This window comes from Pseudonaja textilis, chromosome 1 (genome assembly GCF_049901715.1).
Source record: "Pseudonaja textilis isolate UNSWEBS1 chromosome 1, rPseTex1.2, whole genome shotgun sequence".
NCBI classification, from domain to species: domain Eukaryota; kingdom Metazoa; phylum Chordata; class Lepidosauria; order Squamata; family Elapidae; genus Pseudonaja; species Pseudonaja textilis.
In genome coordinates this window covers 94,557,466-94,701,644 of record NC_141990.1, presented here as the reverse complement: position 1 = coordinate 94,701,644, position 144,179 = coordinate 94,557,466, and the positions used below count along the sequence as shown (strand labels likewise).

Genomic DNA, 144,179 nt, shown 5'->3' with positions numbered 1-144,179 from the left:
ATTTCATCACATGCTCTTTAAAAAAAAGAGGCAGAACTGTCAACTGCTGTTCATCATGTCCTGAAAAGAGTAAGATAACATTGTGCTACTAACTTCTCCAGTGGTAGGATTCAAATTTTTTTACTACCGGTTCAGTGGGTGTGGCTTGGTGAACATGGCAGGGGAAGGTTACTGCAAAATCCCATTCCCTTCCTACCCCACTAACCTGATTTCCAGCTCCATTCTCCTATGCAAGGCAATACAAGAAGACCCAGCCAATCATCTGGGACTCGGGAGGCAGAGAATAGATGGGGGCAAGGTCAGTCAGAGGTGGTATTTGCCGGTTCTCTGAACTACCCAAAATTTCTTTACTTTCTCTACTCAATTCTATGTCTTTTGGCTTCTTCTGCAAATTCAAACAATTGTTTCATCTAAACTTTTCTGAACTTTCTGAAATGAATATATATTTTTTATTTATTTATTTGATTTATATTGCCGCCTATTTGCCCATGGCAACTTGAGGCAGCTTACACAATGTAAAATCAAATTTAAAACACAAAAATAAAAATAAAAAAATAAGAACTAACAAAAAGAATCAAATAAATTAGTAAAGTACAATAGAACAAAATTTGGGAAAAACAAAAAACAAAACAAAAACAAAAACCAACTCCCACCCACCACCCCAACAACAGCGGATCACACTAGCCATCTGATGGGTTCCATCCCTCTCTGGGTTCCCCAGGCCCGCTGGCAAAACCAGGTCTTCAGTGCCTTTCAGAATAGTATTAATGAAGGGACCATTCTAATCTCTGAGGGAATGATGTTCCAGAGATATGGAGCCACCACAGAGAAGGCCCTTCTTCTAGGTCCTACCAGGTGCATCTCCTTCAGGGGTGGGACCTGCAGCATTCCCTGCCTCCTCGCTCTAATGGGTTGAGTAGATGTCACTAGCAAGAGATGTTTCTTCAAATAACCTGGACCCAAGCCATAAAGGGCTTTAAAGGTGACAACCAGCACATTGTCTTATACTCAGAAGAAAATTGGCAACCAATGTAGCTCCTGCAGGAGAGTTGATACATGTGCACACCAGGGTTTGCATAAAACCATGTGGGCTGCTGCATTTTGCACCAACAATATACCTATTGTTATGCCATGATTGAACATGCAAAGCAACTGATATTAACAATCCAAAATTGGCAAAAATCCTGTAGAAATTGTCTGTTATGATAGCCAACTGCTATACAGAATTTCATATTTCGATAGATTTTCTCAACTCTGTTCTAGAGCATCCTTGGATATATAAATTGTTTAATTGTAAACATTTAACCATGCCATTTTTTTCATTGAATTGATATCCTCTGAGCAGAGGTGGTATTCAGCAGGTTCTGACCAGTTCTGGAGAACCGGCAAATACCACCTCTGACTAGCCCCGCCCCCATCTATTCTCTGCCTCCCAAGTCCCAGTTGATTGGCTGGGTCTTCTTTTGTTGCCCTGCCCAGGAGAATGGAGCTGGAAAGCAGGTTAGTTGGGTGGGGAGAGAATGGGGATTTTGCATATCCTTCCCCTGCCATGCCCACAGAACCAATAGTAAAAAATTTTTGAATCCCATCACTGCTCTGAGCTATAGCTTCTTCCCGTACACTATCTATGTTGAATCTGGCATTAGGGAACAATGCTTGCTGCCTGGGGCTATATTGATCTTGGCTTGTCTAGAGTTACACAGGGTTTTACTGGGATAGGAGCAGAGGTGGTATTCAGCAGGTTCTGAAATTTTGAGTAGTTCAGAGAACTGGCAAATACCACCTCTGACTGGAGATTTTACAGTATCTTTCCCCTGCTATGTCCACCAAGCCACGTCCACAGAACTGGTAGTAAAAACAATTGAATCCCACCACTGGATAGGAAACCTCCAGGAAATACTAAGGATGTAGATTAGACTGGTAAATTGGAAAAACCATCCCAGGAGAAGGCAATGGCAAACCATTTCCATGATTGGTGCAAACAAATATTACATTTATGTCTTCACCAGGAGACATACTTGACTTAAGACTTGTCTTCAAGACATTGTTATATACGGTATATACATGACAAGTAAAAGGAGAATAGGGGGTGAGCAAAGGAAGTCTCCATGCACTTAATGATATGCCACATCTTCTTTTCTGGCACTTCATTCTTAAGGGTTCTTTAACATGCTTATCACCTGTATCAGTTGACATAGTAACAATAATAGGCAGTGGCAGTTTCCAGATCAAGTGACGGATGAAAAGCCACGGTCTCCTTCATCATTTAATTTAGCTACCGGTTGATGAGTTTCAGCAGGTTTTGCATTTCACCCTGACATGAAAATCTTTAAGATGGAAATAGAGTACTCACCCGAGACTTTTCCATGAGTCTGAAAAAAGCAAATTAACTGCAAAAGCAGGAGATTGGTGGAATGGGATCCCTTAGCAAAGCCAGCCAAACAAGACATTCCATTCTCCCTCTTTTCGCACTCAAGTAAGATTAGTTTCATATTGATTCATCATCTTACATTTCCAAGAGCTAGATATTACTTCAGAGAGCTTTGAACCAGAGGGGTCAAAGCAATGAAGAGATCAGCTTTGTTTTTCATCAATAGATTTCTCCCATGGACCCTTCCTCGGCTATTTTTTAAGACAGTGGTTTCTAAGAAATGCAGTCTCTTCAATTTTCATTCTGCAGTCCGGGCAGAAGTACTTAAGATACATCACTCAAACTAAGTGAGGTAGTATGAAAAAAACGCTCTGGATATGGAAAATTTCAGGCTTGGTCCTCTATATCTTTTCATAGGATCGAAAAAGAATTCTTTTAGAATCTTCAAAAAGCTTCTGCTATCAGGATAGAGCAAAACTAGATCATCTGCACCAATGGTGGGGTTCAATTCTTTTTTACTGGTTCTGTGGGCATGGCTTGGTGACCGTGGCAGGGGAAGGATACTGTAAAATCTCCAGTCAGAGGTGGTATTTGCAGGTTCTCCGAACTATTCAAAATTTCTGCTACCGATTCTCCAGAACAGGTCCAAACCTGCTGAATACCACCTCTGGATCTCTACCCCTCCAAAAATGTAGGATGTAGTAGCCACTAGCCTATCTAGCATATCCTTTCACAAATAATTGTGACAAATGTAATTGGAAATATTTGGAGGGTGAGATTGTGTTGAGCATGTCAGCTAGAGAGCTCAATGGTCTGATTTAGCCAATGGCAATTTCCTTCATTCCAAATGATGGCCTTTCTCACTGCAACATATTTTCCCATGTTGAGGACACATTCCAAAAAATAATGACTGAGACAAGGACAACCATTGTACTTAAATTTGTTTAATATACATTTGGATAAATGTAATCATTTTGCCTCTAATTATATATTGAATACTTTCCCATTTCTCTTTTTAGAAGAATGTGTATTATTCTATGCATGAGGAGAAATAAATGAAGGAAGAAAAAAAAGGCAAAAGCAAAAGGTCACAAAAACAGGCATCTCTTATGCACTCGCAAAACTATCCTCTGTTTATGAATTTATCCTGAAACATAAATAAGTTCATATGAGAATGAGTAAGTGGGAAGAGACATTGGCTTGTTTGTTTACAATTATAATTACAAATAGACACAGCAGATGTTGCTTTGCAGAGCAATCTTAAACTGGATTGAAAGACCGGTTCAATTTAATATGGTGCTTCAACCATTCTGGTTAAAGTCAACCTTTCTGGTTGAAGCCAACCATTCTGGTCGAAGTGTCATAAAAGAAGTTATAAAAGAAGTTCTTTCACCAGAAGTGGCTTCCGTGTACATAAAGAAAACCATCCAAAGCTCTCAGAACCACTCACCGGGTAGCGCAAGTGGCAGGCAAGCGTGTAAAGCTGTATTTGTACAAGCAGCACATGTGCGCAAAACCATCTCTTCTCCCCGCCCCCCGCTCCTCATCACCACTGCCACTGGTTCAAAGAGCCAGAAAGGTTGGGGACTGCTGAAATACAACACATTTGTGGAGCTCAGAGTAGAAAAGGAGAGAAAATGAACTTTTCAAGCATTAAAATAAGGTGTTAGCTCCTGAGCAATAGCAATAGCATATATACTGCTTCACAGTGCTTTACAGCTCTCTCTAAGTGGTTTATAGAGTCAGCATATTGCCCCCAACAATCTGGGTCCTCAGATGGGAAAGAGGAAAGAATCCTGCTAGTAATCCAGATGATTATTATTTGTGTCAGTGCTGTGCTCATGTTTACACCTTAAGAGGGAATCAGTAGAATCATGTTTTGACTCACTTTAAAAGATTTATCCAGCCTTCATAGGCACCACATCTGCAAAAATATTACATCTGTGATGGCTGCATAACTTTTAGTGTGGAAGTCCTATTACACCTTTTCTTGTTCTCTCTCACTAGATAATACAAAATGGATGCTTGAAGAGCTATGGAAGCTGAATTGGAGAATCCCAGTGGATTTTACCTTCCTATATCTGCTCTCTCCCCATGTCCCCAAACATAATAGAGCATTCCTTTCAGTGTGTTCAGCTGAGTATCTCTAGGGCTTTGACTTTCTAATCTACATTCCAATGCCCCAAAAAACACCTGCTTAATGGAGTGAGCAAAGTTTTCTGCTATATCCTTCAATTCACATGCTAACAAAATAATGCTTAAGATCATCTGATTGCAAATTAGAGTCCTAAATGGGAAGAGAGATGCCAGATGTTCAAGCTGGCTAAGGAACATGAGACATTGTTGCTCATGCATGTTGGATAATGGAGAAAGCCAAAGAATATTAGAAAGAAATCACTATGTGCTTCATTGATTATAGAAAGGCTTTTAATTATATCAATCGCACAAAGCTATGGAATGTGCTTAGAAAAACAGGAATCCTGGAATATTTGATTGTCCTCATGAGAACCTATATACAGATCAAAAAGCTACAGTATGGTCAGAACATGGTGAAACAGGCTGGCTCCACATTGGCAAAGAAGTAATGGAAGGCTATATATTCTCCTCTTTTTTATTCAGGATTATTTGCTGAATTAAAAGAAGATAAGTGTGGTTTTAAAACTGGAGGAAGAAACTTCAGTAATCTGTGCTATGTCATGGTGGCACAGTGTTTAGAATGCAGTACTGCAGGCTAACCCTGCTCACACCAGGAGTTAGATCCTGACCAACTCAAGGTTGGTGCAGCCCTCCATCCTTTCAAGGTAAGTAAAACGAGGACCCATATTGTTGGAGGCAATATGCTGACATTGTAAATTGCTCAGAGAATGCTGTAAACCACTGTGGAGCAGTATATATAAGTCCAAGTGCTATTATTATTGCTATGTTGATGACACTTCTTTAATAGCCAAAACTGAAAAGGATTTGAACGGTGTAATAATAGAAATCAAGGAGCACGATGAACAAATGGAACTAAAATGGAATATGAAGAAGAAAAGAAGAAGCAAATGATGACAGGTACAACAATTAGCCTTAGACCTGATGATAAAGATACTGAAGTCATAGATCAGTGGTGGCTAAACTTTTTGGGCTCCCATGCCGAAAACTGCGCTTATGTGGCAGCAACCAGAAGGCAATGCACACGGGGGGTCATGCCCCCTGCGCATGTGTGTGCAATCCCCCCATGTGCCATGCATCTCTGTGCATGCATGCATGTCTCCTGTGCACCCCCGCACCCTGCACATGTGCACCAGATACCCAACAATCAGCTGGTGGGCAGGCGCCACTTCTGGCACACGTGCCATAGGTTCGCCATCACGGTCATAGATAGTAGTGTCTTTTAGGATGAGCCATCAAGAGTAAAGGAATAATCAGTCAAGAAATATGCTGCAGACTAGCATTTGGTAGAACATCCAGGAAGGTTTTGGAAAACATATTCAAATACCGTGATTTATCTATACCGACAAAAATCACAATATTGCAAGCAAAGGTATTCCCTGTGACACTCTATGGAAATGAAAGCTAGACTTTGAAGAAGTAGGAGAGGAAGAGTATTGATGCTTTTGAACTTTGAGGTTGGAGAAGACTTCTGAGATACCATGAAGAGCCGAGGGGGGCGGTGGGGGATAGATCATCAAAGAAATCAGCTTAGAGTTTTCACCCCAGATCAAATGAGCAGGTTCAAAGTATCCTTCTTTGAATACATTATGCAAAGATCAAGCTCTTTAGAAAAAACTCTAATGCTGGGAAAGGTGGAAAGAGAAGAAGAGGATAACCAGTAACAAGGGGGATAGACTCAGTTACTATGGTGATGGTTTACCATTAGAAGACCAAAAGGTTCAGGTTAAAGAAAGATTGCCATAGAGGAAAATATCTATGCTCATAGAGGAAATATATAGTATATCCTGGGGGCTTATTTCTGGAAGTTGTGGGTGTTCTATCACTAGAGGGTTTCAAAAACAAACTGGACAGCCATTTGTCTGGAATGGTATCTCCTGCTTGAGAGGAGATTGGCCTAGAAGACTTTCAAAGTCACTTCCAACCCTATTATTCTATGTTTTATGTTCTATAAATGTGGCTGCTAAGAGTTGACACCAACTTAATGCGCATAATCAATAAATATCAATCAATCAATCGGACTTATTACATTGATGTACAAAAAGAAAGAATGCATAATGTTTTTGAAAAATGAATATGAGACTATTGTGGCATCCTATCTTTTTCTCCTTATATGCACTGCAAAGCCAATAGATGTGTTTGCACCCCTTTCCCAAGGTTCTATACAGAATGGGAAACAGAGGTGCAGGTCACTGTATCCTTGCCAACTTTATTCCAGCCTGTACGAAGAACACAAAGACCTCTGCTACTTTTTGTTTGGAAAGTTAGAGGCAGTTTCCACACTGGACAGAACTGTGCAGAAAGTGTTTCATTAGTTGTTCAGATTTCTTCCAGTTATTAGAATGGACAGACTTTTAGAAGGCAGAAATGGTACATCTCTTAAATTCAATTTATGAGACAGAATTGAATCCCAAACTCTTACGTAAAAAGCTTGATGTGAGGTTGGCTATTGGAGAGATAATCTTTTTTTTTTTCCTGCCAATTTCTCATTTGCAGTACTGAAATGCTGTTTGAACTTTGAGTCAAAAGTTCCAACTTGCACTTTGTGCCATCTTCAGAATGGGCTATTTAAAATATGACTTTTGTTCTTCCTGCCCCTTTAAAACAATCAGTTTTCAATTGATTTGTTCTATTTCACATTGATATACATCATGGCAAGTGAGGACTTTGGTTGATGTGTGTGTGTGTGTGTGTGTGTGTGTTGTGTGTTTTCACTGCTGAGAGAAGCCAGGAGAATTTCATTTTAATAATTATTTCTTTCAAATTGGGAGGCATTTGTTTGCACTGTATTTGTCAATAGATTTAGTTAAAAATATATATTTGGAACATATTTTCATTTACATCTTAATGGGGGAGGCGGGGGAGAGGTTGAGGGTAAAGGTATCCCTTTCCAGTGAAGAATCCACAAGAAATTAACTAGATTTCCTTCTTAAATATATTCCTCGTCCACTACAATAATACATGGTTGGAAAATAAAGAGATATAGATCCTCGATCCACTGAGATCATTTGCATGATTTGTTGGTTTTATCTTGTTTTATGAGAGGTCTAGGGGAAGTGCAACTTTTCATGTTAGTTAGGAAGAGCAATTTTAAAAAATCTTCTTTCAACATTCAAGGGTAAGATGCCTATATATGTCTATGTCCTATAACTTTGTAACAGCCTTTTCTGCAGCCCCAGAATTGGGCTTTTAAAATTTTAATCCTTTTTAAACCCTCTTTTTCCTAGCTATCAGTTGAACTATTTTGAGAAATTTACCAACTATCTGGGAACATTTACCAGCCTCACAGAAGACTGGTCTATTGATAGACAACTTTATCACCCCTGCTGTTACTTGGGTTTCAGAAGACTGGTAGACTTACGTCCAGAAATTGTGTGTCAGATTTCCTGTACAAATCAATGACTTATTACTCAGGCTGCAGGCACCTGAAAGGTATCAATTCCCCACTCCTGCCTAACCAAACTTTCTAGTCTTGTCCAAGCCTCACTTTAGCAAGAGAGTTTCCAACAGTCAAATATACTGTATGGCACTTATGCAGGAATTCTCTATCTGACTTTCTCTTCTTCCCATTCTTATCTAGACAGGAGTCCTAATTTTCATGGTTGAAGCAGAACAGAAGGCAACACAATTTAACCAGGATCCTGCATTTTATTGCTTCCAGGTGAAAGAACCCTCTGAAACATTAGAAAACAATATAAACAATATAAATTTAAATAAATAAATAAACAACATACTAACTTACTTCAAGTAGCAGATGTTTATAAGGCAAAACTCCAGTTTAAAGCAGGGCTTGTAAAATTAAATTTTCAGTTGATCTGAAGAAAATCCCCAGGGTAGAGATTGGTTGTACAGTGGAAACAAGCATATATGGACCAATCAGGCCCCTTGCACTTTTAATGTTGTAGCCTTTTGCTGAAAGAAAAATGCTATTCCCATTTCCACAGCAAAGAACTCTTTAGTGTTCCTGGGCCAAAATATAGGATAGAGCTCTGAATCAATAAACTATGCCCATCTTATTGATGGTAAAATAACTCCTATACATCAAGAGACAAAGAATGACTATGCCTCAGGCAAAGATTGTGACCAAGAAAGCATAAGAGATGACAAAAGAATCAGACAAAAATTTATGTGCCTGGCAGCTGGCATCTTTCAGTTTTCCTAAAACTTCATTATTCAAACCATTGGATTTGATTTTCCTAAAGAGCTAGTCATTTTGTCTCCCTCATTTTAGAAGATTTCTTAATCTGGTCACATGGATTACAGAATTAAATTTCTTAAACAAGACCCATGAAATAAGTATTAGGTACCAGTTCAAGAATTAGTTTGAATGTGCAAGGCTACAAGTCCTTTTTCTCCACATTCCCACAAATGTGGATGCTTTATTTTAAGATGTTCATACAATGACATCAATGAAAGGCTTAGAACTCTACAGGATGTTATAAAGTCATTCATGGAAAAATGCTTTGGAGATCTCTCCAGACATTCCTGCTCATGACATCATACAAAGATCTCAAGAGCAACCTGTATATTGTTGGGATTAGGGCACACACATCCACCCCTTGCACCACTCAATCATCCAAACAAATGTCTGTGGGTACTTGTGGCTCACAGGGAATGCTAAATCATATTTTCTTACATCATTGGCTATGTTTGCAAATACTCCTGGGAGGTGTGCTTCAGCATCAACAGGAAAGTATAATTGATTTTTTTGGTATGGGTGGGGAAAGCACCACTAGAACCCTGAAGATGGAAAGTTTAAGGAATGACCTTTGCTTCCAGGGCTTCTGCTTTCTCTCATTATCACAGAATCATATCTATTTTAAAGTTACTCCCTGAAGAGCTGCAGAATCTTAATAAATGCCACCACCAACACCTCTCAAAACAATAATGCTGACTAGGCTCAGGTTATAAATATTTGAGGTTGGAAAGAAGATTTATCTTCTTCTTTTCTTGTCTTCTACTTTCCTGAAGTGAACAAAAAACCAGCAGGATCTCATCAGCTATAATAAGATGAGAAGGAAGTTCAACTGGGATCTGCAAATGAATGATAGATGTTAGCGAAAGTAATGTTCTAATCTTTCCAAATATCAGCAGAAGAATTATCTGGTCAGGCCTCTTTAAAATTGGTTAAACTTGGGGTTCCGGTTTGTCAAGCTTCGGCAGTGGCAGGAATTTGCGATTGTGCGCGATTCCTGCTGTGCTCGCCGCTGGAGTGCCTCCGATCCAGCTGGATTTGGAGGCTATAGTTATCCCGTAGAGATAACTGAAGATAGGGGAGATCTGGGCAGGGGTCTGTGGGCATCGCAACCCACTTCCTCAGCCAGCTTAACTCCCTTTTCCAAAGGTGGTAGAGTGGCAGTCAGCAATGGCCGCCACAAAGAACCTTTCAGCCAGACAAGTTTGTGCAGGAGGAAGTTGAGAAAGTGAAAGTTTTTGGCTGAACCAGGACAACAAGTAACATCTGAATACCCTGGATATTTAGCTCTTTAAAGGATACATTGTTTCCCAAGAAGATCATAAAAAGCTGCAGATGAAAGTGGAAAGGGAAAGTTTTTTTTTCTTCCACTCTCCTTCCCTACAGAGATAGCAGATGGAAATCGGAAATACCCGCTTTGGCAACAGAAGGTAACTAATTTTGAAAATTAAAGCCAAGGGGACACTAAAGATTTCTGAACATTGATATTTAAAAATCAAAATCTTTTTGCTATAAGTGGGAAGGGAGAGGTAAATGATTTATACTAAGATTTTGCTGGAGGAGACTTCTTGGAGCTTATGAGATCAGAGACTAAACTGCAATAAAACTTCTAAAAAATCATTTTGAAATTGTGTAATTGAACTCTACCCCAGGAAGAGAAAGTATTAAAAGAAGAAAGTGCTAAATGAAACAGTTTGTGTTGATTTTGATTGCTGGATGACTTTGGGACTTTTGCAAACTATCTTTTGAAAGACTAAAAACATTTGGATTGTTTAAAAAAAAACCTCACAATGGCATTATCTGTGGAAGAATTAAAAATGGAATTTAAAAAGCTAAAAGAAGAGGAACAAGAAAGCAAGGGCTCTTCTGGATCTGTTTTTCACTTCTTACAAATGGCGATTTCTACTTATCAGGAAATACAGCAACAAGAAAGCTGGGATGATGAAGAAGAAGCCATCTTTAATGGACAAACAACTTTAGTTGAGGAAGAAAAGGGAAAAAGGGGAAAGAAAATGGAGAATTCAAGATTTAAAAAAACAATCAAGAAAGGGAAAAATAAGATGAAAAATCGATATAATGTCAGAAAGCAACAGAAAAGTGGAATACAACAGAGAGGGGAGACTAAGAGGGTGGAGATTGAGAGATGGGGGGGTAAAAAGGCTAGATTCGACAAGAAAGAAGGGGAAAAAGGGAAGAGAAGTTATAAAGGCTTAAAACAAGATGTTAAAAACAGCATTTTTTTTAGAGACAAAGATTAAAATACAATTTAAAAAGAGATTCTGCAAAAGTACATAAGATTGTATTGTATTTGTATTTGAAATAGAGTTAGAAAATTGGAATATTTTATGTGTTAATAGAATATTGTAGGGAATGTGTAAAATGTCTTAAGATTTAATAATAGAGTTTAATTAATTAATTTGTTATGGAACATTGATTTTACTACTATAAGCTTATTATGTTTTTTATTTTAAAATGTTATGTAGAATGTACTAAGCAGAATCAGAATGGAAATTATGTATTATTTTAAGTGTTAAATTTGGGGGAAAGATAGAAAGGCGTCATACTTCAACCACTGATTACAGGAAAAAATTTGTATTAAAGAGAAAAGATAAATAGATAATTGAAAAAGAAGGGACAAAAGATACAAGTATAATGATTTAAATTGAGATGAAGTAAATAAAATAGAATTAAGACAGTGAAAAGAGGGGAGAAGACATATAGAAAATATAGAATGTTAAATAAGATATGAAATAGTATATAAGGTGAGGATGAATTTGATTTATGTCTGTACAAAAAGATGTAACCTGGGGATAAGCTGCTTTCTAAAAAGAAGTTTTATGTTTTCATGTTATGTGTTTTGTTTGTTTATGTTTGTTTATTGAGAATTAAGAATGTTGGATGAGAACATATGAAATTGTAAATAAGACAGATGAAAGTATAAGTTTAATGAATAAAATTGAATAGAAGTAAAGGGAAAAATAGTGAGAACTTGGAAAAAGAGTAATAAGATATGAAGTTGAATACACAAGATGCATATTAAATTGTGTTTGTATGGAAATGTGATAATTTGGAACTATGCTGTACTTAAACAAGATGTTTTATTTGTTTTGTTAAAACTTAATAAGCAGTTTTTAGAAAAGATGTTTTATGTTCTTACGTTTTATGTTTTGTTTGTTTGTGTATTGTCTTTGAAAATTAATAAAATTTGTTTAAAAAAATTGGTTAAACTTGACTGATGGAAGGAGCACAGCAGCACACAAACATCTTTGCTGAAAACAAGACAAACAACTCCTCTTCACAGAATGTTTAAATATGTCCAGGCACCGGTTTCCTTGTGAAACAGAAGATTATGGATTTTGATTGTAGAGATTAAAAAAAATAAATAGACAGCAAAGTAAATTGTGTTCCTGGGCAGAATCTCTTAAATCTTCTTCAGTTGTGATTGAGATGTGATTTTTTTTTCAGAGAAGGTGGCTTTTTACAGAGAAAAGACAATCAGGTGTAAATAATAGCATCTGGAGAATGAGGCTGTCAAGCAAGGGTTGCCCAAGAGGTGACATGAATCATTTGGTAGCAAGTAAGAAGCTGGAAAACATCAGTATGGAGCAGTGAATTATTAACCTCTGCACACCATGTGTCTTCCCTATCCTCAGTAAATATATGAGGCTGCAAGGCCACCCCACTTCTTTTAGTCATGTTGCAAAAGACCCCATTCATGAAGCCTGGGTTATTAAAATAAAAATATTTGATCCTTTTTTTTAAATCAGAAGGATAACATGATGGGTGGAGGGGGAAACAGCATTTCCTTAATCTATACATATTCAAGCCTACTTTGCAGGCATGAGAGTGGAAATCCACCCTGCCCTTAATCACATGAATCCAAATGCCAGTCTTCTTCTGAACCATGGAAATCTACCAGGAGGCACACAGTTCTGGTGGTAGAAGTGGTATCAAATTAGTTGGTGTCACGTCTTTCAGATAGGGTAAGATGTAAAGGCCTGAGCCAACAGAACCATTTGAAAACATAATGCCTCCACATATCACATCTATGGCAAAACGTTCACTTGGATAAGGCATGTTGGATTTACAGCTCAGCACTGGCCTGAACCTAATCATTCCAGGCAGGATAGCAAAGTGAAATCCATCAACAATGGCATTAAAATAAAGCAAAGCATTAAATAGCTTGGAAAGGTCCGACAGGGTCTTTACAGGCAATTGTTTGTCAGTGTTCAGCACTTAAGGCAACAGCAATGAAGCTGGATGGGAATATTAATCTTTCTCTCAAACAGCCCCTTCTGATGATTCAAGCATATTAGAATCTTTTAATTACTTTTATTGGAACATGGACACTGATACATGGTCAGAGGATTCGGCAAAGGTGAAAAAATGCTGATAAAAATCCATTTCTAATTTGGACATTGCATTCCCCCCCCCCAAAAAAAATCAATGCAATTAGTGATAGTCCTTTGGGTTAGATTATAGCAAAAGCATGCCACTTTTTCCCCAAAGGTTTGCTCAAACCTTTCCATCTGACAAACTGAAGAGTAGATTGTTGCTAATGTTGCTATTGATTCTAGCAAAAGATAGACATATGGATGTAGCTCTTGCTGATATTTGACAGGATAGGAAAGGTTCTGACTTAAAAGAAGAAACTAGGTTTATTTTTCATTCTGTTCAAAAGCTTTTTGAGCAGAGTGTTTAGATACAATTAGATACTTGAAGAATAAGGTAGCTATTTATTTATTAAATGTATATGCACTGATCACACTTTGCAACTCATGAGTAAAATTATGAGTAAAATCATAAATATCAAAATATTTAAAATACTATATTATTATATTTCAATAGTTTAATATTTTTGCCTTTAACTAGAATACACAGAGAAGAAAGAAAACCATACTATAGAAAAAAAGAGGAAGAAAAAGAAAAAAGAGAATAAAACACCAAAAGCAGAATATGATGTGATGACGATAATGATGATGATTCCTGTACAAAGGTATTGTAAATATTCTGAAAAATACAGTGATTGCAGACTGTCATCACTGTAAATCAATAACCAAATGCTAACAGTAAAACAAACCAAGTGCAAAACCACTTATATTTAAAACAATACACTGTATGACTGAGTGCAGGGACATCATAAAAATAACACTGGCAATAGCACTTAGATTTATATACTACTTCACAGTGCTTTTTACAGCCCTCTCAGAGGCAGCATATTTTTCCCCGACAATTTGGGTCCTCATTTTACCCACTTCGGAAGGATGGAAGGCTGAGTCAACCTTGAGCCTGGTGAGATTTGAACTGCCAAATTGCAGGCAACCAGCAATCAGCAGAAGTAGGCTGCAGTACTGCACTCTAACCACTACACCAACATTAATAAAACAGTATTAATCTAGGAATGGGAGGTTTTCCAAAGTAAATAAACTCTAACATGCAATATTGTGAAAGAATAAATTTGCGTCAATCATGCATCTGGACAATGAAGTCCAGAAAGTGTTATTCAACAGCAATATGAAATGGTTCTGTCAAATACTGCAATTAGGTCCAAAAAAAGATCAGCACCAATGGAAAGCATTGAGGCTTGATTACCAAAACATTCAGAATTTGACAAAGTACCAACTCAATGGAATTGAGCTTGGCTGAAATTCTGAATCCATGATTAGATTATCCCACAGAATTTCACTGGAAGGGATGCACAAGTTCTATCTGAGATGATCCATTTACACCTGGAACTGTAGATTCTTTTAGATTACATCCATTTGTCAAATCCAGGCGTCTGTGTCCACTCAAATACACCAAATATTATATATTCATTCAACTAGTTGTTCTGGAGGGAATGGCTGTAGCTCAAGGACAGAAGAAATGTTTTGAACGGAAAATATTTCACATTTCTCTGGCACTGCAGTAATTATTCATCCTGAAACCTTGGAGAATTGCTACTTGTCAGTGTAAGCTACCCCAGATTAGATAAACCAATGGACTGACCCAGCAGGTTCCCATGTCACAGTGAAAGGTCTAGATCAATAGAGTAAATGAAGCCATGACATTATTAACACTTTCTTAGCAAAATCCCATGATATTTTCTGACAGCTTGCAAAATCTCAGGGTTTATTTTCTTTAATGAACAAATAATGCTTTCATTATTTGTGCAAGTTTGCCCTTGACATTCAGAAAGATTGTGCTGCAATCTTTCAAGCATTCAGTGAAATAAATGTATGTACTGACCTGGGATACTCTGGCAACAATTTTTTGCTTTCTGGTAAACAGCAGACTGGATCTTTCTTAGAATTAACCAAAGCTTGCTATTCAAAGCCTCAATTACTTTTTCCAGCCAAATCCTCAATCTATACTTTTACTATTTCCTGCTTTTAACCAGACAGGTTGTTAATACAAGTTGAGGTAAATATTAGACCATTTTAATTGGGAAATTTTCATCAGATCAAAAATGAAAAAGCTTCAAAAATTAAACTCAAAGCAACCTAGGTAATTACATGAATTTTTAAATATTGAATCATATTTGAGGTCTATAGATTTTGCCTTTTTCTCCTCTGGCTGAATTCTTATAGCTGCGTACATTTTAAATGTGCAATAGGCAAAATTCTGCATTGCAGAACAGTATGACCTGTATTTGTTCCTTTGAGAGTAAGACTTGCTTTTCAAAGAGAAAAGAGCTCACTTATATGCTCACTTATATATAAAACTCACTTATATATAAAAGAGCTCACTATATATATAATCAGAAAGAAAATAATTTATTGATTAAAAACTTTTATATCTGGATCAAACAGTCTTTTTTTGATACTGTTGAAATGTTAAAACTATTAGGATAGAAGGCAGTTTCTGTTTATAAATTTGGAGTTGGGGGAGAGGACCATAATTTAAAAGGTGAGCTGGTGCTGCCAAAGGCATAATTAGAGACCAGACTGTTCTCAAAAAAAAAAAAAAAAAACCCACTATCCATCATGAAACATCAGAAAATCAAGACAGAAAGTTTTTTAAGTGCTTTATGAGAAGTCTTCTGCAGATTTTCAGGTTCTGTTCCAGATGTAGAGTACTGCAAATTCTGTATTTAATTATAAAAATATGCAATGGAAAATTCTCAGTGTTCTTTTACCTTTGCATCTCCCATTTTTACCAATATATTTACCTGAGTCTTGGTCTTTGTGAACAATAACACCCCAGATAAGGTTTTCTTGTATTTATCTGGTTCATTTCATATGATTTTCTGAAATCCAGGGGAGGGGAAGGAAGATTTCATACTACATGTTACTATTGTCTTAATTAATTAACCCTTGCCCTTAAAGAAACAATACATTGAAATCTCTACTAGTGTAAATTTCAAGGGTAGCCTTACAGAGCTGAACAGCATTTCAGATCGGAAGGCAAAAAAATTGGAGATAGAAGAAGAAGCTGCCTTCAAGTCAAGTCTTTGTACAGTGAGATCTTTTCTTGAGATCAGGTTCTACTATATTCATTTCAGTGGGTCTTCTTCAGGGAAAAAAGTAAATAAAAGATTGCATCCCTAAAAGAAAAAACCCGAGAAACAAGGAAATAACAACAATCACAAATGTGTGCTTGATCAGTGGTTTAGCCTCAGGTCCCAAAGAAGGTATTTTGTTGCTTGAGGTACAGGAGAATACACTGCTCACTCTTTTTTTTTTCCTCCCAATAAATTCATCTCAAAATACATACCAAAAAGTAACCACATTATTTTTTTTTCATTTGAGATAGAAACTCCATAAGTTTTCCCATCTTCAGGTCTCTGGCAGTAAGGTACAAAAAAAAAAAAAAAAAAACCCACCACATTAAAAAGGCAACAATTGGTTGCCTTTTTATAACTATCAGAATTTTCTACTAGAGAGAGCTGGGCTTTCATTGTTGAGATAATGGCCAATTCACAGAGAGAGGGAGAGGGAGAGAGAAGAGAATCCATGGGTCTCACTACATTATGATGTCATCAGACAAATTATTAAAATTATACTTGAACTTCATTTGCATAACATGTCAGATGCACATCTCATTTGCATGATGATGGAAGTGGCATCACTGTGGTTTCTATTAGAATCATTGTCACTAAGAAAAAAGTAATATGGATTCCACATACATTAATTTTTCACATCTCATTTTCTATATAGAGATCAAATGTAGAGATAATTCTAATCTCTATAATCATTTTATTACAGTGCAGAAAATTGCCCCACTGACCTCTATGCATGTGCAGTCTTTGGTCTAAATGGATTAAAGTAGTGCTATTAAATAGCACTTAAGATTTATATACCGCTTCACAAAGAACAAAACAAAAGTAGTGCAAAGAAAAAAAACAAAAATTAAGAGTTGCTAATTGAAGACAAACCTTTTAGACAAAAACAATGGGAAAGTATCTGTGCTCATTTCTAAGACAAGGGAGCTAAAAGAAAGAAGAGTTTGAATATCTTAAAGTTTAGTTTGTTGTCATCAAGGATCCTTCTCGAGTCTCAAGGAGAACTAAGGTCAACTGTCAAAGAATCACTCTAGATGTGATAAATTCAGTCTCATGTTTATAGTCATTTTTAATGTTATAATCTGTGATACCCTACGGAAAATAAAGCTTGCACACTCTACTGTTAAATAACATTTTGTACTGATCAAAAATTCAGATGATATGACCACCAGGCATAAGAGCTTCTACAAGATTATTACAAACATAAATTGAAAATGATGGTTATCACCTTATAGTGTGTAGTTTCAAAATATTCCTTTAGATCTTGCCTGCATTTAGAGCAGTATTTCTCCACCTCAGAAACTTTAAGCAGTGTGGACTTCATTTCCCAGAGTTTCCCAGCCAGCGTGTTAAGAAATAGTAAATACGTCCCATACATTTTATTTATTTATTTCTTATTCAATTTCTTTAGCCAGCCAATTCAACTAAGTGACTCTGGACATCTTATAATTCTAAAATTATAAATCAATCAAAATATTAAATCAATCAAAATATTTACAAATGAAATCAATTTTTAAAATTTCTGAGGTTGAGATATACTGAATGAAGTTAATAAATTAAGAATTGTAAAATTAATAGTATATTATATATATTATAGTATATTTTTGGATCTAAGTTGTTTGGGTGCAATAATCATTGTACCTCTTTTCCAACATGGTCTTCAAATGCTTGCTATATTTAGGACTATGAAGAATACATTTCTGTAGAAGATGACCAGGCTGAGCCTGAGGGAGAGGCCAAGCATGTCATAAGTCATGAGTCCCTTTGTGCCCACAAGAGTTTCAAGTTCAGCCCATCTTGAATACCTCTCTTATCTCCCATGCATTTCCCTTAATGGTCAGTTGGACAGATTCTTGTAGAGAGCTTAAGCTTGCAATAAATCTTTATACTCATTTGAACTAACTGAATCTCCTGTTTTCCTGGGTGTTTGATCATTTCCCAAAAATAAATGAATACATTCAAAGAGAGAAGGTATCTCCTTCACCCACTTGCTATCACATTACATAATTTACAGGGGAAATACTCCCCTCATATCCCGCCCCACCTTAAAAGTGGTGATTGTTTTCTGAATCCTATTTTATTGCATCAGCCACAATATGCCACAATATGAAGTTCAGAAGGAGATGAGCAGCACTCAGTCTATACACAAGATCCACCTGCAGATGAAAATATTTGGCTAAAGAAGGATGGCTACTCCTTCTGTTGTTGTTCTTATGATCACAACATTGGACTTCAAGGAAACTTTCCAACTTTGAGAAACAAATTTCATTCTTTTCTATTTTTCTCATTTATTTGATCATTCATTTAAATTTCCAGGGAATTTCCAAGGCATACAAAATTAGGAAAAACACAAAAAGCAGCTAAAAAGATTACATCAAATAGTCAGGCCAGACCAAAAACAAAATCTAAAAAACAACAAAAACGACCAAACAAAACAGAGGCCTCAAACAAATGTAAACGTCAACCTGAGGTCTGGGGCCAAAGCCAGATTCTGAAAGCTTTCCAGAATCCCAGGAGAGAAGATATCATCCTGACCTCTGAAGGATGCTGTTTCAGAGAGTGGTATCATGTACACATATGCCTAATTAACTCCTTAACTCGGTCAAGAGTAAACTGAAGGAGAGGAGAATTAGACAGGGCGGGGTGAGGAGAATGACAAGTAAGCTTCCTAGTTAAAGATGGATGCATTTGCTCCTTGCTAATATTTCATACCCGTCCAGAATAATAGCTGAGTTACTGCGGAGGTCTTCGAGGCTGTCCTTTTTTTAAAAAAGCAAATAAATAAAGCAAAAATAGATTGAATACCTTTGTTGCCATTTTTCAGAACACTTCATCTGCCCAGATGCACAGACTCCATTAGTGACTCTTTTTGCAAATAATTGATTCTAACTTTCTGCCTTACGTGAAAAACATGCGCATCACCTCTCATTGAGTGGATATTTTCTAAAAGGCTGAGTATTCTCTAAATGAATAAAAACATGCACTTTTATCCACCGAGCAAAAGAGAACTGCTTTCAAATGTTACTTCTGAACAGTGATGTGCTTGGGCTCAGGATAGCCGATCGTTACATTTTCTGGAATTTTGCCAGCCGGTTAAGAGCTGAGCTGACTTTTAAATATTTTTTAGCACATCAGTGCTTTCAGGATATATGTGTAGTGTTGGCTTTTGAACTTTGATGGAATTAGAATCAATCAAACTGGTAATATTTTTCTAATCAAATGGAAGCAGACTTGTTTCAAAATAGAGGCCATTTTCTGTTCGATGACCCAGCTATACAGATCAGAGCTGACCAAAGCTTTACAGCAAGGGTCTTCAAATTTGACAAGTTTAAGACTTGTGGGCTTCAACTCCCAGATTTCCTGAGCTAGCATGACTGGAGGAGGATGAATTCTAGGAGTTAAAGTCCACAAGTCTTAAACTTGTCAAATTTGAAAACCCCTGCTTTACAGGGATTCTTCATTTGGGCCAACTTTCAAGTAAATCACCCCACTGAAGGGGTGGATCAGACAAAGCAGAGAACCATTTTGGTGCAATGGATCAAATCCATTATGCCTATTAAGTGTTTGGAAATGGTATTTTCACTGTGGCGTACGTATCAGACCCTTTCTAGACAATTTGCCTTTGCTTTGGGTTTCATTAACTTTTTCAGAGCAGGACACAATTCTAAACCTCATGCTTTCTTTTCTTGGATTTCCTGTTTGGCTGCTTTCAGAGGGTCAGATTAGATAATAATAACTCTTCAGCCCTTATTCTTAACACTAGTACACCACAGGGTTGCGTGTTGAGTCTCTTACTCTATATACTCTTTATGTGCATGACTGCTACTCTTTATGTGCATGACTCACACTAGTAATACTACTACTAAATTTGCAGATGACGCAACAGTGGTGGGACTCATCTCTGCTATTGAGTCTGCTTATCGAGATGAGGTGGACTGGTTGCTTTCATGGCGTGGAAACAATAACTTGGTTTTCAACACCAATAAGACCAAGGAGCTTATAATGTAGGAATAGATCAGACATCCAGCTCTTGCTTATCAGTGGAGACCAAGTGGAACAAGTGGCCAGTTTTAAGTTTTTGGTTGTTATCATAAAAGAAGACCTGATCGGGGACACTCAAATTACAGCATTCAAAAGGTCCCAGCAGAGATTATACTACCTGAGACTTCTCAGGAAACAACAACTGAATGAAAAACTGCTGGTGACCTTCTACCGCTGCACCATAGAGAGTATTTTAACTTACTGCACCTCTGTATGTTTGCCAGTTGCACAGTGGCAGATAGGACAACACTCCAGAGGCTTAACGTCATTGTCCAGAAGATCATTGGTTGCTCTCTCCCCTCTTTGGAAGAGCTTTATAACTCCCACTGCCTTAAGAAAGTTCAAAACATTCTTAAAGATCCATCTCATCCTGGGAACCCTTTTTTTTAAACTATTACCATCTGGCAGATGGTACAAGATAATAAAAACAAAATCAGCTGAAAAACAGCTTTTATCCCAGCGCAGTAACGATATTGAATTCTACTGTATACTGCAATATTAATGCAATATCGGATTTTCAATTAAATTGTATAGAATGTGAATGATGTGTGTTTATGTTTTATTTTTAAAGTTATAATGTACACTGAAGACGGCATTAATTTCATGTACGAAGTGCAATGACAAAGCAAAGCAAAGTCTTTTATGCTAAGGGAGCAATACAATTTTGTACTCCTCTAATCAAAGCTGCTGGGAGTTGAACATGGCTAACAGAATTCTGAATATAGGTCCAATGTTGAGTAGTCCAATGTGTACTCTTGGGTCAAATCTGCTTGATTAGAATGTGAAATGTGTAAATTCTGCTTGACTAGAATGTGAATGAATGAGTGCCAGATTCTGGCCTGAAGATTGCTGCTTCGAAGACCAAGCCATAGGAAGGCTATGCCCTTTTTTCCCCTGTGGCTGCCTATCCTTGTGATATTAGGTCAGCTAGGTCAGCCAATTTCTGTTGTCCCTGCTAACCGTGTTTGGACAGCAAACCACAATCCTGAAATAGCTAAGCCCTATCCAGAAAAGGCCAAACTTTGCTAATCGTTTGTAGAAAAGATCTTGGGAAATGGGGCAAAGAGATACTGCCTAAGAAACTGTCAGATAGGAGAGCATAGCCCACAATGGCGGAGGCAGGGAATAGGGGATGCAGAAGAGATCCTCCCTAAGTTCCCTTGACTGTAAAATATCTTTTTAATCACATTTCAAACTAACTCAGTCTTATCCAGTTTGGCCTGGTTGCAACCTGCTTATTTCTTATTTTGAAACAAATCCCAAGTAACTTGCACAGATTTAATATGGAAAAATCAGATGATCTCCCTCAGACATTTTAAACTCTTTACTTGTTTGTTTTCCACTTCCTCAGATTGATTATTTGCATTTGTAAAATGTAAATAGTGCAGATATTTCTCTATAGCATGAATGCAAATTCCCTGAGAAAGAAAAGCAGGGTCAACATGCAGGGCAGAATCTACTCTGCTGCCTTAAATCATCATTTTAAATGGAGTTAATAAAGGACCCATGTCACCATACCATAGATCAAGCATATTTGTAGGGTATATTGCATAGAAATATGGATTCTCAGGCCCCATCGCTGTCATAAATTGAGAGCTATGACCTATCAGAACATGCAATCCTCATTTTGTACTCATTGAATGGAATAGATCTATTGGCAAAGATGTTTCTTATATGGGCTTATAAAGTCTGTACTATTCTTTTAAATATGTGGAAGACTTGTAATCGTCATTTCCAAGTATGTTCAAGGCTTCCAAATGGAATTGGTGGAACAATTAAGTTAAGATGGCTCTAAGGGCACCAGTACACCTGGAAAATCTTGAAATTGACACCTGATTGCTCAAATCCTTTGTTTACATTCTTCTGGTGAACATAAATGGGAAGCCAACATGCTACAAAGGGAAGAGCAGAATGTCTCTGTGCCACACAGGAACCTCTAGCCCAGAGTTTTTGTTTTGTTTTTCAGATTATGCCCATCTGCATGTTAAAAAAAACCCTGACATTTAAGCTGGGATTATGGAAAGAATCCTGGACAATCAGGATATTCTAGCATGTTGTAAACTGATGAGCATCCATCATGCCACTGATTTTGTGGGAAATACCCTTAAGCTGCATACTTTATATACTTCTCACAGACTGATGTCCACTATCAGCTCTAAAATATTCTAATGTGCTCTTCCATCTGAGATGAGTTGTGTATTAGGAAATGGTGTAAACATGGAAATTGTGAATGTCATTTTTTTTTACTGGGTATCTATGTATTCATTAGGATTAGCCTTTCCATGAAATGCAGCCAAAATAAAATAGCTGAACAAAATATATTCACTTAATAGATAACAGATAACAGTTTAACAGATAATCAGAGTTGGAAGGGACCTTGTAGGTCATCTAGTCCAACCCCCCGCCCAAGCGGGAGACCCTACACCATTTCTGACAAATGGCAGTCCAATCTCTTCTTGAGAGTCTCAAGTGACTTCACTGTAATGATAGTGAGATTGAAGCTCTGGAAATTTTTTGTGTCACAAATTACAAAAACAAAAAATAAAACAGGGAGTTTATGTTGCAGTCGGGGCCACCATTTTGGTTTTGCTTTTTTTATAACCTGCAGTATCTCTGCAAAAAAGTAAAATGAAATTTAAAAAACTATTTTCTCACGAGGCTTAGAAGAACTAGTGCTTTCATAGAAAATAAATCTGAAACCATTGTTATATTCAGTATTTCATATGCACTAGGCTTTATAATTCAGATTATGCAATTAATGTACAGTAGAAGCAGCTTTTACTGCTCTCTATTAATTGCTCATTCAGTCACAATTTTTCATGTCATTATACCCTATTTTGAATAAGGTTTCATTTTACGCATGCTATTGTCTCCAGAGAAACCTAGCAAGTAATGAAGAACACTAACAGAATATATTTTACCCAGAAAATAAAAGTACCATTTCGATAATTTGTGTATTTGCGTTTAAATTATCTCACTGTATAGCCACCAAGACTCCAGGTTTTCCAGTGACTGCATTTCTATATCACACTTATCATACACGTCTTTGAAATATTTTTATGGTGCAATATACATCTTTACTTGAAGTTTATTCATTTGGAACTAACTGAAATATTTCTGGAGTGAGTCACTTCTATATTACCTTAACTGGCAACGTGATAGTCATTGAAAATATAGACAGCAGCTTTGGCACTGGGATTTTCTAAGGGCACTTCACAGTTGTGAAGGTGATCCAGTTGGATCAACAATCTTGTGTGCAACCACAGCATTCATAGGTTACATGCTGACAACAGCCCCCAGCTTCAATGCATCTAAAATATGCAGCTTTGTTTAATAGAGTTATGAAATTGGATAACAAGCGATTGGAATGTCTCTAGTCAACTAGCACAGGTGTCGCCAACCTTTTGGACCTCAGGGCCCACCAAACTCATAATTTTAGATCCTAGGGACCACTAATCGGTTCTGTGGTGTGGCCTAATTTGTGGGTGTGGCTTGGTGGTCATGTGACTGGCTGGGCATGGCTTGTATGTAAATATTATAAATATTTATATAAATATTGAATTTTTTATTAAAAAAGAGCAACTTTTACCCCAAATCAGGCAAAGCAGGCAGACTGAGTTGCTCACAGATTCAAGATTCATTTAGAGATCTATCTATCTGCCATTGGCTAGCTCAGTCTGTCACATAAAATTTGCTTGCAAGCAAACTCATAAAATTTGCTAGCAAGCAAACTCACAAAATTAACTCACAACACACCATACATGTAAATATTGAATTTTTTTATAAAAAAGAGCAACTTTTACCCAAAATCAGGCAAAGCAGGCAGATTGTGTTGCTCACGGAATCATTCAGTGATCTATCTATCTGCCATTGGCTAGCTCAGTCTCTCAAATTTGCTTGCCATGACTCTGCACTGAATTTGCTTGCAAGCAAATGTTCAGTCCTAAGGGAGGTTCAGCTATGCTGAGCCGAAGATCTAAAGACTAGCTAGAAAGCAAGAAATCCAACCATTTCCTGCTTCCTAGCTAATCTAAATCTTCCGGCACAGCAGAACAGATGATGGTTAGAAAAAGGAAAAATAGAAATTGAGCAGGCAAGTTTACTGGGTAAGGAGTGAGTGGGCAGAGAGGCCGCCATGTGGGCAGCGCAGCCTTGTTTCTGCACAGCCTGGATTAATTGCTTTTGTGGTGGTGCTCTGGGGATGAGATTTCTCTGCAGCCCACCAAAATTTTCTCACGGCCCAACAGTGGGCCACGGCCCACCAGTTGGCAACCACTGAACTAACACAAAGAACAAATATAAGATATCAGCAAGTCAGGTTCCACACAGAATTAAATTTTAAAACTAGATGCTGTTAAAAATATTGAACACCTTGAGCTTTCTAAATCAATGTTGAATTTAAATGCTGGGAAAACTCTTCCTCTAAAACAGGCTATGTTTTTTTTGTTAGCACATTAAATTAGGTATTTTGAATGCATGTGTACCACCGCAGACTGCAAATTTAACAGTGTTGCAAAATATATTTGAAGGCAGTGCTACAATAGATATTAAAAACAGAAACAAAATAGAATGTCCCTTTCCTTTTTTCTTGCTTCCAGGTTGTATTCTACTGCTGTTTCTTTCTTCAAAAGCATTGACTCCTTTGCTTTAGGTTTGTTACTAGGTGAGAATCTTCAAAACCACTTCTAGGTAAATAAAAGCTGGGGTTTTTTTTCCTTACCATTCTCCTTTCAGAATAGCTATGGCTTGGGTCCTTAAATGCTTTGGAAGTCTCATTCAAGGGTACGCAGTAAATGATTGCGTAGTACAGGGCAGAGGTGGTATTCAGCAGGTTCTGACCAGTTCTGGAGAACTGGTAAGCAGAAAATTTGAGTAGTTCAGAGAACCAGCAAATACGACCTCTGACTGGCCCCAATCCCATCTATTCTCTGCCTCCCGAGTCCCAGCTGATTGGCTGAGTCTTCTTTTGTTGTCCCGCACAGGAGAACGGACGTAGAAAGCAGGTTAGTGGGGTTGGGAGGGAATGGGATTTTGCAGTATCCTTCCCCACGAGTGGGGTGGAAATGGAGATTTTACAGTATCCTTCCCCTGCCAGGCCCACCAAGCCACACCCACCAAGCCACACCATGCCCACCAAGCCATGGCCACAGAACTGGTAATAAAAAAAATTGAATCAGTGTCAAATTCATGTTGTCACGGCATCATCACATGATGTATTGTGACTTTCCCCTTTGCTAAACCGGGCATGACAAGTCCGGCCCTCAGGCCGAGAGTTTGACAGCCCTGGTTTTGTACATAAAAATATGTTTACAACTGTAAGCCTTCTTTTTTAAATATTCAAAGCACACTGACTTCTTAAATGCTTCTCAGTCTTTAGCTAAGATCAAGTGTGTGGGTAGTATCTTAGTCATGGCATGGAGGCTGACAATCCACAAATATAGTTTACTTACAGATCAGCCTCTGGCAAAAAGTAAAAAGAAAGCAGCAATTAGGAATGAAAAATCTTCTGAGCAGTTGAGGTATTCCCTGTTAGTGTACTCAGGGAAACGTAGTGAGAGTGATGTTGAATAACACATGACCAGCATACAGATACACTAGTAAAATGTAGGTTTTACTTCCAGTAAACGGGTAAACAAAGTCCAACAAACAATCCAAATCATACATGGTTAAAGCAGTTAGTATCGGTCCAGGGATAATCCAAAAACGAAGTCAAGTATCATAAACAGAGTTCAGTAAACAGAGTTTGCTAACAGTTGCAAGACTCACAGCAATCCAAGCAGAACGACAATCAGGCAATACGGCAAAACAGGAAATGCAGGGAGAAAGAAACCAGGTTTCTGGCTCCATCTTATGGCCATTGGAGGACCCTCAGCCAATCACACTTACAGCATTCCCTTAAAGATACAGTATTAAATTACTATCCTGGTTTATATATTGCCAACCCAACTGTTAGGTGACTATCATTCCTAACATGAGCATTATTTCTAGGCGCAAATTAGCTGTTCAAGAGGCTGTAGCTGAAAGCCTTTGCATCACTCTGCGATACATATTTGTCTTGTCAGAAATATATAGGTATGTTTATACTATATATAATTTAGTATAGTATATTTATTTGGGAGGAATCTGATACACAGATTCCCAAGAAAATTAATGGTACATAGACAAATCACTAGAGGGTTTTGAGATAAGAATTTCTGCTGGAGTCATTTGGGTAATCTCAAGGAACATTAGGGAGATCTCAAGTTAAGAATCAGATAGTCAAGATAGTCATAGAATATCTGCTTCAGTAAGCATGAGACAGGAATAGTGGCATCTTCTTATATATATATGCAACTTCTATTAAATTTTGAAATATTGAGAAAAGATAACATTTCCTCCGATTCATACTCAAAATCTAGTGATTACAGAATAAAAAGTAGGGCAAACTTGATAGGATTTTGGTTTTCTTTTGACTTCCTAATGTACTGGAGGTTCTCACCTACTGACCTCAATTGGGATTCACAACTCTATCACTAAGCAATGAAGTCACGAACTGTCACATAACTGCATTTGACTTATTTCCCACCACATTGTAAAGCTACTACAGACCACCTCCTCTAGCCAATCTCCCTATTAAAGGAGGGAAAAAGCATCCAGGGGTCTGTGCAATAATCACTCATGTTGCAAGATGACAGCATAATTGATGGGTTGACAAATATTATCTGGCACTTTTTTATCATTAGAGCTGCATAAATTGAAAGTAATGGATATGATTAATTCAATCCAAAATGGACTGAAGATTGCTTGCCAAACCCAGGTAAATTAGGATAAAAGAATCACACTCAGTAACTCTTGATGGTCAATGGTATCTCTGATAAGGAATTGATACAAAGCAGATTGATGCCTTTTGTTTTTTTCTGGACCTTGTCATCCATTGGAATTGTGAACCACTGCTTTCAAAAGCTAGGTCTTCTGTGCAACTATAGCCTCATATGATAACCTAGGGCAGTAGTCACCAGCAGTGGGCCAGGGACCACTGGTGGTCCACAAAAATTTTTCGGTGGTCCAGAGAGATGTCACCCCCAAAACAATTAATCCAGGCTGCATGGGAATACAAGGCTGCGCCGCCCACATGGCCCATGGGAACACAAGGCTTGCGTTGCTCGCATTATGAACAACATAAGGTAGTGAGCGGAGGGGGGAAAGGATGGAGGAGCCCCACTCACCCCATGCGCCTCATCTGGCCATTGGGCTGCTTCTTTCTGTTTCTTTCTTCTTCTGCTTTTGGCTGCACACAAGGAAAGCAGCAGAAGTCTTTCTTTCTCTTCCCCAAACTCCACCAGAAATGAGTCTTTGGGACTGTGCAAGGCATCCTGCTCCAAGAGACTGCGCCGGTGTGACAAATCTCACAAAGACTAATTTCTGGTGGAGTTTGGGGGAAAGACAGACTTCTGCTGCTTCTGTTGCTTTCCTTGCATGAAACCAAGTCTCTCTCTCTCCCCCTGAGAACAGAACTGGAGACAGTATCCTGTGATCCCAAATAAAGAATGATCGACCAATAGGAAAACAGTCCTGCAGACTTTTGGGGGGATTTTCCCAGGGTCTCTGGTCCGTGGGATTTAAAATTATGAGTTTGGTGGTCCCTGAGGTCCAAAAGGTTGGCGACCCGATCTAGGGGATCTGAGTCAAGTATATTTTGTACAGTCCAAAGACTTTGCCCTGAGACTGCCTGTAGAATCTACCTAGGGTTTTGCTTTAGTTAATTGCTCCTTATAAACAACTTCGGGTTCAGAAAAGAACTCATCTGAAACTTCTCACTCAATCTGGAGAGGATGGGAAAACAAAGAAGTTAACTTCTTCCAAGGACTTCCAACCCCAAGAATGAAATATTCTGAGAAATATTAAAAAGGCAGGATAGAATATCCCCCAAAGGAGAAATGAAAAAAAAAAATCTTAAGGGAGGCAAAAACCAGCCCCCGTTTCCCTGCCCCAAGGAGAAACTGAGGAGGCCAGCTTTTAGAAATGCAGATTTGATAATCCATTCAGAAAGTCTGGGTTAAAACAGAAACTCAGAAAAGCAACAAACAAAAGGTTGATAAAATTAGCTCAAACAGCTAAGATTTGCATTTCCTCTTTTGCCTATAGAGCCAGTTATGACCCCTACATGACCCCCATAGGAATCCAGAAGTTATAAAAACCCACCCACTCTAAACTCCATTTTGTCAGCTGCCCAGAATCACATGTGGTTGGTGGTTCTGCTTCATCAATGAAGAGAACCTTTCTTTCCAATCAGCCTCCAGCCTCCATTTTATCTCCGGTGCCTTTCTCCCAGCTTGGAACTGAACCAGATGGATTTTTCTTCCAACAATAATGATTCTCAACAGATCTGTTGAGAGCATAACTCAAGATCAAATAAACATGTTATCAATATTCATGTATGTTCCCAAAGTTTTATTTTTTTACATTTAGTTTCAATAAAACAGAATAAAATCTACATTTGTATTAACAAATCTACAGAAGTGTTAATTTACTCCCTTCTACAACTTCAAGTAAATGCTTTAGAGTATACACTACTATTTTTTAAAAAATATTTACAGCAAAAACCAATAACAAATCTTTCATTACACTTCAAACTGGACCACTCAGGACCTGTAACTATATTTTATTTTCTGACCTCCCAAGCTAATTTTTGCAGCGCTCAGAAGTTATGTGCACATTCTTGTTCCTTACTACTGAACCTTCAGCAATTTAGAAATGTTAGGAAGCAAAGTTTAATAGTGTAGACACTGCTTCTTGGAAAATATAAACAGAACATTTAAGTAATTCAAAACTAATTTCTGAAACCAAGTGTAAACAAACTATGACACCTGGCTAAAAAAACACATTATTTTTCAGATGATCCAATTTAGAGGATGTTGTCTTGTGAAAATGGTATGCTGAAAAACCTTATTGATTTGGCTGCAAGGAAAGCTACAATGAATACATTTTTTTATGGAGAAGGAAATAAAACAATCACTGTCCCCTTAAAGTACATAAGCAAAATTTGAAATGATGTGCTCATCTGCTTGATCTACGTGCTTGGCACTCCAATATTCCTCATGTCTCTTAATAGAATTGGTCTGTAGGTCTGAGCCAAGCTTTCCATATACTCAACATAATTATTCACCTGAAATCCATGGAGTGCTTCTTCCTGCACATTGTACAGAAGAAAAGTATTGTTAGCAGAGGGAAAAAACAAAAACCACATAATGTGTTATTAAGTTAAGGAATTCTATTTTTCAGAACTAGCTAATTTTATTTTTTCCTATTAATATTTACCTGGTACTTTGGAAAGTTTAACATGCTAAATGTACATTATATCAACAGACAAAGCTAGACCTTTTGGTCCTATAGAAGAGAAAGGGAGGGAGAGGGAGAGGGAGGGAGAGAGAGTGGGGGGGAAACTATGCAAGACTTCCAATAAGGAATAAGGATTCGAATCAATAGCATAATAGGTAAAACTTAGAAACGGTGGTATAATAGGTAAAGCAGGATTATTTTTCTTTCTGAAAGTTTTTGTTCCCTAAAATCATAAAGCAATTAATATTCCTGTTATCTGACAGGTTTGCAGTCACTTGCTTCAATAAGGCATGGGAAATCTGTATGCAAAACCAAGGTATAATGGAATCACCAACATAGATACAGATGTTCTTTTGTTACAATGCTCATCTGAATTCCATTAAAATGGAAGATGGCTGAGTGGCTTAAGATAGTGATAGACAAGCTCATTTGCAACCAGTTCTTATCCAGAGCTAGAGCTAATTAAATAGCCATTTTAATGATGCATTGGTTTGTTTTTATATAGTTAGCATTGTTTATTTTAATACAAATATTATATTCTTAAGAATGTAATCCCATATACCAGCTAAATCCAGAGTGGTTTAATTAAGCCTCAGCTGGAATCAGTATGTTGTGGATTTGACTTGTCAACCCTACCAAGTCAATTAAATCAGGATTCTATGCTTTTTCTTCAAATACTTTTCTCTTACAGATTATAAAAATTGCTCCTCCCAGTTGTGTTCCATACGTTTTAATGGGAGCTTTGCAAGATATTGCAAGTTTTGACCTATAATTTGGCCTCTGTATCTTAAGAACTATGAAATCTTGACAGCTTGTCATCAGATGTTAACATAAGGAGAGTTGCTCTGGTATGTTGTCACCTATTACATGATGAGAACTATAAATTCTGCCACTGTATTTTAAAATTAATGTCAAAGATACCAAATTAATAGAATACTTGGGCACTCATATGAAAAGGCTGTTACAGATAGACAGAGGCTTGATAATGTGCTTTAACAATTAATTTGATTTTGCTTATTTTAAAAATATTACCATATACTGGATATCAAATTGGACTAATCAAAAATGTCAAAAGTCATTTATTTTTCACACACAAAAGTCAAGCTTGGAGTTTTAGTTTTATATTTAATTAAAAGATAATAAAAGATAAAAGACAAAAATGAATCCCACATTAGGAAACTGATTTTCAGAAGAGGAGAGGAGAGAAAATAGATTAGGAAAAAATATACTACCTAAATTAACAATCAAAATTATATATTGACTTCTTCTCTAGAATAGGTCAGCACTTAAGCAGAATTTTCAAAAAGCTCTTGGTAAGACAATAGTCCTACAAATTAGTATTTCCTCTCATATTTCTTTCTTGAGCTGATATTGACACAGCAGAATGAACTATGGAACAGGAAATCTCTGTTCAATCCTGATATCATCTGATGACAATACATGAGCTCAAGAAAAGTCCTCAGGTAAGAGAATTCCTCTTGGCTGGTTCACTATTTCTAATATGATCAAAATGCCTGACCATATTTTTTTTCAACGTGTTCACCAGATGTTTTGAAAATTCTTAACCAGATGCACAGATTTCCATGAAATCTTCCCATTAACAGCCTTTATTCCAGTTTCAAATACCTTCGGTTGTAACATGAAAAAAAATCCGAAAGCCAGTTTTTTTTTACAAGCAGGGGTATACAAAACTGTCCAATCTATTTCAGGGTGACAAACCACTTCCTGCTCAATGAAATTATTTTCTATAGATGCATGAATTTATGGAAAAAAACAGGAAAATCAGCTGGGAAATTCTTAGATCAGTGCATTCCAGGAAGGGGGAGGAGAATGCATTCAAGGATGGACCATGTAGTTTGTATGAGAGAAATCATCTCTTCCCCACCCAAACAACTTTTTTTCTTTATATAACTTCCATCTGTACAAATTACATTCTTGATAAAGTTATTGAACAAAGGGTAAAGTCACCCTTAAAGCAATGCTCAGTATTGAAACCAATGGCTTGGCAACCCTATAGAAGATGTTTGCTGCTGTCTTAGACTATGAGTACTAACCAAGTGTCCAATTCTATCTAATTTCTTGAGACAGCCCTACTGGTTAGCCACAATCATCAAACTGGGCAAAAATTCTGAACAGGGATATTGATATTTCTTCATACGTCCATGCATACATTTATATGTATACAGACTCATACTGTATACTCAGCATAAATACAAACGTAACTTTCCATTTTAAAAAAAAATATTTTTCCAATTTTTTTTAACCCAGTTATTTTTTAAAAAGTGTTTGACCTGTGATTTTGTTTCTTCAATAAACAGACCAATACCTCCACTTCCACACACCCCCATACCCATACAAGTGGTTGAGCTCTTTACAAAAAAGATGACAAAAATTCTATCAGTTCTGTACCACACCCTCTCTTTGCATAGTTGATGCACGGTCTAAATGCATTAGGAACATTAAAAGTTGTTTTGTTGGGTCAGAATTTCAAATATTTATTTAATCCAATGTTTTATTTCTAATGGAGTCAGCCAAAATTCCACAAGGAGATAATTTGATTCAATATCTGTCAGTCACAATGTTTGGCTTTTGGATCTATAGCTCATTCCTGGTAAAATAAACTAACAGGAATCTGTGCCACGTGATATAGATATCTTATACACTTTTTTCTGTAAAGCACTGATATGTTTCTTTTTGTCAATAGAGACACATATAAGTAAAAATTAACCAGCTGAAAATGACCATTATAAAACATTTGCTTTTGATGTCTCTGAATGACTAATTTCAAAGTCTTGTAAAACATAAAAAGAGAATTGGGCATCCTGTTTTTCACAAGCCTTTTGAAGTCCCCCTCTGGCCTGATTGCCAAAGACAGCAACCGAACAATAGCTTCCCAGTTTAAAGGAATAAAAAACAAAAACATTTGTAAGATGTTAATCCAAATAATATTTTAAAAAGTGCTTTCCTTAATCTACTGAGGAAAAAAACTACTGTAACATCAACTCAGCCATTTTCCACCACAGAACCCTCCCAGCCATGGATGGACACCAATCCCCCAAAAGACTGTCCAAGTCCTGCAAAAAGATAAAGAAGTGATTACTTTAAGAAAAACTTGAAGATCCTGAGCCTGGGTATGTTGAAGGATTTCTTGTTGTAGATGTTTGAACACAGATATGCACATATATATCTGGTAATCTGGGCCAAGGAAAATACAAATAGCAATATAATGACAAATCTCTCTCCAGTCCATATAATTCCAGAAACACTGTGTGAGCCACTGCTGACAGATCTAGAACAATAATTAAAAAAACCCATCATCGTCATTATCTTCATCGTATTTTATGATAGTACAAGTTTAACATTTCTGACCAATTCAGTAATCTACTATTCATTTAAGTTTTATTTAAACATTCCGTATGTGGATCATTCTAATCTAATCCAACTATAGCGACAAAGTATTTTTACTCTTTTTTAGTCAAGAATAGGTTCTTTCCAAAAGAAATATTTTTTCCCTACTGGCCATATCTCTACTGACAGTAATTTGTTTAAATACCACCTTTCCTCACTCTCTCTTGTAGGTTATCCTCCCCACCCCCATTTTTCTGGAGGTGAGAGAGAGAACAAGGCATCAGGAATGTAAAGAAAAGAATTCATGTTCCTTTATTGATTGGAGAAGGAAGTATATAGTATATATTCACCTTGAGTTACTTTTAAAGTAATAAAACCAGGATAAAAAATCAAATAAATAAATAATGAAAATATATGTGTGTGTGTATTTTTTTTTCCTCAGAAAAGCCTTAGTAATGACTGAAGGGAGGGACCAAGTAGGTCCTAAGAGGAAGTTTTGAAGGAAGGTAGATGAGAAGGTAGATCTAAAGGCTCAGGTAGGATCTATGTTGTCCCATTACATTTAAGAGAAGGCACAGCTCCCTATAATAGCCATCCTATAATGTTCAGAGGTAGGAGGCACATCTTCTGTGATTTGCATTTATTGTTGTCCACACAGATTCCTATGCCATTGAGCAGGCTTGCATGGACATTTGCATCTGTTCTAACCCAGCCTTCACGAACCCCACTCAAGAGCCTACTCGTGAGGAGAAACCCCTTTTTATTTAGAAAGGCAGGAATACATGACTTTCACTGACAAAGGTCCAGGTCACACATCTGTAGGTGATTCACAAGCCATAGCAGTCTCTGAATTCCCCGCAAAGAGCCTCAATTAGAATTTCAATCCCAATACAAAAAGCCCTGATCAACCTGGTTAGTGGCAAGGAAATCCTGGCAAGGAATCCACCAGAGGGAACTCTTCTGGAGCATGATTGGATGTCTCCTGCAACCACGCCTCCCACACCCCTCCTCCTTATATGCCAGCCAGGGAAGGGCTTGTTAACATCTCCTTCTTTTCCTGGATAGCTGGCCCTGGCACTCAGTCCTACCTTGCTCTCCTCTCCACACTTCTCTGCGCATATGCACATCTGGGACAGGGCCCAGCTGTTCTTCCCCCTTGCTCAGCTCAGGCCCCGAAAACAGCTGTCTCTCTGCCTGAGTCTGAGTAGATGGGCCTGGCTCTGCAGTGGTTCTGAGACCTCCTGCTCCTCAGAGCTTTCTGCCGGCTCCAATGGTAACCCAGGCACCCCCTCCATCTCCTCTGACTCATCTGCCATCTCTATTGGCAGTCGATGAACCACAACAGCATTACAATTTTCGGCATCCTTCCCTTCTGTCAAACACAGACCTTAACATAAAAACCAGTTACTATCCCTTTAAAGCATAGCTAGAACAAAAAACTTCTACATTATGCTAACATTATTTGTTTGGAATCTTTATAATAGCATTTGTATCAGTTTAACATGTGTTTCATTCAATGAAGAATGAAGTTCTATACTTTTTCAATAAATCTGACAAACAGCTGCTTATAAACTAATTTAAAAAGAACACATTTAATAATTGTTCTTTTCCATATTTAAACTCTAATACGTTTCCTTTACCTATTGCTGTTTGGCTAATCAGCCTTACATATTCACAGCCAAAAGTAATACTTTAATTTGACTGCAGAAAGAAACTTTCAGATAAATTTTGAGTTAAGAGTGGTTTACCAAAAAGGGAAAGGAAAAAAACCAACCCATAAGAATAAATGACACTGTGACAAATATATTTGTTGTCAAGGAACCTAATATTGATTTAACTCAATTTTAGACCATAATTAATTTCCCTGATAACGTTAATCATGCATACTTGCATCTCAGTATAACTAATCATTCTGTATATAAATAGTATAGTGAGTTCATAGGATATATTCTGCAAGACATTTTAGGGCTGAGATGGGCATAGACCAAGATATGAATATATTAGAAGGATGCAGAGAAAGGGAGATTGAAACAATGCAGATTAATTTTGCCTGCCGCTTTGTAATAGCAAAACATTACAAAAAAAAAAAACCTCAGCTATGATACATATTTAATTTTCAAGCAAGCAAAAGAATGCTACTTTGGAGGCTCACAGTTGGATTTCCCTGCTGATTACTCACCAGAAATAAGCTTATTTTATACCGTGCCCACATGTATATTTAAGAATTTGGCAAATTATTGTATAACTGTTCTTTTCTTTATAATTTCCAGCTCAGGTTCCCCTACAATCTCAGGCATAGAGTGATTTCAGCTCTAAAACTGAAACTTACTTACTTGAAAGTAAGCTCTTATGACAGTTCTGAGAAAGAAATGGAGAAACGATGACAGTTCTGTTAAAAGTGGATCTGATGACTGCAGCTGAATGAAGAACCACAAAGAGACCAGCTCTTTGTAATTCTTCTCCAGACAAGGAGAGGATCTGAGATTGCCCACAAGTGCTCCAGACAGTTGCTCTTTGTGAGAATAGCAGTCTCCCAGAGTTTAAACCCACAGGAGACTGCTATTCTCCTCACAGGGAACAACTGTCTGGGGCACTTTTGGGCAATCTCAAATGCTGTCATTTCTGAAAATGATAGGAGTAGGTCGTATTGGAACTCAGTATCCTCTGAAAAGTACTGACTGTAGTTAGAATATTTCCTACTCCTATCATTTTCAGAAATTGCTTGTAAACTGTTTTTCAATTAGTAGGAACTTTTTGGATCAACATATTTTATAGCCGTGGTGGCACAGTATTGTAAGCTAATTCTGCCCATAGCCAAGAGTTCGGTCCTGAGTGGCTCACGTTTGATTCAGCCTTCAATCCTTCCAAGGTCAGTATAATGAGGACCCAGATTGTTGGGGGCAATATGATGACATTGTAAACCGCCCAGGGTACTGTAAAGTACACTGGGGCGGTATATTAGTCTAAATGCTATTGCTATAGCAGGCTAAGTTTTCTTCTATCTTAATAAAAGAAGTTTAGCTACAAGTTTAAGGACTTAATTCTTTTTTTCTTTGGGAATAAATAACAAAACAAATTTCATTTTGGAAAGATACCAAATGGACTGTAAGAGTCCAAGTGGATTTGAAATAAGATTTTGGAATTAATTATAAGAATCCTTTTTGTGGAAACATGTTTTTGTTTTGAATACTTTAAAAATAACATGATAGGATGGGATTTTTCCACTACAGAGAATTAGAAACTAAAGATTACAATAAAAGGAGAACAGTTAAATTTGACTTACTAATTCAGAAGAAAGCAAAATATTTTAACACTGGATAAATTGAAGGATATTTTTGAAAATGGACTGAGAAGTTGCCTCTACTAGATAGACTGCATTTAAAATAAGCTATGGAAGAAGAACAAATTTTATCAGATCAGACTGAGCCTGATCTGAAAATGTATTTAAGGATGACAGGTTACAAGAATCATATGACAAAAAATGCTACACTGAATATACAAAAGAAATCAGTTGATGCTTTCATACCTAAAACCTGTATGTAAAAATAGATACAAGTAATATATCAAAAGAGGACCTGGGTAATTTTGGATTTACAAGAGAGGCTTATTAATGCTTTGAATAATTTTGTGAGAAGGGACGAAGAAAAAATGAAAAGAAATCACGTTCTAGGACTGTGATGACAAACCTATGGCATGCATGCCCGAAGTGGCACGCAGAGCCATTACTGCTGGCATGCAAGCCCTCACCCAGAGCAGGCCTACTGCGCATGTACGCACACTGCCTGCCTAACAGCTGATTGTCGGTTATCTGGCACACATGCATGAGAGGCAGGGGTGCGGAAGACGTGTGAGCATGCACAGGGGGCATGTGCCCCCCCCCCCACGCATATTGCCTTCTGGGTGCTGGCACGCTAGCGTGAGCGCAATTTCCAGCACAGGAGTCTAAAAAGGTTAGCCATCACTGTTCTAGGAAATTATTTGAAGAGACTAAAGACCAAGATTGTTAAAAGAAGTAATATGAAGTCAGTTTATTTGATCAAGGCTAAAATAGGTATTTTTTATTTTTAGTAATTCTGAATGGACATTTGATAATCAGGACTGAAATTAAGTTTTAAGGATTGGTTCATAGGTAAGAGATGGAATATGGGAAGAATATGATGTATTTTATATATGTTTTTGTCATTTCTGTATATCATTACTTTTTGTATTTACTATATTCTTATTCTTTCTTTTCAATTTTTTTCTGCACTTTCTACTTTTTATTTTTGTTTTTAGTTTGTATTAGATTTTATCATTGCAAATGTATTTTTTAATAAAATTACTATTAAAAAAGAGTAAGGTCCTTTGAATTCAGTAACATTATAGGATTACATTACTGAAAAGGGTATCACTTTGGTTACAGTTATGTAAAAGTCTTTTTCAGTGGTACATTTAAGACAATCCCTCCGGCTATTTTTTCTTATTACCTGTGATGATGTAAATCCAGACATATGGAAAGCAGAAAAAACAAGTGGCAACTCAGCTTTCAGCAACATCTCAACATAGTGAGCACTGCAGAAGTAGACTGGATGGATGCCAGATGCTGCTGTGTCCACAGGCAGATGTACCTAACCATTGGAAAAACACACACACAGAGAATGGTTCCTTATTAGACAGCAATTGGAGCAGTTTGTTACTATTACTCACAGACTGGCTCAGTTCTTGAAGAATTCAAAAGGAATTATTTGGGTTCAAGAAAAAATCAGAAACGTCCACCATAATACCTGACAAATGACAGCAATATTTTCTAGCTTTTAATTATTATTGATACTAGTTCATGAGCATTCTTTCCTTCATTTGATTTTCAATTTACTTGGCAGTAAAGTAATACTTTCATTTACTGCAGCGGTAGTTAAGAGGTTGCAAATGAATATGCAAAACAACTATGAATCCCTCTATTGCCAGAGGGGAAAAAAAGAAAGTTGCTTTGAATGAGCTTTTTGGCAGGGAAGGGTAAGCACTCCATGCTGTTTTCTACTCCAAATTCAGATAAGCAAAGGCATTAGGACTGTCTTGCATATTATATGCAATTAAGACCTGAAGCCATTATAATGTGTCAAAAATAAATAAATTGAAACAAAGATGCACATATATCAACTCATGACTTAATTTTCTTTTCTGATCCCCTGTGTAGTCTCCTGAAAATCCCAGAGCATGAGTTATCAGACATGGAGAATTAGATGGAGGGAACAGCAGGAATACATCTCTGCTCCTTCCCCCTTTATAGAAAGGAAATTAAAAGGCCCATTTCTATCCCTTCTCAGGGCCAGAGTAAAACTCAGGACCAGGCCATTTAAATGGCCATCAGCAAATTATTGCCAATTCCAAGATGCCTGTCCCCGAATTTCTTATAAATTTATACATGATACCACAGTGCCATTTTTACTTGTACACTTTCATATATTTCCATCACTAAGTGACGCGGTCCACATTGCTTAGCGATAACGGATCCCCGCAATCCCCACTGCCATCATTAAGTGTGGGTCCTTAAGCAAGCAAGCAAGCATTTATTTATTTAATTTATTTTTCCATCTATTCACCCATGGAAACTCAAGGTGGCTTACAGAATGTAAAACCATATTTAAAATAACAACAGTAAAAACTAATAAAAAGAATAAAATAAATTATTAAAGTACAATAGAACAAAATCTGGAAAAATAAATAAATTTAAAAGAAATCGCCCCCAACTCTGACAACTGCAGTGATTCACTTAACAACTCTGGCAAGAAAGGTCATAAAATGATGCAAAATTCACTTAACAAATGTCTCACTTAGCAACATAAATCTTGGGCTCAGTTGTGGTCATAAGTTGAGGACCACCTACAGTATCTAGTTTTGGTATAATAAAACAAAAATTAATAATCTAAAGAATGAAAGCAATACACAGAGCAATAGTAATAAAAGAGTGCTGAAGAGCTCTCTCTGCCTGCACACAATTTAACACTGCTAATAAAGTGAATCTTACTTCTCATTTTAAAATCCAATAGCTACACTTGATATTGGTCTATTTTCTCCTCCTGTTAGAAAACTGAACTGATGTCAAATCCACATATTTTTTTTGGCATGGATAACGTTTTTACGATTGAAATATCCAGTTAGAAAGTCCTTAAGTGAGTGCCCTTTTAAAGAGGCTAAATTAATAAGCATTCACTAAAAATGCTCAAAGCAATTTGTCAAGGTTAAGTTTCTTTTGAAATCTTACAGAATTATGCAGTCGTGGTGCCCAAAGAAAGGCTGAAACAAGAAGATAAGAGAACTGGTGGAGAAATGTTAATGTCTTCTCTCGATTTCCCATCATTATTAGAAACACAGAAGATACAAACCAGTCATAGCATACGTATCCGTCCAGCTGATTATCTGTAAGAATAACTAAGGAATTCCAATCTTTTTGTCTTGTCCATTGTAGACAATTGAGAAACATGACAATAGATTGATTAGAAAAAGAAAAGGCAACGTGATAAAATATAGACTGTTGGCAAAAAGAAAAACAAATGGCTTTTTTTGGAGCTTGAACACCCTGGTTTGAATTTTCCAACAGTTTTATCTCACCCTAAACATATTCTTTGGCCTCCCCTCCACCCATAGATTGGGAGCAGCCAAAATGATTTCCACCCTTCTTTTTTCACTTCCAATTATAGAAACAAAAAACAAGCTTCTTTCAAATTTGAATTGTTTCCCATGGTAAATTTGAAATTGGAAAATTTGGTGTATTCGAAATGCTTTAAGAAATAACATCTTTGGAACCTGAAACACTTTTAAGTTTTGTTCTTTCAAAAGAAACACAATGGAATATCAAAGCTGTTTTGTCCCAAACACAAAAGAAAACACTTTTTCGTCTGCCTCTATAATGATGAACTTGTTCGCAGAACTCAGATCAAATTAGGATCACCTACATCTTATAAGTATGTGGCATCCCATTCTTTCCAATAATGAATCCAAATCTGAAGAACAGGTAGATATCTATATTTACAAAGGAATGGGTGAAAAAAATGTAATTCTCAGAAAGAAATATAATTCCTTCCAACATGAATATATTTCATAAAAACTAGGTCTGTTTTTCCATAGGGAAAATCTATGTGATTTCTAAAGGCTGAAAATGACTTGATGGCATATAATCATCTGGTCAATCAAATCAATTAATTATAAACAACTATCTTAAAATTAAAAAAAACAAAAACAAATGAATAATGATTTAGACAATTATACTGACAAAATGGAGGCATGATGGCTCAGCGGTTAAAGATGCTGAGCTTGTCAGCTGGAAAGCCAACAGTCTGGGTTTGAGACCCAAGAGTTGCACAATGGGGTGAGTTCCCATTCTTTGCTCGAGCTAATGTCCATCTAGAAGTTTGAAAGCATGCAAATGCGAATAGATCAATAGGTACCACTTTGATGGGAAGGTAACAGTTTTCCTTCCACCTTTAGCATATAGCCATGCTGGCCACATGACTAGGGAAAATGACTTCGGACAATGAAGTGGAGATAAACACTGCAATCTAGAGTAGGTCACAACTGGACAGGGAAACCTTTACTTTACTGACAAAACACTTGGTGAATTCTATCTTTTAACAGCAAAAGGATACGTAATGATTTCTTTAAAGGTACTTTCTGTTGTTTCAAATATTTCTCAGAGTAGATTAGCACTTGATATAGATCATTTTCTGCATTCTCCTTCAACAGATTCAAATGTTTACCATAGCTTTAAAAGAAATAAATTTTTAAGCAGAAACAAAATACTTTAAAATTATTTTTTAAACAGAACAAGTATATAATATTAATGTTAACATTTGCTGACCACAGCTAAATGTTTTAAGAAAAGAAACAATCTGTATTATGCTTATAGAACAGCCTTGACAAGATCTCTTGGATTTATACTACCAACCCAGAGGTGGTATTCAGCAGGTTCTGACCAGTTCTAGAAAACCGGTAGCAGAAATTTTGAGTAGTTCGGAGAACCGGTAGTGGAAATTTTGAGTAGTTTGGAGTACCACCTCTGACTGGCCTCACCCCCATCTATTCTTACCTCCTCCCGAGTCCCAGCAGATTGGCTGGGTCTTCTTTGGTTGCCCTGCACAGGAGAATGGAGCTGGAAAGCAGGTTAGTGGGGTGGGGAGGGGATTTTGCAGTAACCTTCCCCTGCCATGCCCACCAAGCCATGCCCAAAGAACCAGTATTAAAAAATTTTGAATCCCACCACTGTACCAACCATTCTAACACATTGCTAAACGGAGGAAAGCCTAGCCCATGATTTCTTCTGGAGGGACCAACTGTCCCAGTAAACAAGTCCATTAGGCTATTTGAAGTGTTTGCCCAAAGAGATTGTAAGATGAACTGACATCTAAGTGCCTGATCTTCATTTTTAACCCCTCCTCCTTTCCCATATAATTTTTCTTGTGAGACTTCTAAGAATGCCTAAGCTATTTGGGGAATTATTTTAGATAAAGAATATGGTTAAAAGGCTTTAAATAAAGAGTGAGTATAAAAAAGTAATCAGGGGTGGGATTCAAAAATCCCAGCAACCGGTTCGCTGCCTGGTTGCTGAGTGGGAGTGGCCATGGTGGGCATAGCCAGTCGTGGGTTTCAAATTTTTTTACTACCAGTTCTGTTGGCGTGGCGGGGAAAGGTATTGTAAAATCTCCAGTCAGAGGTGGTATTTGCTGGTTCTCTGAACTACTCAACTTTTCCACTACCAGTTCCCTAGAACTGGTCAGAACCTGCTGAATACCACCTCTGGGTGCAGCCTCCCAGAACTTCCCATTTCCGGCTTTCGGTGGGCCTCCAGATCCCGGGGAGGCCATTTTCACCCTCCCGAGGGTCCAGAGGCCTCCCCTGGGCCTCTGGGATTATGAAAACAGCCTCCGCTGGCCCCTGGAGGTCCACTGGAAGCCGGAAATAGGCCTGTTTTGCCACTTCTGTTTTTTTATCCTCCCAAGGGTCTAGAGGCTTCCCCTGGGCCTCTGGGAGGGCAAAAACAGCCTCCCCCAACCTCTGGAGGCCCTCCAGAAGCCAGAAACAGGCCCGTTTCTGGACTTCCAGGAGGCCCGTTTTTCCCAGAGCCTCCATGCAGACCTGCACTTACCTCCATCGAAAATGGGCTCCGTGGAGACTCCTGGGAGGGGAGGGGTGGGAGGGGAGGGGCCAGCCAGTCATTTGAAATACTGGTTTGGCAAACCAGCTGTAACTTTAAAATCTGGTTTGCCCAAACCAGTCCGAACCAGTAGAATCCCATCCCTGAAGTAATCCTGCTGCATAACCTTCTAATCTAATCTAATCATAATCTAAAAGACTGGACTCGGAGAACTGCTTTAGCTAAATTGTGTGAATTTATTTTTCTTAACACAAAAATTATGGTCTCTATGATTATTGCCATATTCATAAATTTAAAAATTAGCTTTGTAGCTTTGGAGAAGGTTCTTACATTTTTGTGCAATTATTTCCTATTGTTCTACCTTACCCCCTGAGAAATAATATGATTTTTATTGTTCATTATTTTCATAACATTTAGTGCACTCTCATAGCCTTTAATAATAGTATTAATGCTTTAAAAAATATTTTTCAATATTGTCATTTCATGATTTTTTAAAATTGTATATCCATAGAGTCATGTTTTGTGACATGGGCAGTCATATAAATATGATATATAAATAAGTGAATGAACAAATAAATGAAATTGCTGTCATTGCCACATTTCTTTATGACAAGATTAAAGCAACGGGGGAAGCAAAGCTGGACTGAAGATGGCTCTGCAAGAGTGGAACTGATTATGACAGAACATACAGCTGGACAATGGATCAGCTCCTTAGAAATCCTTTCCAGAGCAAGGAGAGGACAAGGATTGCCCACAAATGCTTCATACAGTGCCTTTGCACAATGAAATAATAATAAATGGTCTCCAGTGGGCTTTAAAACTGTGGGTTTCAAGGGAAAGCCATTAATGTCTCTAGGTATCCTGCTTTCTCCTAGAGCACACTGATGTGGCTACTGGGGATAAATAGTTTGTAAATTCCTTCTACACATGTTCAGATTAATTCCAAGAAATCACTATTATAATAGTTGCATCAGCAGATACTTGGGAGAAAACAGAACATTCCTAGACCATTAAGACATCCCATTTCTGGAACAGAAGTTTTCAAAACTTGTCTTGCTGTGCTTGTTCAATTGGCAACTTGTGGTAGCCCTCGTTCAAAGGACTTGGAAGACTGTATTTGGACTAGGACGTGGAGTGTTAGTTGGTTTGGGGACAAGGTATTGGAAAAGATGAGAGACAGGAGGCAGAGGTGGAGGCTGGTTGGTTGAAGGTTGCATAATAATATTTTTCCATGGTGAGAACAGGGACAATGAGGTGGGTGGTTGTGTCTGTGAGAGAAGGGAGGGGTAGTAAGATTGGCCTGGCACCAAGGTGCTAACAGTTGGTCAGAGGCTTAAAGAAATTTTAGATAAGGAATGTTTTATCAATTTTGGGTCTCAATTTGGTAGAACTACTAAGTATGAACAACCTTGTACTTTGTAAAAAGTTATACACAAACATTATATTATTAATATAACAATGTACAGTACATGGAATCTCCAAATACACTACATTAGATTATAATATTACAATGTATTAACTCCATCTTGATTGCATTAGTACCCCTACCTAATTTACTTGGCCATTTCCCCATAGCAGCAACTTGTGTATATATTGCATTGTAATAACATACGATATAATAAATACAACATAGTACAATACAATGTATATAGTGTCTCCCAACTCCATCTTAATCATTTACCCCTAAATAATTTAAGCAACCTTAACAGCAACTTTGTATGGGAAGTTAGGAGAGAATGATTGGCCCAAAGTTAACCCATTGAGCTTCTGTGGCTTAAGGTTGCCTCCCTACTCAAGGCAAACACCTTAACCACTATACCATACTGGTTCTTTCATTTACTTTTACTTTTCCTCCTCCTTTTAACTTATGTTTTAATTTAAAAAATAAGGAAAAGGTACATGTTTTATTCTGGTTCCTACTTGCAAGAAAAAAATATTTTGGCTAGGGCTGTGCAAAGCATCCCAAAGGGGAAAATCATCTTAAGATACATAGGCACAAATCACAAATCCTTCCTTAAGAGTATTCTTGTTCTATTACCTGGAATTCTTGCAGAGCTGCTTCAACAGCTGCCTGAATCTATATATGTATGCACAGTTGCCTTGCAGGCAGACCCCGTAGAAAGGCTTTTCATATCCAGAAACTCAGGTACATTTTCCAAAGGATATAGCTACTCTCATGCTCCAGCGAGAGTTCTTTGTTCCATTGTGCTTTGCTCGGTGTCCCTACTGAATGCTTTATCAGCCCCAATAATGGTACCAAAGACGGTCAATATTCAATGTTTATTTGCAGATCCTCCCTGGAAAATACTGGACTATTATTTTACGATGTTCAGTGATATAATCACTTATATTAATTAATCAAAACACAACATACTACTAACATTTGATTAAAAAGTTGTTTTAGTCATTCAGCTTGCTTGTCTCAAAGGACTTGGAGGACTGTATTTATTATACCACGCTGAGCGCAATGTTCATTCACGGAACACAATTTGCAGATTTCTTGGAGGTGCAAGGCTCTGCCCAAATGTTATAAATATCTTTAAAATAATGCCTTTTCACATCAACTCATGGAATAATGAGAAAAATGAGGCTTATTATAAATATCCATATCAAATATTCCAGTGAAAATTACCTGATTGTCATTTTAATTCCAACTTGCTGAATTGCTGTAAGGTTTTTAATCTCCATATTTACATCAGCTGAAAACAAAGAGGGGGAAAAACATACAAAGGCTATATAAAAATTATCATAATCATTTTAGCTAACATATAAGTACACTTACCAATGTTCAGCTAAGATATATTTAAAGAGAGGGAAGAAAGCAAGGAAGCAATATATTTTTATATATTATGCATGAAGAGAAATTTAATTTTTATTATCACAGTAAAATACACATTTAACTACCTTTGGCCTTACTTTTAACAACTGTACTCGGTACAACTTCCAATTTTAAGTTAGATATAAAGGACTATTAAATCACAGTTTACTTCTCCCAGAGTAACTATATAAAACAGTATGAGCAAAGCTACTCGTGGAAGAAATGGATGTGCAAAACAATGTTTTGATTATTATTCCAGTCATGTATTCTGAGCAAATATCTGTATGCTGTATATGCTGTTAATAATTGTGTTGCATTTTGTATGCGGTTTGCATTCTGTAAAGTTTGTAATTTAAATCATCAAAACAATCTGAAGGAGAACTTTCACAATTAAATATATATAATAGGATCTTATGACTGAATCCATGCTCCAGCATGGTCATACTTAAATACAATTCTTAATAGCCTCAAAGCATGTCCCTTTTAATTGGCCCTGTTAATCTTACTGTTTCTTTATCCTTTTGCAAAACAATAGAAATTAGGCCCTTATACAAGGAAAAAGCCCTCCTACAACCAATCAAAACTTTATTATGGTCAGAACACCAGCATAACCTCCTACAACTGTTTTGCAGTTATGATGCATAGAAAACATACTTTGTTTATTTGTGCTATGTTACTTGATTTAAAAAAAATGATGTGAGATTAGTTTCATTAAAAGTCTCAAATTACTGTAGGTTTCAAGATTCATAAAGAAGACCATTTTTCTTGAACAAAGGTTGGAGTACCTGTGAATTGTCAGAATAAAAAGTGAAAAAATAAAGCAGAATAAATAGTGTGCCTTACAGTAGCAGCTCCCAAGCTGTCTAATTCAAGAAAAGGATTTAAAGAAGTCAATGAACCTAGTTTAAGATGAAATAAAATAATGCAAAACTGATATTAGTAAATTTTAAAAGAAAAAAGTGATAACTGCCAGGATTTCACATATATTCTTAAGAACTCGTGCACAAACATTTTAATAATCATTGTGCCTTTACAAACAACCTCTAATCCTCCTTAATTCTGAAATCCTGAGCACGGTAAGAAGGCATTCTACCTGACGGACATGCATTGTAACATTTAGCTTCATTTTCTTTTTACAGTCAGAATTGACTTCTGCCCTTATGCTATATAAATAGTAATCTGATAAATATTTGCTGTAGTCAGAAGTGTATACCAGGTGATGTTGATACCAATACATTATTATTAATTCCTTGACTTGATTTACCCAAAGACATTTCTTTGGATATAGCAGGTCTCCAAACTTGGCAACTTTTAAGACTTGTGTACTTAAAGCTGCCAAGTCTGGGGACTCCTGGGATATAGGAAGGATCTTCTTCTGAGTAAGGGAGCAGGGAAGGCTACTTGTCCTACACTAAAGCAGTTTATTACATTTGATGAAATACTTTTGAACTAGACCTTGGCAGAATGGAGCTGAATGTCTTGAAACTATGTTATTTATTAAACCACTCTTCAACCTTGGATATCACAGCAATATCTAAGAAACAAATCCAAAGTTCACTGGAATACAGTCCAATAAAATGAAACCATGAAATATTTTTTTCTATTTTCTGCCTCAGGCAGAGACTGGTGTACCTTCAAAAAGGGAAGAATGAAATATCCTTTCAAAACCTAGAAAACTTCAAAGCTCCCTACACTGTTGAAGAACAATTTCTCTCAGGCTCCAATTGGCTTCTTTGAAACAGAGGACAAATGACTTATTCCTTACAATCAATCATATGATTACCATGGAGAATTTACCAACAAGAATATTCCTCATATTCTTTTGCAAGCTTGATAGTAGTAAGCAAAAAATATAATTGAATTATTTCTTCTTCACATGATTTAAAGGAAGCCAACCTTCTCTCATTTTTGTCTGCTCTGTCCATTTCCTACTAAAGGGTATTTATGCTGGAATACCAGGAACTTCTCTCAATGGTAAGGAAGTTCTACATCAAGGGTATCCTACAATGGCACCTTAAGACTTGTGGACTTAACTCCCAGAATTCCACAGCCAGCCATGCTGCATTCTGGAAGTTGAAGTCCACAAATTTTAAGTTCCAAAGGTTGGACACTCATGCTCTACATTTTGATGTAAGAGAAGGAAGTTTTCATATGCTAAGAAAGTCCATTTCACAGTGTTAGATACATAGTGCAACTATGATCTTCCTGACAAAGTTCAGCTAGAGATGGGTAGAGTGAAGTTTAATACACTTTTTATAGCAAAACACCCCAACTGGAATTTCCCTGACTATCATAAGCTATAAAGACATTTAAGTCTGTAGGTTGTACACATTTCCAAAGTCTGTAACTTAGAGAGCAGAGAGAATGGCCTTGAAGGACAGAAGCAAGAGTTGTACTATGGCAAGACTCAGATAAGTGGAACTTGAGCCTAGACCAAGTAAATAATTTGAGAAAACAACTCAGACAAGTGCTCCCCTACTTCAAATTAAGATAAAGTGTGGGAGTGGGGAAGCACATTCACTTGCAAGATGTTGTTACTATAGCTATTACAATAAATGTAATCCTGATCTATATGGTACCAATTTCTTACAGTGATCTACCTTGTAGGACTGACAGTAGAGCAGAAGGATATTCACATAGAATTCAACAGAGCTATTGCTCTGGGATAGAAGCTGTTTTTCAGCTTGTTTGTCCTTGTTTTTATTATTCTGTACTGGCTGCCAGATGGTAATAGTTCAAAAAAGGGGTGCCCAAGATGAGATGGATCTTTGAGAATGTTTTGAACTTTCTTAAGGCAGTGGGAGCTATAAAGCTCTTCCAAAGAGGGAAGAGAGCAACCAATGATCTTCTGGGCAATGATGTTAACTCTCTGGAGTGCTTTCCTATCTACCACTGTGCAATTGGCAAACCATACAGAGGTGTAGTAAGTTAAGATACACTCTATGGTGCAGCGGTAGAAGGTCACCAGCAGTTTTTCATTCAGTTGTTGTTTTCTGAGAAGTCTCAGGTAGTATAATCTCTGCTGGGCCCTTTTGACCAGTGCTGCAATGTGAGCACCCCAGGTCAGTTCTTCTTTTATGGTAACACCCAGAAACTTAAAACTGGCCACTTGCTCCACTTGGTCTCCATTGATAAGCAAGGGTTGGATGTCTGATCTGTTCTTTCTATAGTCCACTATAAGCTCCTTGGTCTTATTGGTGTTGAGGACCAAGTTATTGTCTCCACATCACAAAAACAACCGATCCACCTCATCTCAGTAGGCAGACTCATCCCCCCGCCCCTCTGGAGATGAATCCCACCACTGTTGTATCACCTGCAAAATTGGTAATAGTATTACTAGCGTGAGTGAGAATGCAGTCATGCACATAAATAGTATATAGAGTAAGGGACTCAACACGCAACCCTGTGGTGTACCAGTCTTAAGAATAAGGGCTGAAGAGGTATGATTACCTAATCTGACCCTTTGTGAGCGGCCAGACAGGAAAACCATAATCCAAAGGCAGATTGAATAAGAAAGTCCAAGATTCAGAAGTTTAGACACTAGTCTATCTGGGAGAATTCTGTTAAATGCAGAACTAAAATCTACAAAAAAGCATCCTCAGATAGCTCCCCCCTCCCCCCCGTTGTTCTAGATGAGTCAGAGCAGCATGAATGGCTATAGCATCCTCTGTATATCTATTTCTTCTGTATGCAAACTGGTGTTTATCAAATGTATGTGGAAGACCAGAAATGATGTGCTGGAAGACCAATTTCTCAAAGCACTTCATGATGATAGGAGTGAGTGCCACTGGTCTGTAATCGTTGAGGTTATTGATAGGGAATTTCTTTGGCAGCGGTACAATGGTGGAAGTCTTCAAACAAGATGGAATAGTGGACTGGGATAAAGACCGATTGAAGATCCTCGTAAAGACTCTAGCCAACTGATCAGCAGAGTCTTTAAGCACTCAGCAAGATATAGTTTATACAGTTTCCATAGCTCATATCTTGGAGGAAATGATGTCATATTTTATACATAGTGTTACAAATACATTCTTAAAATCTGATGAGCAAACTGTACAAAATGGATTGTGTCAAATCAACACAGATCAACAAACTTAGTTTTCCAGTACTTGTTTGAGTTCATAGTGCAAGAACTTTTACAATCTTTTAAATCCCTATCCATGACTACAAGAGTAAGAAATGTAGAAAGATTCACCATAGTATATTCAGATTTCAACCCCAATCAACAAGGACCTCATGATAGATCACATAATGTGAAATAATTAAAATTAAACATAATTTTTAAAATCACATATGATCAGTATAAAGGATTTGCTGTAGAATCATATCTGAAGAATTAAACATTACAAACTCTAACAATGACTGGGAAGTCTCAAAAAGGAAACAAAAGAAGTCCCTGCAGTTTCCTTGGCAATATTTTTGGAAATGGTTTGCCATTTTCTCCTTTCTAGGACTAAGAAAGAATGACTGGGTCACCAAGCTGGGTTTGTGCCTCAGGTGGGACTAGAACAAAGTCTTTTGGTTTCTAGCCGATGTTAAATCTGCTTACCAAATAAAATGCTGCTCTGTAATTGGTATATCTATATTTTGATGATATTTACAGATGAACACTATTTTGGGCAAAGCTGAAGGCATTTCACAACTTTAAAAAATTACTGTAGGTTATGCTTGATGGTTTAGATGTGATACTACCTTAAAATGGAAAATAATATGTATGATTTACTCTAGATATAAATAAGACATATTCAGCTTGAATACTAACATAGCATTAAGTTAGCCAGCATTTAAAAACCTCTCTTCAAACTGATATAAATAAGTCTTTGGCAAGACTGTTTCAAGGACGGGGGTGGGTGGGGGGAATTAACACCAAAAGTGCAGATCTTTTCTTTAGAGAATGTAGTTAATCCCAACCAATCAAGTCATAACCATACAAATGAAAATACCCGTAGAAGTCAACAAAAGGAAAAAAAATATTCTGAAAAACTAATTTCCAAAGGGCAAAAAGCATTATATTTTATAAGTATGTGAATATTGCTGAGTCTTGTGATAAAATGAAATGATAAACAAGGAGTTTGTCTGCTTACAAGCAACAGCAGTTTCATTGCTGTTTCATTCACTGACTTGTGCCTCAGTTTTCTCAGGAAAAAAAGAGGCCATTACTTTAATGGTTCCCCAAAGCCTTGGCCTAGGAAGGAGGCGGCCATGTATACCTTTCTTCCACAAGACTGGGGCACTTTAAAAATGCTTTCACCAATCACCACCAGTTGCAGAGTTGCATTCTATATTAGCTGAAATTTGAGTGATATAATACAATTCTTCAATTTTGAGGTAATAAAACCACGAATAACTTTTGCCAGGGATATCTCGCAGCACTAAAACATTCCCAGCCTTCTCATATGCCAACCAAGGAGCACCATTAATAAATGATAGGCAAACAAGATATTCTGATATTCATTGTTTGGAAGATTTATTTCCTAATTTCTTATTTTGTTGATGCTCATTCAGTCACTTCTAATTTTTTGTGACTTCATACACATACTCTAACCAGAGCGGTTTTTAACTGATTCTTCACATTCTTATGAGCTGATACTTATATCATACAAATCTTCTACCTAAATGTAGCTTTGCTTGAAAAGAACACAATTTAATTTCAGTGCTCTCTATCCAATGATGTCAATATGCTGAATCCTCTTTTATCTTTTGGTAGATATCTGCTACTCAATTTCCATGCCAAACTCTATTTCCTGCATTGTTCTGTAGACTGAGACCAAATGTTCCTGTTATTCCAGTTGCTATTTTCCTTTCAGAGTTAACAGTATTATAATTAGAAGGACATCTTTGTGTGTTACTACAAGTTGCCATAGAGCTGTTCAACTTCTGTTTCCTCTGTTTCAATGGTTAGAATGCAATTAATTGCCTTGAACTCAAACTAGATTCATTCTGGGGGCTGAATCTGAGCACTTTTTGGTTAATAAGGATGGCTATCCCACTTCTTCTGTGATTTTTGTGATATGATAGATATGATTCTACAGCAAGTCCTTTATACTGATCATATGTGATTTTAAAATTTATGTTACATTTTAAGTATTTTAGCTTATGTGATCTATCCTGAGGTCCTTGTTTATTGGTATTGAAATCTGAATATACTATGGTGAATCTTTCTACATTTCTTACTCTTGTAGTCATAGATAGGGATTTAAAAAAATTAAAAGTTCTTGTATGATGAACTCAAATAAGTACAGGACAACTAAATTTGTTTATTTGATTTCACATGATCTATTTGGTACAGTTTGCTCATCAGATTGTAAGAATGTATTTGCAAAACTATATATAAAAATATAGTGTCATTTTCTTCAAGATATGAGCTGTGTACATCATATTTGAACACCCTCCTGCAGTACTGTCAGCCCTACAAGATATATCAGAGTAAGAAACTAATGCAAGAGAACACTGCTATATTGCCTATTTCAATCCATTTCAGTCTTGATACTTTTGCTGTGATGGTAACAAGTTCACCTTGGTTTACAGTTCTGACATTCCATGAATCAATGCTCTTACCTCTGCAACCTCAAACTTTTTTCTCTCTCTCTCTCTTGGAATGTCAAGAGCTGGACATTCTTTTGGATTTAACCCAGCCATATCATAAACACTAGTGCTGCTCATATATACAGGCACTTCTTCAATTGCTTGTTGGAGACCTTTCAACCTTGGGGGAAGTCATGTTGGCCTTGACTTAATTTAGAGTGCCCACTTGGCCCTTTTATCGAATAGCAGAATGTGTTGCCATTTCCCTCTTAGCTTTTCTATAATATATTCATCATAGATTTCTTCAGGGAATGTATACGGTCAACACTATAGCTCATGGTGTCACTGCAGCGCACAAGCCTTTTCACCATTGCAACGAAATGATCCATGAAGAAAACTACTTATTAAATATCCTTTGATAAGGAATGAGAAAATGTGCCATCTCAAATAAATTGGTTAATTAAGTGTGAAACTGGTGTTCAAACCATATATTTAAAATAGAAATAGAGACTATAACATTTAACGTTATCTCAGAGTTATAAAAGTAAAATTCCACAATACAGAATATTAGCACATCACTTCTAATATGCACAAACAACAATAAGTAATAATAAAAATACAGTGGAGATCTCAGTATTAAGTAACAAAATAGAGGGCATTATTATGTAACAAATTATTTTACACATGTTTATCAATACTATATCCAATTTTAGAAGTAAAATTTAAGCAACATTATTTTTATAAACATTAACATTTTAGGAAACATAGTTAATATTGACATAACTTTTTTAATTTTTTTCTTTATTGTTAAAGGCTTAAGTTATCTAATTCAACCTAGTTTCAATACAATTTCTTGCTTAATCATGGCAATTGGGTCTGGAATATCCATCACTGAGTGATGTGGCATCACTTAGCAATAGTAATCACTTACCAGTGCTAAGCAGGAATCAAGGGTTCTTAAGTGAAGACATCCTGTGACTGGAACTTGCAGCTTTCTGCGGCTTTCAACAAGCAAAGTCAATGGAGAAGGTGGTAGAAAAATCATAAGTCCTGGAGGGCTTGCAAGCAAGCTAGTGGGCAGGTGAATACTATGAAGTCCAGATGGGTGGGTGGGGCACTGCAGCACCATATGAATATGGGCAGGTAGAGTCCAGTGGCACCAGTATAAGTGAACAGAAGATGAGATGCTACAGCACTACTTGAGTAGTAGCAAGTAGCGAAGGGGTGCTGTTGCACTACACAAGTAGAAAGGTGTGTGCTATAGAATATATGTGAGGTGTTGCAACCAAGTATATACTACTGAGTGCAAGATCCCGGAGTTCTCCAGAGCAGGAAGAGAAGAAGCAGTGTGAGTAACTTACAGGACCAACTTGCAACCTTCCCCATTGACTTTGCTTTTGGAAGCTGGCAGGGAAGACTGTAAATGGTGATCCAGTTGACTATGGGGACATTGTAAGTATTCTAAGTTGACAACCACTCAAATCACAATCATATGAAGGTGGGGCTGCTGTGACAGCCATCAGTTAGAAGTGCCATTTATTCAGCACCATTGCAACTTAGAACTATCAGTGAATGAATGGTTCTTAACCAAAGGGTACCTATAATCTTTAGTCAGTACTACATAAAAACCACTGTACTCAATAATGTATTAATAATAATACAATCTCTTTGTGTATGCGATGTTTGTGTGTTGATATGTGTTTGTGTGTGTGTGTGTATGTATGTATGTATGTATGTATGCATCTCTGTGTGTGTCTATAAAAATCAGCCAATGAGGAAGGTATGCTCCAGTTTACTTCTTCCTGCCACTCTAGTAAGACATGTAAACCTAATAAGCATTTTTGAAGTAACAGAGTTCCACACCTGGTTTCCCCCCCCGCCCCCCCAAAAAATATTTTAGTTTAAAACTGGCAGATATAAATTAGCTTCACTAATTTCCCCATATACTAAGGTAGAAGCCAGTTGGATGCCACTGAGGGAATAGAAATAGAAAAAGGCAAAATTTCCTCCCATATATACATAATGCAACTTTCATTATTTGAAGCTAGGAGACATGCTCAAAATCATACGCAGCTCAATATTTTATTTGGGCAGAATATAAAGGTAAGTCATCCAAGTCATTTATACACTTTCCCATGGTAACAAGCTGTATTCTCACTCAGTTGGATACAAGAGTACTCCTCCAGATCAATACTGGCAGGCAATCCTGAGTTAACTCTTTTTTATTACCATTAAAAACTACATTTATATAAATATCAATATATGAGCTTTCCTTCACATTTAAAACTCTCACCAAAATTAATGTGATTTTTCCTGATTTGCACATTTTAATGGATTCAAATCCCGAGAGATTTCAGAACAGCTGGATGAACAGTGTTATTTTAATTTTAACCACACAAGGGTTTAGAAAGCCACTGTAATTTAGGGTAATCAATTTCTCATTTCCAGAAACATGATAACATAGAATATCAATGCACTGTCCTGAAACCCACTTCCATACCAGATTGATTCTATTCCCCAGAATGCTAAACTCAAGTCTTCTCATGCTCCTTGCATTTTGATACTTAGCCAAGGTGTTTTATGTTGCTTGGATATGAGAGATGGCTGTACTAGGCAATCTGCTGACATTGCAAATCTCAAATCTATCAGATTTCTTTAAAAATAGTAAGTCATTCTAAGATTTTTTTTTTCATTCCGTTATTCTATCTGGGTTTCTTGTATCTGTTATTTCTTGTATCTGCAATAAACAATTCAGTATTTCTATACTTTAATAGGGAAGAGTAGACAGACATATTGCAAGTATCTAATTAATAACTGTTTAATAAATTTAGTTGAAATGTATTGTTTTATGGTAATCTAGAAACTGAACTTTTGGCTCAGGTGATATTAGTCATATAAAATTAACATTCAAAACAATAATCATTCTGTTAATATATATTTATATATTATGTTTGTATGCTATATTTTTGGTTTTGGGGCCAAGAATTAAAAGCAGCCAAAGCAATATAGACACTAAATAAATCAATCACATTAACCTAAGCCAGAAATGCTCTCTCCACAGCTCCATTTAGCTTCAAGAGAGAAGCTTGAACAGGAAAATGTCTTTCTTTTAGTTCACTAATGCAGGCAAAATAATAATATTGGAAAATTACCTTCATATACCTTGCTGCTGAAATAATGTTCTGATGGTATTTCAAAGAGGTGCAACACAGTTTTTTCAATTAATTCTGCCAAATCTGCAGTAAGACAAAATGATTAAAACAAGAGTACCATAAAATAAAAAACAGAACCAAAGCAACAACTAAATTAAAGCATATAGGTAAGTAAAGCAATTTGAACTGCATGTTTATTCATACTTGCAGAGCAAAAACCATTCAAAACTTACATCTAGTTTTGTATTCATAATATTCCCAATTTAAATTAAAATGTTAATGGCTTCACTGACAATCTATTCAGTGTAAACTGAAAGCGAAACATTTGTTATGCTTAGATTCTCCAAGGATTGCTTCAGACAGTTTTAGCATAAGGAAAATTAGCTGTAATTACATTCACTGTCTGTTTGTCTACTGAGGACAAAAGTTTAGCTTTCATTTTGATATAAAGGTCAGCATATTTCAGAGTTTGTGATAAACAGCTCTAGGTCAGCCATCCACATCTTTTTCATAAAACGTAACTTTCCAGACAGCAAGATTATCTCAAAGGGCGATAAATTCCATATGAATTTTTGCCTGAAGTAATGTCTCTATGCTAAATGTTATAGGGCAAAAAAAAAAGAGTATGTGCAATGATATTTTCTTTTAGTATAAGCAAGATCCTTTGATTGTCCCATTAATATGGCTTTATTATGAATGGTAGTAACAAAAGTTTGACAATTAGACTGATCATTGCTTATTCTCATATACAATCACCAAATCTAATAGACAACAAGGAATAGATATTCATAAAACGTACTAAAATATTCTATGTTATCATTTTTAAAAAATGTGAATATGGATACTGATAATAGGGCAAGCCAACTTCATTTTTAAAGAAATATATGCTCTTTATTTATAAAAAGATGTGTGATGCGTTTAATGAATCATCAATCTTTATATATTCTACTGTAAATTGAATGTGATATATATATATATATACTAAAGATGTAGATCAGGAGTGTCAAACACATGGCGTCATGGTGGTGTCAGCTGACGTATTGAGACTTTTTCCCCTTCGCTAAACCAGACGTGGGGGTGGCCAGCCTGTGATGCATCCGGGCTGTCGGCTGCAAGTTTGACAGCCCTGATGTAGATGCTCCAAAGCATTTGAACAAGGCACTTCGTAATAGGCAGAAATGCTAAGGCCTTTTCTTCAAATCATTAAGGCAGCCGTATCTTTTACAAGGTATTTTGAAAACAACAAAACTGCTTTAATCATTCAAATATAAACACTTGTTTATGTGTTTGAGTTATAAGGCAACTCATCTGATGAGTCTCATTAAAGCCAGGATCTGCCCTAAAGAACGCTTAAACAGGGAAAAACATTACATTTCACTTAGGTGACCAAGTTAAATGTAACCTCAAGAATGTCCTAGATTTTTCTTCTGGTTCTCACATAATCTCATAAAAATAATGGCCAAGAATCTGCAGTTTACAATGGATATCCAGATCAATTCAAACTTTTATTAGGATCTATTGCCAGAAAGTACAGCAATAAAATACAAAGATCTGTAATGATTAATAAAACTTTAATTACATAAAATATTATTGGAGTAAATGTATTACAAATTGCAGTTTACAATGGGTATCCATATGTTAAAAGACATAGATACTCAGAACATGCCCTGAAATGGAAGTCATGATTGTTGCCCATCCAGTTTTTGTACTTGAAAAGAAGGAAGCAAATAAGCATTTTCTGCAAATGCAGCAAAACAGGGTTTGGGAGATGGGAACATATCCAATCTATCAAAAGATGGAAAGTAATCAAAATGTCCAAGTTCTGCAGTAGATCATGCTTCTAGTGTTTTTCAAAAAAAGAACTTCAGGCTGAGGAAATTAGCTTTAAAGATTGTATTCGGTATGAGGTTACAAGGCAAACTTCCAGCAGCTCTTTTTACTGTTTACTAATGGTTCAATATTGAAATATAACAATTTCTAGCTTTTGCTAATCTATTATTTCTATTTCTATATTTATTCTCACTGAATAATAGGAAAGCCAATCTAAGAATCAGATGGAGAAATAAATCAAATAAGTTAGTCTCACCTGATGTTCTAATGAAATGTTCTGTGACAACTTTATTGGGATATCGTATTTGAATGCTGTTTGTCGATGTTATTCATATTTCTCAATAATAAATCTGGGCGTTCACTTTTTTTGGGGGGGGGGGTTATTGCTTCACATAACTGAGGACACATTAATGTTAAATTTATATTTAACAAAGAAATAAAGAGAGATTAGTATAGATCTATTTTCAGCTATTTAGCTCTCATCAGCTAGCCTCCTGGGATTTGAACCAGGATTCCTTACATATTAGATAGATATATTAGCCTCTAAGTCATGGGCTTTTGTCAGTTATACCAGGGAAGAGATTAAGTGTTTTTTATCAGGGCAATCTGGTCTACCCAGATATGGGATGGAGCATATGGCCCTTGTCCTAAGTTATGCCTACATTTCCAGGAGATGGATAAGTTACAGGATGGTTAGTACAATCCTGAAATTCAACAGAATTTCTGCTTAAAAGTGTGAAAAATGGGAAACCAGTTTGTATTAATCTTTTAAAAAGTATTCTTTAAATAATAATCATGTAAGTGGTTCTGGGAATGAATCATCAATCAATTTCGCCCCCCCCCCCGTCCCGTCCCGTGAACTCCCAGATATATTATTGAGAAATATGAATAACAATGACAAACAGCATTTGAATACAATAACTCAATAAAGTTGTCACAGAACATTTCATTTTAGAAGCTAAACAATTTTCCTCAAGTTCACAATGTTGCTATATGTAATATAATTATCCTTCGTGCAATTTGGTCTCATGGGGGTTTGCAATTTAAAAAAAAAAAAATGAAAAGAAGGCCTACATGAAGGAGTTCCTGAAAAACAAAATGCTTGCCTTGTCCAACATATCCTTATCAAAGCTGGAACACACAATGCCTAAACAGACAATACTTCTGGTTTGGGTAGGTGCATCTGCTTCAGGAATGAGAACTTTGTTGCCACAACAGGGCTTTTTTTCCCTCTCTCGCGAGGCAAATCTAAGTTACCCTGCACTGGTCTAATATCTATATAAAAGTGTAATCATTTGGAAAATGCTAGTCCTTTTTTAAGCATTGAATGTATGTACAGAATAAAAAGTTACCCAGAAATACTTAGTGGATTCAAACTTTCTTTAAAGATGAAAATGCACACAACTTTTTTTTTCAGAATTAGAACTTCCTTTCCAATGTTGTTTAAAGACTGGAGGGCTTTGTGGCAGTGGTGAAATTCAGCCACCTCCCTACCCCTTAGGAGAGGTGGTAGAGACGATTTGAATCAATCGGCCCCACCCATGCCTGCCTGCCTTCTTCCTTTTAGAGACTGAGTCCAACCCCCCCAAGCCCGCCCACCTTCTTTCTTTTAGAGACTGAGTCCCACCAAGCCACGCCCACCAAGCCATGCCTACAGAGCTGGTAGGGAAAATTTTTGAATTTCACCATTGCTTTGCGGGGGTCTCAATCTGAAGATCATGAGGATGAACACCCACATAATCCCTGTCAATTACCTCATAATTCAAATATGACTCTTTCCAAGATTCTCTTGGCCTTCCTTAAAGGTTCTCAAAACCTAGCTCTGCCAATTGGCTTAAGGCCCCCAAAGAAAGTCCCATTTTCACCCCACTGTGCATTGGTTCTTAATTAACCAATTTTTGTTAATTTTTAATGCTTTAACATTTTAATGTTTTATATTCTTGTTTTAGGATGTTGTAAGCCACCCAAAGCCACTTGACAGTGAAGTGGTGGCATATTAATTTAATAAACAAATAAAATAAATCCTATAGCTGTTTTAAGAAATTCCTTAGAAATACTATGTGCATGCCCATTGCTGGCTCTTAATCACATTTTGCCCTTCAAATTTGGATTTCTGCATGGTCCTCACATGCATTTATTTCTCAACTAGTATTTCTTTGTCATTTCTTTTAGTTGCTGCTGCGAGCAAAGAAATATATCAGCCTTCACATTTTGATGTAAACAAGAGTAAATATTCTTAAACTGTTTTTGTTTGTCATCCCAGAAAAGTCATTTAGATAACTGATATCACGTATTTTAAACCCAATTCAGTTGATTTCCTTTCAGTTAATTAATTTTAAAAACCAAGAGTTGCGGTTTTCATTTTTTTTTAAATTAAGTAAATGTTTTCCCTGAAAGGGCTTACATGTTTTTATATTCGTCAGGCTACACTTGATTGACATTATTCAAGGCAAAGTGTAGGCTGGTGCTATACTATGAACACACAAATTAGCGGTGCACACTGTGCTCTAACATATTTTGAAAGCTTGCCTAAATACACTTTTAGAACTGCTAGACAAACAAGAGGATTAAAAATAGAAATGTGCTATAATGCAAGCCTTACATTAAGGATATTTTTCTTATACAATCAGAACTTGCACATGGAAGGGATATTGTTCAACAGGCTAATGGGTGCGAGGAAAAGACAGGAAAACACAGCAGAGTGTGAGAGAAGGAAGAGGAAGAAAAGGAAACAGCTGGGAGTGAAAGAAGGCAGTAGTAGGCTGAAGATCAGGTGTGAAGTCCAGCCTATGGCAAAACTGAGAGGTGACAGATATGTCAGAGAAAGGGAGTGTGTATGTGCAAAGTTGCCTTAGAGGGCCTTTCAAGTCCCAAGTTTTGCACTTTGGTTTTATCAATTCTCCCCCTGTAGGTTTACAAGCTTGTATGCTTATAATTTTGGTGTAGTGATTAAGATACTGGCTTAGAAACCAGGAGACTGTGAATTCTAGTCCCATCTTAGCATGAAAGTTAGCTGGGTGACTTTGGCCCAATAATTCTCTTTCAGCGCAATTCACCTCACAGGATTGTCGCTGCGGGAAAAATAGGAGGAAGGGAACTTACATATGTTCACCACTACTGGCGAGCTATTTATAAATAAAGGCAGGATAAAAATATGATAAAATAAATAAAGGCAAGGCAACCAAACTCCTGGCTACACTGGAAGCAACGCAAGCACCACCAGAATCAAATTAGTAGGGACAGTGCATTTCCTCCTTTTTTTTTTTTTTGATACTACTACTCTGGATATGTCTCACTAAACTCTTTTCATTTTTCTCTGCAACCAAGTTTAAAAGTGAAAGTAAATCCAGCTGGGCTTCTTGCTTCCTCCCCTCAAAATTCACATTCACACAAAGTGAATCCTTATGCACCCTACCTTTGACCTTGGAACCAACCATACTTCTACATCCTTCCCAACATAACACTAACCTCCAAAATAAATTTCCATCAGATAAATAACATTTGGATATAAAGACTTCCTCTTTAAAATCCTAGACATATCATGCTGTGTTGTGAGAGCTATTAATATAAGTAAACAAAGAAAAGTTAGTGGTTTTGGATAAAAATATGGAATTATGGACTACAAAATGTATTTCTGACTTCTTTTTCAGCCTCCTTTCTCCTGATATTTAGGAGATTCATAAAGGTGCATCTAAAGGGGTGTTTTTCTTTGTTAATCTATTTCAGTATTAGTAGTGACATTGCTTTTAATTTTTGTTTTTACATTTTCTTTTTTAATTTTTAAATCCTGTCAGTCTCCTTGAACTTTTACCTGAAAAGAGTATTTGTATATAAATAAACAAAGAAATAAACTTACTGGCTCCACTTATGACATCTGGTTTCTTTTGCATGATTTCACAAAACTGCCTTTGAACATTTTCAAGCCATCCTGTCTGTTTATTTGGGTTTTTTAATACAGATAAAAGTTTGCTAACATCGTCATCTGAAACAAAGATGAAAATACCATTGCAATTCTGAAAGTGGTAAAAAGGTCTCTTGCTAGGACTATTCTGTTGTCCTAAAATTTGAAGAAAAGGGTTTCTAGACCATTTAAACAATTATTTTAACTGTGCAATCAGGTCTAACTTGAAACTGGGAAAGTACAGCTATAATTATCAAAGTTTTTTTAACCAAGTATCTCCAATAAACTGAGAACAGCAGATAAGTTTCAAAAAGGGAAAGAAGGGTATATAATAAAGGCAGAATTTCCAAATCACCCAAATTTGCAAGGAAAGAATTAGGAAACTTAAGGCTTAGTATGATTTAAAGCTTGGGTGTCCAACTTTTTGGCTTGCCTGGGCCACAATGAGTGAAGAGAAATTGTCTTACACCGATATAAAATATATCATATAGTTAAAGTACATAAATAACAAACTAGTATTTTTTTAATCTTTTTTTAACTAACTTGTGGGGCTGCATTACTAATTGTCTAGGACCATAGGTTGGATACAACTGATTTAAAATTTGCTAAGAATGCCAAAAATAACAGAAAAGGATCCTTTGGACATGTGCACAAAAAGAGGAAAGTTCAAGTAAGAATTAGTCCACTGTTTGGAGAAGATGGCAAGATGGTGACAGGCAACAGGGAGAAGGCTGAACTGCTTTATCTGGTAATGATAACACCATTGCAATGGTGATGTTATCGCCAGAAGTCAAGTTCAATGCTGGTATGACTGATAGAATATCTCCTATCAAAGGCATCAAAGTCTGTGTTTAATTCAGAAATGAAAAACAGTCAAACTCTTTTAACATGAAATTCAAGAAAGTGATCCAATTCTAGCAACTGGAATTAGATTGATTTTTCACCTACAGGTAGATGAAAAAGGAGTTATAGTCTGTTCAAATTGATATAATATTTAGTCACTGTGAAATCACTAAGTCATCAAAGAATGAAATATTTCCTCATGGAAATGAGCATTGATTCTATGACAAATATATGCTAAATTTATTCAGGGGATCATAATTGGGGTTTTGGGATTTTAGAGTTAACCATTCGTCCCCTGTAATTATTCAGAGAGATATGTTAGCTTTTCTAGGTAATATTACAGTATTCACAATTAGGATTATTCTGATAGTTGCAATATGGTGTGTCCTTATCTGTCAAGCTTTACACAGGGACAGGAATATATGGCTGTTCTCCAGAAACTCAGCCTGCATTCATAATAGCAGAAGCTTCACTGGCTGAATGCAACTTGATAAGATGCTTTACTGCAAGCAAGAAAAAAATGCATATACTTACCTGCCTGCCTGCCTATGTACTTAAAGACTAGCCTACTGCAGAACATAACAATCAGGTTGTACATATCAATCATATCCCTTTCCTATTACCCTTTCAAATCAATGGATCTATGGCCATCCTTTACTGTGAGTCTGGCAGGTATTTGCTCGGTGTTTACACAATACTTCTGTCCAGCTCAGATACTCCCCAGCTTCAGCCTTTGCACTTTCCATGCACGGTGTACTTTCTCATATTACTCCACTCAGATATCACTCCCCCTAGTTTATTTTTTCATCTCAGAAAACATTTAGCATTCTGTGGTTATTGAGAATGTTTATTCTTAGTTTAATTTGGGCTACTTTCAGGATGAATTCCCTCCCAAGGCTGATTCTACTTCTATGAAAAGTTAAGATTCCTCTAAGCATATAAAAGTGATCGTTTTGCTTCCTTGGGGCCTGTTTTAGCTGCAGTCCAGATGAAAAGCCGTCACCTCATATTGTATTTCATTGATAGATGTCATAACCCCCTATGGGAGTCATTATAAAGGCTATCTATCTATTCATCTTTGCAATCTCTAGTCTGACACAATATTTACATAGCTGCTTCCAAATATCAAGTAACTAAAATGGTATCCACGTAGTTACAAATCTGATAAACACTGAGGGAGGAAAGCATGGCATATCAATACAGCATGCTGCTAATTCATTCAGATTTGGAAGGAAAAGACTTCTGGATACACTTAAATGAGTAAAATATAGTAGAAGAAGGATTTTTGAGTTTCTTTTTACATTTATACTATCTGAGATGGTTTGTTTACACATGCACAATTCCCCCCCATGTATATAATATTAATTATAAATTAACTTATTTTAAAACTATTTCCTTTGAGATGTTTCGAATTAGAAGTTTGTTTAGCAATCTATTGTTTAGAAATGAGCTTATATTGGATTCCCAGTGATCAAGATTTTTTTTCCTCTTGTCTATATTGATAAGATTTGTGCTACAGTTTGCATATTTCTACCTTTATTTAATATCAGATTGCTATTACCCCATTTCAAATGGATCTTTCCAAATAAAATAATAATTTGCAAATGAGGATAATACTTTTTATTAAACAAAAATATTCATTTTTTTCTATTCTAATAGTTCATATTTAAACTATTCTAATAGTTTATATTAGTTTTTACTTTTGTTTTTAAACTTTTCAATAAAATTATATTTTAAAAATGTTTGCTGTGTTCATATTAAATTCAGAGAATAACAAAGTTATTTCCTCTTGATCCAATGCTTATTAACATACTTAAGTATGAAAACAAGATGTTATACACCTAAAGAATAATTATATTTCAATCTAAAACAAAAGTATAATAGATACAGATAACTTGATTCTGATCTTCTCCAGGGAATAAATACTACCCTTGGAACAATAATCAAGTGAAGGAAAATTCCTTGCTTTGCAGAGTTAACAAAGAAAATATTTTATGTATTTGTTCTATTAAAAAAACCTTACACGCTTAGAGTCTATGAACTGAATGCAGTATCTGTCTGGACAAGTATCTCCACATGTTCTGTTTCCTTCCACTCAAATTGTGCTTGGTGTGATTGCTACGTTTGTGATAGTGTATAATTCAACAGTAAACAGAATCACGCTGCATCTCAATGACAACATACAAGCCAAAAGATAAAAGAAAATATAGTGAATCCAAAAACCTTCCATTACCTCATAAACAATGTGTATATTTCATCTCACATACAGGAATTTCCCCTAAGGAGTGGTTTCAATGTGTAAAAAAAAATGAAGTTATAAAGATCGCTGAACTACCAAAAAACTACAGAGAATATATAGTACTGTAGTTAACAGGAAATTGCACCCTCATTAAACAGTGGATACTTTATATTTTTGTAGTACTTCATATAACCACAATGTACCTTTCCTTGAATGGTTTTTTCTAGGAAATTCAGCAAGATAGCATGCTGGCAAAGGATATGACGAAAACATTGGCCAAGGATATGGATCATCACCCTAAAGAAGAGCATAGAGAAGAAGAAAATTATGTTATATAATTTGTTCAACTCATTTAACTAATTTAAGCTCTCAGTGAATAACAAAGAATCAGTATCTTAATTTAAACATACTAATCTTGGCGCTACACTTAAATTTTATTATTAAAAAACATATCACTCCTAATTTTATACATTGAGTTGACAAGCAGAAATAGACTATGTTGGTCTATAAAAAATGCATAGATAATTATGAAAGATAATAGAGGAATACGCAAAACAAACACTACATAATGGAAGTATTACAAATCAGTGTTTTACAGATATAATTAATATGTGAAATAGCCAAGACACCCATTATCCATATTACACCTATGTGATGTCAGTCAGCTATACACTTTAAAATGATGTTTATTATTTATTTATTATTTAAATTCTTTAAAATGATGTTAATCCACCTTGGAAAGGACAGGATGGAAGCAGTGGTGGGATTAAAACAAAATTACTACGGGTTCTGTGGGTATGGCTTGGTGGGCGTGGCAGGGGAAGAATACTGTAAAATCTCCAGTCAGAGGTGGTATTTGCCAGTTCTCTGAACTACTCAAAATTTCCGCTACCGGCTCTCCACAACTGGTCAGAACCTGCTGAATACCACCTCTGGATGGAAGACCCAGTAAGAGCAACTTGTTATTGTTTAGCTGATGGTTTGGTGAATAAAATCACTCACATTAGCTCCAGGCTAAACAGGGTGAATAGTATCTAACGACATGACAAGAGTTGACATCTTTAGGAGTTACTTGGAGGTTTCCTGATATTTGTGTCATGAGAAAGTGGACAACATTCTAGTTTTGCCATCTAGGAACTTGGTCCCTGATCTTTCTGGCTAGTTATCTGGCCACTGATGAAGCAAGAATTTGAACCCAGTATACAAGCAACACTTCTCTTCAGGAATTAAAAATTCCAGTGATCTTTTAAAAGGCATTATTTTATTCCCTCCTTAACTATGTATCCCAAATCCTTTAGCTCTGGACAACTATAATCCTATTTTCAACTTTCCCTTTCAGGAGAAAATGCCTGAAAAAATGGTGGAGTGACTACTACAATTGGATTCCTGCAATTCACTTTACATGGGTGACCATTCGAAAACTTCAACTGGTGAAAAATGCAGCAGCCCTTGGGCTTATTGGAAAGTCTCACTACTGCCATATAATACTGTTATGGGAGCTGCATTGGCTGTCAGTGTTATTTCCATCAAGGTGCCGGTCTTTAAAGTCTTATGTGGCTCAGGGCTTGGGTATCTCCAAGATTCCCTTTCCCACACGGTTCTCCCTCCGGCCCATCAGAGTGCATAGACAATGCCTGTTCAAAGTCAGCTACCTATCATGATGTCAACGAAGTACTGACAGAAACAGAGTTTTCTTTCAGAAGGCCTTCCTTTGAAGCAGCAAACCCCGTGAAAAAAGGGTAGCTCTGTTTTTGTGGCCTTCTGAAGGCCGAACCACTTCTGATTGTTTCAAGATTTCTTCAGAGACTAAAGAAATTTTGTTGCTGCTAAAAATGGACGGATGTTGCTATGTTTAAACCTTATAACTTACAGGCCGTCCTCAACTTATGACTACAATTGAGACCAACATTTATGTTGCTAAGTGAGAAATTTGTTCAGTGAGCTTTGCCCCATTTTCTTGCCCCATCTGTGAGATGAATCACTACAATTCTTAAATTAGTACCACAACTGTTTGCTGGGTCTGGTTTCCCATTCACTTTGTCAGAAGGTCACAAAAGGGGATCATGTGATTCTGGGACACTGCAACTGTCATAAATGTGAGTCAGTTCTCAGGCATCCAAACGTACGCACATGAGGATGCTGCAATGGTCAGTATTTTTCAGTACTGTTGTAGCTTCAAACAGTCAGTAAACAAACTGTTGTAAGTCAAGGACTATCTGTATATGGTTATTTATTATAATTACTGTATTGGTATATTGTTCATATTGGCTTTTTCAGATTGAAACAGCCTATAATTATATAGCTAATTAATTAAAATTAAACACAGAGTTAATCAAAATGAAATGAAGTGCAATAAATTTTTAAAAAATGCATGCATGTAGAGCAAGGGCGTCAAACTCAATTTCATTGAGGGCCGCATTAAGGTTGTGTTTGACCTTAGGGGGCAGACATGGGCGTGGCTAGCTCAACATCACTCATGTCAGGGGTACCAGTGGTGGCCCGCTGCTAGCGAAAACGGACTTCCGGAGCTCCATTTTCCGGCCTGCTGCAACCCTTTGCCAGTGAAAACAGAGCTCCGCTTTTGCTGGCAGAGGCACTGCAGGCCGGTCCTTTGCTGATTCCCGGGCGGTCCCACAGGCCAAATTTAAGCACCCCTGATGTAGAAAGATTACTCAGAGTCGTGGTAGCTCGGGTTTGCTATAGATTCTCAGCATCTGGGGTCTTCAACTTTGGAAGTTTAATATCTTGCATATATTTGGGGAATAAACTTGAACACTGTGTAAGTAATGCATATCAGGGCCATAAACTCAGAAGTTATGAGAAGTATGATGACACTGAGGGATTTTTTTTACAGCTGCCAAGAAGAGCATCAGAAGTTTTAAACAAATCATTGATTAAATAAAAGAGAAAATAATCAACTGCAACTATTACCTAAAGTGAGGCTAGATGAAAAGGAAAACATAAAACACATTTACAACCTTATGCAGTACTCTTGGAGGCAAGATCCGTTCGGTGGGGCCCCCGACGTGACTTATTCTAACGAGAATATGGTTTCTCTCAACCGATAAGCCATCGATTATAAATTGCCTGCAGCAAAACAAAACTGAATTGAGAAATGACTGAAAAACTCAAAATGTAATACTTGGGATCCAGATCATCCACAAAACAGCTCCATCCATTTGCAGTATTGGTATTACAATTACAAAAATGGGGAATAGGCATACACCTATTCCTTCCATTACATAAGCTTCCTTATCTGGCAATACAATAATGTCACACGAATTATTACAGGTCTATACTGTACAACAGTGGCTCCCAACCTTTTGGGCACTAGGGACCGTTCCATGGAGAGAGATTTTTCTGTGGATTGGAGAAGGCGTAGTTTGTGTGCTGTCTGCAACCCACAGATGGGGTTTCGCTTGTATGCGTGGCCCATTTCTAGCATGCTGTGTCCAGGGACCCCTGCTATATAGTATTTAGATTAATCATCTGGTTTCTGAGCTACATTAACACTACTTCTTAAGAGCGTCTTATAAAACAGAAGATAAAAATTGGAAGTGGTTGACATCTTCAATCAGATAACAGATGGACAGATGCATGGATGCTAATCATTCCTTTAGAGACAAGCTTTAAGAAAACAAGAGTAAGCTATAATATTGGAATGTCTATTCATAGAAGTCAGTACTTTTCTATTATTACTACATTTATCCCACCTATTTTTCCAGAAAAAACAACCCTGTAAGGTGAGTTGGGCTGAAAGAGTGTGTCTGACACAAAGTCACCCAGCTTTCATTTCTAAGGGTGTTTCAGAACTCATAATCTCCTGGTTTCTAGATCAGAACCTAACTACTACTCCAAACTGGAACTCTTTAAATATGCACAGAGGACCAGGAAGAATACAGAGAACCATGTTTTAGAGTCACATCATTTTAAATTATTGTTTCTTACCGAGGAGTTTCAGAAATACTGATGGCATTTTCATTCTGAGCATCTAAAAGCACTTCTGATACCTTGTATTGAGATTCTAGAAGCAGAAGGGTATTTAGATCACAGCATAGCACATTTAATAACCTGTAAAGCACAATATATAGGAATGACAGTTAGAAGTTTTGGTGATACAGAGATGTTAAAAATTTCAGACTCAGCTTGTTCTTTATATATGATGAAGTAACATGATATGGAAGGTTAATATTGTTTGTTATCCCCACTTGGTATGAAAATTAATTTTTTATGCATTTTGAGCTGGAAAAACATTGCATGTAAGTCAACTTTGTACAAAGACAGGCTATTCATCCACTTAGCTATTATCATCTATTCTGATGAACAGCTTTGTATTTTCCTTTTTTTTTGTGTGATCCTTCTAAGATGCCAGGACTGATTTGAATACACACCAGGCAAAAGATAACTATAACAGATATAAAAGGTATCAATTGATGCAATTATTTTCAACCTTTCATTTATTATTGAAATTACCCTTTGTGAAGATGAGTGGCTATATAAATTTGATAAATACATTAAATAAAGTTTATCTAGCCCAATATTTCTCAACCTTGGTGACTTCAAATCCCAGAATTCTCCAACTATCCATGCTGATGTCCACACATTTAAAGTTACTTGACATTGCTCTAGCCACTCCATCAAGGCCCTGGTTTTCACTAAAGCAGAAATAAAAATCTATTTCCCCAATAAAAAGATAAATTAATTAAAATTAATTACATTATCTAAGCACCCCCCCAGGAATTATTCATTTCTTATATTCATATCCCACTGCAATCCAGTTAAGGAATCTCAGTGGTTTACAGTTATAGACATTAAAATGTTGATTGTAAAAATTGTATTTCAAAAAATAAAAAGAAACAGGAAAGAAACAATAAATGGCACCAGTCCCCAGGTACTCTATGAAAGAGCTTTGTTCTAAGTCTATATTCAAACTTGGCAACTTAAAATGTGTATACTTCAATCACCAGAATTCAATAGCATCTCCAGCATAATTGTGATGACACAATGATTAGAATGCAGTACTGCAGTTCAACAGTTCGAGTCTCACTGGCTTATGGTTGACTCATCCTTCCATCCTTCTGAGGTTGGTAAAATAAAGGCTCAGATTGTTGGGGGCAATATGCTGACACTGCTTTAGAGAGGGCTGTAAAACATTGTGGTATATAAGTCTAAGTGCTATTGCTATTCCTACAATCCAAGGTCATGATGTAAAGCAAGGTATCGTCACCCTACTACTAATATAAAAAATATTGAATTACCTCCCTTAGCAACTTCACATAAATATTAAAAAATAGGGGAGGAAAACTGATTTAAATGAAGTGGACTCTACACCAATCTCTTTTCTAAACTACTACTAAATGGAATTAAAGAAGAAAGGGAACCACTGTAGCATTGTACCCCAATCCTCTCATATCCAGTAGGATATCATGTTGATAGTATCCAAGACCATTGAGAAGTCTAAGAGGACAAGGATAGACACAGTTCGCTCCTCCAAGTTTTGACAAAAGTCAACATTAGAGTGAATTTAACCCTGCATGCAAAGGATTCTGATAATTTGCTTCCTTCAGAGTTGGCCCCACCATCATTTTGACAATCTTTCCTAAAAAAGAAAGGAGACCAGGCAGCAGTTATCTAACACTTATGGATTCAAGAAGAAACATCTTAATGATGGGCACACTTAGCTTCTTTCAAGGCTGTGAGCAACAACCCTTCCCACAATGAGATTCAGGTAACCACCTCTTCCCAGCAGTCTGCAGAAGCCAAGAAGGGCAAAGGTCCAGCTCCTATGTTAAAACAGACTTACAAAACATCCTACCCACTTAATCACAGGATACCAGGACACAGAAGTTCCGAATAACGTGACAAGAGAGTGCCCCAGACCTTGCTTCTATTTTGGCCCTGTGGAATCAAGACTGGAGTGAATCCCTAAGGTGCTTTTTTAAGAGGCCACTGGACAAGAAACTCCAGGTGCTTCTTGAAAAAGCACCTTTGAGACAACCATGACCTGTATGACTGGGAATCTCCATAGATGACTGGAGTGAATCGGAATAACTTTGTAATTAAAATGCTCTACCAATGGGCCATTGTAACCAGGTGTCAATTCTTGATATTGACTATGCCCAAAAGGGAATTTCCTATCCTAAAACATTGGAAAGCAACCCGACGATGCAGGATGTAAGACAGAAATAAAGGTGTTTTATCTCTTTTTGCTATAACATAGCTCCAAAGCTCATTCAGATCCATTATGTTTTGTTTTCTTCCAGTGACACACTAGGCATCACTTCTATCATTTCATGTTCCAGAGGTCCTCAATATACTAATATGTCATAACCATAACCACAAGCCCACCAAGGGTGGGATTCTATCGGTTCAGACTGCTTCGGGCAAATCCCTTGCTTCGAAGATTAGCTGGCAGTGAACCGGTTCGCTGCAACGAGCATGAGGACCCGCCCACCCGCTCCTGCTCTTTTCTGTGCTTCATTTCCTTTGTTTAGAGCACAGCTGATTCACACAGCAGAGCAGTTTGCCGCACCTCAGCTGTTTTATTCACAGGGGCTGCTATAGAAGGTTAAGTATTAGTACTTTTCTAAATGTGGAGCGCACGTGTGCGCGTGAAGCACACAATCACCAAACTGGTTGTTATACTAGTGGAACCCCACCCTTGAAGTCAACACAATGCCTTCTGTGGTCAAAATTCTTCTGCGATATTTGATTATAATAAAAAAATCCCATTGACTTATATTGTTTCTTGGTGCTTTCTCTCAAGAAGACTATCAACTGGATCCAGGACCCTATTTTAAGTTTCTACTCCCACAAAAATGTGAACTCTTTCTATCATTTTTCAAGCATCAATCTTTTATGTATTGAAAAAGAAATTCATCAGAATTGACGTAGTACATGTGTGGTATAGAAAACTGTAAAAAGAATAGAACCTGCAAGTAGAAAGCTTTTAATTAAAAGCGGAGGTGACCTGAGTAACTTTAGCCAACTCTATGTAGCTACAGAAATCTGGTGCTGCTACAATTCTAGTTTTTAAATCAATCAAAATCAGGTGAAAAAAAAAAAAGAAATTGTGCAACCCCAAACTGAACAATTTTTAAATGTGTTACCCATATCTTTGAGAAAAATGGATAAGGAAAGGAAAGGACTTCTTATTATTTTATGGAACAAAAACTTTTCTAGTTTCTGCAGGCCACTGGGAAGAGATGGTTACTGGAAGCAATCTTTATTCTTTTTTGAAAATTCAAAAAAAATCACTTTAATGTGTATCATAGAGCTTGATCTTAGCTATGCTATTTTTCTAAGAACCTATTTTCATGGGAAAATAGCAATAGATTATTTTTCTTCTTATTTGTTTGCTGCTAAAAATGGCAAAATTTTGAAAATGCTGCCTAGAAAATTGTATGGACATGCCCAAGTAACTGCAAGGAGCCAAGTCGAACTTTGAGATCTTGTATATCTAAGTTTCTGTGTAAATAATAGCACAAAGCTACTACAGGCAATACAAAAATAACTATTTTTGTCCTAACAACATGTTTTATGTTTTATTCATAAAGTTATTTTCCATAAACTTCAGAAACATCATTCATTTGTTGGTATATCTCAAGGAGTGATATTGTAAGCTTAATAAATATTTAGGTGTTCAATGTGTATGTAAATATTTATGCAACAAATATAATCCCTCATAGGTATATGACTTATGACCATGTCATTTTATAATGTTTCAACTCTGAAAAGCTAAGTATGAATTATTTAAAACAAATCACGTTTTTGGGGAAAACAGTGCTATGGTGTACTCAGGAATCAGTGCAAACTTTAACAAAAAATGCATCAATGGCTTTTTACAGCCATAATATCTTTGACAATTTAATCGATTGCATCAAAAATAAATCGTAAATATTGGCATTAACCCACCCACAAGAATAACATGGAGTATGGGTTAGATAGTTTTCTTCAATGGTTTGTGGACTCTTGGCTCTCCATAAAGCAATTAAAACAACATTATTCCACTATGCTTTTAATAGTTTATGGGTGCTCATTGGGGTGTGTTAACAATTTTAATATGTTGCTGTAAATAACATTGAATAACAGGGTCTTTGGACTGGAGCAGGGTACAAAAATTGTAGGCAAATTAAATCACTAGTATAATTTAAATACCAAGAAAATTGTTGATAACCATTTCTAATTATTATGCTGTTCTAAATTCATTTTTGTTAAATTCTCTCAATTTTAGTAAGTAACAGGTGCTTTATTTCATTCTTGGTTATATGTATTCAGAGGCATATTTTCCCCTCATAAATGCTGTTTAGAGAAAAATCAAATGAGAAACTAATAGAATGTTATTCATTAAAGTCCAGCATATTGCATGATTAGTATATTATCAATAAAAGTGACAACCTATCAATTTTCTAGGGTATTTTAAATGCTTTTCAGAACTACTGGAAAAGATGTTATATAAAATATATTTAAAAGTTCACTTAAATTTGGAAACTAGAATAAATCACACTTGCTTTGTTTTTTTAAATAAAAACGGAGCGACTGCAGTAGAATTTCCAACAAACATAAAACAAAAATAGAGGTAATAAGATGGCTGATTATTAAAGCCACACAGCGGTTCTGTTTCAATTCCAAAAATGTGTTTTCAAACTCATGGGAGCACAAATAAAGTACCGTCTGCAACTCCCTTGCAGCAACTCTCCATACTGTGTGCTCTCCTAAGAGAGGCAACGAAGACCAACAATAAAATATCTGATATAGGGATTGAACTAAAACAACTATATTAATAACTAGTCTTGACGGGTTGCAAGATTACTGGAAGAGAATAATGGTTTTAATCCAGATAATGCATCTTCAAAACAGAGAATCCAATTTAAAATCCTTATGCACCGAGAAAGCCTTGTGGCACTTCAGGTACAAATCAAAAGCTAAAATTAACTTGGGGCTTATCATTATGCTCAGAAAGGACATGTATATATAACTGAATGACAATTACTTTAGCACATTTACTTGAGAACATGCTGAGTTACTTACTTTGGGGAAATGCTACACATTCTCAAGAGTGTTAATGAACTGCTGTCAGAGAGACTGGGAAACTGCTGATTTCTGAACTGAAATCTATGGGGAAATCTTTTTTTTTTTTAAAGACTCCCCAGCAATCTTATCAAACAGGCATCTATCTATACAACTGCTGCAAATTCTCCCAAGCGCAGCCATCCCTCAAAATGGTAGCTTTGGGGAAAAGATAAGCAGTATGAAAGAAGAAATGCATATTCCCATGTTCCTTCATAATACTGCAGATAACGATTTTGTGAAACAAACACCCTAGACAATTGCAGTGATTAAGCAGCATTGCCAGGTATCTGAACGTGTGTCTCCTGTGTTCTTCTAAGAAGAGAACACATTGTTCACTTAGGTGTAGCCAACTTTAAGCAGAAAATGGACATCTTAGACATTAGTAAGATTTATAAATCCTCATGCCTATTAGAGAAAACATCTGGCCTACACAACATTGACATCAGCTGCAAGAGGCTGAGGTGCATGTTGTGATCTATTTTCCAAGTGTATGGCATGATATGTAGGTTATGTTGAAGGATTGAGAAATGCAGAAGGATTTGAGAAATACATCCAAGGACAATACCTACGATCTGAAAGCTTGTAATTAAAATGAGAAAAAGGCAGTCACACAAAGTTCCATTCTCAGATCATGATTCTGCAAGTCTCAGAAGAATCTGGCTCCGAAAAGAGATCTCTCAGAAAATGAAATACTTGCTGGCTGTGTATTTCTAGCTAATCAAATACTGAATATCATAGTTATATGCATATTATATATCAATGTGAGATTTTTTTACTTGTCTACATATTCCTTCTCACTTTGCCTGGATTCTTGAGAATTCATTTTAATTGGCACTGGCAATAAAAAATAACAAGAAGGAGAAAAAGTTATACATTTTACCTTGTTAAATAAATCAGATAAGAAAGCATCTTACCTCAGTCCAAAGATATGAGACTGCTCATAGTTGAATAATGAATGGATTTTAGCTTCAGTGTTAACAACTATAAGCCTGTCAATTATATCCTGAAATACAAAAACTGGTTTTACTAACTTTTGATCGTCAATGCTTCAGTTGCTGTTAGTCTTTAAAAGCTGTGTTTAAAGTATATGAATACTTCATGAAAATACCTTTAGATGTTCTAGGCTTTAATAGATAGATTGATAGATGGATAGATAGATACAGACAGACAGACAGACAGACATATTAAATAGACAGACAAACAGATGGATATAGATGACAGATTAATAGATGATACACAGTCTGATACACACACACATTCACACACCCACACACAGACACACACAAATTCCCTTCTGATATTAGGTCGAGAAATAAAGCTGCTTTTTTAAAAAAAGAAAAATGTGAAAGACCTTTCCAGCTGAGTTACCTATGACCAAAGCACAAGTTTCAAGCAGACACTTCTTTACCCTTCAAAAAGTAAACTAAAATCACAATTTTTGGCCTGCCAAGACCAATGAAAAGAAACCAAGGATTTCTAACTCTAGCTGGAAAGTAGTTATACAGCATATTTATTTAGTTATACAGGCTTCCTCACATATATGATTTATATTATATAAATAACTTCTTACCATAATTATACCTGCAATTTAGGTGGCATATTTGTACCAACACAAAAGAAGGTAGCTTTTGCAAATTAAATTTTTGCTATGATTATGGAAAAGAGTATAAGTGTAATCTGCACACAGACTGCCCTCATGCTGCATGTAATAAAACTACCAAAAATATATTCAAGATTTATTGCCAATGTAGTAGAAAATCAAAACATTATATTTTTATCATTCCTTGCAAAAGAATCATTCCAAGTATCTTTTTAAGAGGATAAGAAAAAACACTACTTACAACAACATCTGTAGGAACTTCACGAAGAGAATACTCTGCTTTATTAGGTATCTCTTGATCACCTATCAGTTCATAAACAGCAGGGCAGGACAGCAAATTTATCAGTGCTAGGAAAAACTGAGGATAGTAGTATAGTTGACAGGACAATAATAATGGAGATTCATTTAAAGATTTTGTTACATGAGCATTACCATTTACTTTGGGGAAAATATATAATATATTCAAAATTTTATCACACCACTTTTGGCTTCTTAGTTTCAATTAAAGCTTTTGAGACACACATACAGCAAAAAGAAAAAAGAGCAAGACTAACAATGGGTAATTATTTATCAATGAATTAATTATTCACAGGGTGCCTTCCATGGATTATAGAGTAGGAGGAATCCAATCAGGCAACAAGAAGTCTAACTTTCTGAAATTAATGCAAATTCCTAAAATTAAAACAGATTTTTAAAAAGCTGGTCACTTCATATAAGGGACACACAAGCATGAAAATATAACAACGCCACCCCTCCCAAAGAATAAAAATCTGGTTAAAATATCTTCAAAAGACTTGGATAAGAAATACTCCCTTAATTGTAATGACAAAACCAGTCTCGGCTTCATCAGCAAGCCATTCTATATTCAAGGCCTGCTATATAAAAAACAAAATTAGCCGTTGAGTTAGCAGAATTAACTGTTGAGTATGGCAGTAGACCTGCAAAAACATACCCTCCTGAAAAGGTAGGAAAGGTGGCAGGCTGCATGGTTTAGGCCAGGGGTGGGGAACCTTAGCCTTTTTATGAGGCCCATGCTGGCTCAGGAATTCTGGGAGTTGAAGTCCACAAGTCATAAAAGGGCTAAGGTTTCCCATCCCTAGTTCTGGCAGTCTTCTAAGTAATCTGGGTCCAAGACATATAAGATTTTAGTGAGCTTGAAAAGCAAAGAATAACCCACTTTGCTGTTTCAACACAGGGACTATGAAAGTACAACTCAATCTAGATGCCACATTCCATACAATTTCCCCCAGACGGGTGGTGGTGGTGGTGGTGGTGGTGGTGGTGGTGTTCATTAACCTTCCCTAATATTGGGAGGTTACGTTCTCCTGACTGACTATAAACTGGAATCTGCTGTGTGTGAAACTGGGCAATTATTATGTTTTAATTGTTGGCTTTAATTTTCTATGCTGCCCGGAATCACTTCTGTGGGAGGCCTCATAATTTGTTTAAAATATAGACAGATAAATACATCTTCCAGGGCTATCCCATGAAGAATGGATTGTAAATTGAGGTTACTAGTATATGTAACACCAGGTCTAGCATTCAGCCCATCCACAAATAGATGCAACTGGTAATAAATGCCCTCCTTACCAACATGTGCCAATCTAATATCAAGATTGGTTCCAGAAGAACCTCTAAACTGTAAATCTGGTCAGGAGCATTTCATTTCCCAATTTCTGAAGTCCAGGCTCTCAAATTAAATTTACCAATTAGAAGGAAAACTTAAATGGATGGTAGATCAAGTATTTAAAGCCAACTTTGCAATTAGGTAGTAAATGAAGAACAGTAACAACAGAGGCTGCCAAAGTTTGAATGTTGGTGCATCCAGCTACCTCTTGTCTCAACTAAAGAGGACTAAACACTCTTTTATACTGGTAATAACACTGACAAAAACTGACAGCATATAACACTTATTTGCTCCTTGGGTGGCAAATGCCACCAAGAGGCCATGTATTGTCTGTCTTTTCTTCCTTCCTTCCTTCCTTCCTTCCTTCCTTCCTTCCTTCCTTCCTTCCATTCCTTCCTTTCCTCCCTCCCTCCCTCCCTCCCTTCCTCATGGACTGTTCCAGAACTCTTACAGTCTAAGGACATAATAAACTAACCAAACTCTTTTTACTCAGCTTGCAGAACCAATTTAAAAACAAAATGAAGCAAAATATACATATTCTTACACTCAACATAGAAGCTGGCCAAATAAAAATCAGTGAAGAAAATTATTGCTGTATTGCATACAAATAAAAAGTGAGGCTTGTAATAGAATGCAGGAAAGAACTTGATGCTTCACAAAGCAACAGCAATTTCGTTTTACCGCAGTAGTCATTTAATATTACTTTGCAAAGTATGCTTGTTTACATTCTAACAAAGAACGTATTATTTGCTGAGTGATGAATATTTGTAAAAACAAAAAGCAATCATGATTTTATATGGAAATCATTTTTATCTGGATAATTGTTTTTATTTGTAGTTGTTAGTAAAGGCATTTGGTATTATGGCTTCTGGCTGAGATAATAAAACAGGATTGACTGATACATACTGAAGCTAAAAATATCCTGAAGTGATTACACATAATTCTTCTTGAAACAATTTTGTTTCTACACCTTAATATTAATATTCTGATATTCTTAATATACTTTGAAAACATGAACCCTGAACTGAATATTTTTGAGTTAACTGATTTATTTAATTGTTCATTTACATAATTTATATGATCACCTATCTCTCAGAAGTGACTCTGGGCAATGGACAAAGATTAAAACCCAATACTTAAAAAGAAGTTAGTTTATATGCTTTTCAGTTTTATGGAAAGAATCCTAATGAAATGAGGCTCATACATGGACTAGTAACTTTTGATGTCCTAGTATCAAATTAAGAAAATTAGAAATGTCAAACTACCCAAGGCTTTCCTCAAAAAAACATTATACATAATATATATTCAGACTAAACATTCACATAAGTCTTTGTGAAGAGAAAAAATAAATAATTTTACCTTTTGACAGCTTCGGTCAATTGGATCTACTGGTGTTGGTCTAGGGTGAGTCATTCGGACATCATCTCTTCCACACTCCAGAACACCCCATAACTCAGTAATAAGGGCCTTTATAAATCCTAGGAAACAATTTTTTTTTCATAATTATAGTTATCTACTAAAGTATTACTTCTGCTAAAGAGGAAAAATGTTCCTTTTCACTCTTGATCACTTATTGTGGGGGACATGCATGACCTTTGAGGATATACTTAGAAGATATAGGAAGAAGGGCAACAGAAGGAATACTTGTATAATCTTGAAATATGGCCATGGAACTTAGGCAAAAATCTTAAAAACAGATATTGTCAAGAATATTTGCCTCATCTCTTGGAATGCTTTCCCTTATTAATGTTAATCCACCTGTCCTATTATAACCCTTAAAAATACCATTGTATTTCTTTCAGAACAATATAATATGCATAATTTGATACTAAGTTCCTAATGTTGAGCCATGGTGGTGCAGTTAGAATAAAGTATTGCAGGCTAACTCCCTGCTCCCTGCCAGCAGTTCAATTCTGACTAGCTGAAGGTTGACTCAAGTCTTCCATCCTTCCGAGGTCAGTAAAATAAAGAGCCAGATTGTTGGGGGCAATATGCTGACTCTATAAACTGCTTAGACAGGGTGTAAAAGCACTATGAAGCGGTATATAAGTCTAAATGCTAAAGTTTTATTTGTAACAGCAGCCTAGTGGGTTCAGACTTGTACTTATTTATTTTCCCACCCAATCACCACTCCATATTTTAGATGAAAACTTTACACACATTTTCATGTGTCTGTTCTGGAAGACTCAGTATCTTATTAATAATTGGTTCTTTGTTCTCTTCCATCTATCAGAAGTGCCTTTTAACTGCAATAGCAGTTTCAGATGGACTTTATATTTCGAAATCAGGCATCCAGTTATTATTAGCTTCCCCCTTTTCCCCCAGCAAATGTTGAGACAGTCTTTGGTGCAATCAAATGCCACTTATAAATCTGATGTGACCCTAGTTTATGTCTAGGCAGTGGTAGTATTCTAACGGTTCGGCCCGGTTCGACAGAACCAGTAACTCCAAGGATCATCTGTGAGGGAACCGGTTCGCTCAGACAATCAGCTGCTGGGGCCCCCTGCCTGTCCCAGCTCTATTCTTACCTTTATTTCCTGCTTTTCAACTTCAGCTGCTTCGCATGACACAGCCAATTGCAGCGTGTCAGCTGTTTTACACACATGGCTTGCAGCAGAATGTGAGCTGCAAATGCTGCGTGTGTGCAGATCACACATTTGGCCCGTGAGCACGCAAAGTGTACATGCACGTGCCAAGTGTGCACTCACACCAAACCGGTAGGAAATTTTTTTGAAACCCACCACTGTGTCTAGGCACTCTCCTGCACTGCATTTAAAACTACAATAAGACATGATGCAAAATCATCAAAAGCTCTTTTTCTCATATGTTCCTCTTCAATCATTATGAAGATGAGTTCTGGAAGAGCCAAAATCTCATAATCATTTAAAAACATTGGTTTAACAAAATAAATGTTATAGATTCTGAGTAACTCAGTGTACAGACATGCATGGGGGAAAAAAGTTGTGTACTTGATTTCCATCAGTTAATATATTGTTATTTAATTATAGATCTTTCCAAGACAGCTAAGTTTAAAAAAAAATTATTATCCCATACTTTCTGTGAGAGGACAAGGGTGCATGCAGAATGCTTGATAAGAATTGATTAAAACCATCCCTGACTGACACTGTCTATATGCTGCTGCTGCATCCAGACATATATAGCAAACAAAGGTCCTCTTTTAACAAGTGTCTTGCTCCTTTCCAGCATTTATTTGCTATAAGCGGTTCAAAAAAGATATCTGATAGGTTGCTAGAAGCATGGAAGACCTGCTGTTCGAAAATAGCTGAAGCATCTATAGGATTGTCATGAATTCAGTACGAAGAAAGAGTACAGCACTGAGGAGAAGAATCATGTTTATTGCAAAAAGTGTTGGGTATCTGCTTTATAAAAAAAAAGAAGGATCCTGGACAATGGAAAAAAAAAGATTTTTTTAGAAGTTGAGGGCTTCTATAAAATGGGAAATCCTAGAGATCTGATTGGCTGGACAGTCTGGGAAACCCAAGGAGGTATTTGTCAGTGTATCTGGAGTTTTCCCTACTGTTAGGCAAAATGGGCCTTTCAGGAGGGCAGATGTTCATTTTTACAGGAGATATGGATGTGGAGGTATCTAACTGCTAGATAATGGGAACTGCTAGATTAGATTGCAACTGGTGAGGAAGCTTCTATTTGATTTAGGTGGAATAGCAAAGAGGTGTATCTGGGACGGGAGTCAGTTTGGGCATGGTGGGAATTGAGAAAGAGATGAACTGGGTTTGACCATGGTCATATCCAAAAGACTTGCGGGATGTGCAATCGCCATTTTGTTTTGTTAGGCTTATTTTCTCCACTACATTAAAAACTCGTAAGAACAGCTCAGCAAAGACAGTGAAGATTCCATTACAGATTACACCAACGGAGTAAACAAGCACATTTTCTTCTTCTTCACGTACAGAATAATTTATATGACATTAACTACAGTTGTGTGCTAAAGCCTCTATTCCAGAGAATACTGAAAAGTTCCATACAAGGAACCCTGCCCCCCCCCCCTTTTTTTTGCACATCTCTGATTACATATAACCAACTGGATGATACCCATGCACCTATGAATTACCTATGGGAATCTGTTATCTGTTTCAGTGCAATGCTGCTTATAATTGCAAATATACAAAACATGATTCACATTCCTTGGTCTCTTGGGCTGCTGAATTCCCTTTCCTTTCCCTCATGGTACTTTATCTCCTCTTCTACACAAAACCAGAAATTACCCTCAAGACTAGCACAAAATCAAAGGATAATCGAATAAATAAACATAGAATATAATTATCAATGTGGGAGAGATGTTCTGATGTAGACAGACATCAGAGTTACATTATTGAGCTTTAATTACAATGATGTACAATAAAATGATATTAAGCAAAACAAAATTACCCGAATTTTGTAGAGCTGCAGCCCCAGGGGCAGTTGCAGCTACTTGTGAAACAATTACTCCATAGCCAAACTTTTCACATCCACTCACCTGGTGCAAACAAGAGAATATGTTAGTGCCCAAACATATCATTTTCGCAAAATGAGCACAACTTAATGAGGACAATAATTAGTAGTGGGTTTTTGCATATACATCTCTTGTTTGTTTGGAGTTGATAATCAAATGCATCATTAGATTCTAATTAGCATTCTGAGACCAACAAATAGCTGACAAGAAAAGGTTACAGTACAAGCAATCAAGTTATTTGGGTAAGTGAAATAATTGTTTTTATTAATTTTTGTTCCAAATATATATATATATATATAAACACACACACACACACACACATATATATGGCATATATATATATGGCATTCAGCTTTGTTTGGGTATTTTCCCACGTCATTGTAGTTGTGCTTTTAAAGTTGTAGCGACGTTTCAACAGAATCTCATCTGCCATCATCATGGCAGATGAGATTCTGTTGAAACGTCGCTACAACTTTAAAAGCACAACTACAATGACGTGGGAAAATACCCAAACAAAGCTGAATGCCATACATGTAAGTACCTGCAAAAACTTAAGAAAACACAAACACACACACACACACACACACACACACACACACATATATATATATATATATATATATATTTGTTTTCTGAGGTTCTCGCGGGTATTTGTATGTGGATCTTTGGTTATTCGGGTTTTCTCCCGCGTAAGATTGGCAGTATCTAGGCAACGTTTCGATGAAGTCTCATTCATCATCTTCAGGCTTGTGTTTTCGGCTCTGTGTTTCTCAGAGTGAATACTCCTAATCTTACACGGGAAAAGACCCGAACACACCTAGACCTACATATATATGTGTGTGTGTGTGTTTGTATATATATATATATATATATATATGTGTGTGTGTGTGTGTGTGTGTGCGATATATATATATATATATATATATATATATATATATATATATATATATATATATATATATATATATATGGCATTCAGCTTTGTTCGGGTATTTTCCCACGTCATTGTAGTTGTGCTTTTAAAGTTGTAGCAACGTTTCAGCAGAATCTCATCTGCCATCATCAGGCTTCTGTATAGTGTTCATCTGTGAGTCAGGCCCCCACAGTGGTTTCAGATTTAAATTTGGGACAGCCTATTGCTGTGCCAGAATGGTTTTTTCTTCATCCTGATTGGTTGGGAGTCTTGGTCTGTGTTTATTGGTCTTGGAGTTTGCTATGTTCTGCTTGATTGGTGTTTCTGATATCTTCTGTCTGTTTTGTGGCTCTTTTTGTATCTTGATTGGCTGGCAACATTGTGTTCCTTTATTGGAGGCCTTTGGTGCAGCTTGGCTCCGGGTAAATGGAAGGCTATCATTTGTTAGGAAGCTAGGTTTCATCTGGGTGCCTGGTTGGGATGTGTTTGAGCTGGAGGTATCAGGGGGGATCTGTTTGTGCCCAGGTGCTTGTCTGGCTAGTGATGTGGAGTTTTTTTGTTTGTGAGTGCAGGCTTTCAAATGATTGACAGTCTGGTGAAATCATCTCTTCTATTCATGCTTTCTGGTCTTTTTTCAATCTCTATGGCTTCTCTGATGATTCTGTGGCTGGGGTTTTCTATAGTGGCTAGGGTTTTGGTGCCATTGAAGTTGATGCTATGACCTGTGGCTTCCATGTGTTGGACTAGTGAGGAAGTGTGTTGACTGCATTTTTGTGTTAATCTAGGCGGGTACTTATTCTTCTATTGGTCTGTCCAATGTATGTGGCCGGGCATGATGCACAGGGGACTTCGTATATGCCTTGGTTTTCTAGGTCAATTTTATCTTTGGGGTTTCTAAGGATGGCTGCTATTTTTCTGTCTATTTTGAAGGCAGTCTTGATGTGATGCCTGTGTAGTATCTTACTGTTTTTGTCTGTAGTACTTCTTATGTAGGGCAGGACAGCTGTTCCATAGGTCTGTTCATCTTCTAGGTCTCCATTATGTCTCAGTGTGTTTTTGTGGATCAAGCTAGTGGTTTTGCTTTTGTGGAAGCCCTTGGCTGTCAGTACTTTAGTCAGGGTGCATAATTCAGTCTTTATGTGTGTCTTGTCTGCCAGGCGTTTGGTTCTAGCAATTAGTGTTTTAGCCACGGAGTTTATCTGTGCTGGGTGGTGGTGGGATTGGGCATTGAGGTAGCGGTTGGTGTGTGTTTTCTTCTGGTATACGATATGTCCTAGTGTGCCATATGTTTTTTTTTTGTAGATTAGTACATCTAGGAATGGTAGTTGTTTGTTTGTTTCTGTTTCCATGGTGAACTTGATTTTGGGGTGTGTGCTGTTTAGGTATGTTAGGAAATTGTTTAGGTTTTCTTTTCCATGGGACCAAATCACGAATGTGTCATCGATGTATCTTAACTATAGTTTGGGTTTGTGGATGGCATTGGCTAGGGCTCTGGATTCGAATTCTTCCATGAACAGGTTTGCAATGACAGGTGACAGTGGTGATCCCATAGGGGCTCCTTCAATTTGTTTGTATATTTGTCCTTTGTATATGAAATATGTGTTGGTTAAGCAGTGTTCTGTTAGTTCCATGAGGTGTTCAAGTTCACCATGGAAACGGAAACAAACAAACAACTACCATATACATACATACATTTATATATATATATATATAAATGATAATGCCAACCTGGAGGTTCTTCATGAACCTGTTGAACATGAAGGTGACACATTCAGTGACTGTTCCTGTGTTCTGTAAAAGGAGAAGACCTTTCGGGGTGGTAGCAAAATTTAACAAGTCATCCAACAACGTTTCTTCTAATACAATACTGAGAGAGTGAAAAAAAAAAATCAAATACAGTTCTGTGAGTACATCAAACAGCAAAATAAACCAAACACTTCCTTCTCCTATAAAAACTGTTTAAAGCTTTGTTTTGTTTTTCTTATACGAAGGACGTCTTTGTAATATGAAAGACATATGCTATTCTATTAACACATAATATTTGTTACGAAAATGTTTCCCTTCCACATTGCCTCTGTTGCCCAATCCACCATCTGTCTGCAATTAATTCATGTGCAAAATCATCTGCATATCCATGTCTGCTCTACCTACACTGCAGCTGTCTCCCCTGAAGGTCCAACATTCTCTAATAGGCTTGGCTATTAACTCTGCTAAGCACATTTTTCTCCAATGCCCAGGCCACAAAACTCCCCATGTCTTCAACTCAGACATTTTATTTATGGTTATGAAAACAACTTTGTACCTCTCTTCACTGAAAGGAATCTGAAAGTGCTTTACAAAATCCTAAACCCTAGAATTAAAATTTTAAAAAATTCCAATACAGTAAAAGTAAACATTAGCGAAAGAAGGCCTATTTAATAATGATTTTGAAAAAAAGACATCTAGAACTCATAAGTACTACAGCTCATCTACGCGATGTTATATTATTCCACAGAGAAAACCTACTTCCTTGTCCCTGGCAAGTGCAAATTCAATCACAAGGAGCAGGACCTTTCTCAAAGACATTGATATTACTGAGGATTAACTGAAAAAAATGTTTGGGGCATCTGAATTGTACTCTCTACAATAAGAAAGCAGGATCTTTTAAAAACAGTCTCATTCCTATATTCAAGAGCAGAAGCTTTGTTTTTATGAGGATGATGAGGATGATAAGGATGATGATTTGATTCAAGAAAAGAAGGTTCCTAGAATGTAAAATGGGCACAAAGCATGAATCACCCAAGTCAATTCTCAGTTTGGTATAATTTAAGTGAGACTGGTATGGGCCCACAGCTAAATTCATTGTTTCAGAATAACAATGAAGAAGAAATGCTGGTGGCATTCATAGTACAGATAGTCCTCAACTTATGACCACAATAGAGCCCAACATTTCTGTTGTTAAGCAAGACATTTGTTAAGTGAGTTTTGCTCAATCTAACAATCTTTCTTGCCACAGTTGTTAAGTGAATCAACACAGTTGTTACATTACTAACAAAATTGTTAAGCGAATCTGGCTTCTCCATTGGCTTTGCTTGTCAGAAAGTCAAAAAAGGTCATCACATGACCACAAAATATTGCAACTGACATAAATATGAACCAGTTACCAAGGATCTGGATTTTCATCGCGTGACCATAGGGATGTTGCCACAGTTGTAAGTGTGAAAAATGTTCATAACTCACTTTTTTCAGTGGCATTGTAACTTTGAACTGTCGCTAAATGAACTGTTGTAAGTCAAGAACTACCTGTACCAATTTCTAGATTTTAATTTATCACATTAATAGTCTAAATAATCTATAGAATTTACTCCTACGTTTGCAGAGAATTATATTGTTGAGCCAGTAGCAAACTAAGGTCTGTAAATCCAGAGCCACATTTTGCAATACTCATAAACATTCCGTAGAGTTGAGTTGGATCTCTGCTGATTATGCAACTGATTCCAGACAGCTTTCTAGGCAACTATATGAAAATAGTTTGTCAATGTTGTCTTGTGCAATATGTTTTCAGCTTCTTGGGGTAGCCTCTTAAATGATATTATTTACTACTATTGTAAACTGGAGTATAAAATTCACAGTTAATCTACTTTTAGTCAGGGCTACAAAATCACGAGGCTAGCTAGTTAGATTGAAACCTGCACAGAAATTTCATCCTCAAGATAATGAAGCACTATAAAATAAACTACAAATTAAAAACAACCTGCACTTTGCACATAGTCCCAATGCTTTCTGGACTTTCCCCTGACCGAATCTCAGTTCGGCATAAATACTCTATGTTTTACATGGGTCTACTCTTGAAGAGTATTTGGAACTTAGAGCTAGCAAAGAATAAAACTGCACGCTCAGGGTTTCCTGAAGAGGTCCCATGTAGCATCACCATTACATGACTGAACTGGTTGCCTGTTTGCTTCCGGATTCAATTCAAGGTGTTGGTTAGCACCTTTAAAGCCCTTTTATGGCATGGGACCAGGCTACCTGAGAAACTATCTCATCCCAATGAGTCTGGCCTGCCCCACTCACTCCAGCAAAGGGGGCATGCTGCAGATCCTGTCAGTCCAGGAATTTCAGATGATGAAGTCCAGGACAGGAGCCTTTCCTACCATGGCTGCAGCCTTCTAGAACATTGTGCCATTTGAGGTGAGATCCATCCCACCTTCTTGACCTTCCAAAAGGGCCTGGCTCTGCTGACCCACTTGGGCCTCCAATGGGGGCATTCCATGCTGGAGTTAGCTTTTGGGTTAAGAAAAATATCCCATCCACAATTCCATGTGTATACTGCTTCCCAGTTAACCCAATTTCCCTTAAATTTTAATATTTTTAACATTTTAATCTTCATATTTTTCTTTTTTTTAATGATGTGGGAAGTTCGTCAGAGTCACACAGTAGTGAGATGGGCAGCATATAAACTGAATATATGAAATAAAATAAATTACCTATGATTAATTTTCTGACAATTATCACCAAAACAAAACAAAAAGATGGGACATGATCCATTGGATAAGCTTAAGACACTTGAAGTGGAAAACAAACAAATGAAACCCTAGAAAATAGTGGCTCTGCTTATTCATGTGATGTTCTTATGGTATAGCACTGCCCATTATAATCCTCCCCACCATGGATACAAGCACATGTTATATCTCCCCAAACTACTTATTGCATATTGCTGGCATTTGTACCAGAGGTGAAATTCAACCACTTCACAGCACCTTGGAGAGGTAGGGAAGATTTGAATTGGTTGGCCCCACCCATGCCCACCCGCCTTCTTCCTTTTAGAGACTGAGTCCCACCAAGCCACGCCCACAGAGCTGGAAGGGGGAAAATTTGAATTTCACCCTTGATTTGTACCCATTGATAAGCCAGAATCTAGAGATGTACTTTCAGCATGAACTGCATTTTCATTATCTTTCTTTCTATCTGTTTCTATGCTGCTACTGCTGGGTTCCTTCTATCAGCAGGCCCCTAAAAAATGAAGCTCTCATGGCTTCATTTGTGATTTGTTTTCATTATATGTGTTAACAGAGAAGTCTAGTCTCTTTTTCTCCTAGCAGAGCAAAAGCGTATGCCAGAACAAAATAATGTTTTATTATTCTGAATTATTGAGAGAATAATAAATCAGTCCCTGATTCGCATGTAAAATGCTAAGTAAACAATGGATGAAGAAAGCTGACTTGTTTGCTTGTTATAAGGAAGAGCCATTATAAACATACAGCTCATACCTCATAACTCTGACTCATTATTAAATGTAAACACAGCCAGGTAAGATTCATGATTTTTTTTCTTTTGTTATTGCAAACTATACAGAAAAAACATGAGTTATTATGATCTAAAGAAAAACATTGATCTGCAAATAGATTTCCCAGGAAACCCAGACAAGAGGATTGGTTTGACCTTCAATAGACAAAATTCACCCTGCAAATGTTTTTATACTGAAAGCATATGGGCAACAAACCTATTTTAAACAAGGCGTTAAAAGTGCTTTTTGTAGGATTTAAAAACTAAGCATGTTTTTTTTAAAGTACCTTTATATAATGATTTTTTTTTTCTTGGCACCAATATTTCGTGTAAGATACTAAAAAGCAATATAACCTCTGGCCTATAGTTTGGCAGTAATATGATTCTCACATTTTATATACTTACTTACAAAGCTGTCAATACTTACAAAGCTGACATTATAAAAAAAAAAATGAAAAAGTAGTGGTTACAATTACAATGGGAAGAATCATCCATCTTTAACCTAAGTGTAGAATACAGATCACTGCCTTGGCAAATGTCTATAGAGATTCTCAGTCATCCAGGTCATGGTTTTCCCAAAGGTTCTTTTTCAAGAACCTTTTTCTCTTTGTTTTTCTTTGAAGCCATTTCACTTCTCATTCAAGAAGCTTTTTCGAGGTTTGAGTTGTGTCCTCAGGGTCACCTGAATAGTGCAAATGGTTGTAGAACACGCATTAAAAACATGGTGCTTTCGGCAGTTCAAAAAATGTTCCACACCCATTTGTACTATTCAAGTGACCTTGAGGGCACAGGTAAACCTCTGAGTGGCCTCAAGACTCTCCAAAAGAGTGTAATGACCAGATAACTACAAGGAATGTAATTTTTTCCATTCCTCACCATTCAGTCAGAACTGAATCCTGAATTGAAGCTTCTTGGGTGAGAAGCGAAACGTCTTCAAGGAAAAACAAAGAAAGTCCAGTTGCCTCTTGAAAAAGCACCTTTGGGACTTCCTTGGAAATCTATCATAAATGGAATGGAATGAAAAGAAAAATGAAGCATCAGTCTACGCATACATAGTAAGTATCTTGATTGGCTGCTAATGTCACTGTGAGAAAGTTATACAGATTTGTAGAAATATGGAAATAGACAAAGAAGGACACGGCTCAAACCCTGGCATCTTCCTGACCACTTTTAAGTGCATCAAGTTGGGATATAACATTCATCATCATCATTACCATCATCATCATCATCATCATCATCATCATCATCTCCCCCTGAACTGGAACCGGAAAAGAGAACCACTGTACATGAACAGCAGTGCTTATAGCAATTTCTAGGGTCCTATGAATTCACATATAAAATTCATGAATTCCGGAAAACACTGAAGCATCACTGCACAAGGGCTGATCATTATGTAAGCAACGCAGCATCACTCTTAAAGAAGACAAGTCAAATTTGCCCTTGTTCTTCCCTAAATAATTCAATGCATCCATTGCATAGCTGAGTCTTCAGGCAGCATGAGGTGAAAAGGAGAAGCAATAAGAACTAAGAGCAATGAGAAAGACATTAAAAAAGAAAGGGACTAAATGAATTCTAACTGGGAGATCAAGAAAAAGGAAGTGAGAAAAAGCAAAAGTTGTAAGTGAAAAGATGAGAGGAGAGCTGAAAATCAAACTAATAGAAGCTGTACCAGCAAAATAACTAAACAAGAGAAATAAGAAATAAACCCAAACTGAATATGAATAAACCAGAAGTACTAGATACAAATACAACTAAGCAACAGAGAAAGTATCTGTGACACTCAGCCTTGTACTATCACATGCAATATTTCAATATCTGCAGCCATAGTAACAAGTTACACTAACTTTATCAGCAACAATGTCAATTTTTAAATGCTAACTACATACCAACATATGAAATAAAATCACTTACCAACTCTGAGATTCTTGGTTTACTGAAGAAACAGTGTCTACCCCAGCTATAGGTGTTGGAATTCTATCTGAAAGCAAACTAGTCTGTTGAAGGATTAAAAAAAAAATGCAGAAATTGGGTCATAAGAATAGAACAATTTTAAGTACTGATAATGAGCAATAAAGCATGGTAAGTTAAAACACTCAGAAATAATTTTTAAAATGGAAATTTTTGTACCCTTTATTCAACTGAATAAGAGTGCCACGGATGCTCAGCAGTTAAGATGCTGGGCTTGTAGGCTGGAATGCTGGCAACCCAGATTAGAGACCCAAGCGCCATGCAATTGGGTGAGCTCCCATCCTCATCCCAGGTCCTGCCAATCTAGTTCTTCAATAGCATTCAAATGTGAGTAGATAAATAGGTACCACTGTGGTGGGAAGGTAACAGTGCTCCATGACGTCATACTGGCCACATAAGTGCAGAAACATCTTTGGACAGCACTGGCTCAAAGGCCTGGAAATGGAGATGCGCACTAACTCTGTAGTGAGCAGAGACTAGCAGAGTAAAATACACAGGGATTTCTTTACCTTTTTTTAAAAAAAATCAGCTAAATTCTGTAATTGTATTTAGAAAATATTGTTCTGGGTTTGTCTGCTTTTTATGACTACCATAAAATAAATGGGTACTTAACAATTGAACAAAAAGTTGTAACTTTTTAAAATCTTGTCAAAGCCACATTATAACCACAATAGCAAATCCATGCTTTTAAAACTCAATTTATTTGGGAGGAGTTGATGCCTATTATTCACAACTCTCTGTTTAACTAGAAAACATGTCTCTATGGTGATTTGTGACAGTTGCACAATATTATCATTAGGCTAACAATGGATATTGGGTATCTTGTTTTCAAAGCAAGATGTAGCTAGATACTATAAATTGAGGTTTATTATACAAAAATGGCTGCAAACTATATCCATTGCTTTATGCCACAATTATATAAAGTGATTAACAATGCATTCCTTTGTTAAAGGACAATCATGCCTCAGGCAAAAAGTATAAATATTTTATTCCCTTGATAATGTTTATATTTGGGATGGGGGTGGGATAGAGTTATGAGTCAATCTTGACTCCTGGTAATGCCTGGGCAAATTTTCTTGGCAAGATTTTGGAAGCGCTCTGCTTTCTTCCTAGGATTGAGAGAGAGTAACTGACCCTTCACTCAGATGGCTTTGTGCTTAAAGTGGGATTAGAACTCAGGATCTCCTGTTTTCTAGACCAATTCCTTAACTACTACACCAAACTGTCTCTAAAGTCTATACTGCAATGTGTTTATGTGAAGAGGGACATTTTGGAATATATGCACCCATGGTAGAACTTCTCTATAAGAACAAGCATAAAGCTACCTTTTTCCAAGCTTCAGCAATAGATTTATGTAACTGATAAGGCAGCAGCACCTCTAAGCCTTCGCAGGTACTATACATTTGGCGGCATACAAAGATAAAAGCTCCTTTGAGGACTGGTAACATCTCAGACCCAGACAAAACAGAAATATCTTCATCAAGAAGCTTCTTTGTAAACTGGGCAATAATATGTGCACCCTTGAGGCTAGAGACAAGACAACAATTTTAAAAAGCAGTGATCAATTAGCTGACATAATATGGATACATGAATTTGATGCAGTGTCTATAGAAAAGACAGGGAGTGCAACCTTCCAGCCTTTTTGTCCCTCCCTAGAGATCCCAAGATCATCAAATCAGCCAAATAAGATTGCATCATTGTTATGATAAACTGATGTACTAAGTGTATTTCCAACTATAGAAAGGTTTTCCACTCCTATTGGAATCTTTTCATAACAAAAAACAAAAACAAAAACATACTTCAACAAAATGAATGAAGGAAATCCCTTATCTTAATCCCCCAAGCTTACAAATCCAAATTACTTAACTATATAGTCAATATATTATGATAATCATATTTTTCCCATTATCACATCTGTATGTTGCAACCAAAAATTTAGCCTACTTTACCATATATTCTTGCACTTGTTCTTCTGTTTCAAAATTTAGTGGAAGTTTATACATTTTAGCAATTGCATGTTCATCCTTCACCTGATATAACTCATTCATGGTTGCCTCTGAACACAATTACACATTAATCCATGAAGAAACTTGACAACTGCCTGAAGACTTTTCAAGAGACTCCTAGACAAAGTGCTTTGAAGATGGAACGTGCCCCTGATTCTACCAGTTCATAAATTTCGTACGATACAAAGAAATCATACTATAAACTCAACCATGGTATTTGCCATAAAGAAAAACAGTTTATTAGTGAGATTGCTAGAGAACTGCTTTCAGTCTTTAAGGATGTTGTCATACCTTGTGCTTTCTGTGGCAGGAGACTTCTCTCCTCCATAAAGAAGTAGTGAAAGACCATCGTCTGCAGCAGCAATTCGCGCCAAAATATCAGCTATATGTGTTAGAGTTGTTTCTGGACAATTCAAATTCACCTGTGTGTATATTTAAAAATGTCTGAAGATAAACCGTAAGCATAGCCAATAGCAAATTAATACAACAACATAAATTGCTTTCAAGAACTTTTTTTTTACCTTGACTATAAACCAGTTTTGTCAATGAAGCTATAGGTTTCTCCTTTCTTTTTAATTTCCTCAATGAAATCCTTCCGTTTAGATTAATTTCATCATTTCTGAAAACCCTTTTTTTCTTTTCTTTTTTTATTTTTTTTGTATTTTTTATTTATTTTCATTTTTTTATCTTTATTTTTATTTATTTATTTATTTATATTTTTATCTTTTCTTTTCTTTTTAAAGTTTTTATTGGTTTTTAAAAACAAACATAAACAAACAAAACATAAAAACATCAAGCCATCTTCCATATGTATACATACAGTGTGCCGGTTGGTTTACAAATTTTTTAGTGCTTCCATTTCATAGTCTTCAATTACAATTACATTGCATATAATCTCGTATTTTCAATCAAAAATTAAATACCTTAGTATCATTATTAATCAAGCAGAAAGACTTAAAAAATATCTAAATAATTTTATTCATCCTGATCAAAATGGATTTCTGCCAAAGAGACAAATTAAAGATAATATGAGAGTAATCTTGGACACCTTGGAATACTACGAGGCACATCCTGAAAAACAAATGGCTCTGATATTTCTAGATGCACAGAAGGCATTTGATAATGTGAATTGGCGATTCATGTTATTACTGTTGGAACAGATGGGTTTTGCTAGAAAATTTATTCAAGCAATAGAAGCTATATATCATAAGCAAATGGCAAAGGTAATGATAGAGGGAGAACTGACAGACTCTATCAATATAAGAAAAGGAACAAGACAAGGGTGCCCACTATCACCTTTGTTGTTTGTGTTAACTTTGGAAGTGCTAAACAGAAATATTAGAGATGAAAAGAATATAAAAGGAATGAAAATCAAAAAGGAAGAATTTAAGCTGCAAGCATTTGCAGATGATCTGGTTTTCATCTTAGAAGACCCTCTAGAAACAACATCAAAATTGATAGAAAAGATAGAGACATATGGAAAGGTGGCTGGTTTGAAAATAAATAAAGATAAAGATCTTGACAAAGAATATGCTATTAAGACAAAAGGAAGAAGTGGCAGACCTATTGAAAATTCAGGTCACGAATAAGATCAAGTACTTGGGGATATATTTGATAGCAAGATGTAGTACATTAAAAGGGAATAATTATATCAAACTTAAACAGCAGATAGCGCTAGATCTGGTGAAATGGGAAAATTTACAACTGTCACTAATAGGGAGAATTTCAACAATCAAGATGAATATATTACCCAGAATTTTATATTTATTTCAAACAATTCCAATTAGGCTTGGAAAAGATTACTTTGAAGATTTAAATAAAATTGTGTTGAAATATATATGGCAAGGTAAGAAAGCGAAAATAAAGTTAAAACTTTTGCAAGATGCTAGAATTAGAGGAGGATTTGGTTTGCCTAATTGGGAGTTGTACTACCAAGCTACAAATCTGATGTGGGTTAAGGAATGGATAACACTAAGAAATACTAGATTGTTGACATTAGAAGGACATGATTTGTTGTTGGGGTGGCATGCTCTTTTATGGTATAAAGGAACTAAAACACAGGGGTATTTTAGAAGACGTTATATACGGGAGTCTTTGTGGTTAAACTGGGAGAAGATTAAAAGACAATGTTATTTGAAAATTCCAGTCTGGCTATCGACTATTGAAGCATTTTCTTATCCTATAATATAACAAAAAGGAACAGTTAGATGTAGTGAAATATTGAATGAAAAGGGTGAACTCAAATCTATACAAAAACTAGAGGAACAAGGTATAAAGATGAATTGGTTTTCATATGCGCAAATACATTCAAGGTATGATAAAGATTCTAAAATGGAAGGTTTCTATGATAAATTGACTGATTTAGATAAGATTTTGACAGGTACTGATGAAAAGGTGATTAAAAAATTGTATGGATATTTATTAGAAATTAAGAAGAACAAGTTAAAGAAACTATGATTGCTTGGGGGAAGAATTTTGGATATGGGATTGATTTAGAGAAATGGCAAAAATTGTGGTCTCAAAATTATAAAATGACAATGTCAACAGCATATAAAGAAAATTTGTATAAGATGTTTTACAGGTGGCATTTTCCCCCCGACAAGAATAGCAAGAATGTTCAAGAATAAATCCAAAAAATGTTGGAAATGTCATCAGACACCTGGCTCATATTACCATATGTGGTGGACTTGTGCGGATGCTAAAAAATATTGGACTAAAATCCACATGTAGTTGGAAAAAATGACAAAAACACATACAGAATTGAAACCAGAGATATTTTTATTGGGAATATTACCTGAAATATATAGTAAACACTTGAAATATCTGATTGTAAATGTATTAACAGCAGCTAGGATTGTATTTGCCAAAAATTGGAAAAATGAGAAAACACCATCACAGGAGGAAATCATTAAGAAAATATTGGAATGTGCTGAAATGAGTAGATTGACATTTGAAATTAGAGAACAAGAGGATAAACAATTTTATAAAATATAGGATCTATTCTCTCAATGGTTAGACAATAAAATACAATAATGAAATATGTAGACTTTTAGAAAATAATAAATATATAATGTACTTCTTTCTTATTATATCTACAAAATGATTTTAGGATAGATTTGGGATGATAATATGAACTGTTATAAAACAAACTAAGTAAAATTATGATTATCTTTCTGAAAACCCTTTTAAAATGGCTGAATCCCTTCAAGTCTTCAGATTTAAGCTAAATGTTAAACTGTTCTGACTGTGGTCAGTCAGCTCACAGGCAGAAGTTTCTAAAAACTGAACGTACACATCGGCAGAGAAAAGTGAAGACTATTTGGGCTAATTCTCCTCTAACCCCCCCCGCCCTCAACAGAAGGCTACAGAGTTTTTTTAGTAGAGTGGTACTGCACATTGCATGGTAAAGATAAACCAAACCAAACCAACTGACAGCTATACCACTCCACATTGATCTGGGATGCAAACAAGTTCTGGGAATACGTCCTTCTCTTAGCCGAAGAGCAGATTCAGTTCCAATCCATTATGTTTCATTTCACTGTGCTTGCCAAACTATTGAGAATTTTGCTTGGCTTCAGTCATCACAAGTGCTCACTTACAAGCAAAAATAACACAATTCCCATTTAAAATTACAGCAATTATGAAGAAAAAACAAACAAACACCTTAAGTACCACCCAGATGGCTTGTTAGCACTAATGCGCAGTTATAAGCAAGTAACCTGATGCATAAAGTCAATTTCACATTGCAATTCTATATTGCATGGTGCAAAAGGCCCATAGAATTCAACAGATCTTATTTTTAAATAGAAATAACAAGATTATACTCTAAAGCTTTGAAACCAGCTTGTTCATCCTTTTCTGGATAAAGATAGCAATTAGATGTGAATTGAACACTTCTAAGTGAAGCTCCCACAAATCTGAACCAAGATTCATGTTTTTTGTGTTTTCCAAACCAAATAAAATATGTATTCTCTTTCACTTCAATATCTCAGATATAGTCAGTTATATCAGAGCCATGACTTTGATTAGACTCTAGATGGAATACTGCCATTGTGGGGTTTCCTCATTCCCCCCCCCACAGGAAATTGCATAAAAATGAAAGATACCTCTGTTCCTTTTAGTAAGTAATGTAGTGGTTGAAGAAGTTCTTCTATTACTGTATTTGTATATAGACATTCAGTTGCACATTCCTTTCCATCACAAAGGACCCGGAGTATATCAGTAATGAGGCCAGCTGGAGAATAATTACCTGAGAAAATGTAAAAAAAATAAATTGTTTCAAAATAGTGGCAAGGCATGCATATATATATATATATATATATATATATATATATATGTATATGTATATGTATATGTATATGTATATGTATATGTATATGTATATGTATATGTGTGTGTGTGTGTGTATACACACACACACACACACATACATACATATACACACACACACACACACACAACAATGTGCTTATTTACTTACAGAACTTACACAGCCACCTGTCTCAATAATACCTCACGTGGTTCACAAAACCTGATAGAAATAAAAGTACTCTTCCCAATAGAGACATCAAACCAAACAGCTTTCTAGCTCAACCCCATTCTAGTCAATGCTTAGTGGAAGATCCAGATATTCTTCACAGTCTTATGGAAGGCTAAGAGGATAGAAGTCCCTCAAATCCCATGTGAGAAGCTCTTCCAAAGGGCTACAATGGCAACCAAAGAAGATATACTTCTGAGGTCCCATTGGGTCAGAATTCCCCAACCTTTTAGGCTTCACAGACTGAGGGGTGGGGAGGGATGGTTCCACTTCACTGTGTCAAGCACATGCACAAGTGTTTGCCTGCTGTTTGCAAGAATGGGGATGCATGCATGCGGCCCAGTTCCGAAAAGCTCAAGGCCAGAGATGGGATCTGACCGGTATAACTACCGGTCCTGTTGCTCTGCGTCGCACGTGCATGATTCGCATGAGTGCGATTTACGACCCGCTGAGCTGTCTGGACAGCTGAGCAGTGCTGCATGCAAGTGCGCAGCAGTTGAAAAAGCACTTTTTTCCTGCTTTTTCAACCACAGCTGTGTCACGCAAAGCAGCTTTGAAAACAGAGGAAATAAAGGTCAGGTAACAGCCTGGGCGGGCAGGTGGACCAAAACAGAAGCAGACATAGAACCGGTTCTATGTATGCTCTCTGTTTGCTGCTTTTCATAGCAACCGGATCTACAGAAGTGGACAGAACAGGTAGAATCCCACTCCTGCTCAAGGCCCTGTAGTGAACTGTAGCCCAGGGTTGGGACCCCTGCATTGGGTGAAACATTTAAAGGAAGGGACTACTCTGTCTAACGTAGTAGGATGGGCAGACACCCTCAAGGTGAGGTAGCCCTTCAAATAACCTGCTCCTGTTATTATTTTTTCTTCCCTCAGTTCTCCTCCAAGTCAGATAATAACGACTACCGCAGCTTCCTAGCACATTGGATATTCATCTGTCTACAGAATAGATTAACCCTCAGCAGACATACTTTTTTCAAAGCAAGTTGTTTATAAAATAACTGCATATAAATGAGAATTATTACCTGAATGCACAGTAAGGGGTTTGGGGCAATTTGGGGAGCAATAAATAAGACGCGTAAACATTATGATGAGGTCTTTCAGTGTCATCAGATCTAGGAAAATCAGAAGTGGGAGAATACTTGAAAATGAAAGCAATGTAAAATGCTTTTAGTAACAAAATTTATGGAACAATATTTATTGTACAGATTTAACATAAACAAATGAAGCTGCATTTCCATTTCTTTCGGCTTAATCAACTGAAGCCATTAAATTCACCATAATTATCTAATTTCAAGTATAGTGCTCTTCTAGCAAGGTCAAAATAGTTTGTCGGATTCATTTATTCCTCCAAATAATTTAATCGAGGTTTGCTGCTGTTTTAACAGCCACGGGACCCGGAGTCCATATAAACAACCCATCTTTATTTTCTAGGATCTTTTCTTAAGGTTTTGACACGGGTGCAGGGAAATATTGCACACAGGCAGTCCTCAACTTATAACCATTAATAATTTAGTGACCATTTGAAGTTACAAGGTACTGACAAAAGTGACTTACAACTAGTCCTCACACTTATGACCTTTTCAGTGTCTCCACAGTCACATGATCAAAATTGGTTGCTTGGGAATTGGCATGTATTTATAATGACTGCAGTGTCCTGGAGTCTTGTGATCACCATTTGCAACTTTCCTAGCAAAATCAATGGAGGAAGCCAGCCTTGTTTTTTTGTCATTCACTTAATCACTGTGGTGATTCGCTTAATGACCATAGCAAAATTGGGGATGACTCTCTTAATAACCACTGACTTAGGGATGGAAGTTCTTGTCCCAAATGTGGTTATAAGCTGAAGATTACACATACAACATAAATAAATACATGCATACTAATCTACATAAATGACCGCAAGATGAGGTAAGATGAGATGAGATGGGAGGGGAGTTGGGGAAGAGGAGATAGGTTATTTTTTAGTGTAAGCACATTGGGCCACATTAAAAATGAAATTCTGTGCCCGCTCTCAAAAGCAAGTGTATTAAATTATGTCTACCAAATGACCATGAAAAAACTGAAATTATAATCATAAAAATGTATAAGTGAAAATATAATATAAAGTGACATGGCAAAGAACCCCTGACAGCACTTTGCTGCTTTTCTCATCCTTGGCCAATATCTTATACCACAATTATTTTATCATAATTCAATTGTAATTATTTTGTAGTACTCAAAACAAAGAGAGAGAGAGAGAGTGGGAGGGAGGGAGGGAGGGAGAGAGAGAGAGAGACATGGTGGTCCAATCAGGGTCAGTTTGTATAGAATGAGAAAGTTAATCCTCACTGCGTTTCTTTTTGGTCATAAAATCTCCAGCTAAAAACTATAGAGGCCAGACAAGATATACACATTTGAACATGGTTGAATTAACACACTAAGACTTGTCACATTTTGATTTAAATATTATGCAAATCAGGGCAACATTTAAAAACTAATTGTAGCTATGTACAAACCAGGAAAATGACTTTCTTGATGACTCAGCCTTATGAGAAACCGACATTGTAAGAATCATTTAGAAAACATTCAATCCAATCAGGGAAAAAGAATATATCTCTCTTTGGAAACTATTCCCATTTCCCTAGAAGAAGTCATTAATTTAAATGGGTTTAATCAAGCGACTGATGGAGAATAACAGCCACGCTGTGAAATCCCAGGGATTCTCAAAGGTTAAAATCTCTAATGTGTTTAGGTAGCTATGTTTGAGAAGTTTTACTTAATATAGTCTATGATTTGGTTTATGTTAAACAGTAACTCATTACTTCTGGCTCTTCTCAGCTGGATTCTTTAATAAATGAATTGAGCTGAAAAGCTGAATTGCTTACATTGTACAGTATAGCTCTTGGAATGGTCTATTTATATAGCCAACCAGGAATCTCCATTCTTTATAAATTGATGGGAATATTGCCACTTTTGGGAGCATGTTGAGTGCTCCTGAAAATGGCTGCCATTTACAAAGTAAGAATCTATCAGGAGGATATTACCTATCACATTCTCTTATCTAGCATACCATAGGCCTTTCCCTGATTATTTCCCTTGCTTTGACCCAAAGAACATATTTCAAAACAAAGCCCTTGACTTGGTAGCCATCTATTAATTCATTTGTGCAGAGAAGAGCAACAAAGATGGTTAGCGGGCTAGAAGCTCAAACATATGAAGAATGGTTACAGGAATTGAGTATGTCTTGTCTAGCAAAAAGGACTGGGGAGACATGATAGCACTATTTCAATATTTAAGAAGCTGCCACAAAGATGAGACGGTCAAACTATTTTCCAAAGAACCTGAAGGCAAGACAAGAAACAACAGATGGAAACTAATCGAGAGAAGCAATCTAGAACTAAGGAGAAATTTCATAAAAGTGAGATCCGTTAACCAGTGGAATAGCTTGCCTTCAGAAGATGTAGGTGCCCCAACACTGGAAGCTTTTAAAAAGAGACTGGATAGCCATTTGTCTGAAATGATATAGGGTCTCCTGTTCAAATAGGGGATTGGACTAGATCAGCGGTCTCCAACCGGTGGGCCGTGGCCCACTGGTGGGCCATGGAAAATTTTTGGTGGGTCGCAGAAGAAATGGCCCCCCAAAGCAATTAATCTGGGCTGCGCAGTTCTTGCGCCTCCCAGCTCTCTGAGGGACTCCGGAGTCAGGCCCCTGAGATGCATACGTCAACCAGCTCCTACACCTGGCGCCGGCGGCAACAGCAGTCCCCTCCCCCAGTGCCCGCTGTCAGCTCTTCCCCATTAGTTCTCTAGCTTTGAATTGCTCCCAGCTCTCTCTCTTTCCTTCCTCTCTCTTTCCATGCAGGCAGGAAAGGGAGAAGGAGCTGTGCACAGCTCTCCCCTTTTCCAGCCCTTGCTGCCTCTCCCAACTTCGAAGCCTCAGAAACACAGGCAAAGCCGCCGCAAAGCCACCGCAGCGGTAGCATCCTGAGTTGCCATAGCATTCTTGGTTAGTTAAGAATTGCCCAACTCAGAGAAGGAAGCGGTGCTGGAGGAGGAGGCAGTAGTGGAGAAGCAAGCAACTCAGGGCGCTACCACTGTGGCGGCTTTGCCTGCGTTTCCGAGGCTTCGATGTTGGGAGAGGCAGCAAGGGCTGGAAAAAGGGAGAACTGTGCACGGCTCCATCTCCCTTTCCTTTCTTGCCTTCACGTGGGTGGGTGGGAGGAAAGAGAGAGAGCCGGGAGCAATTCAAAGCTAGAAAACTAATGGGAGAGCTGACAGCGGGTGCTGGGGGAGGGGACTGCTGTTGCCGCCGCCATGTGTCGGAGCGTGCATCTCAGCGACCTGAGCCAGGAGGCACAGGAACTGCAAGTGGGAGCGTTTGATGATTTCAAAGAACTCCTGGAACACGGTAGATTGGCGTTTTGTAGGTCCCAGTGAAAGAGTGAGTTTTGTTTTACCTCCTTTCCTTCCTGGGTAATGCGAGATATGAATTTCCCCCAGCCCCACCCCAAATAATCACTGGCTGTGGCTGGGTTTGGCAGCAAAGTGCTAAAGTGAGTGAACTGCCCCCAGGGACACCTTTCCTTGCCTGTCTCCAGGTGAGGCTGGAAGACCCCCCCCCACAGCTTTTCCTCGGCTGCAGATCTAAGCCTCTCAATCCTCCACCCGGGATCTGAAAGCAGCTTCCACTTTCTCCCCCTCCCCTCCCCCAATTAATTACCAAGAGTGGCAGTCCTTCTGCAGGCAGATGCCTGCTGAGAAGCCCCTGAAGTGGCAGCCAAGTGGCGCTGCCCCCAAGGAGAGCAAAGCCCCCATTCTGCCTCTGCTTCTCCCAGCAGTTGCCCCGAGGCCACTCAGCTCACACACACACACACACACGCACCGCCTTCTCTTCTGTCTCTTTGGAAGGTGCCAGGTGGGGGGAACCTTCCAGCCTGGAACGTTTTATTTTGTTATCATTAAGCATTTACATTTTAGTTATAATTAAATAAGTGTGTGTATGTGTGTGTGCGCACACACACACACACACACACACACACACACACACACACATGGATGACATTCAGCTTTGTTCGGGTATTTTCCCAAATCATTGTAGTTGTGCTTTTTTTTTTAGTTGTGCTTTTTATTTTTCAGACGAACACTATACAGAAGCCTGATGATGGCAGATGAGATTCTGCCGAAACATTGCTACAACTTTAAAAGCACAACTATAATGTGGGAAAATACCTGAAGAAACCTAAATACCATACATATAAAAACCCGTGAAAACTTAAGAAAACCTATATATATGTATGTATATGTATGTGTGTGTATGTATATATGTATGTATGTATGCGTGTGTGTGTGTCTGTGTGTCTGTGTATATATATATATAAATATATATAAAATTTATATTTAACATAAAAAAGTTATACTAAATATATTAGCTTTTTTTAAAAAAAACACGTATTCATGGTCCTTGGGATTTAAAAGTATGAGTTTGGTGGTCCCTGAGATTCAAAATGTTGGCGACCTCTGGACTAGATGACCTCCAAGGTCCCTTCCAACTGTGGTATTCTATTATTTCAAGTCCAGAAGCCGTTTTGGAAATAACAATGACGCTTATGTTAGGATTTTGCCATGGAGAATGTAAGTCTCTCATATTTCGTTGTTATGAGCTAAATATGATAGGCAGACAGATATCTTTAACTATGTTTGTTTAAGTGGATGGATGGGGTAGGCATATTGGCCCCTCCAGCATCAAATGGGGAGACTTTAATACCATACTTCTTAAACAGATTAAAGAGTAGTTCTGAAAAAGAGTATTTTCTTTTCTGAAGTGCAATCCAGATTCTACTATGTTGGCGGGGGATATTAAGGATTATTAATAATACAAGTGATGGCACTTTTCTTCTTCTAAATTTTTTGGGAAAAGATGGGTTAGTGACTTTTTATTGGTTTGGATGTTGTTAGTTGGAACACTGACATTACTGGCAGATTTTACAGATGTATATATTATGATTGCCCCGGTAAACTGTAAAATGAAACGATCTGTTTGCAGTCATGCTGGAGAAGGGAAAGGTAAATACAGGAATCCAAGACATTTTGCTATGGATATATGAATATTATGATTTACTGTTAGCTGAATTTATTTTTCCGTCTCTGCTACTGGCACAGTCTCCTGAATGTCCATAAAACTTAAGTTTTCCATTCTCTTCCACAGTATTATCTATTCATTTTTTTAAACAGAAGATGAGTTTAACATATCCCAAATGAGAAACATTTGAGAAAAGCAGTCATAAAATAGAACAAATTGTTTTAATCAACAAATCTTTTTCATTAAGTCCTTACCTTTTCGGTTTTTCAGTTGAATAGGAAAGAGTTTTCTGCCTTGTTTATATATTAATAATCTGCCTAAGAGGCTCAGGGAATGAACAAAATAAATATATTGCAATTCTTTTCCTGTGTAGAAATTCTTCTGTTTATTACCTTGAAAGAAAAGAAACATCAGTAAAAGTGCTTTCTTTTTCCCTCCCCTTGCATAGAGTACCACACTCCTATGACTAGCATTAGTTTATAAATTTATAAATTTTATACAAAATACATCTGTTAGCAACAGCTGTTTTCAAATTTCAAGAGGAAACTGTTAAAAAAAATAGAGAAAAACAATCAGAAAAATGGATTTAGGAATTTTGAAACTGAATATATCCCAACAGTCGTAACGATGAAAAAATAGTCATGTCATTTTTCAGTGTGACTTTGAAGTCACTAAACAAATGGTTAAGTCAAGGACTATATAGAGGGTTGGTTAAGATTTATATCCTTTGACATGCAGGGAAACAACAGGCCTACTCTATAGTAGCCCTCACAGTCCCCTATACCTGTAGTAGCCTATAAAAACCTCCCTTTTTAAGACCTTAAATGGTAAAGGTTCCCCTCGCACATATGTGCTAGTCATTTCCGTCTCTAGGGGACACTGCTCATCTCTGTTACAAAGCTGAAGAGGCAGCGCTGTCCGAAGATGTCTCCCTGGTCATGTGGCCAGCATGACTAAATGGCAAAGGTGCATGGAACGCTTTTACCTTCCCACCAAAGGGATCCCTGTTTTACTACTTGCATTTTTACATGCTTTCAAACTGCTAGGTTGGCAGAAGCTGGGATAAGTAACGGGAGTCCACTCCGTTACATGGATTCGAACTGCTGAACTGCCGACCTTTCTGATCAACAAGCTCAGCATCTTAGCCACTGAGTCCCTTTTAAGACCTTGGAATCCCTTAATTCAGGGCAGAGTTGGGGCGACTGGATGGAGCTGAGAATTTGCTGGCCAGATGCCCCTCCTGAGTTCACAGCAGATATTTTAATCTTTGAAACATAGGAAACATCTGCCGCTACCTAGGATTGAGCTCTCAATCTTCTTTACCACTCAGCCACCACACTGCTTTTCTATAGTAGCTCTATCTATAGTAGTCTATAAATGATTAAAATCAGTATTTTTCCAGTGAGCCTTTGACACAGGCTGATTAAATTGTGAGCATCTATCTTAGCTATTTTCTACATCTTAGCTTCTTTATTCTCATTAAGTTTTGTTGCAGTTTTCCACATTTTTGGTTTAATGTTACAATTTGTGGGTGTGTGGGTGTTTTATTATGAGCAGCATAGAGACTTTCAGGACTAGGATGGCTTAGAAATGATGATAAAAAAAGAAATAAAACTTGCTATTAAAAGTCTTGTTGATATAGCACTACTCACTGTTTTAGAATAGTGTAAATAATAAAAGGATTTTTTAAAAAATATTATACAGCAAATAGAAATAGTGCGTACTATTATGTGGTGTGGAAAATAGATTAAACATTCTTGATCCATTCACTGCTGACTCACAAGCTTCCAAATAGGTGGCACACTGCTCAACAGTTGCAATGATCTAAAATGTAAAATAACAAAACATATCAAATCTCACCACAGAGACCATGTATTGTGCAAATTTATAGACCCTCCAAACAATATTTCACTCCATTTAGATCATTAGCAAAGTTACTGTAGGTTTGCTGCACTCCGATACATTTTTATATAAAAGATGCATATGAGTGATAAGATGAAATATACAGTGTCTCTCTAAAAACTATATCTAAAATGTGGCAACTGCCTATAGGCTCACATTGATATGCAAATAGAAATGATGAATTATCTGTATCTCTTAGTTCCATTGAAATTGGTATCATATACATCTTATTTCTTTTATTGATACAAAAATGCCTTAACTCTGGGTTTCATTAAATCCAGTGTCAAAATGCTCGCAAAACATAATTCCCAAAGACATTTTGATTAAATGAAGTAGCATTCTAAATACTTAGAACTTTTGAAAGCTACAGTATCTGAAAATTTGGGTAGCACAGACTTACCAAAGATTTGTATTTCTTTTCAAGTAGCCTTAACACTACTGTTCTGCTGTAGTAGGCATGCTAATATCACAAAGCAGAGGTATAATACAGTTAGCACTTGTTTCTGAACAAAATATTATTATTCTTTCTTCAATTATTACGATACATTTTGCAACAACATTGTATAAAGAGGAAGTAGCACATTCTAACATAAATTCTATTCAGTGCAAGATGAGAAAACAAGCCTTTTTAACGAAAACTCTCACCTTTAGAGGAAGCCAAATGAACATATATTGCACAATTGCACAAACTAGTAGTTACAGTTTACGTCTGAAATCAGTAACAAAAGATTTGTTTCCTCTAAACGTTCCATTTTTTAAAAAATGATCATTTCACATTTGCTTAAAAAGATTGTGCAAAATTCCCACCCAAAAAGTTCTATTTTTATTTTCATGCCTATTTCTTGTTGTCACTGATACTATTTCCAGTCAACACTGCAGATTTACAAATCTATAAAAACAATTTGGCTGCATTCAGCCAAAGTCTCCTATGGATGCAACTATACCTTTGTTAGCAAGTTTCTGAACTAGCCACTGTTTTCTTTTGAATCTGCTAACACATAAATTATTAATGGATACGCAAATTTGCTTTTAACTTTGTGTCATAGAGAAGCTATGTCAGCTACTCAGCTTTTCAGGGAGACAACATGAGGTGGCAAACCACATTGCTTTGTGGCAAGCGAATTGCACTGCTGCACTCCAGTGGTGGGATTCAAATGTTTTTTACTACCAGTTCTGTGGGCATGGCTTGGTGGGCATAGCAGGGGAAGATTTTACAAGGAATACTGTAAAATCTCCAGTCAGAGGTAGTATTTGCTGGTTCTCCGAACTACTCAAAATTTCCACTACCTGTGGAACTCCAGAACTGGTCAGAACCTGCTGAATACCACCTCTGCTGCACTCCCAAAAGATCTACATCAATAGGGATTAGTTATGCGCCTAGTGTGGCCATACTGAAACTAAATTCAAAACATTGTTTACATCTCTTTAGCCAGAGGTGGTATTCAGCACGTTCTGACCAGTTATGGAGAACCGGTAGCAGAAATTTTGAGTAGTTCAGAGAACCAGCAAATATCACCTCTGACTGGAGATTTTACAGTATCTTCCTCTGCCACACCCACTAAGCCACACCCACAGAACTGGTAGTAAAAAAATTTTGAATCCCACCATCTTTAGCCCTCTGTGACTTGGACATTGGTACTTACAGAATTGCCTCTCAGACAAAACGGACCTTTCTGGCATACAGGTAGTCCTCAACTTACAACAGTTCATTTAGTGACCGTTCCAAGCTACAATGGCACTGAAAAAAGTGACTTATGACCATTTTTCATACTTACGACCATTGCAGCATTCCCATGGTCACCTGATCGAAATTCATATGCTTAGCAACTGACTCATATTTAAGATGGTTGTAGTGCCGTGGGTTATGTGATTAGCTTCTACAACCTTCTGGCAAGCAAAGTCAATGGGGAAACCAGATTTATTTAACTGTGTTATTAACTTTACAAATGCACTGATTCACTTAACCACTGTGGCAAGAAAAATCGTAAAATGGGGCAAAAGTCACTTAACAAATGTTTCACTTAGCAATAGAAATTCTGAGGTGAATTGTGGTCGTAAGTCGAGGACTACCTGTTTTTGTCTTGAATGTGCCTAGTGAAAGTGAGATGAAGGGACAAAATTTTCCAATTTGTGCTCGTTCCGGTACATTTTATCCTTGGAGATCTGGATGCTGTGAAGTGTTGAGATTAATAAATATCTTCATATAATTGTACAAAATGCAATTGCATGGACAAAGTGCATGTTTGTTGTGGTCATCCGGTAGCAGGTGCAGATGGCTGAGAAGAGCGAAGACTCTGATGAAGGGCCATCAGGAAGTTGACTGCTGCCTTCAGAGATTGTGGGGGATGGCAGCAGTGATGAGGAGGTTCCCGAGGAGCCTGTGCCAAGTGCACGTGCACAAAGGATCACTTGGAGTAAAGAACAATTACAGCACAGGCGACTCAGGAATAAGGCTGCAAAGTAATAGCCCTTCCCTCAAGAGGATAAAAGCCAGATAAAAGCAAAGAAGCTCTGAAGCTCAACTGGTAGACATCTGAGTTCATGTTTGGAGAATCTTGTAAATTAGTTCTTATCTCTGGGTTTTTGGCAGTCTTGACAAACAATTTGGCAAGGCGTTTTCTTGTCAGAACTAATTAGTGGAAAGCAGCCTTCAGAACAGAATTCGTTATTAAACCTTAAAACGTGGGGACTGCTGCCTTTGTCTGTATTTGTTCTTTAGGAACCCGGTTGGATCAGAACAATCTTTCATTAAATCCATAAGTGAAGAAAAGCTGGTATAACCTCTCCAAAACACAGATTTCAATGCATTTTGCTCGGTCCACTTGCACCAAAGTAAGAATCTTGAAAAAGTAACAAAATAATAAGTCTGAATATCAAAAAAAGTACACATTTCCTTACCATCCATTTTTTAAACCACACAGCTTTGAGATCAACCAAAGCCAAAAAGTATAGTGGATCCCAAAATTCTGAAGAAGCCATTTGACTTGAATTATTATGCTTTACAGCCAGAAGGGATAAAGTACTCTCCATTATTTCTTCCATGTACCTAAATAAATTGGGGAGAAAAACAGCTTCATAGATCTCACAATGTTGGTATGGGTGCTACTTGTGCCTAAGCTTTCCGGTAAAATATAATTTAAAATTCTAAAAACTCTCTCATTACACCTTGGACCAGCCACCAAATGAGAATTAAAAAATGTAGACTGCTTTATGAAAAACTGGAATATTGAGGCTTGCTGGGAAAGAGTGCTTATATAATGCATGAAGTTACGCTAGAAAAATAATTTCAAACCAAAACAAACCTAACATCAAACCAAAAGAAAAGCAGTTTTGATTCTAACTGCACAATTGTAAACTCATTAAAAAAATTTGTATACACGTTTTATAGTTGACAAAAGAAAGAACCCCCCTTTCAAAGAGCAGGCGGCAGTGTGGAATCAAAAGTACATTCCATTCATATTTTCTTCAAACACTGATTAGATAATTGAAGCTTCTGCCGCACAAAAATCTAATTGGAGAGCATGATTGATGACTCTTGGCTATGGACATTTTTCGTTGGATGATACACCCAGAGGGGTGGGGGGGGGAAAGCAGGATCAAGGGTGACAGTGAATCCAGACAACAATCTCATAAGATTAAAATAGGTACATAAAATTTCAATGGGATACATTCCTAAGTAAAACACAAAACTGCATCCAAATCTTCAAACATGTAATGTGAAACAAGTTGCAAGTAGACAAATAGTACAAAGGAGAAAAATTGGGGGAGGCAGGAAAAAAAATCCAGACTCTTATTATTCCCCTTACTTATGATCATATTTTATATAAAAGTATGACAGCTTTTTGCATCTTCAGGTACAAAGCTTTTTCAGTTATATCAAGGTAAAGGCAAAGCATAAGATAACCTAAGCAAACTTTATCATCCCTATCTATCAATTAGTATAAGGAAACTGAAAACACAAATGAAAACAACCACAACCACATTAAAAAAATGGTATATACTTTTCTGGATGACGTATCCAAAAAGAAGATACTTCTCTCTGGTACTCATTCAGGAGTCGCATCTATGAATAAAAGGATAATTATTCTATTTTAAAATCCTTGATCAAAAACATCTTAAATAAATAAATAACATTGGAAAATAAGTACACTGTACCTTTTTAAGTAAACGTATTATGTCTGGGTTACTTATGTCAATACCCATTGACACACTAGGAATGTAATTATCTTCAGCAAGAAAATATGCCTCTAAGTACTTTGCTATAAAGAGAAAAATAATTGCCAATTAATTTAAGAGACCCAGTGAAAATTGTGGTCGTTTGTTTCTGAAAAGAAGTAATTTGAGCTCACCTAAGCTTGTATAGAGTTCTCTTGTCATATTTAATGGAGAGGAGGAAAATGTCTTGGCATAAAATTTCAAGACTTTATCCTGTAAAAAAATGAATTAAACACAAGTTACAAGGAATGGACATCAGCTAACACTGATGATTTCAAAATGATGACATCTGAGATGTAGTATCGAAGTCAAGCTCCACCATTTTGTACATGTGTCACGACACTATGTACAAGTATGTAACAACTGTGATGCACATTTAGTTGTTTGCCTTTTGTTGGTCCCACAACTCATCTGCATTACTGGGTTCATATAATCCAAACCAAACCTGTACCACAATATATACTGCTGGTTTCTTTAATTATTTTCCCGATTTATATCATGACTCTCCTTCAAGAAATGTGAGGATTCTTAAATTATTATCTTTATTATTACCGTACTAAGATTGATTGTGTTCTTTTCCTTCAGAAGCAAAACCCCTCCAAGCTAGAATGAGCTGAAATAGATTTTATTTCAAAGTTATCCAGTTAGCTTCCCTAGCTGATGTATTAGAATGTGTGCCTCCCATACTATAATTCAGCCTCTTCTCCCTTACATTATCCTTGCTAATTTTGCAAAAAATTATTCCCAAAGAGCAATGCTGATTTTTACCTAAAAGACAATGTCAGAATTGGACATTCTAGAATATTTGGAACAACATGGTGGAAAAACAAGCATTAAAAAAATTTAGATGCAGGGAATGCTTTGACAGTTGAATTGGACTTTTCTATTTAATGTCTTGGGAAATATAAATTTTTAGACAGAATTTTATAAAATGGGTAACATTGATTTATATTTCACAGAAAACCAAAATTGTTAATGGAGATCTAACAAATATATGTGCGATACAAAAAGGAACAAGACAAAGTTGCCCACTGTCTTCCCTTCTGTTAATTTTGCTTCTTGAAATTCTGAGTGGAGATATAAGGTAAGATGAGAGGATTGTGGGAGTAAAAATTTAAAAAGAGTTACAACTTAAGGGATTTTGCAGGTGCGGTTGGTTTTGGAAGATCCTTTCAAGGGAATCAAAACACTAATGGGAAATAATTTGGCGCATTAGCAAGTTTTAAGATTAACAAACAAAAGACAAAAATGACAACAAAATATGAAGATACAAGATCAAATTTATGTTGGAAAAGTAAACAACGAAGCGGGACATTTTATCAAGCTCGGTGGATGTTCAACAAAACCAGAAAATTTTGGATTCAAATACACACATCAATTCGGAAGATTTTAAAAGTTAATATATAATTAAAACCAGAGGCTTTTCTTTTAAGCCTGATTAATAGTTGGAAAAAAGTCATGGAATGTTGTTTTTATACAGGATACCTGTAGCAAGATTATCCATGTGCACAGGTGGAAAGATTCAAAATTTCCTACAATGGAGAATGGTTGGTGAAAATGACAAAATTTGACCACAAAAAAAAAAATCTAAATTTATTTTCTGGGAAAAAATGAAATTATGATAATGGTTTTTATGATAAGAAAAAATAAGTTTATAGGAAAAAATTATAGTCATGGTGTAATTAACAATAGAATAGATAATAAGAGATCAATTTATAACTGTTGTAAAGAAGCTAAGAAGCTACTTCTCTCTGTGTTTTTTTTCTTTTTTTCAGCACTTTGGATTTTGAATTTTTTCTTTCCTTTCTTCTTTCCTTTCTTCTAAATTTTAGTTTCTGTTAATATTTACCTTTATTAAAACCTAAATAAAGTATATTTTTTTAAAGTGAATTAAATACTGTCTAATGGTTGGTGAAAATGACAGAAATGAAAATTACTGTGCAAATGTATCAGCTACATTGAATTAATTAGAACTACATTCAAGTTTATGTATACAGAAAGCATTATCTATTTCATATTACTAACAGATTAATAATTTAGCATCTAATATTTCTGGAGCTTTGGCATGTTACACTTCTCTAAGTCAAAGAAAATTCTATATTATCATATATGAATAACATTTTTTTCTGGCTTCATTTATTCAGGAGTTATTCGAGCATTATTTATTCAGGCATTATTCAGGAAACTAATATTTTTTGAGTAATGCCTGAAAAAGTCATAACAGTACGTCTGCTTCCTTAACCAAAGAGTGAAAAATACTTTGAATTACCAATTTCTTAGGCAGATGATAAAAAAGGAACTTATATATTGTATAAATTACAATCAATTGAAATATTGGTTAAGAATAAAAAGCTTATTAGTATCTTTACACTGAAACTGGAATCAGGATCCGAGAGTGCTGTTGCAAGATATTTACGCAAGGTACTCCAACTTTCACAATTTAAAATATCAGATGGGGGTGCAGAACACAAGGTTTGAATGGCTTCTTGGCGGACCTAAAAATCAAGGAGAACTAAGTAAGAAAACTGCACTATTAGAATAAAATTGAAATATAAACCTACAATGAAGGCTATATCAAAAATTTAATTCTCCATCATCACCCTAATCATTAAGAATGATGGAAAAATCTCTATTTCTTCACCTTTTTCCTTTATACACCTCTAACTTCTGCTATAATTTTTACTTGCCTTCTATTATAGACTTTTTCCTCTCAGCTTGTCCTCCCAAATTCTGCACAGCTTGTCTTTGTCACAGGTTATTTGATCTGCCCTCTCCATCCCACCCCATCCCTCTCCCTCTCCTCTCCTGTCATACAGACCTTGGTCTGATTTCATAAAGCTAATCAAACTCAGAAACAGTCCAGTTTGGCACAGCAACTAAACAGCACAGGCACAGACTTCAATAGATAGTTAGGACCGCAGAAAAAAATGATTATATCCAGCCTACCTTTCACTGAGGACCTGTATACTGCATGGTTCAGAAAGAGGGCTGAGAAAATATCTACAGACCTTTCACATCCTGGCCATAAACTGTTTCAACTCCTCCCCTGGGGATGCCACTACAAGGAATTACATGCCAACACAACTAGACACAATAATTTTTCCCTTGTGCCATCTCTAGGTTGAAAACGTAATTCCCACAGCACTGTCTTATGTCTAAAGAAAACTCATATAGTAGGGTTGTATTGCTATTATCCTTCTCATTTTTCCTATTACCTTCTTCTATTGGTATCTTATGATTATATTACTCTGTATGTACACTGAGTGGTAATTTGTTGCAGACAAATTCCTTGTGTGTCCAATCACACTTGGCCAATAAAAAATGTTCTGTTATATTCTATTCTAATTCTATTCTATCCTATCCTAATCAAACTCAGACACTGGAAGATTCCAAGATTGTAGGGTAGAATGGGAAGTCAAAAAGCATCCAAGAAGTCAATGGCAGACCATTTCCTTAGCCATGCTTTTGTCAAGAAAGCTACCTGGACTATCCTTTCCCATTCTCTTCCCAACATTGGGAAGATTCAATATTGCAATTTCAATTCAATCTAAGAATGCAATGCCAACCATTGTTCTGCTTTTTTATGGAAAATAAAATTAAGCAGGTAGGCTCTAATAAAGTGGAGTAGAGTGCAGCAGTCAATGAAATAAATCATGTACCTGTTTAAAATGGAAAAGGTGAAATTTTACAGCCTCCCATATATTAGTACATAAATGCTTAACAAATGAGATTCAGGCTGTAAGAAAGGTCCTGATACATACATTTCAAACCCCCAAAGCATATTTTCTAAAAAGAGATAATATCGACTTCCGGTGGCATTCTTGTCGACGACGAATCGGAGACCGCGATTGTGCATGGCTTTGATCTGTGCTTACCCTGTTGGAGGGGTCCTTAAAGGACCGGATCCATCTGACCCACCTCGAAGGGGTGGGGGAAAGAGGGGGAGACCGCCAGCTGGATCGAGGAGAGCTACATCTCCCCTCCCTGGCTTGACAAACTCCCCTAGAAGACAGGGAGAAGCAGCAGTCTTTAATGGCTGCCCTGAAGGCGGGAAGCTGCCGGGACACAAGTTTGTGCTGGAGAGTGAAAGTGGTGAGCGGCGTGTAACTAGATAAAAGACTTTGAACATTTTTTTTGATATCCTCGAAAAGCGGAAAGAAAAAGTCCTCGTTTGGAAGAGAGGTAGCGGCAAACGAGAAATAAGCGGAAAATATAAGGTAAAGAAAAAACTGGAAATAAAGAATTATATGTGATTAGAGACTAAATTTGAAATAACATACAGAACTGGACATTAATCAGGCATTGGATAAAATGCTGGACTTATTTGGAACTGATAAATTTTAATATTAATACTACAGAAAAGTGAATTAAAAATAAAGGAATTTTAAGAAGAAAGCGATACAGAGCACCACCTAAGGGTTAAAGATTTCCTTCTTTTATGTTTCTATGGAAATTACTGGTCGTATAGAGAAGAAATGGAATAAAAGATTATTAATATAACAAGATCCCTGGAAGCTTTATTAAAAAAAAAGGGTGGGAATTACAGTTAAACATAAAAGAATGCAATACTTTGGGACTGTTAGAGGTTGATTGTGACAAGAAAACAAAAGAAAGAGAAAGTGAGATAAAAGGAGACTTTTGACAAGGACTATAGCAGAAAAACTTGACTTTTAACAAAATAAAGAATAATTTAATATACCAAAGAAATGGAAGAAATAAGTAAAGAATTTAAGTCGGAGCTCCAAATGTGAGAGATATTTAAAGAAAGAATGAAACTGGTGGAGTTAATGCTGAGTAAAGTAATGGCGTCACAGCTCGCGGAAGAACAAAGGAAGCTCAGAGACAATGAAAATAACAGCCTTGATGAGCATGAAGAACAAGGACCATTGTCAAGAATATAAAAGGACTTAAAACAGAGACATCAACACTAGAGACAATAAACAAAAGAGATAAGACACTCAAGATTAAGAGGAAGAAGGAAATATGTAAGAAGAAACCCCAAAAAAGAGAACTGAAAAGGGGAGGGGAAAACATGCTAACAGGCAGAGGGAAACAAAAACAAAATTAGAAGGGAAAAAGAAGGAAGATTGGGGAAACTTAGAAAAGAGAAACCTAGCCAAAATTAAAAGGAATGATAAAGTTATGAGATTTAGAGATAAGGGTTAGGGATTGTATAAGGGGGATCTCACATGGGAATGTATACTGGCACTTAGTTTAAAATTGCTGGAAATTATTTTAGGACTATATAACTATAACTATATGTGTGTGTGTGTGTGTGTGTGTGTATTTGTATGTGAATTATGCTGTTATGAACCCTTATATTGGAGGATTAAAATGAGATCTATTAAGAAGTTATTTTAGCAACTTCAGGGGGGGGATACCTTAAAATATATATGTTTTAAAATATACAGTTGATTATTTAATGTTAATATGTTTACAGTTGGGGAATGAATTATTAAATCAGACAGACTGAGGGGACATACCATGTGGATCCTAAATATATTGGTTTTTATTTTTATTCTTTCTAGATTGTTGATTATATAATTGACCTAGGAAAACTTTAGAATAATAATGATGTGTAATGTTGAATAAAATAGGTGGTAAGCTGAAAATGGAAATAGTAGGGGATAAAGAACTGGGAATCTATATGTGGATGAAATGATATTGATATTGAATTAATGAACTGAAATATGAAACGGAAACTTATTTAAAGATGAGTGAAATGGACAATGATATGAGATGATATTATATAAGATTGGTGGAAATGAAAGTATGATTATGTACAAGTGTTATAATCTGAACCATGTTGCCCACGTAAAGATATGTGTAAAATTAAAAAATTAAAAACTTTTTGGGGAAAAAATAAAAAAATAAAAAGAAATAATATCATGTACTTTAGTCATTCTTTGTCTTCTGTATATGTTTTGAACATCTGCAGTTCTCTGTTTCCAAACTGGGTAACTGCAATGTTTATTTCATTAAATAGAATTGAAGAAAGAGTTGTTCTTAGCAAACTAAAATCAATGCTATGTGATTTGAGGGGGAGGGATGTTCTTGAAAAAATACAGAACTGTTTTTAGTCTCAAATGTATGCACATAGTTTTGCTATATTACATTCCCACTTCTGCTGAAAACTTTTATCAAAACAGTTGATACCAGCGAGACTTATGAAGAACCATCTCAGAGAAAGGATTAGAAATAGACTATGCTTAAAGTATAAGATTGAGAAGAGGAACAGTTAATCCAGTGGGAAATAGATTCTGTCCCATTAGATCAGAAGACATATTTCCATCCATCTGCCAAGTGTCCTCATATCATTGATCACATCTCCGCCCCTTTTATTCTGATTTTCCTTGAGTTTTATGTTTTTTAAATTACAAAAATGAAACTGCTTTACTAGACTGAGAAGCAGTTCACCAAATATGAGCTTAACACATGACAAAACCAAACTTAATTTGTCCATGCAAGCGCAAAAGGGTAAGATATTTTTCCCAATTTTTTTTTTAACTTACCTCCTTAGGTTGCGCCGGATCGAGTCTTTCTACAAGCAGCTGTAATTGTTCTTGATTCATAAATGTGTAACTCTGCAATACATTGTAAAAGTGCTCACTAACCTAATACAATCAATGGAAACCGACTTTATAGGACTTTTAAAAAGAAAGAGAACATTTTAATTATTAAATCTTTTTAAAAAGTGATATGATGATTTAAAGCAGTCTCTTCCTCCACAAGAACCCCATTAAGAAATAGGTTAGATAAGTGATGGGCCCAAAGTCAATTACTGAACTTCCACATCTATGGATGGATCCATAAGCAGCCATAAACTACTACATTTTCCTCCAGGATGAATTCAGTTTATGCACACTCCTATAAATGTAACATAAAAGAATCACCCATGTTATTTAGAGAGCTGGTGAGCTAGCTGCAGCCATATTTTAAGAGTTGACTTCTCCAATGTTTGTAGGCCTCTCTTTTGTTCTACGGGTCTTTGGACCTCTATCTATCTATCTATCTATCTATCTATCTATCTATCTATCTATCTATCTATTTATCTATCTTTACTCACTCCTTTCCATTCTCTCTCCCAGTTGTCCATTTTTTCCTCTCCTATCCTGTGAACCGTTTATGCCACTGAAGTTGATGGCGGCAAGAGCTATGGATAATCTGGATGCCTCTTCTACATTATAGTGAAGATATGCAATTTAATTCCCTTCAGCACTGCAGTTAGTGAGAAATCTTTAAATGGGAGAATATTGCGTGTGCCCTAGAGTTTCTGTAAGGCACTCTCATGTATTTTGTCTTCCGCCAAAGAAAATGCACGTCTCTAAAAATCAATAGGCCTCTAGACTTCACTTTAAATGGAATAGATTTTATTTATTGATTTTATCATAACAGTTTCAAGAAAATACAACTTTAAGTCTAGCAGTGTAAATTAGAGAAAACAATCTCTCACTGCCTTTGTCAGCAGTAAACGCTAAGAACCACAAAGAAAGAAATGCCTATTTTCCACTAACTTTGGTGCAAAATCTTCTATCATGCTGATATAAATTTATGTGAGTGAAAAACCTGGTATGATATAGACCACCCTAGTCTTCCGTATCACATCCCAATTTCTGCTCATTTGGATTTTACAGTGTAAGAAATACCCACCCCCCCAAAAAACTAATTTATACTGTAATCAGAAGCAATCCACTCATAACCTCACATATTTTCCCGACAGTACCTTGACTCGCTGCCTCAAGATGCCAGCTTATCTCTGAAAATGGCAAAGGATGAAATTGGAGATATTGATAGCAACAATCATAAGGCATAGCTGCAGATGCATAATTTTCATCCAATATAAATAAGTACTTGTAGAAATTCAGATCTATTTACTAATAAAGAAAAGCATGTACCTTCACCATCCATAGGATTAAAAGAAACTACACTCAGTACAGAACTGAAAACATTGTTTCAGAATTAATCTTTTCTCCTCTCCAAGATAGATCAGCTGTAGCTCCCCTTGATAATCCACATGCCACTTCGATACTGGTATAATTTTCTTTTCTATAGAGGCATTTGCCAGTATGGTCATGTCTAGTAATTAAGATCTGTGCTACTTTTTCCTAGCATTGTTCTTTCTGTTCTAGTTCTCAACTTTTTTGTTCTCTAGTTCTTTCAAAGCTTTATGCTTTGGATTGTTCCTATCTTCACAAGCAACTTTTGCCTCAGAATATTTAGATACATCATCTCTTAATCTAATGGGAACATACAGTACTCTAATTTGACTAAGATGTGTGAAGTATTTGCCAATTTTTAAAATGATAAACAGCGGGAATCTAATGAACAACCTATACTCCAGACATTTCTTTTAATTTTCTGGGACCTGTTTTCTGTTCTCCTTACTATCAATCACAATAATTTCAACAATTATGCCCTATTGTTCTTCATTTTCCTCTCAAAATCTCTATTTTTCAAACTAATTGTGTGTGCATGTACTTTTAGTTTTACTGGTTAGAGAGCCCTGTCATTTCCACATTGCCTCATTCCTTGGCATATGCATTCTTCTCTAAACCCATCTCTTTTTTTCCCCTGGGAGGGCAATGAAAAAAACAGCATACCAGTCCAAGCAATAGAAACTAAATATATTAATTGAGCCATTTTTCTCTTTTGAAATACAGATGCTTCTGAACGTGTTAGAAATAAAATCTGCAAGTTTGGTTATGAATGATAACTTAAGACATCCGTGGAGATGATACAGCATGAATCTGTAGTGTGTAGTCTTTGACAACACATTTTTCTCATTGTCTGAAATATATGCAGTTTATTAATTTGATATACAAGTGAGCAAAGGATGACAGTTTTAAATGTTGATGCATGTTTGTATTCAGTATGAGACTATATCAGTTTGCCAACCCTTTCCTATAGTTGCAACCCAAAGCAGGTTTTTCAGGATAATTGTTTTCCAGCTTTAAACAACCATGACCTAAAAAAAGAAACAACCAACCGTTTTGTCCATATTCAAAAGGAATACATTTTGGAAACTGAATGGTGAATTCCCCTTTTCTCCTTTACAGTCTTCAAAACACTAACTCTGAGTCTAGAGAAAAACTTATTGCTGGGCTATGACAACAAAGTCTAGGCTTCATTTGATTCCTTTTTGTTATCTGGGATACAACAAGAAAAAGAAGCATAAGAAGGGGATCAGAAGAACTAGAAGGTTAAATAAATGACAAAGGAGATAGAAACTTAATTTGTGAAAATATTATCTTTAACACTGTTGCATAGCTCCAAATAGTCCCAGTCAGTCATTCTCTCTCTCTCCCTCCCCCCTCTCCATCCATTCCTTTGTATAATTGCATACCTGGTTAAAGGAAGAATCGCTATCAGAACAGTTATCTGCATAATAACTGTTGGGTGGTTCTGTTTTCACTTTTCTTTGCATCTCTTTGTAGCGCATTTGATCTTCTTCAAACTTGTTAATTAGCGATTCAACTACAACCATCATGACATTCTTCAGCGAATGCATCATTTCTCTATACCTTCAGTTAAAAAGTTATTTAAAAAACAAATTATTAAAATTCATGTGTTGTATCATGTACAAAGTAACTTCCTAACACTCCAAGTTAGGAAAAAAATGTTACTGAAACCGATGAGTACTGTCTAAAGAAAAGTATACACTGAGATGTAAACATGCAATCTTACATATACTTATTCAGAACCAAGTCCAACTGAATCCAGCAAAATTCATTACCATATATGAGTTCAGAATTGCATCCTACGTCATTCTGAATTCAAAATATTATTTTCCACTAGACCAGTTCAAGATAATATAAAGATGGACATTACAGACAGTCCTCGACTTACAACATTTCATTTAGTGACTATTCAAAATTACAACAGAACTGCAAAAAGTGACTTATGACTGTTTTTGTCATGCCCCGGTGGAGACTGACTCTGAGGGAGAGGAGGAACAGCCGGCAGGGAGTGAAAGTGTGGCTCTGGAGGTCGTGGAGGAGGCTGGGGAAGGGCAGAGGCCGGCTGAGCAGTCAGAGGAGGACCCAGGCCCATCCTCTATCCATCCTAGGGCAGGCAGGGAGGAGAGGATAAGGGAGAGACGTGGTCTACTCAGGAGGAGAGGGCCTTGATCCTCTTCATGGGCTGCAGGTGTGAGAACTGCATAAGAGTTTGGACCTGTGTTCTGGCAAACGCTGGAGACAAAGCGTGTTTTATTTTGATTTGAGGTTATCTTGGTTGGCATCCTTCCAACAGACTGTGCCTTGTTATCTCCTTGAATTTAGTAAATAGTTCTCTTGTTCCGTTGTGGAAATTTCATCATTGTAGTTTGTTTGGTTTTTATTTTTACCTCTATCTGCTCATTAAGTTCAGACTGTATTGCTTTCTTTTGAAGATTATTTTTGAGTATGTTTTAGCTCCAACTGAGAATTATTGAACAGTAGGGCCAAGTTGGAGGCATTAAAGGACATTTATTTACGTTTTGGATTTTGTTACGTTTGTGTTACACTTTGGGTCATCACAGTTTTTCACACTTATGACTATTGCAGCATCCCCATGGCCATGTGATAAAAAAAATCAGACGCTTGGCAACTGACTCATTTATGATGGTTGCAGTGTCCTGAGGTCATGTGATCCCCTTTTGCAACCTTCAGAAAGCAAAATCAATGGGGAAGCCAGTTTCACTTAATAACTAACTTAACAATGGCAGTGATTCAATTGCGGCCAGAAAGCTTGTAAAATGGAGCAAAACTCACTTAACAAATGTCACATTTAGCAACAGTAATTTGGGGCTCAGTTGTGAGTTGTAAGTCGAGGACTACCCAAATACTTCATTTCCTAAACAAAAATACCCTGCTTTATTCAAAAATCCAAATTAGTATTGGAAGAACACCATCCAACGTTTTAGATTCCCAATTATTTAGCAGAATACAGGCATGATACCTAAACATTACAAAACATCAAGGTTATTTTTAGTAGCAATTCTTGTAATTCTTAGGTGAATGTATTCAGCACTTGTAATCATCTGTGCGTTTTGGTTGGGATTACTGTTTATATCAATTTGTGATTACAACTGTATTACTATGCACTAGCAGATTCTAATGCTGTTATTTATGCATTTCCCTAAACAACATTTCCACCTCTTAGAATGGTATGTTGTGTTAATAAACCAAGGAGAAATGTATGAATGCACCACACTTGCATAATTCTGGTGAGATTATGTAAAACATACGAAATTGTCAAAGACTCTTATGAAATAAGATGAATTGAACAGAAACCTTGAGATATTGTATATTATTTTCAAGCATAGAATATGAGGGAGGGAGGGAGGGAAGGGAGGGAGGGAGGAAGGAATTAAAAATTACAAATATATATTTACAGAGGCTTTAGCTTTTGCTTTGGATATTGTATAATTAGAGGCCCTCACACAGGTATGAATGCTGCATGACTAGAAGATAAATAATATTTATGCTTTTTAAGGACTGAATTCTTCAATTAAAAAAAAAAGTACCTTGCCTAGCTAGCTCAATTCCTGAATGTAAATAAATGGCTTATTAAAAATACAGCAGGCCACACATGCTAATTTATAAAAGCAATTAAGTACTGATTAAGTAACAGAGTTTTTCACAATGACATTTCTAATTTCCTTTTACAGAATGTGGCCATCCACATATCACTGCAATTAACTATTAAAACATTTGTAAGATTGATCTCGTCATTAGAGTTGGACATTGAACATTCCTGCACAGCGTTCCTTTCGCTCTTGATATTTCTGCCTTTCTATCATATGAACTACTGCCTGACAGTTTTATATGTGATTTTACTAAAAACAATACACCTTTCCCATTATATTTTGTCTGACACAAATATTTCCTTGCTTGTTGGGAAAGAAACATTTCATTAAGCATATTTGTTTTCTTTCTGTTATCAGTTGTAGCAATTTGTTAATACAGTTTCAATTTTTAAATGGCTACCATTTATCACTAAAACCATAAAATCTAAATTCTAATCAAAAGATTATCTATGTGTGTGAAAGTACTAATGTGTGACCTGTATTGCCAAGCTCAGAAAACAACAGCACATCCGTTAGCATTATCTTCAGAAATGAAAATCTCCCTTAGTACAAATAGTCCTTGACTTATAACCACAACCAAGCCCAATATTTCTGCTGCTAAGCAAGACATTTGTTAAGTGAATTTTGCCCCATTCTGCGACCTTGCTTACCAGTTATTAAATGAATCATTGCAGTTCTTAAATTAATAACATGGCTGTGAATTTGGCTTACCCATTGACTTTGCTTATCAAAAAGTCGCAAAAGATGATCACATGACCCTAAGACACTGCAAACATCATAAATAAGAGCCAGTTGCCGTGTATCTGAATTTTGATCATGTGACCACAGGGAAAAATAATAAATCATCACTTTTTACAGTATTGTTGTAACTTTGAATTGTCACTAAATGAACCATTGTAAATTGAGGATGACCTGTAGTATTATTTTATCCTGTACTTCTTTAAGATATCCTGCACTATAAAATTGTTAAAGATAGGCAAAACTTTAATGTTGAAAAATTAGTATTCAGTGAGCTTTAATCTTTGTCCTTCTGTTATTTTTTTAAAGACATTTTTTATGTTTGCTTAACACCCCAGAGGGGATTATATTCAGAACACATCCTTCCTTTGTACTACTATTTGGAAGGAATCTTGTATCGCATAAGTTGACTATATTTCTCACACTGCTTTTTCCTAAAGGTATTTTATGTAATAAAGAACGGTAAAGCTGAATATTGGAATTTGCTTGAGAGGAAAACAGGGATAGAATCGTAAACTGGTATGGGGCCATTTTAGCAATCAATACTAATCCTTTGTTCAGTGCAGAAAAGCATCGCATTGCCTAATGGCAAGTTTGAAGGCCAGAGCCGTGTCACTTTTCAGTAGTTCCTACCTGCCTGAAGTTCACAAATTAAGAATGTTATTTTGAAAGCACACAAATATTTTATTTATTTGTGTGTGTGTGTGAAATAGGAGCTACATGTTGATTTGAAAAGGCAGATTTCTCCAAATATGTAAAATGAACAATAATCTGATAAAACAAGGAGCAAGGTAAACAAGAAATTTGTAAGAGTGGTTACAATATTCAGAAAAAAAACACCATAAGGAATGTTATAAGACACTCAAACTCAAAAACAAGGAGAAAGGAATAAGTTACAGGTAGTCCTTGGTTTACAACAGCTCACTTAGGGACCTTTTGATGTTACAACAGCACTGAAAAAAGTGACTTATGACCATTTTTTACACTTATGAACGTTGCACAGGGGTGGGATGCTACCGGTTCTGCCCGGCTCTTTAGAACCGGTAGCTCTGAAGGGCAGCAGACACCGAACTGGTTCTGTGTTTGCTGCTGTTTGGCCCACCCGCCCGCTTGGGCTCTTACCTGACCTTTATTTCCTGCTTTTTCAACCTCAACTGCTTTGCGCATCACAGCTGAGGTTGAAAAAGCAGGAAAAAAGAGGCTTTTCAAACGCTGCACACTAGTGTGCTGCGCTTTTCAGCTCTCCGGGCGGCACAGCTTAAAGTGTTTTTACATGCGTGTGCAGCAAAACAGTCACCGAACCGGTAGTAACCCCAGTTGAATCCCACCCCTGCAGCATCCCCATAGTCACATGATTTACATTTGGATGCTTGACAACTGACATTTATAACATGAGGTCATGTGATCACTTTCTGCAAACCTTCTGACAAACAAAGTTAAGGGGCAAGCCAGATTCACTTAACAATGGTGCTACTAATTTAACAACTGCACTGATTCACTTAACAAAATGTGGCAAGAAAAGTTGTAAAATGGGGCAAAACTCATTTAACAAATTTCTCAGTTAGCAACATAAAGTTTGGGCTCACTTGTGGTAATAAATTGAGGACTACCTGTAATTAGGCATTTGCTTTTGGAAATTGAGTTTTAGATATGTTTCTACATATACTTACTCCTTTGATTCCCGGGTCTTTTTAGTAACATGCTGTACCAGAGTGTCATAATTCGAACCTTCCCCCTGATTTTGGGCTGATGTACATTTTTCAGTTTCTTCTTCTATTACGGACCCCAAGATGTTACTTATATATTCTCTAAGATACTTTACAAATTCATAGCTGTAATAACAATTAAAATGTAAAACATTATGCTTAATGTCAATTTGTTTTTAATAATAAACATATTTCATCAAGCAACTATAAGTATATTCGATAACTATGGTAAAGACTACATGGACATTTTGGAAGAATTTTAGAGATTAAGTGAAACTGGACATTAAATTCAGACACCAAATAGCATCTGAGACCTGTATGTCAACTGAAAATGTTGAATGTCTTTTCCCCTAATTAAAGAAAATGATTGCTTAAAGCAGAGTTCACCAACCTCTGGGTCATGGCCCACTACCAGGCTGTGGCCTATTCAGATTTGGCCCACAAGTGGCTGGCCAGTGTGTGCGCATGTGCAGCTCAACTTGTGGAAGCAGCGGGACAGCAGGCAGTCATACTTGTCCATGCCAGCCTGCTGCTTGCGCAAGTTGAGCTGTGCACATGCAGACCGGGCCATCACTCAAGCAAGGGTTATGTGTGCACACGTACACACACCAGCCCACAGCTCATGCGACTGTTGTGGCCTGCCAGCAGCTGATGGAGCTGGCAGAAGAGTCAGACAGCTAGTGAGGAGGTTGGGGAGGAACCTGGGCCTGGCCTGGAGGATGAGGAAGATCTGGATGAGGCTGCTGCATCAGAGGCAGAGATGGGGCCAGGGCAGGCTGGCAGTCAGCATCTGCCTTCAGACTCAGACAACAGTGAGGTGGGGGAGCTCATGGAACCGGTTCCCAGCCTGCACATGCACAGAGCTAGTAGAAGACAAGAACAATTGAGAAAGCAGGGTTGACTCAGGAGTAAGGCCACACCTCGGAGATGAATGGCCCCTCCCATAGGACATAAAAGAGGAGCGAACGGGACATGAGCTTTTGCAGGAAGCAATTAGTTTGTTTGCCCAGAACATACACTTTGAAAAATCCTGTTTGACGTTTTTGCCCTGTGTCTGGCAATTAGTTCTCTGGCCGCATTCCAAGTGTGATAAGTGGGTGTTTATCAACATTCCCTGAAAGACTGTATGTGAAGTCTTATGAATGAACGTAATTCACAGCTGTGAAATAAGAGGTTTTGCTGGGATGAAGATTGTGTTCTATGCTTTCTAAGGAAGCCTAGAAAGCCTAGAACAGTGACCCAGTTCCCCTTCCCCACCCTGCCAGGCCACCAGATTAGAGAAACTGATGGTTGGAATAACAGAAGAAGTAAATACAAGTACCCACTTTATGCCATATTCCAAAACTTGAAATAGTGCAATTAATATCTATTAGGCACATTATTTACAATAATTATACAGTCCTGTTTTCTTGACAAAATTTTAGAAGTAGTTTGTCCTGGCCTGCTTACTAGGGCTGAGAGGAAATGAACAGCCCAAGGTCACCCAACTGACTTTGTACCTAAAGCAGGTCTAGGATTTGTGGGCTCCTGGTTTCTAGGTTGGTGCCTTAGCCACTAAGGAAGAGTTCTGATGGAAGAGTTTCCCTTTTAAAATTACCACAATATCACAAAATCATGTCAACGAATTACTTATGAAAGTTCTCATCTGTTTCTTCCAAATGGAGTAGAATCTCTTCGGCACATTCTACAGATGGTGCTCCTGTGATTTTTTCTTTGACACTTTGCAATAACTGTCTGAGCATAGGTTGCAAGAGAGCTTCATCTTCAATAGAAAAATGAGACATCTACAGAGAGAAACACAGAAGCAAAATATGAGTGATCGACCCCTGCAAGATCTTATTAACCAGCTATAAAGTAAACAGAATTTATCTGTTGGTTTGTAAATACTGTGTGGGGATCTTGAAAGTCTACACTCTACCCCTTCTTAAAAAGTCAGATGAGAGAAACTAGAAATTACAGGTTTTAATTTATGGCCCCATTCTCTGGAATATCCTGTCTAAGAATTCCATAAATAGTACTCTTTCTTAGTATCAAAGAAAATATTAAAGATGTGATTCTTCAGGAGATAATGCTTACTACTTTAGACAGTTGAATGTGTGACATATATTGAAGAATTGTAATAGTACATTTAATGATATATGGTTTTCAGTTTATCATTTAGTCATATTTTGTCTTACACTATAAATATTCTGTAGTCTGTTAGGTATAAAAATGAAGTAAAAAATTAAATTATACTATGTGTATAAACATCGAAGGCAAACGAAAGAATAATATCCTAAAGATTAACAAGGAAGTCACAATGATGGACTATCTCTAACCTCAGATATTCTACCTCCTTCTGCAGCAAGGGAGCATAAGGCAAAAAAAGAACCATGTGTCCAACTTCAGGGTGAAAAAATGGAATTCAAAATGTTGCCTGCTAATATAATTGATGTAGTTCCCAGGTAATTCTAAGCCAAAATTCTATGAGTTTACTTATTGCTTCACAATGTCTAAAATACCAAATATTTACAAATAAACTTGGGATTCTTAACCAACACTTTAAATTTTGCCTAACAAGTACATGAAAAATTTAGATTGTTCTCAAACATGTCACAGATACTATTAAGAGTACCAAATTCTCTTAATTGGCTAATAGGGAGGAATCCCAACTAAAGATTGCTTGTGCCTCTTTTCACTTATTAAAGTAAAATTTGAGGTTCCTTTCCACCACTAGCCAATTGATTTCTTGAAGCCTGCATTATTTTTATTATTTTGCATTTTTGTAAATATATTGCTAATTAATTAAGAGAGCTTGTTTGGTAGAATAGTTAAAAGTGCTGGCCTAGAAATCAAGAGATATGAGTTCTCAGCCTCTCTTAACCCAATGGGTTACTTTGTGCCAGAAACACTCTCTCTCAGTCCAACCCACAACACAGGGTTATTGTGGGGAAAATACAGTATTGTGGGTAGGTGGCAGGAGTATTAGTTATGTTTGCCACCTTGAAATAAATATAAAAGGTGGGATGAAAATAATTAAAATAATTTGATAAGATTTCACTTATCAACTATCAAATTTTGCTCATTTGTAACTATTAAATGGAAAAAAGGACGCTGTCTCTTCCTTAAAAATGTAGCTGAATATGTAGTACAATAACTGGAATATATGATCTCAGTTTGCCTCTGGCTGGGAAACAATTAAGAGTATAATTGTTTTTACAGGATATGGATAATTAGAGTACATCCACCAATGTTTGTTTCAGATTTGTTGTATTGTATATCCTAAATGAGCAAAAACTTTTATGCAAGACCAAGGAATTTTATAGGAACCTCATTTGGAATGTTACCTCTTTTTACAGTCTGCCCCAATTGACAGGAATTACAGGAGCTGAAGACATATGTTGTACAAAAAGTATTCACTTAACAGAGAATAAAAACTTCAGTAAGACAGTTTAATTTCACCGAATGAAATTCCTATTTGAGTAAAGCCATACAACCATAACCAGCTATGGGCATCCTTTGCGTAACCCTACGTAATCCTTCGTAAACCCTACAAAGATCTGAGTTTGATTCCTGATCACTACTGTGACACATACATGTTGTGGGATGGGGATGGGTATTGGTGGCAACAACATACAAGTAATTTGCCCTTGCATTTTTTGGAGATATTACTATTCAGTCTTAAGGAATGATTTCCCATCCGAGTCGTAATCAAGCTTAATCCCGTTTAGCTTTTCCCAAATCAGCCACCTTTGACTAGTCACTGCCACCTGCTGCCATCAACCAGCGAATTAGTATCCGTTTTTCTTACAAAAGGGGCAAAGCTAAATTTGGAGTAAATCCTGTCGAGCCCAATAAAACTTCCTTCCAAGGATACCTAATCATGCACGAAGTATCAAAATCATGTGCTGACATTCTCTTGATTTTAAGGGGATGGGCTTGGCGTTAACACAACGTTGGAACAAATGATTCCTTCGAAGCAAGAAATGCGAGATCGGGTAAAAAGGAGCTGGCACATGAGAATCTGCCGCTCTCTTAAATGCGTGGATGTAGAAGCATCCCAGGTGCGGTAGGGTTATGGAGCCCTGGACACGGGAAACAGGACTACAACGTTGAAAATCTCTGTAATACGGATAAACCTATATATAAGCGGGTTTGGAGGGGGGAATTATGATTACCATTAATCTGTGTTTTGCCGGGCCGAAGCTCTGTTCAAAGAGGGACCGCTCCAGCCAGCAGCCGACAGTCCAGATCCCAGGAAAATGCCCGGGATGTGAGGCTGGGCGGACCTGACGATGGCGGCAACGGCGGCGGCAACAGAAACGGATGAGAAAATAAGCGAGGCACTCAGGAAGGAGAAACGGGGGCAGTGCTTCCGCGCCAGAGTCGCAGGCACAGACGCCTCGCCCCTCTGGTCTCCTATTGGTCCAAACAGAGTGGGGGAGTGGCCATAAAACTTGGATATAAGGATGCTTTTACGCCGCGAGTTAAGGGTTTGGATAGCTAATGTTAAGTGTGGCGGGCGGTCTTGTGCAATAGTAAGGCTTCCCCCACCATCTTCGAAAAGTAATCCTGCGTATTATATCATTACTGAAACTATGGTGGATTTACTCCACGGTAAGCTCAAGTTTCTAGGTTTCCCTCCCTCTTTAGCCAAATGCTCGTCCTAGTAATGTAAGAGTGTATGGTACCTGACTCTCAACTCTGGGTAGAACACGATTTATCCAGGCGGGGTAGTGATCAGAAAGTATATAAAATATAGATTTTATTTTCCATATAAGGTTTTCTAACCATGTTTTAATAGTTTTTTTTTCTTCTGGGCTCCTTTGCTTATGTTGTGAATTGTTTTCGTTTAATACTATATTTTGTAACATCCATTTTACTCTCTGAATTCAGAAGAGACCTAACCCTAATTTTAAGTGGATTTGCACGCCAATGGGATTCTCAAGTATTTTACCAGGAAATATCGGGCTGGCTCAAAAAAAAAACAAGAGACCTCCTAAGCATACTGATGCAGTATGAATCCATTGGTGACATCCATTTTGCTCAGAGTTCATGGTGACCTAAACCTAACACTTAAGTGGGTTTGCCCCCAATGGGATATTTGTATGCATTTTTGCAGGAAATGTAGATGGCCATGCTCAAAAAATCAGTGACCTCGTAAGCATAATGGTGAACCGGCAAATAACACCTCTTTGGAGATTTTACAGTCTCTTTCCCCTGCCACACCCACCAAGCCACGCCCACAGAACCAGTAGTAAAAAAAGGTTGAATCCCACCACTGCTCCTCATCCTAATTAAGTGACCCAATGAAAGTTTCCCAAATGTTTTACCTGGAAACATAGATAGGATGGGCTTGGAAAGTGTGCCCTTTTAAACATATTGATGTGCTATGAACCCATTGGCAACATACATTTTGTTCTCCAAGATCATGTAATCAATCCTAGGTATGTTGGCCTTCTAATGGAATTTTCCCATATATTTTACCAGGAAACAGATAGATAGGTCTCAAAAAGTGAGGAACCCTGGTAGCATACTTCAAATGCTGTATTGCAGGCTAACTCTTCCCAAAGTCTGGAATTTCACTCTGACTCAAGGTTGACTCAGCTTCCAAGGTCGGTAAAATAAGGACCCAGATTGTTGAGAGCAATATGCTGTCTTTTTAAAATACTCAAGATGCTTCTGGACATTAAATGTTGATTAAAAATATCCCAATCTTTTGAAAAAGTAAAACACTATATTAGATGCTAAGAAAACTACTTTTAGCAAAAGTAGCATTCCTTTTCTGTTTTCCTTTTACAAGATTTTAATGAGATGCTATATTGCCTCTCTATTTTTCTAGCTTTTGCTTTTTGCTAAATCACTGAATAATTATATTGCTTCTACATTTCACTTATTCTTCTTCTGTTTATTCGCCTTATGGTGGTGTTAGATATTAGATTGCATATAACTCAGTATAATACCAAGCTATTGATTTTCATCATTTAAACAGATGTTTCTGTTGCATATGGGAAAAGATATGAGCAAAATATTGTAAATTGTTGATATTTCTTCTTTAACATGTATTGAAGGAAGAACAAAATGCAACGACAACCCTCATTTCACGAATATATTAACTACAAATAGTACCAAAATGAGGCAATGCATGTTTGAATTCCATGTCTTTTGTGAGTTTTCACCGTTAAATTTGCAACAGATGGTGCAATGTTATGGCCATATTGTTTGTTTCTGTATTTTCTGTTCTTCCTAAACAATGGAGGAATAGCATAATCCAGAACTCTGCTTTGCTACTGTGTTGTTAATATACTTGTTTTCAATGAGTCACTCCTGAGCTAAAATTTGCTTACTTGAGAAATCCAGAATGAAAATTTTTGACTGGGGATGTGGATATTATGAAAAATTATGCTTGCCTATATGTGTATGTCCACATCTGTCTGACTTCCATGTATGTTTCTGTCTGTCTTCTATCAATAGATAATTACCGGTAATCACATGAACTTAGAATGACACATAAACTAAGCCTCACAAATAGGCTTTTGAATTGAGTATCTTACCAGCACACAGTTCCGTTCCAGGTATTGAATTATCTATCATTAGTTTTTATTTCATTTTTTTGCGTGTGTAAAGTCTCATAGCAATAAAATTTGAGAGCTAGGAAGTAATTATCTTTGATACTCTGTTGATATCCAAGATATTTTAAAAAATTATTTTTTAAATCAGCAAACTGAACAATGTTATATCAAACTGATTTCTATATGTGAATGCATGTTTCCAAATTTAGTGTGAAATCCAACCTGTGTCCAAACAACAAAATCTCACCCCTTTTCCTCCCCAAAATCTTGTTCTGCTTATTGGCAGCAACTTCTGGCGTAGATTTGTGTGATGGGTATATTTTTATTTACACAAAAAGAAGACTGGGTTTCCCCCCAAATAACTTACTTTTAAAATGGAAGTGTTTGTTTATATTCGACTGAGAATAATGAATGTGGAAACAGATGAACTTTCTTCAGTCTAATGTTCCTTTTTGTGTGGGAGGATTATCTTAAATTCAGATACTTTTTTCCTTTTAGGGAAGTGCAGAATTTTTTTTTAAATGATGGCTTCACTTAACATAGTGGTCCCCAATCTTTTTGATACCAGGGACCAGTTTCTTGGAAAACAATTTTTCTACAGACTGCGGGCTGAGGAGGGAGAAGGAGCTCCAACCTAGATCCCTCACATACGCAGTTTACAGTAGAGTTTGCGCTCCTATAAGAATCTGGTGCTGTGAGATGGAGCTGAAGCTGTGATGCTGGCACTGGCGAGTGGCTGCAAATACAGATGAAGCTTCGCTTGTTTGCCCGCCATCCACCTCTAACTATGCAGCACAGTTCCTAACAGGCCACAGATTTGTACCTGTCAATGGCCTCATGGTTGGGGACCTCTGACTTAATACCAAAATGTTCTGACAAATGGTTATCCAACATCTTTTTAAAAACTTCTAGCGTTGGAGCATTCACAATTTCTAGGGGCAAGTTGTTCCACTGATAAATTGTTCTGTCAGGAAATTTCTCCTTAGTTCTAAGTTGCATCTCTCCTTCTTGTCCTGCCCTCAGCTGCTTTGGAGAATAGTTTGACTTCCTTTTTTTGTGGCAGTCCCTGAGATATTAGAACACTGGTAAAATTCTAATTCTAATTTTATGCAGTCAAACAGGGTTTTTTTTTTGTCTGTTTCTGGATAAAACAAATATGCAACCGTTGTACACAACTAAAAGCTAAGGTCCAGCCTACTTTTGTCTGACTCCCATAAATCCATTCACATTTTAAGGCCATTGCAGTGATCCTTTAAAAGCAAGCCAATTAAGATTCCATCTGTTTCCCAGTTAAAATGAGTATAAACTAATTCAGGTGATAGCTCTTGTAGTTAGTTAATGACTATTCCTTTTCTCTCAGGCTGGTTTAAGCACAACTGCTAATTCAATCATTGCAAGTAAACTTGCCAAATTTATTCTTGACACCCAGTAAACAATCTGCTATTTAAAGAAAAATGGTATGGGTAAGGATAATTGTTTTGAAATTATTTTTCTTTACGAATATTTGAATTGATTGTTGGGCTGCCAAAACCACAGGTGAATTAGTTAGCCATACACATTTAAATAAAAATAATGGAAATAATATACCATGGAAACCTTGCTTTTTACATAGTTTTCACCATATAGTTTAATTTTGTTGGTTTGTTTTTAAATTTTCCAGGTGTCAACCATAACAAATAACAAAGGTTAATGTTTCTCTTTCTGCATCCTCAATTTCTAGTTCCTAATATTATGGAGTTAAACATTTAAAAGGGACATCTTACTAGGCATACCATGATCATGTATTGATTACTGAAGCTGTGCACTATGTGTGGGAGTTTGGGTATGAGAATATATAGGCTTGTGTCTATCCAATCACCAACATACGAAATGCTATATTAACACAAAGTTTGTGAAGGGAAGAGAGTGTTGCTATTAAGGACAATATTAAGATTATTGCTTCACTCTTAGTTTCTACTGTCCTTTACTGTTCACACCTTGCTTTTATTATCGAGGTGTAGTTTTGTTGCTGCAAAACCACCCCCAAATGGTACCACAGTGTAAAATTAACTGCTGCCATGAAGATCTATATGCTGATATCCTACACTTGTCTACTGTTACTTTTGCATACCAAAAGATGGAACCAATGTTGAGGAAAGATTCACTAGAAGTACTTCTTCCAGATATTCTCTACTTAATAAATACCTCTTGTGGTTCTTGAACAAGAAATTACTTTGGCTACATGTGCAAATGAAGTGCTATTCCTTCCCTGACCATCTTTATTCAGATATATTTTGGCTGCTTTGTTATCATCTGTGGGCAGAGTTGTATGAGCCCTCAGGAATGTTGTCCCAAAGGTAAAGATGCAACTGGACTTTCTGATTTTTCTTTGAAAACATTTTGCTTCTCATCCAAGAAGCTTCTTCAGCTTTTCTGTTGAAGAAGCTTCTTGGATGAGAAGCAAAATGTGAAAAAACAGGGAGTCCAGTTGCCTCTTGAAAAACCATCTCTGGGACAACCATGGCCTGGATTACTGAGAATCCCCATAGACCTTCAGGAACATTCCATTCTGTGCAATGCAAGCTTCATTCATAATAACCACCCATCTTAGCAAGTGACTTTTCCATCCATCTGCACATGGCAATACTAAATGGTATGCTTGCAACTGCCTGACAAGCCACAGGGTGATGGCAGGTCTTCACTGAGTAGGGGTGGAAAGTTCATAGGTCACACAAAATTCTTCATTTTTTTTTTCTGTGTCTGCTGAAAACCTAGGAGCACCAGACAAGAGACATGGGAGACATGATATGAGAACACATGGAAATCCAGCAGTAAATGCTGGAGGAGTAGAAAACATAGTAGCAGCACAGTCCCACCCACCACAATGGAACCAGAGCTTGTTCAGTAAGCTAGAATGCAGCAGCCAGACCAACACTTGCAACAGCTGGAAAACACTTTTGAAATGGAAGATGCGTGGAGATTCCCTTCATGGTGTCTGACATGAGTTGAAGGCAATGTGTGTTGCTATTTTTACAAAACAGTAAGTGACCTGTCCTCACACCAGAGCAAGCAAGATATGGATGAGCCTCAAGTCTTGCTTGTTCTGTTTTCAAACTCTGTAATTAAGGGCTGAACCATCACACAGGAACCCCAGCTAGCAAGCCGCAGCAAATGGGGAGGAAAGCAAGATTCAGAACAAAGGAATTAGGCTGCATTTCATTTTACCAAGTTGTCATTAAAGCTGTGAGGTCATTAAAACCATTAAAGCCTTTGGCTGAATTGTCCACTTCTACCCAGCCAGCCATACAGTAACCTAAATAATATTTTTCCCTTACACCCCCCTCCTTTCTGTCTCAAAGATCAATCCCTGCTGATTGGTAATGTTTTCCAAAGCCAGTTGAGCCATAGTCTGTTATTGCGCTTTTAATTTTTGTTACAGTTTTGCAGATGTTTGGGTGTGCACAAGCATATAAAGTATTTCTCTTTAATTGTTCATGGGCCCAATACTGCCAAATTGCCTCTCTTCCCCCCACCCCCACTTTCTTGTTGCCCAAAATATTTTGGGAGATCAAGAACAAGAGAAACAGGGTGGAGATTATATTACCCACTCCTGTGTTGCTTTCAAAGAGTATTGAAGGGTGAAGTCCTCTATAAACTGTTTTATTGTGTTGAAAGGCAAGCAAAAATGGTTCATATGCATTGACCTCCTACTCTGGTCATCTGCATCACCAGATCAATGGATGATGAAGTCAGGGCACATTCTAATGGCTCCATGTAGCTTTCACCCAGGACAACAAAATACAGATATATCAATTATATCATTCTCTTATTTAAGTTTGAAATCCTTTGTCGTATTCTTCCAAAGAAACCACACTGAATCATTTACTCTAATTTTATATCTTTCCAGATGGGTTGGGTCTGTAAGAATGATTGGCGTTCTCTGTCACTTTGACAGCTTGTGTTGCTGATGTTTTAACCGAGACAAATATTTCAAAGAAGATAATGAAGACTATTGCACGTCCAAGGAAAGCTTTTTGTAAATATGGCATTAAAACATGCTTCAACAAGTTGATGCTTTTAGTCACTCTTATTCATAAGCTGTCAAGTTTTAATAACAAAGTCAAGGAATGTGTTCATTATTCTACCATGCTGTATCTATCACAAGGTAGCTAAAGAAAACTAATCCTTAGCAAATGATCTTCACTGTGTAAGCTGGAAATGAGTAGCATAAGGAAAGCTGTAAACCAGTATGCCTAAGAATGATAGAGTTTATTAAATTGAAATCATTTTGTTCTTACAGCCTTAGCTGACTCTGAAGGTGCAATAAATCCAGTCTCTTTGTTTCTATTCCATGAGATCGATGTAGAAACATATGTGTGTAGTAGCTTTAAATGTTTTGAGGACAATTTTCAGCAGTTGTAATGCGTTACAGAGATTCACGGTCTGAGTTTAAGGTTTTGACAGCAGGCCTGTTCCCTCAATACCTTTATATTATTGAGCTGTGCCAATTTCAAAGGACTAAAGAAAATTGAATCTGAGGCATGTTGTTTGCTGTTAAATGTCAGAAAGGCATGATGGTAGTTATTCCCTAGTTTTAAAATTATATTTATTTTCTGCAGAAGTCTGCTTAACTAATCAAATGCTGCGAGTGCTGTTTATTAGTTTTATGTTTTAAATCCCAGCAGGCAGCAAGAATGTAGAACAGAGTCACTGAAATCTGTTTGAAAATTGCTGACGATTTCAAGCTCCAATTCAGTATTAGAACAGAAAGCCAATTAAGTTTAGGTATAATAGATGAATTGGTCAAGGCAGTAAAGAAACTGAGTGGTGAATTGTTTTCCAACTGCATTATAGAGCTCTTATAAGTGAGCTTGCTTATTTTATTTATTTATTTATCTATTTATTTATTTATTTGTCCAGCAAGTATTGGATAACAGGTATAAGAATAAACGTGGTTATGAATACATGAAATGGATACGAATAAAAAGAAACAATAGGACAGGGACGGAAGGCACATTGGTGAGCTAGTAGTCTGAAGAACAAATGGAGGTCTATAAACAAACTTACAGAAGCATTCAGAAAGTTTGGGTTTTCATTTAGAATATTATTTGAGAGGTCCTTAAACTCTGTGAGACCCTAAAATAACTTCTGTGGGTGCCTCTCCATGCATCATCTGGAGACATGGCAGTAGAGAACATCTGAATGCTGTGTTGGAGCAGTACTTGCAATGCTTCATTAACTTAGCAAAGTTTGTGAACAATAATGTGCACCATGCCTTGACACGTATGTTCCCATTCCTGGCAATATATGGCTTCCATTGCACTTGTTCCCTTTGGTGCCTTCAGATTCTCCAGTACTGGCCACCATTGGGCTTTCTGCAGGAACTTGCAGCCACACATTAAGCGCTGCAAGGACCAGTTGAATTGCACCAAAGTAGACTACATGAAATTCTCAGACCAGCACCTATCCAACTTCAAGTCCACCCAATATTCCATCCCTCCCTGTTGGGTACCTGTGGCACCACCAAGTTCCCACCAGATGTCAGAACCACCACCTGCACCAGTGATAGTGCAGGATAGTTGGAATATGAGCTTGCACACATTGTGGATTCCCCTGTTTGCCAGGGACATCTGCAATATTTAGTGGACTGGAAGAGCTATGGCCCCAAGGACGTGGATTTGTATCAATTTGCATCTCCTCTTGTGTCTGGCTTGGATGTGCATCAGAGTATGGACATCTCCTCCAGTCCAATTCTCAAGAATGGAGATAGCAGCAGTTTGTTATGACACAGTAGTGGGTGTATTATTTCACAATGGCCCCTTACCTGGAAATCATCTCCACTGAATCATTCCAATTCCCTCTGTGCATCAGCCTCAAAGATGGGTGGAGATTGCTTGTTTTATTGAATTGGCAATAAAGATGCCCAAAACCATCTGGTAATACAAGAGTTCTGCCATATCATATCATTTTGGCTGCTCCAGTAGCAGTTCATTTTCCAGAATAGTGTAGCAAACTGCTTTCTCAGTGCCCAAAAGAAAGATAGAGCATTCTAGGGAACTGTGGAACATTCTGTTACGAGACCATAGAGTTTTGCACAAAGCTAGATTATAAGATGCCTCTTCTGGTTTTGACTTTAATTAGTTATAGCTTAACAAATTTCAGTTAAAACATGACAAATTGAGTAACTTATGGGGGGCAGGGAGAATTAGTTGATCTTGCTGCAATTTTTAAAAGCAGCTAGAAGATTCCCTCTTAGGAGCTCGAAACTTCAATGGCTAAGCCCATGCAGTACCCTTATGTACTTTATAATGATATTGTGTTCTTCCATAATAACTATATTTCTTTAATGCCACTTTCAGTTGCTGTGCTTATTTGAAGTGTTTTAATAATGAGGAAAAGATCTGTGCAATTTTTTGTAGGTCATTTTGAATTTTGATGTTGAATGTCTTTGCCAGCTAGTGGGTCTGCTCCTTTGCTTTGCATTGAGTGCATTATCTTTTTAGATTTAAAGTTTACCATTTGGGGATGCATCAAAGAGCAGTTTTCTCTTGAATTCCTATGTGGCAATTTGAGGGCAGTAAGCTGTTGCATGTTGATTTATTACCACCTCCATCATAATCTCATTGTGTATTTCAATCATCAGTCAACCAACCATTTGTGTATCTACACTTTCAAATTAGCTGGATTGATGGCTTGGTTAAAGTTGCAAGTGGATATCATATAAGATCCTGCTTTGAAATTCAATTCGAGGAAATTGCCTATAAAATAAGTACTCTGTCACCCTTCAGTTTGTCTCAGTGTGTGCATAAAGATGAAGTGATAGACCTGGTCCTGCAGCAGTAATTTCTATAGTGTGATGCCACAGTGTGATCCACAACATGTAGCAACTTGTCAACTAATAAAATAGTGACATACTGAAATGGAAATAAGGAAAAGTGAACTACACATTTGAAACTTATGGGTGAATTCCAGTGCTGCTTTACAGAAAACTGGGATGAAAGAAGAGGGTATTTTCAAAATCTGATAGATTCAGAACTGGAAGGCTCTCATGGGGCTACTGAGCCCACGTGTTATTTTGTACAGGCATTCACATTAAGACATCCTCAACAGATGACTATCCAGCCTCGGTTTGAACATAACTTGTGAGAAACCCATTACGTCTTGGGGAAATTAGTTTCTGTTTTGAATTGCTCTTACTGTTAGGACATTTTTCCTAATATAATGTACACATTGTATTTTAATGTACACAATGTAAGTTAATTTGTTTCGATGCATTTGCTTTCAGAGTATATTTTAGGTACTAAAATAAATGGGAAAATAACAACAAAATATTTTTAAAAATAGAAGAAAGGGGTAAAGCTATCCATTTAAGTTCTTCTGAGTTTCTCAAATTTCCTGAAGGTAAGGTTGCTCAACCACTCCAATATCTATTTGTGAATTCACCCCTTCTCAGTAGAATTAAAGTTCTGTAGACACTGCCACATTGTCTCCCCACTCGTCCATCTTGAAATCTATTGTTTCATAAAGAAACCTGTGATGCAGCTTCCTCCTCTTTTTTCTGCCAGACCAGCATTTTCATAAAGATTAAATCCTGGGTTATAGGTGCGTTCAAGCGTGTTACTTTCTGAATCATATGGTTGCAAGTCATGGAGTCGTACAATGCCTAGAAAGATAATTGTAACTGTTTTTGGGCAGACTCTTATGTTAACAATAGTACTTAATAAGCAGAAAGTTCAGAGTGTTGGATAACTCAGCTTCACATCCCTGTTTTTTGCAGCTCAGCAAAATATTGGGCTTGGCAAGCAGCAAGAGCTAATTGGCCAGTGGAAGTATAATTGTGACTGGCCATCCCTGGGTATTGCAATTGTGGTGCAGTTGCATAGTCAACATACCTGATGAGCTAGACATATAAAGTTTGAACACAGTTGTGATGACCCGGGGGTGTGGCACAAAGGCAACACAGTCAGAAAATCAATAAAAGTGCCTTTATTAGCTCCAACTTTGCCCCCAGTGTCCAGGTTACCTTCCGGCTGGAAAAAAAACCCCAGGAACAACCTTTGATTGCAGAAAATTCAGTCCAAAACAGGGTAAACACAAACTGTAACTTAAAGTCCAAACAAGCCAAACTAAAGTAATTAATTTGATATGGCAGGAGTAAGAATTTCAGACTTGAAAGCATGGCAAAACTCACACAGTTGGAAAGATGTCATGAACATAGATAAGCCACGATAATACAAGATAAAGTCATGTTTGCTCCCAACAGCCTGCAGCTTGCCTTTTTTAATAAACTCTGTTCACAGCTGCAGCTAATGAAGGGAATTGGGGCCCTTTCCTCCTCCATAAGCCACACAACCTACATTGCTCTCTTCTCCATTCCTCCCTGCGTGTCCTAGGATGAAGAAGGGGTAGGCCTGGGTCTTCCTCTGAGTTCCCTCTCTTCTTCTTCCTCTCCCCTGCTCTGCCCAGCCAGACTTTGCCCTTCCCCAGTTTCCTCCACAGCTAACAGCCACACTCCCTGTCAGCTGTTCAGCTTCCTCCTTGGATTCTGACTCCTATGGGCATGACAATACAGTGAAGTCTTCTCACTGAGCTTTCTGCTTTTGCTGCTAGCTTTCAAAACCAATCTAGCTCAGTAGGTTGGAAACGCAAATGACTATGTAGGACTGCCAGGGTAGTCTATAATCCCTGTGGTCTCATATCTTAGTTCTTAGGAACTTTCTCTTTACAACTATCAGTTCTTTTAGCCAGAACTGAAAGATGTCATACTGCTCATAAACAGCTGACAACTTTGGCTAGCCCTATAATTTGAAAGTACTGGCAAGTCTCGATGTATGAGTAGAAAACATATGAACCACCTTCATTGTCAAAAGTATCATGACTTCAGTGTTTAGAATGATTCCTAACCGAACCTCATTAGAATATAGAACAATATAGAAATATGGCCAGACACAACACTGACAGACTGGACCTGCCCTCTACTGGCTAGGAACAGCTCTTTTAGCAGTCCTGTCATTAAACCGGGAGTACAAGTGGATATGTGAAATCAAGACATACAGGTTAAATTTCCCCAAATATTCTGCTCCATAAATACTCCAGAAAGAAAGAACTCTGATATTGTCTTTGTAAGGATAGTGGGCAGCAACCGTGTGATCTAAGAATCACAAACGTATGTGTGTGAGAAAGAGGGACAGGGAAGGAAAAGCTTTCTCCTTGTTTCACACCATTTGTCACAGGTATGAGAATAGACTATGGGATAACCTGGAATTCTATCTGTGAAGAAGGAAAGGAAGTGAGTTTAGTGGATGAGGTCCTTTCCTATGGTAGGAATCGAGATGGCTACGATAAAGCTAATAATATTAGTGCATTTTGGCTGCTATAAAGAGAACTTCCATCAAAATCTTAAGACTTTCTACTATTGACCTCACCCCTTTCCTAAGAGGCCTGTAGGGGGCGTGCATAAGCGCATCAACGTGCCTACGGTCCCTGTCCTATTGTTTCTTTTATTTTTCTTATACGTATCCATGTATTCATAACTATGTGTTTACTTATACCTGTTATCTTGTAAGCAATTGACAAACCGAACCAAACCAAACCAAACCAAACCAAACCAAACCAAACCAAACCAAACCAAACCAAACCAAACCAAACCAAACCAAACCAAACTAAACCAAATAAAATAAAATAAATAGTAGGGGAAAAATGTACTTCAAGCCCTGTATCATTTCTTCCCATTCACAATTTTGTTTCAAGACTAACCTTCCCCACTCTGGTATCAAAATATGGGTCAGGCTCAAAATGATGGTAATTGTAGTCCTAGTGTTTTTATATGCCAAATTGGGTACAGCTGGTTTAAGACAAGCATAGATTTGTGTTCTTGAAATACAATCCTGGAATTTTTTTGGAAGATTTAAAAAGTAAATAATTTGAAATCTGAGATCTCATTCTAAAGTTGTTTCATATGTGATACTTTAAAAATAAATCTGAAATGTTTTATATTTCCATATTTACCAACATGAAAAAATGGGTTACTGCTATTTAATAAGTACAGTATTTCTTACTATATGTAATACGCTGCAATGATACTTGTAAAATATATAAACACTAGGTGGCAGAATAAGGTTAGAAAAATGTGTCTAATGCCACATTAATGTTTGTAAAATGTGCAGCTGATGGGAAAAGCTCATCATGTGAGACTATTTTGGGCAGTGGTGCTTTAATTTTCTTTTTCATTCTTTTTCCTCCTGGTTCTGAATGTTTTGGACAATTATCAACTTACTGTTTCAATGTCTATTTGTCTCATGCAGGTGAGAAAGATAAAACATTGCCTGCATGCAACAAGGTACTTAAAGGTACAAATCTCCTTACTTACTTACATATCCTTCTTCTAGGATATCTCTCAACATCCTGTGTAACTTACAACCTTAATGTTTCCTGGCAATCTGCATTGCAAATACTAACTAAGGAAGTTTCAATAGCCCAATTGAAAACAAAATTCACTAAGACATCAGTCAAGGAATTTGATTTCAACGTAGATCAGGGGTGTACAAGGGATGACCCAGACTGGAATCTTAATCCATATGGAAGGAACTTTAATATTTTGTGCGCACTGCAATGTCAGCCCAGTAAAAATCAGTCAAATGCACTGTTTGGACTGGGGAGGGGTGGGGGAGAGTCTATGGGAATTTTATCTAACACAATTTGCCTATGTTGAACAATGATCAAAATTAGTATCACAACAGGAAGAAAATGTTACCCTCACAGAAGCATGGTAAAAAACTGGATTCATTGGGAGCGGGGAGGGGGCACATACCTGCATTTTATATTTTTAAAGGCTGGCTGTACTTTGATTAATTATATCAATTTTGTGCATGAATTGACTTACACTGCATGAAAATTTACACAATAAATGTAAAAGTTATATCTAACTTTAATTAAAGTTGAATAGTATTAACTCCTTTAATTCTGTGCCTTACTATTTTTCCTGCAATATGTGACATCTGAAAAATGTAGATTTTTTTTTTCCCCAAGCGCCCCATAGGCAACCAAACACTTTTCGTCCGGACGGAGAAATGGCGGAGACTTATAGCTTCTGTGCTTGAAAAGGGGACAGTTTGAAACAGAGCATCCCCTTTGCAAGCAGACAAAGCTTTGTCTCCCACTGGCCAAAAAGTATACAGCAGAGCCAGGCGGAGGCAGAGGCGAGCCCAACATGCCACCCACTCTTTTCCGCTGTCTCTCGGCTTGCCTGTGTCCATGCCAAACACAAGGTGTTGGCATCACCTGTCTCCCCCGTGCCTCTGCTTCTACCTGCTGCCACCACGCAAGCCTCCCATGAGCTTCCCATGAGACAGGCAGCCAAACAGCATGTCTAGATGACCTGTCTTCTCCCCTCTGCCTCTGCCTCCATAGTTGGACTTATCAGTATTTGTGCTGTGCCAAGGGACTGGCGGGCTGTGGTTGCTGCTGGACACCCTCGGCCAGGGGTGGGATTCAAATTTTTTAACAACTGGTTCTGTGGGCAAGGCTTAGTTGGTGGGTGTGGCTTGGTGGTCATGTGACTGGCTGGGCGTGGCCAACTCAACATCACTCACATTGAGGCATGCATCTTCTCACCTGGCCTCTCGTGACTGTGGGGATGCTGCAACAGTCATAAGTGTAAAAAATGGTCATAAGTCACTTTTTGAATGGTCACTCTACACAAGCAAAGTACCAGCAAAGAAGAGGGAAAAAAACTCCAGAGAAGTTCCAGAGACAGGAAATCTAGTCCTACCAAGAATGTAATAAGGGTTAACGGAGAGGCAGTTTCTGTAAGCAACACCAGAATGTTTCCTTCCTGCTTTCTTTACAGGATTAGGCCAGTAATTTCTTCTAACAACCAGTTCTCCAAACTGCTTAGAATGTTAATAACCGGGTTCTAGAGAATAGGTGCAAACTGGTAGAATCCCACCCCGGCCTTTGGCCCCCATACACTGACCGCCTCTCATGCTGGCCACACCCATTCCCCGGGCTTATTTTTCAGGTAGGGCTTATATTCGCCCTAGGCGAATAGGCGACGATATAGATCCAATAAATAAACAAACAAACAAATATTAGGCCCACCCCAAAAAATCAGGCTAGGGCTTGTTTTCTGGATGGGTCTTATTTTTGAGGAAACATGGTATATGCTGCTTGACTCCTAATAACTTGAGTAGTTTACAAATAGCTAAAAACATTTTTTATAAAAAAGAAGAAACAATACAAAATACACACAAAACCACACAAAATAAGAGGGACAAAGATGTCAGAGAAAACAAAGCCAGACAGGAGCAAAAAAAAAAAAACGAATATAAGGGGCCTCCATTATCCTCGTCAAAGTCCTGGGTGAATTTTTTAGGCATAAGTGTATTTTTCCTCCCAGTAAAAAGATATCCATCCTGTAATCTTCTACTGTTAGGCCACTCTTAGCTGGCAAAAAGGTGGCTTGGGGGTTGCTAAGGTGGTTTTTGGCCTTTTGAACAGGGTTCTGACAGCTAGAGTTCAGGGCCTGACCAAGTAACTGTTCAACCATCTTGAACTCCTTTGTTGATCTCTTGTGGGAAACCCAGGGTTAAAAACTTGTTTGTGAGGTGGAATAAAGTGGGATATATGTTGTTCAGAGAACAAAAAATCTGACACAGGAAAAAAAATGAGCATTTTTCCCCATGGAGGCTTCAGGAGCTATAGGATCACAGTTTGAATTGACCAGCTGTATCGGATTATCATTCCTATTATGAGAATGATGTATGCTGCCTGTTGCCAGAGGGGCATTCAAAATGATTAAAACACAAACAGCTTATATTTTATCAAACCCTTTGGAATTGACTATTAACTATTTCAAAAAAAGATTCTGACTTATTTCCTGAAACCCCAAAAAGCAAGGATTGAATCTGCCTTACCTCTTGGAGATATTCATTTCAAAGGCATTCATTTCAAAGAATGAAGAGGCAATAAATATTTAGGCAATAAATATTTTTTCTTTTAAAAATAGCAAAGATGTACTGTTTTTTTAAAAAAGAAAATTAGCAAATAACTTCTCTAGAATGTATTCCTTGTGTGTCTTAATATGGAAAAGGATTTCCTCACAGACCTGTTTGTTCAAAAGTAAAAAAAAATGCTTACATGAGTCAAGCTAAAAAGCCTGCATTAAATTATGCTTTATAGTTTGTGAAGATATTATTTTCCAAATAGCTGTATGATGAAATAACATTGGAGGGATAAATTTATTCCCTACATTTAACGCTGTGGTGCCCAGAAGAGGGAGCCAAATATGAAAAAATGTACCATATTCTTTCTTTACTTGCTATATACTTGAACCACTTTCTCTACTTATAGAAGCTATTTCCTTGTGTCATTGTTTCGTTGTGTTTATGAAACATAAACTTGCTTTCTTCAAAATGAACTAAACTGAACAAAAACAGTGCACAGTGTTTCAGCTGAAGGGTTTTTTTTTTATCAAGCATGTTATGAGATGGGACTGAAAGGACTGTCTCCTTAATTTAGGACCAGTTGGCAGCCAGTTGCGGTTGAGCTGTCCGGCACAGAAAGATGGGCAGAGAGAAAATGCCATCATTCATCACAATGCAACGATAGGGAGTCACAAAGCCTTCTGTTATAATCTGTAGCATTTGGAACGCACAAGGAAAACTCAGAGCTTGTTATCTAATCGGGCTGCCACAGAGAAAAGAGAGTTAATAATGTACTGCAGCTGAATTCAGAAGAAAACAAAAGTGGTATAAAGAAGAGGGCTAGGATAATGTAGCCACAAGCTCACACCTTCCGTGAAAGACCATGCTAGGCAGTGGATCCTAGTTGTAAACTCCACTCTCTTCTCGGAACCCAGGGTGACTCAGGGAGCCAGGAATGCATTTCATCTGCATCTGCTAGGAAGGGCTCTGTCAAGCTTTCTTGCAGTTTACATCGAGAGGTACTCATAATTGGGACCAGAATTTCCATTGCTAAGCAAGGCAAATTGTTCAGTGAGTTGCACTCAGTTTTATAACTCTCTTTTGGTCAAGTTATTAAGCAAATTGCTGGAGTTGTTAAGTGAATCACACAGCCATTAACTGAATCTGGCTTACCCCATTGACTTTGGTTATTGGAAGCCATCTGGGAAGGTTGCAAATGGCGATCATGTGGCCTCTGTAACTATTGTAAATACATGCTGCTTGCCAAGCACTCAAATTTTGATCATGAGGCCATGGGGATGTTGTGATGGTCATAAGTGCGAGGACCGGTCATAAGTCACTTTTTTCACCTGGGGCCATGAACAACTAGCTTGAAGGGCCGAGTTTTATTGTATTTATTCTATTTTCAAATACCTCTGGGTCAGTGATTGGATTCAATTTATTTTACTACCAGTTCTATGGGCGTGGCTTGGTGGGGAAAGATACTGTAAAATCTCCAGTCAGAGGTGGTATCTGCCACTTCTCTGAATTACTCAAAATTTCTGCTAACGGTTCTCCACAACTGGTCAGAACCTGCTGAATACCACCTCTACTCTGGGTACAAAAGTGATGTTATTTGTTCTAAATTCAGTTTTCCCAATCCTCCCAGATTTCATCTTCCTTAATCTCCAGTTCTCATATCTTACCTTGACACCTCACAGTTTGGTTCATTCTCATCTAAGTATAAAAAAAATGTCCTGATCCCAATTTATAAATGAATAAATGTACCATTAATTCAAACAAGCTAACATATTTTGACATTTAGTTTAGCACTGAGAACCCTATAGAAGTCTGAACTAGCAAGCCAGAAAATATGTAGACTCTCAGAATACTTTTTTTCCTTAATTGAATATACATTTAAAAAATGCCAACAAGTTTAATAAAATTGGAGCAAGCAGCGGTTGTATTAATTGGGGAGCTGAATACAGATCATACTATAGATAGTAATAGCAATAGCACTTATATACTGCTTCATAGTGCTCTCTAAATGGTTTACAGAATTAGACAACAATCTGGGTCCTCATTTTACCAACTTTAGAAGGATGGAAGGCTGAGTCAACCTTTGATGTGGAATTTAATTTTCCTGATATTTTTTTAATGAACTCTTGGAGGAAGAAGGTAGAGTATTGAACTTAACTTAATTGATAACATTTCCATCATTATTTCTTCAAACATCCCTGGGATTGGTCTTGAAAGTCAATAGTATTTTTGCCCTTATTTTCCATAAGATGCAAATCATGTATATTTCATTATAATTAGTCCATCACATTGATTCAAGTAGTATATCCTAGAAAGTTATATCAAATTATTCTGTAAGATTTCATATAGAAAGCATACGTCCCTTTTCTATATTATTGTTCATCTCACCTAACCTGGTGAGTTTTACCTGGTTTAGTGCTTTAAAGAGACTGCTACTATGTGACCAATGCAACAATATTTTAAGACAGTGACTCCTAATATACAGTATAATAGAGGCCATCTATGTTTTCTTAACAAGGACACAGTCTTGATTAGCTACCTAATCTTCATCAAGTACAGAGAAGAAAACCTGGACTTTGTTTTCTTAACTATTTTGTTTCTGCACCAGATGTATCAGAGCCAAACTTTAGAGCTTGGCTGCAGTCAGTCCAAAGAAATTGGGTGTTTAAATTGAGCAACATTTAAGGCAAAGAGGATATCGTGGTAGTAGAGTTGTGACTCTATGCCAGTAATTTATCTGATATTGTATGGAAAGCTGGATTAATCTACACACATACATGCACGCACAGATATACATGCGTGCAAGACTTCCCTCAGAGGCTGTTTAGAGTGGAGATGGAGAAGAATAAAATGCTAACACAAGAAAGATAGCTGAAGATCACAGGAAGTTCTTCACTGGATCAAATCGGTGGTTTGTTTGATTTAGCATCATCCCCAGAGCTTAACATCTAGATCAGGGATCCTCAAACTTGACAGCTTTAAGACTTGTGGACTTCAACTCCCAGAATTCCTCCTCCCATCATGTTAGTTCAGGAATTCTGGGAGTTGAAGTCCACAAGTCTTAAACTTTCCCAATTTGAAGACCCTTGGCCTAGATCATGAAGCTTATATCCAAGGCAGGGGGAAAAATATTTTGCTATTCAAGAGCATCATGCATACAGAGGTCAATTCTGAGCCGTGGTGGTTAGAAAGGTTAGAATGCAGTACTGCAGGCTACTTCTGCTGGCTGCTGGCTGCTGGCTGCCTGCAGTTTGGCAATTCGAGTCTCAGCAGACTCAAGGTTCTCAGCCTTCCAGCCTTCCGAGGTTGGTAAAATGAGGACCCAGATTGTTGGGGGCAATATGCTGACTCTGTAAAACCGCTTAAAGAGGGGTGTAAAGCACTATGGAGTGGTATATAAGTCTTAAGTGCTATTGCTATTTTGCTAAACATTAATATTCTAAAAGAGCAGCCCCCAACCTTTGCAGCTTGGTGCTCCAGTTGGGGGAGAGAGGAACCAGGATGTGGGAGTGTGGGCCAGCATGCACACACACACCTGCAGCTCACCTCGCACGAATGGCAGGCTGGCACTCACATGGATGCACACGAACCTTATCTGCAAGTTGAGCTGCATGTGCATATGTATAGGTGCTGGCCCTATGCCTGCACAAGTCAAACAGCGTGCACATGTGCGCCAATCTACCATTCATGCAGCCCAGTTGCAAATAGTT

The 144,179-nt window shown here is 37.0% G+C and overlaps 1 protein-coding gene across 3 annotated transcripts; it reads right to left on the bottom strand.

Annotated features, from left to right (window-relative positions):
- Positions 1 to 28,659: 28,659 nt before the first annotated feature.
- TBC1D32 (TBC1 domain family member 32) lies at positions 28,660 to 125,333 on the bottom strand. 3 transcript variants are annotated; one of them, XM_087941977.1, is made up of 34 exons: positions 125,156 to 125,333; positions 122,628 to 122,782; positions 120,963 to 121,124; positions 116,329 to 116,506; positions 113,498 to 113,569; positions 109,355 to 109,480; positions 107,120 to 107,198; positions 106,926 to 107,029; positions 106,772 to 106,833; positions 105,669 to 105,816; positions 103,171 to 103,230; positions 102,593 to 102,692; positions 101,123 to 101,260; positions 95,833 to 95,922; positions 94,374 to 94,516; positions 90,559 to 90,689; positions 89,587 to 89,788; positions 88,205 to 88,287; positions 82,757 to 82,895; positions 80,052 to 80,139; positions 77,004 to 77,122; positions 74,259 to 74,375; positions 73,332 to 73,420; positions 67,294 to 67,416; positions 66,324 to 66,432; positions 63,549 to 63,642; positions 60,219 to 60,344; positions 54,533 to 54,616; positions 44,670 to 44,736; positions 40,533 to 40,648; positions 39,152 to 39,306; positions 37,377 to 37,517; positions 32,663 to 32,851; positions 28,660 to 29,413 (listed from the first exon to the last, which is right to left on the bottom strand). In XM_087941977.1, exons 1-34 carry the CDS (start codon positions 125,156 to 125,158, stop codon positions 29,294 to 29,296), a joined length of 3,912 nt encoding a protein of 1,303 aa, XP_087798103.1. In that variant the 5' UTR covers positions 125,159 to 125,333; the 3' UTR covers positions 28,660 to 29,293. The 3 variants fall into 3 exon arrangements, with proteins under 3 accessions (XP_087798103.1, XP_087798106.1, XP_087798107.1); XM_087941980.1 differs by lacking the exons at positions 120,963 to 121,124; positions 122,628 to 122,782; positions 125,156 to 125,333 and adding an exon at positions 114,709 to 114,741 and having other exon boundaries at positions 116,329 to 116,457; XM_087941981.1 differs by lacking the exons at positions 28,660 to 29,413; positions 32,663 to 32,851; positions 37,377 to 37,517; positions 39,152 to 39,306; positions 40,533 to 40,648 and adding an exon at positions 44,184 to 44,334 and having other exon boundaries at positions 125,156 to 125,329.
- Positions 125,334 to 144,179: the final 18,846 nt, after the last annotated feature.

Bases quoted from the DNA above. Each gene is read 5' to 3' on its own strand.
- TBC1D32 (XM_087941977.1), bottom strand. The intron at 105,817-106,771 runs GTATATACCATT...CAATTTATTTAG, and splicing joins TGGATACGTCATCCAGAAAA to GTACATGGAAGAAATAATGG. The intron at 63,643-66,323 runs GTTGTAAATGTG...GCTCTTCTTTAG, and splicing joins CTCCAAGAGTACTGCATAAG to GGTGATGATCCATATCCTTG.